The following is a 122,517-nucleotide window of genomic DNA, read 5'->3' as shown; positions in this document are numbered from 1 at the left end:
AACTGTCCTGGGGCACAGGAACAACATACTGACTGAACTGTCCTGAGACACAGGAAGAACATACTGACTGAACTGTCCTGAGACACAGGAAGAACATACTGACTGAACTGTCCTGAGACACAGGAAGAACATAATGTGAATTCTTAAAATGGGTGGCATTCCCCTTTATGTACAGAGTTTAACAGTAACACTACATGTGAACTGCCGTCTGTGGTGCTGCTATTGGAGAATGATGAGCCTTTCCATGACATAAGAATCAACGTGGAGAAGCACCTTGTAGGCTGAACCTGTGTTTACACCCCCATTTTAAAGGACACTTCTTCTTAACCCTTTGTCATGTGAAAGGGTTAACCATCTGTAGTGTGGTAATGAAAGGGTTAACACTTTGTCATGTGGCAGTGAAAGGGTTACCCTTCTGTATTGTCGCAGTGAAAGGGTTAACCCTTTGGTAGTGTGGCAGTGAAAGGGTTAGAGTCACACGCTTTTCCCATGGCAACCAACTCACTTGGTAAGCAGCAACTAAACGCTAGTTGTCTAAGCGTTTATTATTATGTCATTATTATGTCATATTTCTCTGAAATTGGTATTGCATCCCACAACACAAATCACAATACACACAATGGTGAACAAATCACAAGATAAAATCTCCATTTTATTCACAACATTGACCTACATGGATCCATTGTACATTCATTTAATTTACCTACATGGATCCATTGTACATTCATTTAATTTCCATCATGCTGTAGATTAGATTACATTAGATTCAAATGTATTGTCATTATACAGCAAGTATAATAAAACAAGTACAGTACAATGAAAATAGGTTTGGCATTCAACCAGAGTGTAAATGTAACAGTAAAGTGCAACACCAATAAACAATGTACAGGTGATTAAACTGGGTATACATTATAAGTTAATACTATTGAGTGTAGTGCTAATCAGATGTATGTACAGAGTTGTAGTATAATATATACAGTGATACAGGTATAAAGACAGTATGGTAGTAGTCATTCTGGCCAGCAGCATAACTACAGTCTACAGTCGAGAATGCAGCTGTGACCGCGTCCCCGACCGCCAAGAACCTTGGTGTTGTCCTCGACGACTATTTGAACTTCTCTGCTCACATCGCAGCGACAACCAGAACCTGCAGATTCCTCCTGAGCAACGTCAGAAGGATCCGCCCCTTCCTGACAAAAGAAGCCACCCAACTCCTCGTCCAATCAACAGTCATCTCCCGCCTCGACTACTGCAACGCACTGCTCGCTGGCCTCCCGGCCACTGCCACCAAGCCTCTTCAACTCATTCAGAACGCAGCGGCCCGCCTGATCTCAAACCTACCGAAGTCGGCCCATGTCACCCCACTTCTTAGGGACCTGCACTGGCTCCCCATTGCTGCACGAATCCGCTTCAAGGCCCTCGACCTAGCATACCGTGCGGCAAAGGGAACCGCTCCCGCCTACCTCCGGTCAATGGTCTCCAACTACACACCCTCAAGACCCCTACGCTCTGCATCTTCTGGCCGCCTCAGACCTACTCCTATCCGAGCTCCGGGAGGGTCATCAAGGAGAAGCCGCCTATTCTCAGTCCTTGCCCCACAATGGTGGAATAAACTACCCACCCCAGTTAGAACAGCCGAAACCCGTCCAATCTTTCGCCGTCGACGTTCTTTTTCAACGTTTGATACAACCAGGGTGGGAGAAGATCTCCTTCATACAAAAGGGTTGGAGAGGAAATGCTGAGCAATTATTCAACATGTTCTAATTGGTTGAATATAAAGATTCAGTGTGATTTTTTACCAAGTTTGTGTTACTACCACAGAGGAAAGGTAATTTTATGGACTACTATGCCCTCTTGTGGTGATAATTCACTCAGACCCATGATAACACGGGGGTAGATGCTGAGGGTGTTCATGTTATGTGTCCATGATGTGACTTGGTGCCATTAACTCATGCTGGTGTGGGGGTCAGCCCAATGGTCCCACATTTCTAAGATTTTTCTCAAAAGTATGCCTTATGTTCCCACAGCCCAATGGTCCCACAGCCCTATGGTCCCGGACGAACCCTCTACTACCGGAGCACAATTGGATAATAGGTTGGGTGTAATTGGCTACCAAATTAAGAGAAAGGGGGATCAAATCAGATACAAATTTATGAAAAAGGAAATGTGGGAACATAGTGCTGTGGGAACATAGTGCTGTGGGAACATAGGGCTGTGGGACCATAGTGCTGTGGGAACATAGGGCTGTGGGACCATAGTGCTGTGGGAACATAGGGCTGTGGGACCATAGTGCTGTGGGAACATAGGGCTGTGGGACCATAGTGCTGTGGGAACATAGGGCTGTGGGAACATAGGGCTGTGGGAACATAGGCACGCTCCCCTGGTGTGTACATTCTTATGAACCCAGAAGGAGAAGCTTTTAGGATAGGTCACATCAGAACATGTGTAACTGAGGGGTACAATTCCCTGACTGTATTACTAGATATGATACTTACTACCACTACCTTTGTACTTAATATTCGGCCACCCAGTACACGGCATAAATATATTATCATGAGCACTCTCACGTAGATGAAACGGATCCAACACAAATGTACGAATTAGAAACAGGTCTTTATTTCTACACAGCGATGGTGTGTAGAATAAGCACTTAATCACTTAATTACATTTATGAATTGAAATAGTATGCACTTTTATGGCAAAGAGTATTCGTCGGTATAGCAATAGAGAATGTCCAATCTCTGAAGGCGCAGGTGGTAAATATACGACCTGGAATAGTTAAGGAATAACAGCAATGATACTTTAATGATTATAGACTGGATACACTAGGGGGGGGTTAATCCGGTCGCTTGTAAGCCGACAGGAGTAGGAGGGGGGGGGGGGGTAGAATCCGGCTGCCTCGTCCGGCCAAGGGTATCCCAGGTGAACCCACTGTAGTGCCGTTCAATGCGCCGGCGATCCTTGGACCACAGATGAAAGCAGGTGGACTCTTTGTGGGCCGGCTCTCTCCGGTCCACGGGGGAGAGACGTGAAGCGACCTCGTCTTGCAGAGCGTCTCCTCACCTTGCGTCCTCTCCAGGGGGGGGGGGTTCCAACACACGGCAGTGTCGGGGGTCTTTATCCATGGAATAATCAAAGTATCCAAAGCATAATCCGTGCCTGGGAAGGCGGGCTGTCGTCGGTAGAATAATCCGGTATACAGGTCCACTCGCTCGTCGACTCTGGGGCTCCTCGGGTGCAGCTTCACATAGGGTCAACCACCCTGGGTAAGCAGCCAGTTCTCTGCCCGAAACGATGGGGTACTGACTACGGTAGTATTCTCACCGCACGAAGCACTATATATTAACAGACTATTATTAGCTTAATAGACTACGTCCAACTCGACGATATAGTGCCAAATATGACTATTCAAATATTAATATACACGATGTCTCAATACCGATGGTAGGCGAACTTGGCCTTACTCCCACACGTGGCGTCGCGGGGAGGCTTTACGTCTGTGACTCTATTGGAGGGTAAGAAACTGGACTGAAAGGGAAGTCCTACTTTAGTAGCGCAGTATATATACGCACTATGAACAAATAGTCCCATTAGTGGTGCGGTAGCCAAATTCCTACGCGGAACTAGGACTTGTTCGTACATGTCGAGCGGTACGTTTGAACTGGGTCTGAGGGGTATGGCAGCCTGGCACCAAGGTCTCGACCAATAGTAGAATGGAGACTATTATGGGATGTTCAGTAGGCTAGAATGGATATTCAATGCATATTGTACAAGGAATATACAAGGGATATCAGGGAATATTAGAGAATATACAAATACAATTAAATATATATATATAAATAAATATATATATTCGGTTTAATCTGGCCCTTCACAACAACATGTGTAGGCCTAAAGTATTTTCTGTCAGTCCTTTATAATGATTCATTATCAGTTACCTTAAATTGTATCTGATAAGTAGAAGGGGCTGTGGATGTTAAGGAACATGCCAACATTATGGGGAAATGGGAAATGTGTTTACTGTTGTCTCCAGAGTCAGATAAGAGATACCAATTTCCTCTCTGTGCGTTCAGTAGAAAGCTGCAAACTACTTAGCACAAATTAATGGAAGCGGCTACAAAACAAACATATTGAGAGAAAATATTTTTTTGTGATGTGATTTTATGTTGAGTCAAATTATTTTGAGGTGAAATGTGAGTTTTAAAGATGTTTAAAATGAATAACAATATCTGCTTAATTGGGAATCAAGCAATGACTGGTACACACAGTAGCTAAGAAATCTGTGGAACAAAGTGAGATATCTGGGAATAACTATACCTAATAACCTAGACCATCTACATCAGTGTAATTATGGAAGTTTGGAGAACTCGGTAAAGGAAGATCTGAATAGGTGGAAAATTGTACCTCTCACTTTATTTGAAAAAATTTATATTATTAAAATGAACATCTTGCCACATTTTCTATTTTTATTCCAAAACATGCCATTATACATAACACCTAAATGTTTCAACGTTTGGGAGGGGCTGCTGAGAAAATGTATATGGGATGAAAAGAAACCTAGAGTCAAACTCAAAATCCTGCAACAAAAAAAAGAAGGAGGGGGACTACCAAATTTAATTAATTATTATTACGCAGCACAGGTAAAACCGATTCTAATATGGATGAAAAACGAGATGAGACCCAAATGGAAGTCAATTGAGTTGAATCTAGTGGAATCACTCAGCACATTGATCTTCTCCAGATATAAAAAAGCACAGATCAAAATACACAATTACTCTATATATAACACATTTAAAATCTGGAGGGAAATATGTAAAATAAATAAAATTAAGGAACAAGAAATGATCTGCTTAAGACAAATAGCATGGGACCCAGATTTTTCTCCAAACAGTATTGACGGTTTTTTTAAGACATGGGAAGCTAAGGGCCTCATACGTTTCTATCAAATGTACAATGAAGGAGTGGATTCTTTTGAAAATGTAGCTAATAAATATGCCTGTCCTAGTAATCACTTTCACCGATACCTGCAAGTAAGAAGCTACTTAAGAGAAAAAGTCCAAATTAAAACTCTTGAAGATCTCCACCCCCTACTGAAATACATGATAAAGACTCAACAAAGCCATAACCTCAAAAACACAACTGGACAAATCTACAAAATGCTTCAAGAAAACAAAATTGAAGATTTAAGCTATATTAAAAATAAATGGGAGAAGGAACTGAAGTTTAAGTTTAAGTTTATTTGGATCCCCATTAGCCACAGCAGTGCTGGGGCTATTCTTCCTGGGGTCCATAACACATAAAATACAGTTACAGACGTATACACTCACAACATTTACATGTCATACAGACAATTAAAACAACAATAAAAACCCTTATACACTCATAACATTTACATGACATACAGACCATTAAAACAACAATAAAAACCCTTATACACTCACAACATTTACATGTCATACAGACAATTAAAACAACAATAAAAACCCTAATCAAATTCATAATACAAGATAAAAATATCAGACACATACATTTTCATTTACGTACACACTATCTATTAGGGAATGTCAATTTCTTTGGTTGAAAATGTTGTTTTACCACGATTTTGAAACGGCATTTACTATTCTCCTGCTTAACATGTCTGGGAAGAGAGTTCCATTCCTGCATACCACGGAACATGACAGTTCGCTTCATTGCATTCGACCTCACTTTTGGAAGTGTAAAACCTCGTGCAGAAGCATGTCTGGTGGAATGGTTGTGTCTGTCAAGACTTATTGATAAATTGTTATATAAAATTGAGGGGATCTTTGTAACAAGAATATTCCTAGTGAATACAAGGAGTGAGCAGAGTAATTTATGTTTGACAAGTAACCAAGTTAAACAACTGTGCATCGCTGCAACATTAGTTCTGTACTCACAGCGAAGCGCTATACGTGCTGCTTTGTTTTGTACCATTTGTAATTTTTTCAGTTTATTCGTTGTTACATTCGACCATACTGCAGGACAATAGTCAAGATTTGACAAAACCAGAGCTTGAATTACCTGTTTGATAGAATTTAGTGGTAACAAATGAGCACATCTTTTAACAACAGAAATCCCTCTTCCCATTTTCACTACTATATTGTTTATATGGTGTGACCATGACAATTTACTGTCTAATGTTACCCCTAGGAGTTTAGTCTCCTGGACTTGATTAATTACCACATCACTTATCAAAAGTTTCAAGACTGGGTTCGTTCTTAGAGTATGGTTTGAACCGAAAATGATGCTACTTGTCTTTGATATGTTTAGAACTAGTTTGTTATTCTTTATCCATTCCATCACTGATTGCAACTCTGCCTTTAGAACCGTATTTAATTCATTGGCTGTTGAGGCTGATGTGTAAATCGTTGAATCATCCGCATACATAGAAATATAGGACTTATTTAGGACAAGAGGCATGTCATTTGTAAATATGGTGTAGAGCAAAGGCCCAAGGCAACTTCCTTGGGGTACTCCACACCTTACCGTTTTAACTTCTGAGTAACTCCCATTAAAAAAACGATTTGTTTCCGGTTTGCTAAATAAGTTTGCATCCAAGATAGTGCAGATGAGGAGAAACCGTAACATTCAAGTTTTTTAAGTAAGAATTTGTGATCTATGATGTCGAATGCTGCAGTAAAATCAAGCAAGACAGCTCCAACCATTTTCTTTTTATCTATCTCTTTCAGCCAATCATCCGTCATTTGGGTTAAAGCAGTCGCTGTTGAATGTCCTTCACGATATGCATGTTGAAAATCAGTGGTCAATGTGTTAAAAGAAAAGTAGCTTTTAATCTGTTCACTTACTATTCTTTCCATCAGTTTACTCAAAACTGGCAGTAAACTTATGGGACGACTATTAGATCCTGAGAATGGCAATTTCAAATTTTTTGGCAGTGGTATTACTTTGGCAGTTTTCCACTGTTGCGGATACAAACATTCACTAAAGGATTGATTTATAATATGACAGATAGCAGGGGCAATTAAATCAGGGACCAATTTCAGAAGTTTCCCGTCAAGACCGTCAACACCTGGTGGTTTGTTTTTAGTGGTACTTAACATATATTCTACATTACTTATAGTCACACTATCAAAATTAAATTGACAATTTTTATCTTTCATTATTTTATTCTTTATTAATAAATAAGATTTTTCATTATCTATTGTTTGCATATTATTTCTTAAATTATCTACTTTTCCAATAAAATAATTGTTAATATGATTAGCAATCTCAACTGGTTTGGTGAGGAATTTTCCTTCCGTTTCTAGAAAGGATGGGGTAGGTTTCTTATTCCTGCCCATTATTTCATTTAGAGTATTCCATAATAATTTACTGTCATTTTTTATATAATTAAACCTATTTTCATAATACAATTTCTTCTTCTTCTTATTACATTTTGTAACAACATTTCTTAATTTACAATATACCTCCCAGTCTGATTTATAACCTGATGTATTTGCTATTAATTTAGCTCGATTACGTTCTATCATATATTCTTTTAGTTCATCATCCAACCATGGTGTTCTGACGCTTCTGACTGTAAACTTTCTCAATGGTGCATGTTTGTCAACAAGTGGCATAAAAATGGTATCAAATTCCCATAGATATTTTTCAGGATCTTTTTCCCTCAACACCTTTGACCAACATAGATTTTCAACATCCTTCACAAAGCTGTCTTGATTAAACATTTTATACGATCTTTTGTAAATTATTTTAGGTCCTAGTTTTGGCATTTTAGTCTTCCTCACAATAGCAATTAAGTTATGGTCGCTACAACCAACAGTTACAGATACCGCCTTGGAACATAGCTCTGCATTGTTAGTAAAAATGTGATCAATGCAGGTTGAGACCTGGTTACCATCCTTTTTCAAACATATCCTAGTTGGTTTGTTAATTACCTGTGATAGACCACATGCATTTGCTACAGTTAGAAGTCGTTTTTTCAATGGGCATTTCAATGAAAACCAATCGATGTTAAGGTCACCCATAAAATAAATCTCATTACTCAAATCACACACTTGGTCCAACATGTCACATATTTGTTCTAGATACACATTATTTGCACTAGGTGGTCTATAACAGCAACCGATCAACATAGGCTTCAAATGAGGCAAGTGTACTTGCAGCCATAATGTTTCAATTTCATTATTCATTAAATCTTCCCTAATCTTCACTGGAATAAGATTCTGAATATAAAAAGCAACCCCTCCCCCAAATGCATTCCTGTCCTTTCTAAAAATGTTGTATCCATCAATTTGCAATGCCCCATCCTCAAATGTAGAATCAAGGTGTGTTTCTGATATAGCTAAAATATGGAAATTGTCTGATAGTAAAATCTCTGATATCTCAGCTAGCTTGTTTCTTATGCTACATATATTTATATGTGCCATCTTTAACCCCTTTTTGGGTAGGTTAGTATTAATTAGCATTGTATACTTTATTCAATCATAACGTTGGTAGAAAACAAACATATACCAGATAAGGAGTGGAATCAAAGCTTTAAAGATATCTTCCATTACATAAAATCACCCTTTTGGCAGGAGTATGCTTGGAAAATAAATATGAGGTACTTTAGAACACCATCGAGTATGTCCAAATACGCACAAAATGATCCTGGCTGCTGGAGGGAGTGTGGGGAGAAGAATGCTGACCATACACATATTTTCTTTACATGTAAAAAAAATTCAAATCTACTGGTCAGATATTTTAGACATAATGGAACAGATGTTTGAGGAAGTGGGTATAGAAAAACATGATATACTCTTAGGAACACGCCCCAAAAAGCTACAAAAAGAAGAACTATACTTTTTTTTTTTTTTTGAGAGCTGCAGCACTTAAACAAATTACAAGAGCTTGGAAAAAACTTGAACCCCCGAAAGTAAACAAATGGTTAGAAACTGTAGAGGACATATATAGTATGGAAAAGGTAACCTACAAAATCAATAAGAATGAAAATATGCTGGGAAAAAGATGGGGTCTCTTTAAACTATGGAGGGGTACTAGATGACAGACAGATCAGTCTTTAAGGAAGATTTTAAGTAACATGAAACAGTGATGATCTACTGATCAATTGTTGGGGAACACCCCTTAGGCCTACAGCTATACCTACAATGAAAATTCAAGCCTTTTTACTTATTATTATTTTATTTAAATGTTTAGTTTTTTGGTTGGTTTCCTTTTTTCTATTAATTTCTTATTTGTTTGCTGTTATTATTGTTGTTGTTGTTTGTTGTTTTTCTTGTGTGTGTGTGGGGAGGGTAGGGATGGATGTTGGATGTGTGCCGATCCGGGATCTATGCTGGTGCTCGCCCCTTTGTTTGTGTTTTTGTCTCTTGTTTTTTGTATGGGTGATGGGTAAAAAAAAAAAGGGTGTCAAGATTTGGAATATGCATATGTACATTTGTGTATGTATGTACGTATGTAAGTATGGACAGGTGCAGTTGTGTATGTGTATGTGGGTACACATACTATACCTAAATGTAAAATGATTTTCTTTGACACAATAAAGTATATAAAAAAAATAATAATCTGTGGTCGAAACATTGGATGCCGCTTGCGTAGAAGCTGGTTCCTATCACAAAATTGTCATTTCTGACCAAACCTAGGCTATAGTTAGTGGTCTGTATCCGCTTTCATTTATTTGCGCTAAGCTAGGCTATAGCTTGTAGCCAGATAGCTTTCTCCTGAACACACAGAGAGGAAATCTGTGTCTATATTTTTGGCTGACTCTGGAGAAGATTGTAAGCACATTTCCCATAATGATGGCATGTGTGTATAGTGTGGTAATGAAAGGGTTAACCTTCTGTAGTGTGGTAGTGAAAGGTTAACCTTCTGTAGTGTGGTAGTGAAAGGTTAACCTTCTGTAGTGTGGTAGTGAAAGTGTTAAACCTTTGTAGTGTGGTGGTGAAAGAGTTAACCTTCTGTAGTGTGGTAGTGAAAGGGTTAACATTCTGTAGTGTGGTAGTGAAAGGGTTAGTGAAAATCATCAGTCCTCTAGAAGAGCCAGAAAAAGAGCTGAAAGCAATTACTGTATGTCTAGCTGCCTCCAAGTGAGGCCTTTAACAGAGTCGGGAACTCCAAACATGGCCGCCCCTACCCAAATTGAACCCTTCTGTGTCATCAATCATTTACCAGAGACATAACATATGTAAAAAAAAAAAAAAAAAAAAAAAACTATGACATGACTGATTCTATATTCTGATTGTATACTTGTATTGAATGCTGATTGTATATTCACCAAGTGGTGCGTCAGCAAGGCACACAGGATCCTGAAAGACCCCAGCCACCCAAACCACAATCTGTTTGAGCTCATATGCCGTCTGACAGACAGTACCTCAGTCTCAGGTCCACATCATGTCTAGTTTATAGTTTTAGTTATAGTTTATTTATATCTTATTTAGTTTATAGTTATAGTTTATATTTATATAGTTTACAGTTATAGTTTGTATAGATAGAATATACGTTGTGTACTATGTTTACAAATGAGGAGCCGAGGAAAACAAGCATCTCACGTTTTTCTGAATGTATGTAGGCCTACATTTAAAAAAGATGTGACAATAAAATAATCTGAATCGTATATGGGATGACTCTCTATTCAAAGAGACACAGGTCAAGTCTTGTTAGTCTCCCGTTGTTAGTTCCCGTTATCAAGATGGCGGCAGAGTGAACCGACTTTGTTATGACTACATCAGTGTAACCAACGTGGCATACGTTCATATTTCATTATGGTCACAGATGTGGACAGACTATTCCAGCAGGGCCCATCTTGCAGAGACTTTTTTATTAGGGGGACATCTATAGGGCTCAGGAAGTGGGTGGGAAATTAGACGGTTGTTACGCATAGCAAAACCCCTACGCTCTGCATCTTCTGGCCGCCTCAGACCCACTCCTATCCGGGTCATCAAAGAGAAGCCGGCTATTCTCAGTCCTTGAACTCACTACAGTCAGGACAGCTGACAGACAATTTTCCACCGTCGACTAAAAACACACCTCTTCAAACAATATCTGAAATAATATCTGGATAATTTTTTTATTTTTAAATAACCCTCTAACCTTTTTACTATTATGTACCCTAATACTATGCTACCATTCCTATACCTATCCTGCTAATATGTCTATACCACTATGCACTCAGAGTGTAACACTCAAGCTCGATACTATTTGACGTACAACGCCACTGACCCTTAGCCACCAGAGATGTACCCCTCCTGGTGACATCTTGTTCACAATCTGTAAATCGTTTTGGATGAAAGCGTTCAGCTAAATGACTGAATTGTAAATTGACCGGGGTCGCTGACATCAATTTGCATTGAGAAATCACTAAAACTACTCAAATGAAGGGAGGGATGAAGAGAAAGAAGGGTTGCTGTTTCTCCCATGGTGGTATTTTTCTTCCAAACCATCTTTCAACCCAGAACTCTAACCCAGAACTAAATTTGCCTGTAAAACACACATTCAGTGGAAGTGATCCCATCACATAATATGGCGGTTTGCCCTAGAAATCAGCTTCCCAGCCCGTATTCATTTGAATGACCCCCTGAACCTTCCTCTGATGCCTCCACCAGGCATATAACCTGTACATTTTCAAATGCGCATTCATGGCTCCTGAAAGAACAATCCCATTGATGTTGGTCACCCCGTGACCTCTCCTCTATTGCCATCATCAGGCCAAACTGAGAACGACACATCTTGAAAAGTAATGGACGGATTGCATAGATAGATGTTCTGTGCACACTAATAAGTATTTCTTTCAGTCCCTGAGGGTTCAAAGACAATATAAATCATCATCTTCCTGTCACTATAAGTGTCTTTCAAGTCAGTTTTAGTGCTTTCACTGTCTAACCATATACTCTGTATGATAGTATGTACAACAGTGCTGTTTTCCCCCCATTTCATATTATATTTATCGCATATATATACACCAATATTTGTCTGAATATACCTGCATATAACCCCTCTATATACTTGCTTGTACACCTGCATATAACTAATAGCTCTGTATGATAGCATGTACTATAATTCTGTATACATATATATTTATTCTCACCGCATATATACCTATCCACACCTGTCTGTACTTACCTGCACATAGTCCTTTACTATATCTATATCTGTATATATTACTTGACATTCTAGAACATTTGTGATGTCACAGTATGATGTCATAATAAAACATTCTAGAACATTTGTGATGTCACAGTATGATGTCATGTTGTGAAGCACTTTGAGCTACAATTCTTGTATGAAAGGTGCTATACAATGTGTCTTATTATTATTGATGTCACAGTATGATGTCATAATAAAACATTCTAGAACATTTGTGATGTCACAGTATGATGTCATGTTGTGAAGCACTTTGAGCTACAATTCTTAAGGTGCTATACAATGTGTCTTATTATTATTATTATTATTATTATTATTATTATTATTATTATTATTATTATTATTATTATTATTATTATTATTATTATTATTATTATTATTATTATTATTATTATTATTATTATTATTATTATTATTATTATTATTATTATTATTATTATTATTATTATTATTATTATTATTATTATTATTATTATTATTATATTGCTGTTACACTTTACTGCTACATTTTCACTCTGGTTGGATACCAATTTTCGTTGTACTGTACTTGTGCTGTATAATGACAATAAATTTGAATCTAAATCTAAATCTTTTTATCTATATGACCAGCTCACTCTGTCGGTTGGTTTGTTCACAAAGTGTCCCCACCCTCTCATGGCCACAGTTGTCACCCTATGAGGCTGAAATTTGGCATGGCGGTCAGGTGTGTGTGTGTGTGTGCGTGTGTGTGTGTGTGCGTGTGTGCGTGCGTGCGCGTGTGTGTGTGTGTGTGAATGCATGCATTTGGATGCTTGCGCATACAACCTATTGACACGAAAAAGTTACTGAAATTGCATCTGTACTGATGCCCAGAACCCTCAGGGACTGTACAAAATACCACCCAGAATTCAACTACACTGCATACTGTGTTTGATTATTCCGATGGAGAGTCCTGACTCTACACCTAAAATCCCATTAAGTCCCATTAAAATGTACTGAGGGGCATTGATCTCTTCTTTGTTAGCAGGGAAGACTAAATCATTTCACAAATTACCGCTTAAGGGTTGCATTTACATTTAAATGTTTGCAGACTTCAGGCAGTCATGGATTGCAAGGGATTTGCAACCAAATGTTAAACATGAGGACTTTATTTAAGTTTATGTTAATTTGTACAATAAATTTTGGTCCCCTGAAATGTATAAAAAAGGGCTAAAAGTCGTACATGGTTCACCCGATATGAATGTAAACATTCTCAAACTCTATATATACTAAAGGATAGGGCATACACAGACCCCCATCTGCACCTTTGATTACACTGTTTACCTGCTCATATTCTTATATTCACCGTTAATTATATTGTTCACACTGCATATTTGTTTATCTTTACTATAATTGTATTGCCTATATTTATGCATGACAGCCAGGGGTGTAAAAAGTACCCAGAAATTATACTTACATGCACCACCGAGGCCATGGATCAGCTACTTACCGTCGTCTGTCCGTGGTCTTGTCAACTGGCCTGTCAACGCGGTTTCATTGCTGGGTTAAGTACTTCTATTCTATTCACATAATATGCTTACTTCATATATCTACTCTATTCACATATATGCTTACCACTTGTATCTATTGCTATGTCCGCCCACTACAATGACGCGAGCTGTCTAACGCCTGTCCCGTCTCCCTGTCTCCCTGTGAGTTGCTCTCCTGGAGTGCTGACCGGGAGGATGCGAGACCCTCTCTGCGTGCCCTCCTGTCTCCCTGTCTCCGGCGGCCTCGTAGTGGTGACCGGAGTGCTGGACGTCCCGCGATGATGTCGGGGAGGTTGCGACCCTCTCTGCGCCGCCCCCTATCTCCCTGTCTCCGGCTGTCTCGGAGCAATGACCGGAGTGTTGAATGTCCCGTGATTAAGACGGGGAGGACGCGACCCTCTTTGCGCCGCCCCTGTGCCTCAAATAGATTCGCTATCACCTCTATCTTTAATCTTTCAAAATGTTCAGTTGCTATCAGCTCTATCTTTAATCTTTCAAAATGTTCAGTTGCTATTGCATGCACTCATCTGTGTTTCACTACACACTTGAGTGCATGCTTACCAACTGTTAGTCTGCAATACTACTAGACATCTAAGAAGGGAGATCCCCCCTTGAATGGCCCTTCTAAGGTTTCTCTCCTCCACACTGCCTGTGGAGCATTTTTTCCCTATTGTTAGGTTTTAGTGAGTTTTTCCTTACCTTCGCGTGGGGTATGTCTGGGAGTGCTTGCATTCTTTCATTTATTTGCATTTCTTTTAAATTTGTTGGACCTTATGGTGTTCTTGTTCTGTTCTTGACTTATTGTTATGTTTCTTCTTGACTTGTTTAAAGAAGACTTGTACGGCCCATGGGGACATTAACGTGTGTTGTTGGGCCTTATAAATAAATTTGATTTGATTTGATTTGAAAGTATGGGTACCGTCTCAAAATCTGACTCAAGTAAAAGTATCTGGCTAAAAACACACTTGAGTAAAAGTAAAAAAGTCCTACTTTTAAATGTACTTAAGTACTAAAAAGTAAAAGTACATTTTTTTTTGTTTTTGAAAGGGATAGACCAGGGGTCTCAAACTCATTCCATTGTGGGCCAAGTTTTCATTTTAACTATACATTGCACCAGGTGAGTTAGTTGAAGAGGTGAGCCAATTAGTGAAATCATCAGCTGGTGTTTAGGCAAGGCTGGAATGAAACCAAGCATACACTCTGCCCACAATGGAATGTGTTCTGCGATAGACAATGAAGGTAAACTAACATGGACGGCATTCACATCACAGCATGAATAATATCACAATATTAAAGACAGAATACTGGAGTACCCTGAATAATATCACAATATTAAAGACAGAATACTGGAGTACCCTGAATAATATCACAATATTAACCACAGCATAATGTGTATCTGACTGTCTAGTCTTCTGATAGCAGGTGTTTAATCAATGATCCCCACTTTCTAGTGTTGCACAAGGACCAATCAGCATGGGTATGGGTGGGTTCATTTTCCATTGATGGGGATTTGATTGGCTGTTTACCTGCGGCCACAGGATTAATAACGTTAATGTTAGTTCGGCCAGATAAACAATTAAAATATACTAATTAAAATGGTTGGACCTGTGAGATTTGTACTTTGTAGGTCTGCATTTTAAATGTAAGGAGTAAAAAGTATGTTTTTTTTCTCTGAAATGTAATGGAGTAAAGGTACAAAGTATATAAACCTAATAATACTCAAGTAAAGTACAAATCCCCCAAAACAGTACTTAAGTATTGTAACGAAGTACAATTACTCAAGTACTTTACAAAAAAAATTAATAAAGTAAAAAAGTTAAAGCACAACACAATATCATAACAGCCACAATAAGACCATACGATTATGTGTTTGTTTTTGTTAAACAAACTAATGGACAAACATACACACAAGCGAGCAAGCTGATAGACTACGGTAGTAACGTTGCCCCTAATAGCTAGTGTGCTCAACGTGGGCCAGAGAATTGAACACGTTTTGGGAGGAGGAGCTACAACCCCGTTCTCCACCCTTTTAAATTACGTGCGCCTGCGCACTGGTACAAAAGTCGGACTTGAATTGCACAACTGTTTCTTTCTTCATTCTGCCTGCCTGCATCTCCTCGCCGGTGTTTTAACCTTACACGTTTCTCACTTTCTTTTTTATCAGATAAAGAATAGGCAATGAGTGGCGATCATTCCCACAACGATGACCAGGTAACATTAGAAGTATTTTCTCATGTCATTTCAAGTGGACACCAACTAACGTTACATAAAAAAAATCTCGCTTCGCTAGTGTTTTATTTCCCTGGGTTAGCATGTCGAGTTAGCCGGCAACGGTAGCGTTTTAGCCAATGTTTGTAATAATTTTGACTGGGAACGTCAAGTTGACATGTCTCAGCGTTTACATGTGTGGTCAGAAATGGTCCTATCGGGCTAGTTAATGCGTCTACATACCTAAATGTGAACTCTGAGAGAGAACCGGAGTTTTAAACATCAACGCTAGCTAACGTTAGCTCGCTACCCGACACTTGGTGAGCGTTAGCCGCAGAGTCACAAGCAGCATAGCGGGCTACAGTAGCTCCCCGGCTAACGAGCCTCTGCCATCCAGCAAGTTAAAAGTTACTCAGCCGGCTAGCCAACGAACCCGACATTTAACATGTATTTGTTTTTTATTTTCAGATCGACTCTGGGTCTCGGGTCAATGGTAAGTTTGTGACAACAAGCCGAGGTGACCGAAACGATAGGAGTATCTTCTAACTCTGACGTGTCTCCACTATATTCCACATTTAGTTGGTGCTAACATGCTAACGGTAGTTGTTCTTGGCAGAGGACAGAAATGGCGTCCAGAGACTAAGTCCGCTGCCTCACTCACAAGTGCCTATTGTTCAAAAAGGAGGCCCCGTAAGGACATTTGAGTCATTTATTACCTCCATTTGACCATCTACACGTACAGTTCTTGATGTGTTTTATTAGTTTAAACCATTAGATGTTCTTGTTGGTCGGCTTTACATGGCACATTTTCTCTCTGAAAGTGAGGGTTTGGGGGTTGAGGACTTAGTCTCTGCGCCATTTTCTTTTTCGCTGTAGCAGCGGCCTGAGTGTAGTGTAGCTGAACACACTGAAGTGCAGATGGCTGAGTGGAGGCGTACAGGGTGACCATGGACGTGGAGAGGGACACTCTTTTGCGATATTTCCACCGTACATATTTTCACTATCATGTCTTCAATAACTGCTCAAGTTTAAATGGGCTAGCAAGGCTATATTACTCAAGTTTAAGTTCATTTTGGTTTCTCAGTTATTCAGTTGCTACAAGGTTTGGATTACATGCTACTGTAGTGGGGAGAGGTTTAGGGGTTCAGGGAATGTGACTGGAAGTTGCCCTCTAGGTTGTAGGTCTAAAGTTGTATCTGGTGTTATTGGTAGGGCATCTGGTGAAAATGGCTAGACAGTATTCAGGGCTGAGTTATTTTTTTTTCTGAGATGTCGTGGTCTTTTGGGCACACACGACTACCTTTTTTAATTTGTAATTATTTCACAATTGCCTGCTTTTTATGTTCTAATTTTGAGGGTATTTTACGTTAAAGGAACACACCAGCATTACAGGAAATGGGCTTACTGTCTTTTCCATAGTTGGAAGGTCGGTACCAATTTCCTGTGTTCAGTAGAAAGCTAAGTGGCTGCAAGCTAGCTTAGCACAAATTAATTGAAGCTGACCACTAGCTGTTGGTCTAAAACACTTCTCTCAGATTTTTTAAGTTAGGCTAGTGGTCTGTAATTAATTGGTGCTAGGCTAGCTTGCAACGGGATAGCCTTCTACTGAACGCACAGAGGACATTTTTTATCCATCTTGTCTGGATCTGGAGAAGCAAGCATTTCCCACAATGTTAAGTATTATATCCTAATGTTGACTAGTTCCTTAGGTATTGTTATACCCTTAATCCCTGTAAACTCAATATTGCAAGTAATTAATTATGATATGGCTACATCATAAACTACAACAAAGTAATAGTAAAAGTAATAGCCCCGGATCAGTCCTTTATGCCAGTAGTAAGTAACCCAGCTCCACAGCCGTGGGCAAGGATTCACTTGGCTAACGGCTGGATAACTGGTTCGCCCATCTCCCCAATTCAGTCGTTATGTCACTTTCCTTCCTGGTCATTGCGCTGCCCTACCGTCTGTCTGGGTGTAGACTACCACATGCCTCCTTCGATAGATGTGGAGTCGCCAGCCGCTTTTCATCCGATGGCTAGGAGTTTCCCTGGGAGAGTGTAACGTCAGAGGTTCACGCCATCACCCCCAGACCCCCTCTCTTCTGAACAGGCGCCCTGACCGACCAGTAGGACTTGTTATTGCAACGCCCAGGACTCGTACCCCACTGGCTTCCCACCTGCGAACAATGCCAGTTGTGTTCGTAGGGACAACTGACCAAGCCGGAGGTACCGCTGCAGTGAATTGAACCTGGAACTAATACTTTTTAACTACCGAATCCTACAATCGAATATCATTAATTTATTCACATCTTCAATCATACATGTCACAAATTCATACACATTTATATTTATTATTGATAAATCTGTTTATTTATGCCTGGGTAGACCAAGACATGGTATGGAGTAATGTATATTTGTACGTGGTGGAATTAAGTTGGCTATATATTTGTACCTGGGTTTGACTTCAGAGTCTATATTATACCAGGGTGCTGAGGGTGGCCTGTGCATAGTGATATTATTGTCTTTAAATGTACTGCATGTCCCATGTGTATAGACATCCAGTGCAGATCACAACCTTTATTTTTATTCTATTATCCTGCCTGTACGCCTCCTTTCCCTCTCCTGTTTCTCCTTTGACACACAAATTTCCCCCATGAGGATAAATATCGTCCTATCTTTTTGTAGTTGTCGGACGATGGTTTAGGATGACAGGCGGGAGTAGTCCGTTCGTCCATTTTGTTGCTCTATTGACGGAAGCTTGGGGATGCCGTAATAGAAAACAAAATCCATCGTATAGAAAGCAAGTTTTGCTTATTGGTGTTTTCCTTTTTGGAGAAGGCTCAGTCCTTTTTGTTTTCCTACTAATGAGCACAGTCTATAAATGGCTTGTCCCAACTATTTTAATCCAGTAGACTCCTGGTCACCTCTCTGTGGGCTAGGAGGCGGGGGTTAATGTTTGAATGGAGCCTTCTTGGACATATATTCCCTGCTTTGTCTAACTGCACGATGGGGCGCCAGCAGCCAGACACTGATCTAGATTTCATGACATGGAGATCTCAACCATAATGATGTACAATAATTCACTCCTTAAAGATCGACATCCTGTGACTATTTGGACCAGTCCATAAGAAACATTAGGGCGCTAAGGACACATTGTTGTTTTAGGTTTTGATGTTTTCTTTAGAGAACATGGAACATATCGCATATAGCTGATTTGGCCTGCATAGTATGCTTTCATTCTTGCCAAAATGTTATATGTTTTGTAGAAGGATGTTTATCTTGTGTGCTCATATCAGATCATGGGAGAGGGCTGACTTGTTTTCAGTACAGTGTCTAATATTGTGTCTGGACGGATATCTTGCTTGGAGCCTTGTGACTTGAGTACTTCATTTGGAAGCCTCGCACCTCTCAACCTGAGCTCGCTAATGGGTAATTGTGTTGCTTTTGCTGTGAACTTGACTTTGAAGCACCAGTGTAGCCTCCACTCCACTAAGGTGAGACTTGGGCATTTCCTCACGGCTCTGCCTTTTCAGCATGAGCAGAATAAAAGGGTGCACAAGCTTCTTGTTTTTAGCTTACGTGTTACAACCCGTCTCCCATGTCTTGTACAGTGTCATACAGTAATAATGAACTGCAGATTAGTTTGGCCACTAGGGGGAGCTGTCCTCTTGGCAGTGTCTTCCTTAGATTTAATGTGACATTGTTACAGATGTTTCACAACTCGCCCATAGCCTCCTAATAGAATGTTCGTTTTTCTTTGCTGTCCTGGTTGATTGTGTCACATTAAGGATGTGCTGTTTTATTTAAATTGTATTTTTAATCAATAACAGGAATTCCTGCCCCAATTACTTTTACTGAAGTAGACTATTATTTTGCAGTCACTGAAGATCCACACACCACCTCATAATTTCTTGCTACATTGTGGTCCTTCCCACATCCCTTCGAATATTTGGGTCGTCACTGATGTAATATGCCCTTGATCTAAGGGGAAGTCTTCCAATATGGTGTATTGATGTTCAGATTCATGCCCCAAGTGCCCAGAGTGCACTTTCTCAACCCTTCATTTTACAAGGGAATGGCACCCGTTTTAAGAGTTAATATTTTGGGCTCTTCATCTGACAAGACGACTAAAGGGATAGTTCTGATATTTTCGTATTTCTTACTCACCCGATTTATGTTGGTTGGTATAGTCCTTACTTGGCACAGTCTATGCTGTTCCTCATACCAGCGCCGGATGTTTGGGCCAGAAACCAATGCACAGTCAATGTAGTCAGCAGTCTACAAGCTGAAGTCTCACCGAAATCTACTTGTATGCCTTGTGGAGGAGATTCTCGTGCATCTTAGTCTAGCTTGTACAGGCAGGAGCCTTGACCCCATTGACTTTGCATATTTTGTGTCTGACTAGCCGAAGCTAGTATGCATCATCACCACTGGTAAGTGAGAAATGGGGCTATGGTTCCAAAAATCTGAATTATCCCATCAACCTTCAATATTTGTCTTTGACTATCGCTCTCTCCAAAAGCTAGGATTTAGAGAGGGAACTATTGACTTTGCAATACCTCAATGTAGAATCTGGGGCTGCTCCCATAGACTATGAATAGGGCACTGATAAAATGTTTCTTTGAGCTCTTAATCGTTTTTTATTGGCAATCTGTTAGCAATACTACAATACAGGACCTAATTTGCGCTTTTATGGCTCGACAAAGTCACTGTCCCACTCATTTCGCCCTCAGATTTTACGAATAGGTAACATCACCAATTCAAGACATCTCGAATGAATTCAGGAATAACTTAATTCTTAAAATGGGTGAAGTTTCACTGGTTTACAGGATCTAGCCTAGTAGTTCTTGGGACTGTATGATCTGTTCCTTACAGATTGAGCCTATACGTTTTCAACATGAGCTATCTAGTAGTCTGGTGGGGGGAAAGGGAGAATTATCCTACATTTAAGGCTCAATCCCAATTACCACCCCCCGGCCCTACCCCTTTTGCTGTGTAGGGTGTCCTGATTCTTGAGTGGATAAAGGGGTAGTGGTCATGTAGCCTCCAACGGGGGCTCCAGACGGTTCCAGAGTGTTTTCAGCTGCTGACATGAGACTGAGGGGTAGAAGGGAGAATAATGTAAAGGACTTGCGTTTTTGTAGTGATATGTATCTTTTTGTCTTATTTTAGTAAATGCTGCCATTTTGTCCAGATCATGCTCGAAAAAGAGGTGATTGATCTCAAGCGACTACCTGGTAAAATAAAGGTTGGATAAAAAAAAAGTGTAATGTATACATCAGCATATTTTGTTTTTGGCAGATCTTTCCTTTTGTGGAAATTCGCTGAATCGTGCGTCACTTTTCTTTCCCTTTTCTCCAGACCTTTCCAAAAATGATTACAACATTACTATTTCCACTGCTCTAAATCAAGAACAGAATTATGGTTTTGGGTATCAATCGGGACATGGTGAAGCGGCTCAACAGGACAAACCGAGCGGTAACGTTCCTCATTACGGGTTCATTTTCTCCATGGCTGGTATCGTAGAACGATCGAGAACCGGTGGTGTTGCGGAGATAATGAGGAAACATTTATTTTGTAGGCACACAATCGACGTAATCTCAAAATATCCTGTAAATAAGTTCCGTTTGATGCATGCAATAAATATGGAGTCCTATCATATATTACTACACTCTAGGTTACGTTCCTAGGCTCTTCAAAAACACAAGCTGATAAGAACTTGTATTGCTATGTAAGTCCTTTACATTATTTTACTACTGATGTAATGAGGGGTGTCCCGCTTCCTAGGTTTCACTTTCAACCCCTTCCCCCTGTATCTTCTCGAGGGCCACTACAGTACCCAGTCAAGGGCACTCCAACACTAGGCTGAAAGGAATTGGGATTTGGCCTAACTAGCATGTTCGTTTCCCAGGAGCTAATCAAATTATATTCCTTCGCCACACACCTTGTCACAAATGTCGTCTTGACGACGATTCATTTTTCCTTTTTCCTCCTAGATTCTCACAAGCATAAAGAAAAGTACAAGGAACACAAACACAAGGACCACAAGAAGGACAAGGAGAGGGAGAAGTCAAAGTATAGCAGCAGGTAGGACTTCATGTTGGTGACCAGAGTGTTCTTTACGTTTTAGTCATTTCGCTGAAGCTTTTATCCAAAGCCACTTAGGTCAGCAGGAAGGGTACAACTAACTATGTTCGTCAAACAGTGTTGAGCTTGGCTGCTACAGTATTGCATTGATATAGTAGTAAAGACATGGCGTACTAGGTGGTAATGTAAGCAAGGACTGTTATTTAGTAGCAAAGTGCATGATGGTAAAAGACGGTATGAAGGTTAGGAACATTTTCAAAGCCATTTATCTCCCAAAAGGTCAGACATATAAGCTAATCGGGATTCAGGAGTAATCAAATGCATGTCATTGAATTATAGTTCTCATAATCAAGAGAACAGTCTGTGCTTTTACTGTAAAAATCATGAGACTAGGTACAGATTGATCTAACGAATACATTTTCTTTCTTATTAGTATTAGACAGTTAAGTACTGAGAAATTTACTATGATCGGTTCAAATGTGAAAGTACCCACGTGCGGCCTCCGTATGGTCATAGGGCACATAACTCGCCCCTTTATTACCACAAGTGAAGTGTTTGTCAAGTTCAATGTTTCGTAGTTGAATCCAATCCACCGTAGCACTTTCGTAATATTTTCATTTGATATTCCAGCGACCACAAGGAGTCCTCTGACAAAAAACACAGAGACAAGGACAAGGAGAAGGAGAGGATCAAGCACAAAGATGGCGGCACAGATAAACATAAGGACAAGCACAAGGACAAGAGAAAGGAGGAGAAGGTGAATTAGAATTGATATTAAGTCTGTAACAAAGAAATACTGTTATAGGATTCCTGTAAATGCTTGTCAAAGGAGTGCACAGCGAGCTCAAATTCCTGAGTTGGCTGTATGCAAAACGTAGGTATGGCTTAATGTGATGGCGCAGTGGTTAGCACTGATGCCTCACACAGGGCTCGAAATAAAAAAAAATTACTTGGTAGCACCCACCAAAATGTAAGGATCACCAACAATATATAATTTTTTATGATTTAAAAAAACAACAATATAACAGTACTGTAATGCAGTAAAACAGTGAAAGTAGCCTTAAACTATAGTGTAGACCTAGTAGTGTAGCCTATAGTGTAGACTAGTCATGTGCCGGTATGACATTTTGAGGGTACGATAACTTTGGGCAAAAATACCACGGTATTCGGTACATAAAAAAATACCCCATTGAACAAAACGTCTTATCACAGTGCACAATAAGCTTTTCTGTAATTGTTATTTATGAAATGTGTGAAGACTGTACAAAATACATTCTCAGCCAATCACATCGAATTATACAGTTGGTTAGCTCCATTCCATTGCAAATTAAAAGGTAGCCGGCGAGCACAGACCGTATTAGCTAGCTACAGTTGCTAGGTAGCTAACGTTAGCTAGCTAGCCAACAGCTGCAAAAACTAACGCCAATGATGGTATCATCCGTTGATACGAGCTATCAGTAGCTAGCCAGCTACATAACGTTAGACAACGCCTCGTGCATTAAACTTAAGTGAATAGTTTACTGGGCCATTTTCTTAAGTGATGTTGAAAGAGTAGCTGCACTCTTGCTCTCTTCAGAGCGAATGAGAGATGTTGACTAGACGGGTCTGGGAGGGGCAGGGGCAATGCGAGCACTGGGAGCAGCATGTGTGAATGTGTGTCACCAACTTGCTGTAGGATGAGAGAAGACAGTGAGGCTTGAAGGCTAATCTTAAACAATCTAAAATCAGCATTAAATGTAAGAACGTCAAGCTCACGTCTGATTGGTTAGAATGGTCACTGTCAACTCACAGGCACATACTGAGTGACAAACTAGCGAATGTACAGGGAAAGGGATGTTCGGGGAGGGGGGGGGAGAGGAGGTTGCACCACAATTATTTCCACTCTCACGAATGCTCCCAATTATATTTTGAGGTCGCACAGATACAATTTCGGTCGCATATGCGACCATTTTCATCACAATTTCGAGCCCTGGCATGAAGGTCCTGGGTTCAAACCCCAGCAGGGGTTGTGTTCTTTGTGGCATGTTTGTGCATGGGTTTCCTCTGGGTACCCTGGTTCCCCCCCACCCCTGCTAAAAGGCGTGCATGCTAGGTAAATCCTGCCGTTGCCCATGACCAAGGTACTGGCATTACAACTGGAGCTGGTCCCCCGGCTGTCACGCTGCGTGGGTGGCTGGCTGCCCCATGCTCTTAAATAGTTAGGGGAAATGTGTACACTATTGCAATGGTTCCCATTTCTATCTGTATTGGTCTTAACAGGTTAATTGCCATGCGAGTTTCACTGCCAAATGATCAGTACCCATACCTGAATTTGGATGTCTACTGATACTAGACCTTTTTTTCTTGAGTAATAACTTTAACCTCCTTTAGCCCGAGCGGTCTGTTAAGTGCTATTAATGAAATATCAGTTTAGGAATTGTATTTAATAGCTAGCGAATTTAGACCGGAAATAAATCCGAGCAGCCATCTTGTTGTAGTCATTATGATTAAGGAAAGACGGGGCTTTCAATGAGTGTCTGCATTTTGAAAAACGACCCTACCTAGCTCAAGCCAGCTACTGTACAACAAATGATTTGTGGATGAATGTTTTTTATTTCTTATTTCTCAGGATTATCTACCACAAAACGGAATGTTATTGGCATAGATTGGAGTGCAGTTAGTGTCTACCTTCTGTGAACGTTAGCAAGAATCCGCGTTGCAAACCGATTCAAAATGGCGGAGCCATATCCATTATAAGAAAGGAACTGTACTTAAGAGTAGATTTCATTCACTGTTCTTGCTGCACGCCTGGTGATGCTAAATCCAAATTGAACTCTGCCGTTGGAAAGTAGATTTGACCCGATCCATAGATGTGCAATTTGGCTATTTCAATGTGTCCGGATGGCAGAATTCAATACTTTATCTACAAAACCTTCGGTTTAATCATCTTCCCTTTATTAATTTGCTTAGATTATTTTGTACATGTGGTCTCAGGAAGGTGCTGAACGAGCTCAGTGGCAGCTTAACGGGTTAAAGCTGCTGTAAGGGTATTTCTTTGTTTAAAATAAGCTACACTCTCGACAGCCATCACTGATAGTGTCTGATCAGTAACATGGGCCTCCCAGTCCCTGGAGGTTTATCACCGCTACTGCTGATCGCACCAGAGAAGACGAGATAAGACCAATGATGAGTTAGAAGTAGGGTGGAGTTGTTTGCTGTGGTTCACTCATCACGCATAACGGCTGGCGATATGTAAAAAAGGTAGCTACTGAAAATTGAGATGTTAATATCTCACCAAAAATATCTAACCACTGCATTGTCTAGGAATCTAAGGACGTGCGACAAAAGGGACTAGATGGAGGTTGATGGGCAGTCACTGAAGAGCTTCTTTCACTTTGGGTTGCACAAAACATATGAAGCATTGTGTATGGAGGATATTGGATGGTCTCACACGAGTAATATGGCAACACAAATCTCACACATATTCCTTGTGCTGCAAGCTGATAACGAGACGACATCCCTGCCACCTGGAGCAGATAAAGACCGACCTTTGAGCAGACTTAATGTTGGGTCTCATGTTTTTGTCATCTTATGTTGAGCGTCTTCCCATAGACAGTCTTTCACATAAATCCAATGCTGACATTTGAGTAAAATCCTTTAGGGAGAGGATCCCCAGGTGAATCTGTTGCAAATCATCCACAGCAGTAAATCCAATTACTCTATAGAAAAGAATGACTTGATGGGTTGAATATAGAAAATAATGACTTGATGGGTTGAATTTATCAAATTCCAAGTGGAATGCTGGACAAGTTGAGACGCAAGTCCTAAGACCTGTGATATCTGCCAATGGCAAGTTCCAATCAATCACCTTTCCTCTAGAGGTTGATTTGGGGCTCACTCGACTAAATTATTGAAATGGAATACATTTCTTTCACTACTAGATTTGTGTTAAAAATGCACAACATTTAGTTGTTTTGCTTGGATTTCTATTTGACAGTTGGGTTTTAGTACGTGTAGAATTTCTAATAAAAAGTGTTTCTAAATACTGCTGTTCCAGGTTAAGTCCCTTGACGGCAAGATCAAGAAGGAAGAGAATGGCTTTGGCAGGTATGTCTTTACATTTTAAAATTAGTAACAATGTATACAATATAAAAATATCTCATAACGTCACCTGACGCATCATGTTGGTATGTTTCCACTTTTTCCTTATGCTCAGTTCTCCACGTGTGAATGTGAAGTCTGAGCCTGAAGAAGACTTCTACCACTCGCCTAAACAGCAGAAGTCTCTGAAGAGGGAGCGAGATGATGTGGCAGAGTGAGTACCTCCATGGCTCATTAGTAATATTACAACAGTTTATTCTTCCCTTGGCCATTAGTAACATTACAGCAGTTGATTCTTCCCTTTGCCATTAGTAACATTACAGCAGTTGATTCTTCCCTTGGCCATTAGTAACATTACAGCAGTTGATTCTTCCCTTGGCCATTGGTAACATTACAGCAGTAGATTCTCCCCAGTTCCCAGAAATGATTGCTGAACATTATAGTTAGGTGAAAATGTGTCTTTCAGAATCGACTTCAAACCTAAGAAAATCAAGACCGAAAACGACAAGAAGGTCAAGAAAAGGAAACCGGATGAAGAAGAGGTATGTCTGCGCTGGATGTCTGATCCTGAGCAGAACATGGTTTTTCTCTTTTGCGTCTTTAGAGAAGTCGGGCCTGTTCTGCACACTGAGGAAGGCCTGTGCAACGAAACGTTTATGCTGTGCACGTCAGGGTTTCCACTAGGAATGTTTGCTGCAGGCCAACGTGTCCTGTGGCTTAACCCTTTCACTAACACACTACAGAATGTTAACCCTTTCACTGCCACACGACAAATGGTTAACCCTTTCACTACCACACTACATAACGTTAACCCTTTCACTACCACACTACAGAAGGTTAACCTTAACTCATTCACCGCCAACGATGAGTATACTCGTTATAGGCCGCCAATCGTTGGCCGCCAATGAGTATACTCGTTATTGGATCGTTATTTCTTTTATTCGCCATTTCTATTCATAAATCATCCAGGTAGCCTGTGGTACTGTGTGACAATGTGTGAGATCGCAACGGTCCAATACCGCCGCCTGTTAGTATGCAGCCACACTTCCTTTCTGACTGTATATGGCTCTATCATTGAAATTTCTCCGGGCGGAGTTTTTGTGTAACGTGGACCGAGGGGTATACCCGATCGCATTGAATCTCTTTCGGGAAGCCAGATTCATTATGCTGTTGGGGGTTATGGCGTGGGCCAAATGGACATACGATCTAGCTGATGGCAATCAAATAATTGGAATATTGTCTTTGGAGTCTGATCGGCCACAGGTAAGAGCAATTTAACGTCAATTCCAGCTTGGTTGTCCATTGTTTTCGTAGCAATCGCCCTGATCAGCGTATGCTGTTGTACTAACGAATGCCGTTATTGACAATCAATCAGAAACGACCCCCCCCCTTTCATGCATGCATGATGGAACATAATATACTGATCATATGCATTTGAATTTTTTATTGTAGCGTGTATAGGAACGAAATGCCAATGGATTAAGTATATGCGTCACAGGCTATTACTAGCCTCCCAGGAATTACCCTAGACCACTCTAAAACCACTTATATTCACCACGGTATAAAACGAGAATGTATGGATGAAAGAAATATTCCTTCACATCTTGAACGATAGATACTCTATGTCAAATTGGTCATAGTATTGCATATATAGCTATAATATTTAAATTATAGCCCTGCAAACGAGGTGATCGACTCCCACCGTTTACAGCGGTGGCGGTAGCTACTACAGGATGAGGCTAATGCGTGGCATCCAATGAGTTAAGGGGATAATTCACTTCAGCAGAACATGTAAACAATTCAGCAGTCTCACCTCCTATCAAGTGTATCTACAAGTAAGCCAGCGACCACCGTCGCTATCGCTCCTCCCAGCTGTTCACATTCATTAAGTCTAGGGACCTGGTGGCGAGCACCGCCCAGGAAATGCGAAGGACTGTTTCAAGCCCCCGTGTCACGGTTTTCTGCTGCCGAGCAGGGAGTAAGTGTCTAACTCTTATTTTTTGAATATCAAGCCCAAGAAGACCAAGAACAAGAAAGGAGTAGTGGTGGATGGAAAAAAGAAGGCAAAGAAGGAGCCTGAGGAGAAGTGGAAATGGTGAGTTTCTTACTTGCTGCTTCTCTCGTGCTTTCAAGCTTTGTTTTTATTTGTACATGTAACCTTCGTACTGTCTTTACTGTCATGCAATTTTCCACTAAATAATCTTCCTTGCCTATATTGCTACCTACTATGCTAATGTCTTTACTACTATGCATTCAAGACTGTAGCACCCAAGTTCCAACACTGTTTGATGAACATTGTTACTCAGCTGAAAGAGTTGTACCATTCCTGTTGAATTGTTGTAGAAAACCTGTAAGTCGGCTAAATGTACATTATAATGAAATATTTCTGTATGACCCGGCCTCCTGAGATTGTGCTTCAAATGCAATACAGAACTAAAATGAGGTAGAAGCAGCCTCCCGCCAGGCCGTCACTATACAAAACTAAAATGAGGTAGAAGCAGCCTCCCACCACTATACCGGTCTGTCAGAGTGACTTGAGTAGAGGCCAGTGGAGGCTAAGATGGACCCAGCTCTAGGAAGCGGCCCTGCCCACACTAATGGGTGACTCTGTGCCGAAAGACACTCGAACAAACATTACTCTTAATATCTGTAGAGGCTAGAGCCATATGAAATCCACGTTCACGGAATTGCGGAATTGACTAATAAAAATGGAATCGACTAAACGTGGAATATTGCAGAATTTGCCCTAATCTGGACTGAAATTCCATCTTCGGGAGAACATGGAACGTTTGGTGCAAAGCAAACACGACCGGGGACGCTACAGCGTGTTACACACAACACGCAGCAATTTCCAAGCGTCTAGCTGCTTCTGTGTTAACGTCGGAAGAAATTCCACACTAAGTCCTAAATTCAGAGCAGCGCAGTATCCTAATGACTTGTATATGACCGGCGATAAGGTGTTTTGCAAATTCTGTCAACATACCGTGGACTGGACTAGCAAAACGCGTGCGAAGATTACTCCAAAAGCCATGTCAGGAACACGGAAAAACACTGCTTCAAAACACACCAGCTCTCTAACTATGATCCCTGGTGATCACAATAGATACAGCTAGAGGGCGAGGCTAATCACTGACACTATTGTGATGAAATAGCTATGTAACGTTACAGTACATAGGACTAGAAATGATAGCTTCTTGCTAAATCTGGTGCACCCATCTTATTTGTTTAATGCAAATTATTGTCAGTACACACTGTCCTTCCCATCACAATAGAATATATATAGCTAGGCTACTTACATTGTGATAATGTCAGTAGTAGCTAGCTGTATCTACTGTTTACACTTGATGTGTATTTTAATTTGTAACAATATTATTTGAAAAATATTGTGTAAAATTGAACTTTCTGGGTTGCAGCACTTAAAAAAAAAAAAAAGGGCACTTCTCTTTTCTTAAAAGATCTAATTTACTTTTATATTTATTTTTGCATCTTACAAAAAAAGGGGTAGTGCAAATGTGTAAGAATAGATAAAATATGGTGTCATGCTTTAAAAAGTGTTTAAAGGAACACCAACTTTTTAGGAAATGCACTTATTTGCCATCTACCCTGGAGTTAGACAAGCAGATACATACCCTTTTCTTCTCTGTGCATGCATTAGGCTTAGGGAACAGCTGCACCGTTAGCCTAGCTTAACGTCATTCACTGGAAGTAGATGTGCCATTGTAGCCTAGTTCCCAACAGTCACGAAATACAACTCAAAACTTTCCTGTAAACATGTTGTGACCTGTGTTTACCACATGGAGACTCTTTTTTTTAATAATAATAATAATAATAAATAAATAAACGTTTTCTAAGCAGATATATATTCGGAACTTTTTGCCGAACCACTGCTGCCTGGGCGCAGTGATTTCATCACCTCAAAAGCCCTGTTTTGCCCAGGCAGCAATGGTTTGGCAAAATAGTTCCGAGTATATCTGCTTCGAAAATGTTTTTTCTTTTTTCTTTTTACTTCGTAAATACACGGGTCACAACATGTTTACAGGAACGTTTTAGAGTTGTATTTCGTGACTGTTGGGAACTAGGCTACACTGGCACACCTACTTCCAGTGAATGACTCTAAGCTAGGCTAACTGTGTGGCTGTTCCCCAAGCCTAATGCATGCAGAGAAGAAAAGTGTATGTATCTGTCTAACTCCAGGGTAGATGGCAGGCAAATAAGCTAATTTGTAAAGTTGTAAAAAGAAGTCAGCACACCGTCTGCAGTGTTCCCAAGTTTAATTCAATTTAACACGTTTCGGCCTGTGGCCTTTTTCAAGTGTCACAGGCCGAAACGTTGTGTTAAATTGAATTAAACTTGGGAACACTGCAGACGGTGTGCTGACTTCTTTTTTCAACTTTACATATCCAGGCCTGTACATTGCGACATATATGTCGCACGTGCGACACTGACGTCAGTCTGTGCGATGAATGAATTGACTTCAGTAGCACTGGTGCGATGGCCCGTGGAGCAAGCAAAAAAAAAATAAAGTGTGACGGTAAATTGAATGGACCACAGCGCCACGCTATCCACTTGGTACTTGTAGTCTCGTGCGATTAAAAACAATGTCCCGTCTCGCGTAGAGTCCATAATCAAACACCAAATCCCATAATCCCTAGCGAACAATATCCCCGCGACTAAGTTGCGAGCTCAATGTACACTGACTGGGTGACTTCGACAAGATGAATCGCTTTTTTAAGGTATTAAATCCAACAAAAGAAGTACAAGATCAAAACCCCAAACGAGCCCGAGAGGGACCACCGTTAATAGAAACGAGACAAAAGGAGAAGATTAACAAGATGTACAGATATAACGCAGAGTGGGAAAATGATTTTCCGTGGATATTTTTTAATGAGGAAGCACAGCTATTATTATTCTGTCACTGGTGCCGGGAGACTCCGGAAAAGATCCGATCAGAGAATCCCTTGACTCGCGGGTAACAATATCCTAAAAAGGGATAACATTAATAAACACAATACGTCCCATCGACACATTCTTGCCCGGGATGCCTTCAACGCTAAACAAACTCCTGAGCGCGGGCCGGCACCCTCTTGCACTCGCTGAGTAAACAGACGACCAGAGCGGATGATGCTGATCTCCGTGAGGTAAAGTTTAAGATGAATGTGGCATATTGCATCGCCAAGGAAGAAATGCTGTTCACTAAATTTAAGCCGCTAATTTTACTCTGTAAAAAGAACTCCATCGTATGGCTACTTAAATTCCCCTCCGGGATCAATAAAGTATTAATTATCTATCAATCAATCTATCTATCTATCTAATAACGAGACAATATGCAAATAAGGTAATAATAATAATAATTCATTTTATTTATAAAGCCCTTTTCATTCATGCAGAGTTCCTTGTACTTAGTTCTGATTAATGCAATAGTGTGTGTGTGTGTGTGTGTGTGTGTGTGGATCTGAAAAAGTGGCCAGCAGACATGATGCTGGAACTGTGACACGTGTGCAGTGCACACACACGCACGCACACACACACACACGAATAATTATAATAATAATAATAATAATAATAATAATAATAATAATAATAATAATAATAATAATACATTTATTTATTTGGTTCCACAAATATGTACAGGTGTTTGTATGCATTATATCTATTTGTTATGTTGGTTTCTAGGTGTTTCTAGGTTGGTTTCTAGCTTTCCCTGTAATCTGAGTCCACACCAGCGCTGCCTGGTCTCGGACTGCTTCATATCGGTTATATGGTTATGTCCTTGTTCTTTTTGTTTTACATTATGGGCAAATAAAGAAAGAATTTGTCTAAAAGCATTTCTTGTTAAAGTTTGGATTTTGTGTGCCCTGTATGCAAGATTCATGTCCCTTGCCAGTCACATACCTATTTAAGTAATGAACTGCACTACTTGTGGTTGTTTTTAGAGATTTTAGAGACGTTTTATACTCGTGCTACAAGATTTTGGCCTGTGCTACAAAACTATCAACCTCTGTAGCACCAGTGCTATGTGCAAAAAAAGTTAACGTACAGCCCTGATATCTATTTTTGAGTCAAGCACCCGTGACTACACTTTGGATGTGCGTGAGTCTTTTCTACTAAATAAGCAAATTTCCCAAAAAGTTGGCATGTTCCTTTAAAGTGAGTGTGGATGTTGTGTGCAATGGATGAGTTTGTTGCATAGCAGTCCACATTGAGCAGCCTGATGGCCTGGGGATAGAAGCTCCTTTGAGTCTCTGTGCTGACCATGAGACTCCGGTAGAGCTTGCCTGACCGCAGCAGTGCAAAGAGGCAGTTGGTGGTGATGGGTAGAGCGTGGAGGGTGTCTGTTGTGTTTTGGACAAAATAGTGTATTTGTGTTCTCCTCACTCTGTGCTCTGCACTGGGTTTCAGGTGGGAGGAAGAGCGGTACACAGATGGTGTCAAATGGAAGTTCCTGGAACACAAAGGACCGGTGTTTGCACTGCCTTACGAGCCTCTTCCCAGCAATGTCAAGTTTTACTATGACGGTGAGGCTGATTCCCTGCTCCTCCAAGTGGTTATTAGACTAGCTTAAAATGTTGTCGTCATACAGTACAACGGAAAGACGTTTGGCATCCAACCAGAGGGCAAATGTAGCAGTAGTGCAATATACAATGTACAGGTGATTTAAACTGGGTACAAAATATACAAATTACCGGTAGTACTACAGAGTAGTGTTAATCAGCAGCGTAATTAGTAAGGGTAGGATATGTACAGATGTGTCAAAGGACTATGTGCAAGTAAAGTACAGACTGTTGTGGAGATGTATGCGGTGAGAATAAATATATATATGTAAGGGATAATGTATAGCTACGAGTAATAACGGACCGCTGCTGAGCGCTATTGACCAATCACAATCAAGCATTTCGGCGAATGTTAAAACGCCATGTAATAAACAGTATTATTGTACATGCTATCATACAGCACTATGGGTTATATGCAGGTGTATAAATATATAGAGGGGTTATATGAAATGGGTGCGTAGCAACACATAATTTTAAATTAATTTCCTTCCCTGCCCGGTACGCCTCTATATTAAAGGCGGCCCAAGAGCCCTTCCGCATACGCCTAATTGGCCCCGGTAACGCACCCAATGCGCATTTTCTTTTTCCCCCACAGGCGGAAATGGAATACATATTTATCCAAACGAGGACCCGATTTGTTATGTCATTTCGGGCGTTTACGAATACATATTTATCCAAACGAGGACCCGATTTGTTTTATTTCACACGCGGAAATGGAATACATATTTATCCAAACTAATACATATTTATCCAAACGAGGACCCGATTTGTTATGTGCTTTCGGGCGTTTACGTTAACACAGCCCAGCTGTCAACTGTACTTAACAGCTGTCAACTGTACGCTGTAACGTAATGTGCTTTCGGGCATTCATAACGTTATTTCGCGCGACTGTACATTGTAACGTTAGTTAACACAGCACAGCTGTCAACTGTACTTAACAGCTGTCAACTGTAGGCTGTAACGTAATGTGCTTTCGGGCATTCATAACGTTATTTCGCGCGACTGTACATTGTAACGTTGGTTAACACAGCCGTTAACACAGCACAGCTGTCAACTGTACGCTGTAACGTTATGTGCTTTCGGGCATTCATAACGTTATTTCGCGTGACTGTACATTGTAACGTTAGTTAACACAGCCCAACACATATGTAATATTAATAGGTTTTGCTATGCATAGAATAACGGAACAGATTGACAGGTGGTGACAAAGCACTGCGCATTTATTTAAAAAACATACATACCCTAAGCCAGTGCTTCTCAAACTTTTTCTGTCAGGCCCCCCTTTGGCGGACCAAAATATTTTGGGTTTTCAGAGCTGTCATGGATGAAAAGCCAGCTTCACACAGATAATGTATGTGGTGCTGAATGGTATCAACACCTTAACTGCTGCATCATGAGATTCTTGGTGGGCCATGAGATGAGATACTTGGTACTCAGCACCACACTTCTTCCAAGAGTTTGGATGGAGATGTGTCAGGAAGCTTTGTCTCAATGTTGTCTGTAAAGGTTTTTTTTTATCCAGAGTAACTTGGTGATCCTTTTCTGTGTTTTATTAAATAATGATTTTCAGATTTTGAGAAATGGTATTTTCATGGAGAACAGTGCAGCTGCAACAGATAGCACTTTAGTGATAATTTTCTGTAATCCATTTTTTTTTTTTTTTTTTTTTTATTAAATAAATCTCAAGGCCCCCCCTGTCATGCCTCTGCGCCCCCCTGGGGTGCGCGCCCCCCACTTTGAGAAACACTGCCCTAAGCTATGCATAGAATAACAGAACAGATTGACAGCAGTGTTTTAGAGGTTATTTTGGTTATAAGATGTGACGAACCAACGCCAACCAAGCACCAAGCGTCTCAAACGACCTCATGTGCATGCGTGGCGAGCACCTGGCTGAAGCATCTGTTTGGCAAAAGAAAATGCGCATTGCGTGCGTTACCGGGGCCAATCGCGGAAGGGCTCTTGGGCCGCCTTTAATATAGAGGCTACCCCATACCCACCAGTACAAAACCTTTACGAACCGGCAATAAGTAGGCAGTGTGTTCCTGGCTCCAGAAACTATGCCAGATTGATTACTTTAATTTATTGCTTCTGTCCTCGGTGTGACATCACAAAATGCAATCTATTCTGAACGGCTTGTTAATCTAAATACTTCAAACCCTGGCCTAACCGCTAAGCTATGCGTTTTTATCCATTTTGTATCTATTTGGTTGTCTCTCGTTTTAAAGTAGATTTGATTTTTTTTTTTACTGACTTGGTCTGTTCATTTTTTTTCCCTCCAATGTATTTTATTACTGCTCGTTACACCACAGGTCCCATCAACCTTGATGGAGAAGTGAGCTTCTGTAGCGAACTCCCTGATGATGCAATTGGAAATAAGTAAGGGATAATGTACGAGGTCATTGTCGCAAAATAATTGACCGACACGGAGTTTAAAATACCGAGCCGCCTAGGCGAGGTGTTTTAAACGTCAGTGAAGGTCAATTATTTTGCAACAATGATCGAGTATAGCTATACATTATCCCGCTTATTACATAGCTAACTTGCTAACAATAACAATATACCTAATTAATTTTACATCGACTCGCAACACTGGTTCTGGCTCCGCTCGTTGCTCCGCCCTGTCATCGCTGGCAGCTTCCCCGGCAGCCGGCAGTGTCTGATTGCACTGATGTCAGTGGGCTTGATTGCGAACAGCTGCGCACAGCGGTCATTATTGTGTGATAACAGACCTCTGACGCGGGCTATTGACCAATCACAAGCAAGCACGCCATGTAATAAGTTTGGTTAACAGCTGATTAACCAAGTATTGTGTGTTTTTACAGGAAAGCACATGAAGCTGACTAAAGAAGCGGAAGAGGTGGCCACCTTCTTTGGCAAAATGCTGGACCACGATTACACCACAAAGGACGCCTTCCGGAAAAACTTCTTCAAAGACTGGAGAAAGGTAGGAGAGTTGTCACCTGTTGAGGGGTCCGTTTTGAGGTGTTTGATGAGCTGCTTTACAGCTCTCTGCTGTCCCTCCTTGGCCAAGCTGCAATGCTAGAAGAATCATTTTCACATAAGTTGTTTACAAACTTAACCCCAGCAAAGAAAAAGTGTTATTCTGACAAATTTACAGAAACGTCTAATGCAGGGTTAGAAATAAACTTTTTTCCCCCAGGGCTATTTTATCAGCCCGCCCCCCGAATGCCCATCACGAGAATTCTCGTTTTATTTTTTTTATTAGCCATCTGAATTCATATTTCATCAACCGAGTCTACCGTTGGTAAACCCCCCCCAGTCGCTCAGATGTGAAAAAGTGCCCCTATCGTCTCCCAGATGGTAATGCACCCTTTTGGATTGGACTCAATGAAAATGGATGAGAGAAAAAAACTCCGGAATCCACATTTGACTTCTCACGCATGTAACCGGAGCCGATCAGACTCATTCTGGACCCTCAGCACAGCGTGTAATATGCGTTTTACAGTATATGCGTTGGATCAATAAAAGGATCGGTTTTTGGAATGGCGATCAGGAATTGGAATAATCCATTTGGATACCATCTGATCTCTGGTAAGGATCTATTTTACCAGTCTTAGGATAATCAGACCTGTTTTCATGGAGATATAAGCTTTTCCCCTATATGTGATATGGCTGTAAGAGCGATCAGGAACTGAGATATTCGATTTTCAGCGTGCACACGTACACATACTATTGATAATCTAGCGTTTATTTGAAAACGATTCAAACAACGTTCTAGAATATTACAGTACTTTTTCTCCCCAATTTCGTATTGTCCAATTCTACCCTCCCCTGTCTCGAACATTGTTAGGCCATGCCTCCCACAAGCCGGCTACAAGCAATGTGGACGAAGCCTTTCATCACGTGTCCCCTCCGGTACTCGAGGAGGCAGCCGTCATCTTTTCACCTGCACAGCGCAATCTCTCAGCGGCGAGGGTCTGCGTGGGAGGGACATGCCGCCCCCGTCGCTTCCTGATTCTACTGCGCAGGCGCACCAACCGACCTGTAGGAGTCGCTGTCCACAACGTCCGATCCCCACCCACCAGCTTCCCACCCCCTAATACTGCCAATTGTATTAGTATGAACGACCAGCCAAGCTGGTAGCAACGCAGAGAGCTGGGCTCGAACCCAGCATCTCCTGCGTTGGTGGCGATCGCCTTCTCCACTGCGCCACCTAGCCGCCCTGCACAGTGAAAATTGTTCAAGTAACAGAGTTTATTAACAAACTATTTATTACATGCATATTATACTGTGCGTGTTCAATGTGCATAGGGCCAAACATCTGTGCAAATAGCACATACCACCAAAATCACACATTGGCCCATGCCTACTAGACGCAAAGGATATCTGTTGTCAAGCTGCTTTTGTATGTTGTAGTGTTGTCACAATACCAACATTTTGACTTTGATACAGATGGGAAAGGTAATGGAATATATTATTAGATGACAGAACATTCTTTATACAATTATTTAATTCATTATAATTGAAATGCTATTGAATAATGGTTAATTAATTAGGGATGCCCCTATCACGTTTTCTTGCCACCGATCACCGATCGTCTATGAGCTATATCGGCCGATACCGATCGTTTTTGGATTTGTTATACTGTAAACTGGGATTTGGGTTAATTAATATTTATTAAATAAATATTCATAACCTATACATAATAAAAAAGAATTTGCCATTTGAAATCGAATTGAGCTGAATTCAATGAATTTGAACCATTTTCATATCCATTACGAGTCTTACAAATTACAAATTCTCCGCTCTCTCTAAAGCAGCGTCCCTCTCTGCAATGTATATCGACTGGAGCGTGTGTGTGTGACTCAGCCTCTGCTTTGGTCCAATCACATTCCCCCACCCACAGTCTGCGAATCAGAAGCGGAGTAGGGCGGGTCTTTGCAGCATGCTTGGTTGTCTCTCAGCGACCTGCACTGCTCTCACCTGGGGCAGTGTAGCGCATAATGTTTATATATATCTATGGTGTAGCGGGGCTCCGTCGTCTCGAGTATTACACTTAGTAAGTAACTTACTCTCATGCTCGCTCGCACACACACGCACGCTCTCTCTCACACTCTCTATCCACTCTCATTCTAACTCCGCTTCTCATGCTCGCTCGTACACACGCAAGCGAAAAAAGCATTACAGAGTTTGTAATCTTCACTCGTCTCGCACATTATGTGCGTAAATGATTTTTCCTGTTCGCACACATATTTTTAGGGGCAAATGCCAGTGAAATGCTCGCACTGTAGAGCATATATATATAATTAGTAAACTGTCTGGGGCTTTTTTTTGACCCCCTTAACTGATTTTCGAGGGCATTTGGTAATTTTTTTTTTTGGACATTTTGCCCCAAGCCCCCCTTAATTTCGAACCCTGGTCTAATGACATAAAAGCCACATGGAATGTCCTTAACACATTCCCTGCCACGGTTATATCCATCAATGTAGGCTCACTGCCACCACTCTAAGCCTATGGAGATGTTCACCTTCTTTGCAGGGCTATAACTTTTTAAATTGTATTGCTAAATTTACATTACTATGGCCCATTCAACATCGATTATCTATCATTCAGGATGTAGGAACGTTATACTTTTTCATTCATAGATTCTTCCAAAAATACCTTCTATAAGTGTTTTTATCGTTTTCTGCAGTAATTCATAGAACGTGAGTTATAGGCATAAACGCATATATAGATTATCAACTGCAGTTCACGATACACGCTATATAAAAAAATTCAACTGTATATGATCCTAGATGTTATGCCTCATCATGCGCGGATGAACGGGGGGGGGGGGGGGGGGGGTCGTTTATAATTCCGTGATTGTCAGTAAATGCTTTATGTAGTATGGCGCTGCTGGCGGGACACAACCTCATAACTCCAAAAACCCAACTTTTCAGCAGATGGAAAAAACGAACACAGATTTGAGGGTGAATAGAGTTAGGAGGTTTAGACGGATGATCGGTTTAATGCTTTCCCATTGTTTAAACTTTGTAAAACCAACACACGCATATGGAGTAGGGCTGGGCGATATGGAAAAAAATCATATCGCGATAACGATATGATAATTTTATTTTATTTCTCGATATCGATAATTATCGAATTGTTATAAGTATAAAAAAAAATTAATTTTTTTTTTTTTTTTTTTTTTAACTACAGATGTATGTTTATTTTGCAGCAATTCTTTGTCATTGCCGCCATCTTTAGTGTTACATCCCCTCACACTCCAGTTCTCAGGCTGCAGCTGGTTTAAAAGCTAAAGTAAACCGGCTTCTCTGCTGGCTGTGGCTCCAGAGGAGTTGAACAGTTCTGGCTCTGCTAGTTTATTTTCGATCTTTTGGCGCTTTTTTGGTGGACAAACCACCGCACATGTGCACTGTGACTCGTGACTGGAGTCTAGTTCTGCTAGCACACATAGCCTACTGTGTACAGACGGTTTCAAAATGTATTTTAAATTAGAAAGCAAACAAAATAAATGGACAAGAGAAAAAGAAATCTGAATTTGGTCAGTATTGTCATTTGGACAAGCAAAGCCATTACTTTAAGTTGCAGGCAAGAAAGACAAGTCTGTCCACTGTCTCTGGTTTTAAAACTGCCCTGTTGCAGGTAAAAAAAAAAAAAAAAAAAAAAAAAAAACGATTTTTTTTTAATTTCGATATTCGATATCGATTATTAAAATATATCGCGATAGTTATCGTTATATCGCCCAGCCCTAATATGGAGGATGATCTTCTAAGGAGTTGATTTATATATAAAAATATATATAATTTAAAAATAGAGTTATGAGGTTTTGTCCCGCCAGCAGCGATGGGTGATATATTGATCAGATCGGTTTGCAGTGAAACGAATAAACAATCAAGCTGAAAGTAACGTTACTGTCGTCTTACCGTTCGCCCATGAGACTGGAGGAAAAAGATCCCACTTATTTGACGTCGATCTACTAGATCCATTTCCGGTTTGTATGGCGCAATAAACGCTCAAATCATATCGATTATTGTGTTATGGCAGCAATCCATATGCACGCAGTGCTTGTCTGTAGTCCCGCAACGATATGTGACTGCCGGACGGATTTCCCAGATGCACAGATGGCCACTTCCGGTTGTAACTCGCCCGATCATCCACCAGGCGGCGGTATTGAGGCGTTGCACTATTGTGCAGGGTCCCACTGTATCACCAGAGGCTGGGTGGTGGAATTATGAATGCCATGGCGAAAAAATTAAATATGATCTCAATATCGCTATACAGCGTGGTCTGGCAGAATTCGCATGGCCGGCAAACACGCTGTACAACGGGATTGGCGGTGGATGTGTTAAAGATGTATAAGGGGGAAAAAACAGTGAAATTCCCATCTCAGTTTTCATGTGGTGATAAATTATTTTCCACTTCATTAGACATGGCAAATGGTTTTAATAATTTCTTTGCCAATGTGGGTCACACTCTTGCTAAAGATATTCCACCTATTAATGACTGTCCTATTGATAATATTACAGCCTATGTCCTATTGATAATATTACAGCCTATTTACCTACCCTATGTAGTTTTGAACCACCCACATCTATTGAAGTGCTTGAAATCATTAATAAATTAAATAATTCAGCAGCCGGACATGATGAAATCAAGGAAGTAGCTACCTCAATCATCATTCCATTAACGCATGTACTTGATGTCTCTTTAAAAACGTGTGTAGTCCCGAATGACTTGAAAGTAGCTAAGGTATTACCACTTTTCAAAGAAGGTGATTCTTGACTCTTCAATAATTACTGTCCTATATCGATCTTACCCTGCTTCAAGGTTTTGTAGAAGTTGGTCTATGCAAGAGTGTTAAAACACCTCAATGACAAACATCCTGTATAGGCATCAATATGGATTTAGAAAAAATCACTGAACCTATATGGCTCTCCCAACTTACTGACAAAATATATGAAGCATTAAATGATAATAAAGCCTTTGATACAGTGGATCATAGTATCTTAATATCCAAACTGAATCATTATGGTTTTCAGGATGTTGTAATCCATTGGTTTAGAGATCTCAGCAACCGGCAGCAATATGTGTGTATTGAGGGTTTGAACTCTAATAGAACAGAGTTATCTTGTGGTGTACCACAAGGTTCAAATCCTTGGGCCTCTTTTGTTGTTTTTTATAAATGATTTTGCTTTACAGTTTGATACTGCTCTGCCAATTATTTTTGCTGATGACTCAAACATAGTATTTTCACATTCTGACTTTGGTTCCCTAATTATGCAAATTCTATACTTGCACAAACAGCAACATGGTTTCAGATTAATAGGCTTTCATTAAATAGTAATACATCGAATTATATGATTTTCAGAAATAAAAACAAAGAATATTCAAAACGGGACTCTAAATTACATATTAATGATATTGAAATTAAACTGGTGTCGCATGCTAAATTCTTAGGTGTCATTGTTGATGAAGGCCTTACATGGAAAAATCATATTGAGCTAGTTTGCAAAAAAGTTATGAAATCATATGGCATTATTAGGAGCGATTCACAAGAGAAGAAATCCTTGTCTTTTGACACTTTATTATAGTTTGATATACCCATATTTATTGTATTGTAATATTATTTGGGCCAATACTTTTCCTACTTTTCATAAACTTTTTATATTGCAAAATATAAGGCTTGCCACTACTTCTAATCACCTTGAACCATCGGCTCCTCTTTTTAACGACTTAAAATACTATCAATCTTTCATATGAATGTATTTTTATGTTTAACTGCACTTTTAATTTAGATTTATTTCCTATTTTCCATTTTTTTTTTTTTATATCAAACTCCAGTATTCATTCATATCCAACAAGGCAATCATACATATCCAACAAGGCAATCAAACGATATTCATCATAATTTCTTCTGCACAACATTAGGTCAGTTCAGTATAAGATTTAGAGGTCTTACTATTTGTAGTTCAAAACCCTCCATAATAATAATTTGCTCCATCTATTTCATCACTCAAATCCAAGCTTAAATATACATTGTTAAATGAATAGCTTCAATCTCATAAAACCATTAATGTCACTTTGTTTTACAGTTTCATGTTGATTTGTTTAGACAAATGATTAATGTTTTTGTTATTATTTCTTTTATTATTGTTATCTTAATATAAATTGTTTCATGAACTTATTTCACTTTACTTGTGTTTTTTTCAATCCAACGATTTAATGAGTTGAGGCCCCGGTCTTAGGGCTGACCCCGATTAGTCGACTAATCTATCGAAAGGAGCCGTAGTCTACTGCCAACCTTAGTCGAATGCACACAAAAAAAGTGCTTTTGGAAAGAATGATACTTTTATTACAAAGAGCCCTAGAAGCGTGGCTAACGCTAATGGCATGCATACCAGAGAGGCTAACTGCCTAAGAAAACGGGCAAAGAGGCACTGAAAGAGGATTTCACCCATCTAATGAACACACTAGACTAGATAAATATCAAGATGTATCCATCTGTCGTGTGTCTGCTGTGTATGTCCTGTGTTTGTGTGGAGAATCCCATAAGCTCATCACGGCAACTGTTTTGACACCTGTGTTTCGCGTCCCGCAGGAAATGTCGTCGGAGGAAAAGGGCAAAATCACAGACCTGAAGAAGTGTGACTTCAACGAGATGAATGACCACTTCAAGGCCCAGTCTGAGGCCAGGAAGGCCATGTCCAAGGAGGGCAAACTGGTGAGCATTACTCTAGTTCTACAGCTGGTTCCAGTGGCGAGTGTCCCAGTAGATGGCGAGGCCCACGTCACGCACAAGGGCTGGGGGACGTATCTCCACATAGTGATGGCTCGCTTCTAGGGGTGGAACGGTACGCATTCGAACCATACACCGTTCGGCACGACCTCCACGGTTCGGGGGCGTGTGTATTGTACTTCATCTGGCAGGGAGGTGACGCGCAGGCAGCAGGTGCTACTCAGTTTGTGGAAATGGCAAGCGCCTAGCGCAATATAAATCCATCTTCATTACGACTTTAAAAAACATAGCCATTAAGTTAACATTACATAGGCCTACACACATCTTGCCATAACGTTAGCACGGCTTGTACAACGCACTTTAACTATGGTAGCCCGCCAGCTCTAATACAGCCAGTGTTACCATAGCTAGTAGCTACTAGCTAGCAGAGGAGAAGATGGGAGTCTGAGAGGCGGGGTGTTGAAAGACAATGATAGGCGTTTATTCAACATCCAAGAAGGCTAACATACAACTGTTTACTAACTCCAACCGGGACTATTGCCGCTTTTCCACTGCTTGTTATCAACTCCGGTAACGTTAGAGTTGAGAAGGTCTGAAGGTAGTGGTACCACACGCTAAATTGTCCGTGCGGTCCCCCAACCCATAGATAGTTCCAACTCACCGAATTATGTTAATCCACCACAGTTGCACTACATTTTTAATGTTGGTCTAAATAAATGTAGACGATAATGTACGTAATGAACAGAGCAGTGTTTTGAAACGGTACAGTGTTAGTTTGATGTATGCTGCATTTTATATTGATGACCTTGATGGCGCCGGTCTAAATAACATTGCATGCGTGCATGACTAAGGATAATAATGATGATCTATCGTTGATTTCAGGAAGATCCGATAATCGGGTGAAAAATGACAACGTGTTTATTGAATTACACAAACGCTGTTTTCGTGTCTTTTCCCTGGAATTGCTCAGAAGCGGCCGGACTATGTTCATATTCAAAACGGTATAAAACGGAAACGTATGGATGGAAAAATAATCAGTTTTTTGCATGTTGACCAGAAGCAGCTCACTGAGACTCGAGGGCGTTATTAGACCCATAGCTATACTATAAAATATAGGTTTAGCTCTACAAACTACAACTACGTTTACATGGGTTTAATTGGCGGCACGGAAGGGGTCACTTCTCGGAAGGGGCGTGACACTCAATGTGTTAAGAACTGACAATCAAAGAAGGGAAAGTCTAGTGCTGGCTGAGCATATTGTTTGTTTACACTAAGTTAATACTTTGACAAATGTAGCCTATATTCTTCAGTCAGTTCGGTCTTTGTGTGCCAAACATTATTTAAGGCAAACCACTGTAAACCTTTTTTAATAAATGTGAAACATGTTTAAATTTTTGGAGTGTTACATAAAAATTAAAAATAAAAACGTATATCGAACCGAACCGAAAACCGTTAGCCCAAAACCATGATACGAACCAAACCGTCGATTTTGTGAACCGTTCTACCCCTACTCTCTTTCCTTAGTTCCGTTTTCTGAGTCTTGAATGTTATTTCTCTTGTGTTAATTTAAACCCTCTACCCATTTGTAACCCAAGTGCATTTTGTTGACTTGTTTTTAGCCATACTTTACTTGATGAAAGTAAAATAGTATGAGTTGTTGACAAAAAATATTGAATTGCTTTTCATACATGGCAAAGGTAACGACAAAATTAAGATTCTGGATGTTTTAAATTGATTCCCTTTACTGATTTACTGAAAATTATCTCTTGTATTTGACCACTCTTACGGCTAACGATCAAACTTTAATCTTTGAGTTTACCCCTATATTTGAGTAGAAGGACTACCATCTTTTCCAGAAAAGTCTGTTTACTTAAAATGTTTATAATGTGTATAATATATATATATCGCAGCAATGGTAACTCGTTGCTTTTCACTTCTGCTAATAAAAAATAATAATAAACGATAAGGCTGAAGACATTGTTCCAATGTTGAGCCTTGTCTCAAACCTTTTTGTAGAAAATCAAAGAGGAGAACGAGCGCTTGCTGCAGGAGTATGGCTTCTGCCTCATGGACAACCACAAGGAGCGCATCGCCAACTTCCGCATCGAGCCCCCGGGTCTCTTCCGAGGCCGAGGAGACCACCCCAAGATGGGCATGCTGAAGCGCCGCAGCAGGCCAGAGGACATCATCATCAACTGCAGCAAGTAAGTGAAGCGTTGCCTGGGTCGAGCTCGACAGAAGAGGCTCAGGAGGTAGAGTGGTCGGCTGGTAGTCGGAAGGGTCCTGGTTCGATTCCCGCGTGCCGATGTGTCCTTGAGCAAGACGCTTGACCCCTAATTGCTCTTGATGAGCAGGTTGCCACCTTGCATAGTCGCCGCCGCTGTTGGTGTGTGTGAATGTGATGCGCTTGGCATAATAAAAAGATATATATTGCACCATTTACCAAAGAAGTGGATGACTAATGCATGATAATTCCAGGTGTTTGGTTTTTTATTTGACTTGCCACTTGCGTGTGAGCCTTTTTGATTTTTCATCCAACTTTAATTGAAGTCTAAGTCTAAAAATGGAACAAAAAGTAGCAGGGTCCAATTTTAAATTGTCAACCCAACTAGGGATGCCCCGAGCAGGTTTTTTTGCCACCGATCGTCTGAGCCATATCGGCCGATACCGATTGGTTTTATAAAAATAAAAAAAAAAAATGATATATACTTGTAAATTTTTTATATAAAATATATATATTTAATTATGCTTGTAGTTGTATTATCTGCGAGACATCGCCACCACGCAACAAGTCAAAATGCTTTGGTCAAATCACATTCAGCATCGCCCTCAGCGTCCCCAGTCAGAGCGATAGTTCAACAGGGTCTGAAACGTATAAGATGTGAAGCATGATAGCTAATTAGCCAATGTTCAGCTGCAAAAACGAATAATGTCAATTATGTTATAAGACATTGATATCAGGAGCTATCTGTAGCTACTGCTAGCCGGCTAGATGATGTTGTTAGACAATGCACCATGTATTAAAATAAAGTGAACTATCAGGAGCTATCTGTAGCTACTGCTAGCCGGCTAGATGACGTTAGACAATGCACCATGTATTAAAATAAAGTGAACTATTTAGTTTACTGGATCATTTCGTTGTGATCTAACGTTAGCTACCTATGCTAACTGAGGTCTCATGCTGGCGCATCCCTATCATTCTTAAACTGAAATGCGCATTTGTTGATATCAGGAGCTATCAGTAGCTAGCCAGTTAGACAATGAATCATTTTTTTTTATATTAGTCTTTTCCCCCGTCCTTTTTCCTCCGATTTTCTCCCATCCCAATGTTAGTCGTTATGCCAATTCCCAATCCCCTTCCTGGTCGCTGCGCACTTACCCCCCAGTCGGTCTGGGAGAGTGGAGGCTATCAGTATCACGTGCTTCCTCCGACACACGTCTAGCCAATCAACCGCTTCTTTTCACCTGGCAGTGCGGACTCTCACTGAGAGGGTGTAACGTGTGGAAGAATCACACTACCCCCCGTAGATCCTATCCGCGTTGAGCAGGCGCCCCGACCGAACTGTAGGAGTCGCTGTTTACAACGACCCGGACCCACCCCGCCAGCTTTCCCACCCTCTAATACAGCCAATTGTATTTGTGTTAACGGCCAGCCAAGCTGGTCACAACGTCGGAGCTGTGAGCTGGATTCGAACAGGCTAATCCAGCCGAATCCACTGTCTCCGGTGTTGGTGACGAACACAATCTCCGCTACGCCACCTGACCGCCCACAATGCATCATGTATTAAACTAAAGTGAATAGTTGACTGTGTAGTTTTGTTTAAGCGGTAACGTTAGCTCACGAGTGATAGCTAGTTAGCCAACGCTACCCAGCACTTGCGAAAACTAATGCCAAACTGTCACGTTGATATCGGGAGCTATCAGTAGCTAGATAACACTAGACAACGCCTCATGTATTAAACAAAAGTGAATAGATTACTGGGCCATTTTGTTTAATGCTTGTGGTGTTGAAAGAGGAGCTCTGCGGTGCTCATGCACTCGACTCTTGCCGAAGGGTTTGTTGACAACATGACACGGGTCTGGTAGGGGGAGGAGGAGGAGGAGGGGCGGCAAGACGTGCAGCAGCAGAGTGTGGCTGTGAAGAGCGAGTGAGAACTCCGCAGAGAATTGGATCATGTTTTCCGTGTCATCGACGATCGGCGAAAATAAGGCATTATCGGAATTCACCGATCTCATATTTATACTGAATCGGCCGATACCGATCGCTGGCCGATCGATCGGGGCATCCCTAAACCCAACCCTAGGTATGAGTTTATGGTACTTGTCAACCCAACCCTAGGTATTTCTGGCAGGGTTAGAAATTCCCTTTTTTTAGGGCTTTTTTTTTGCCCCCCTTAACACTTTCGGGGGCATTTTGATCCGTCTAAAATCACTCATTCTAAACAGACTTGCATAGTCCGTGGGGTTGTTTGTAGAGCTAAATCTATACTTTATAGTATTGCTATCTGTCCATTCTCAATTGAGACCATAAACCGTCTCTTCAAAATGGCTTAAAGAAATTATTTTTTCATCAATACGTCAGGGTTTCCGTTAGAAAAAATTGTTGCCGGCCTCAGTGTCCGGTAGATTTCAATCTACCAGTCAAATGAGAGAAATTCCGGTCAGTTTATTGAGCTTAAAAACAATTGATAGGCAAAAGAATGACAACAAAACAAAAGAATGACATCATCAAGGCATGTAGATTTATAATATTTTTACTTAAAACTAGGCTACTTTTGCGTATAAAGTCATTATATTCCAAATAAAATAAGTCCCGAGACTCGAGCTGCTGCCGACTTTAAATCAAATAGGTGTCTGTGGGCAGTCGCCCGACATTAATAAACAACAGTCTGTTATAATCACATTTTTATGAGCTAACGAATTCCGTTATATTGGACATTTGTATTAATTATATCAAGCGAAGAACTGAGAAATTTGGCAGAGAGACGGCAACATTATCGTGGGTTTGCGTGACGACTCTCTCTCTCCACCTCCCAATGACTTATTTGCGAGAGTATGTCGATGCAGAGCAGCAGATTCAGCTGTTATTGGCTCTTTTCTGGGGACCGCACAGCAGCGCCCCCCACCCAACATTGAATTGAAAATGGCTGAATTGGAGTACTGCTGGAGTACTGCACTGTGCTGCTGCTGCTCCGGCTCTGCAGCTTCACAAAAGTTTGCACACCCAGCACTAAGCTCTCGCTGACGACGTCGTTGTCATTATTAGAAGCAACAATGAAACAAATGTAATGATTGTTTCGTTCATCGCATAGGCTATTTAATTTTAGCCTATTTGAATACAATTCAAATAATCAAATTGTGCTTAGACTCAGGGAATTATTTTCACCGGACATTAAGACCGGAGAGATTAAATATGTCGGACTTCAACAGATTTTGCCGGTCAAATACCGGTAATTACCGGCTAACGGAAACGCTGCAATACGTTCTCATTTTATAGCATCTTGAATATAAGGGATTTCGGCTAGTATATTTCCTGGAAGGCGAGATACAGGCCGCTAAGCTAGTAACGTTAAATCCAATGGCATTTCGGCTATACAGAAGCTAGAGTTAAAAATCAAACTGCATATGATCGATATGATGGTCCACCATGAATGCATGAAAGGGGAGGGGGCGGGGGACCTCATTTCTGATTATTGATTACCAATAACCGCGTTAGCCTCAGTAGCCACATTCGCTGATCGGGTGGATGGCTATCATAACGAGGTCTGATCTGCATGTAATTTACGTGAAAAAGATCTTACCGTGGGCCGGTTGGATCCCCCAAAGGATTTCCCAGTTATCGATCACAATCTGGTAGATCGATATGTCCATTGGCTGATGATATATTCCTTTACTGTACACTGAAATCCGCGTCCCAAAACGTATTCCGTGTAACAGGCTATAGGCATCGCTTCATGTTAGCAGAAAACTACATTGGAGATCCAGAAAAAACAAGACAACTTCTGCCACAGGGAACACTGCATTATCGAGATAGCGCCCCTAAGAGGATCTGGCCGGTAATGCACTTTTTTGAATTGAAGGGTACTTCTGCAGTGCTGCTCAGTGACATCGAGTAGGTTATTAAAATGGAATAAAAGCCAAAACAACCTTGCCGGTCCTCAACCGTTGGATTCGAAACACGGACACCTCCGTGGCCGGGCGCCATTGTGTTAAATCAATTTTTGTAATTTTTTTCTTTGTATTTCGGGGGCACTGAATCTCTTTTTTTTGTTTCGTTTTAGTTATAATGTTAGTTAAAAAACACTCCATCTTGTCTTTCATCAAAGGCTGCTCGCCTAGCACGCTAACGTGAGATGGTGGAGTGTCGTCGGCGTCTGATCAAACTGATTTAATAAACCACGTCTTCACTTGTCAGTTAAATCAATTGTAATATTAATTTTTATACTATGTTTGATAACATAATGTTAATGTCTCCATATATATATTTAGAGGTGGTTCGGTTCGTATCACGGTTTTGGGGTCCCGGTTCGGTTCAGTATACGTTGTTTTTTATTAAAAAAAGAAATTAATAAATAATATAATTAAACCTTTCTATTTTTGTAGCCACAAAGGCCATCAGCATCAACAAAGTATGCATATGCTCAACCGGCGTGTCACCTCTCCCGCATCCGTGCCAAATCAAGATTTGCACAACCGAACAATACACCCATGCCCCGGAGTTCTAATGCGTACCGTTCCACCCCTAATATATATATATATATATATATATATATATAATTGGTAAACTGGCTTCTTTTGCCCCCCTTAACTGATAATCGAGGGCATTTAGTCCATTTTCAAGGGCAGTTTGCCCCCACCCCCCGTTAATTTTGAACCCTGGTTTCTGGTACTTGTAAGGCACTTCCATATTAAAGAATCTACCACATGTGTGTTCCTCGCAGGGATTCCAAGCACCCCAAGCCCCCTCCAGGCACCAAGTGGAAGGAGGTTCGCCATGACAACAAAGTGACCTGGCTGGTGTCGTGGACGGAGAACATCCAGGGTTCCATCAAGTACATCATGCTGAACCCCAGCTCTAGGATCAAGGTTAGACTGATGAGCCTCATTTATACAATACAATCTAATGGGTGCAAACAAATAAAACTCTGTACATTTTTTATTGATTTTAATTTATAAACAATGCAGTGAGCTGATGTAAGTGTACTGGTTTTAACCCTTTTTTCACCAAGAACGTGTTACCACGTCATTGCTCGCCATGCGTAATCTGCCAATGATGCCCTAAGGCGTCTTTGAGATCAATATTTCAAAAATTTGTGATGGCAATCATATTTCACCCACGGAGACTTGAGACTTGCTGTTGATCTCCTCTCAACTCCAACGGTTCAAGACCGCCATCTGGTGGCCAATCGGCAAAACCGGAAGTGACGCGCCGGAAGTGGTGCTCACCCATATTTTGTCCGGCCACTCGCTATCTCTAGCGCGACTCCAGCTCGACACACTGGATAGCGATCCGTTGCCAATAACTCGATAAACAACATGATTTGGACGTATATAGCATTATACAACCTGGACATGGATCGCATATATCAACATCCCATAACAGCGAACTTTCTGCTCGACGCTGATCGCCCAACGCTACGAGGAAGCTGCGGTGAGTTTCAGCGTGTTTGATTATTATTAAATGTATAATCTGCTCTGATATATATATCGCCCATACTAAATAAATGATTTAACGTCGGCCACGGACTTATAAACCCCCCCCCCCCCTCCGGTCACCAGCAGATGATGAGGCATGACGTGTAGGACCTTGTACGATTGAATTTTTTTTTATCTGAAGTCAATCGGTATCAAACTACATTTGATGATCTAATATATGTATTTAGGGCTATAACTCGCGTTCTGCAGAATGCTGCAGAAAACGATAAAAACATATTTATACTTTAGACCGTATTTTAGTATGAATATGTGAATGAAAAAGTAGAACGTTGCTACATCCTAAACGATAGATGCTTGACGTTGAATGGGCCATAGTAATGTCAATTTAGCAATACAATTTAAAAAGTTATAGCCCTGCAAAGAAGGGGAACATCTCCATAGACTTATAGTGGTGGCCAGGGGTGTAGCTCCAGATTCTGGGCCCCATGAAAGAATGTATTTGTAGGCCCCCAGTGAATGCGAGCGCGCGTAAGCGTGCGAGCGGAATTTTTTTTGGCCATTTTTTTATTGATGAAAACACATAATACATTCGGATCAGCAGTTCAGCACCTGCACTGTTGGTGGGTGAGCCTAGTAAAGGATGTCGCATTGCGTTCATCTTCAATGAATGGACCCAATGCAATAGTCTACCAAAGCCCCCCCTCTCTATATATATCTCACACACACACACTTCAGAAACAAACATAGTATCAATGAGGGCATCAATAATACACCCTTGAGTGATGTCTAGTAAAAAAAGAAAAAAAAAAAAAAAAAAAATTTTTGCGGGGCCCCCCCCCAATGCTGGGCCCTTGGAATCATCATAAACTACCCCCCCCCCCCCAGCTACGCCCCTGGTGGTGGCAGAGAGTGGATTAAGATCAGAATAATCTGTGGCAGATAAAGGGTTTTAGGGCTGGGCGATATGGAAAAAAATCATATCGCGATAACGATATGATAATTTTATTTTATTTCTCGATATCGATAATTATCGAATTGTTATAAGTATAAAATTTTTTTTTTTTTTTTTTTTTTTTTTTAACTACAGATGTATGTTTATTTTGCAGCAATTCTTTGTCATTGCCGCCATCTTTAGTGTTACATCCCCTCACACTCCAGTTCTCAGGCTGCAGCTGGTTTAAAAGCTAAAGTAAACCGGCTTCTCTGCTGGCTGTGGCTCCAGAGGAGTTGAACAGTTCTGGCTCTGCTAGTTTATTTTCGATCTTTTGGCGCTTTTTTGGTGGACAAACCACCGCACATGTGCACTGTGACTCGTGACTGGAGTCTAGTTCTGCTAGCACACATAGCCTACTGTGTACAGACGGTTTCAAAATGTATTTTAAATTAGAAAGCAAACAAAATAAATGGACAAGAGAAAAAGAAATCTGAATTTGGTCAGTATTGTCATTTGGACAAGCAAAGCCATTACTTTAAGTTGCAGGCAAGAAAGACAAGTCTGTCCACTGTCTCTGGTTTAAAAAAAAATAAAAATCTTTTTTTTTAATTTCGATATCGATTATTAAAATATATCGCGATATTTATCGTTATCGTTATATCGCCCAGCCCTAGGTTGATTGCATATTCTGTTATTGTTCACTGAATCCGTCATTAAAAACGATGGTTTAGAACATCCGTTCGAAAAACCATGGCGAATGTTCGAATCCCAAAACAGGCTTGGGGACAGCTCTAGTCTGTTACTATGCTTGAGTAAATTGTAATGAACCAAAGGAGAATATAAATGAGTTTTGTCCATCTTTGACGGTGAATAACACCATGCGACATTGACCAGAAGTGAAAAAACACTGTGCTCATTCAGCATCTTCTTGAGATCCAAGTTGAAAGATAACAGTGTTTTTAGCCTTTGCTCATTTTGCGAGGGGAGGAGGGATCCTTTCAAAGTCTCTGATCAACGCTTCTGCTCGCCTCTGCGTCATGTCTCAATCTAACTTACCCCGGAAGGAACTCATCGCATAACGTTCTCCCCCTAGCAACGGGCCCCACCCCCTCTTCTCGTTACTACGTGACACGCTACCATGGCAACGGCTGGTCACCTTTAAAGGGGAGATGAAGCAGTGAACAATGTGATCCTAGTTTGTTTGTTGTGTACCTTGTGTAAGACAGGGTCCTATAATAAAATGTGAAATCCTGCTTATTTGTCTGAAAAGTCAAATATAATTTCCCTGTTTTTGCCATGGGCGTGGCCATTTTCTTGCTGATGTCATGGGGCTGGTTTGGTGTATACACTGCTGGTTAGCTGCCTATAGTGAATGGGTCAGTCAGTAAATAAAATGTTGCCTACAAAACAACGGGACCGCGGTGGTTCTGTTTGTATTGCTCCTGGCTGTTCAAACTAATTTTACCGTGTGAAAGAGGAAAGTTGGTTAATTTCCACAAACTACCAGTGAAAAAAACAGTGTTGTTGGCACGTTGGCTCAGGCTGGCTGCACTCAGGCGGCGCGACCAGCCTGTTGGACAGGGAAGGAGGATCTGCAGCGAACACTTCATTGCCTCGGATTATGTTGTTGGATGTTTGTCCAGAAGACCACTAATCAGCTGAAGCCGGACGCGGTTCCCTCGGTCTTCGACAGACAGACCGGCCCAGGCAGTTCAGCGTCGCGGAGCATTCAGCCTGCTGGCTACCTAGATCCACTTCAACCAGCGTCGCGGAGCATTCAGCCTGCTGGCTACCTAGATCCACTTCAACCAGCGTCGCGGAGCATTCAGCCTGCTGGCTACCTAGCTCCACTTCAACCAGCCGAGCGTCGGGAGCTCCAGCAGCTTGTCGATGTGCTAATAGCCTGGAGCCAGCTACCGTTAGCTTGCCGAGGCTCCAGCTCACCGACAAGCTGCTGGAGCCGGCAGCTACCGTTAGCTTGCCGAGGCTATTAGCACACCGACAAGCTGCTGGAGCTAGCTACCGTTAGCTTGCCGAGGCTATTAGCACACCGACGAGCTGTGTAGCCAGCTACCGTTAGCTTGCCGAGGCTATTCGCACACCGACAAGCTGCTGGAGCCGGCAGCTACCGTTAGCTTGCCTAGGCTATTAGCACACCGACAAGCTGTGTAGCCAGCTACCGTTAGCTTGCCTAGGCTATTAGCACACCGACAAGCTGTGTAGCCAGCTACCGTTAGCTTGCCGAGGCTATTAGCACACCGACAAGCTGTGTAGCCAGCTACCGTTAGCTTGCCGAGGCTATTAGCACACCGACAAGCTGTGTAGCCAGCTACCGTTAGCTTGCCGAGGCTATTAGCACACCGACAAGCTGTGTAGCCAGCTACCGTTAGCTTGCCGAGGCTATTAGCACACCGACAAGCTGTGTAGCCAGCAGGCTGAATTCTCCGCGACGCTGGTTGAACTGGAGCTAGGTAGCCAGCAGGCTGAATGCTCCGCGACGCTGGTTGAAGTGGATATAGGTAGCCAGCAGGCTGAATGCTCCGCGACGCTGAACTGCCTGGGCCGGTCTGTCTGTCGAAGACCGAGGGAACCGCGTCCGGCTTCAGCTGATTAGTGGTCTTCTGGACAAACATCCCACCCCAACAACATAATCCGAGGCAATGAAGTGTTCGCTGCAGATCCTCCTTCCCTGTCCAACAGGCTGGTTGCGCCGCCTGAGTGCAGCCAGCCTGAGCCAACGTGCCAACAACAGTTTTTTCACTGGTAGTTTGTGGAAATTAACCAACTTTCCTCTCTTTCACACGGTAAAATTAGTTTGAACAGCCAGGAGCAATACAAACGGAACCACCGCGGTCCCGTTGTTTTGTAGGCAACATTTTATTTACTGACTGACCCATTCACTATAGGCAGCTAACCAGCAGTGTATACACCAAACCAGCCCCATGACGTCAGCAACAAAATGGCCGCGCCCATAATGATAAATGCTTCAAAAATGCACATAACAAATCGTTTTTTCTTAGAAACTGCTTATTTTTATAACGTGATTTTATTTCTGTGGCTTATCTAAATACTAATGTGATGCTATGAATATGTATTTATCGCTATGCTTCATCTCCACTTTAACACACTAAACATCCGTTTCTATCGATGTCGAACTCTCCCCATAGCTCTGACCAAACCTCCCCACCAGTGCATATCAGTTGTTGTGATATTACAAACCTGCCGACGACCTCGGAGCCAAGCCCATGGCACTGGCTTCCCAGTCTAACTTGAAAACACACACCACTAAATACTGTCCTCCTCATCTGAGATCTAATAGCAGATGCTGTCATCTACAGATATTTACATTATATACATTCCTTCAAAGTGTACGGGCAGATCATTTACAAGGGGGTTTTGTAGATGCAGTAATGAAGTTTTTCATCCGGACACATGCAATTTGGAATATGAATATAGAATATCAGTCCTATAAATGACCTTATTATGGCCAAGTCATACATCTCGATCGGGCCAAATCTCCTCTTTCCAATGGCAGAGTTCAATCTGGATTTAGTACCACCATGCACCCGTAACGGGGCAGCAAAGACTGTGAATGTAATTACTGTAAGTACAGTAACCTTTTTATAATGTAAATAGCTCTGCCATTTTTCATCAGATTGAGACGTGTTTATTTTCTAGACGTTCACAGAAAGGTAAAGAAACAAATCTACATTGTATTTATGGCAACAGCGTTCAGGTTTGTTCGACCTGTGAGATAACGTCAGAATTTTTCAGCAGCTTTCAGAGGCTGTTATGTCCATTGAAAGCCCTGGGTCTCCTGTTTTAGGACTACGTTATTTCCTTTCGTCTAATTCATCCGGTTTTCGCCGGGATGCGCAGAGATATTTCTTAACTCATATTTCACTAATGACACTAATGCACAACAAATGTAGTGCTGAAAATATACACTTTGACTGCGGTTTTGATAGGGTTAGGGTCTTTAATCTTGGCTACATTTGGGTGGAAAAACCGCAACATTAATTAATACTGTATTGATTTATTTATGATGTGATATTAGTCGGGCTTAAGGGGTTAACATAAACTCAAAGCCTTCTTGGCCCTTTAATGTACCCCCCCATATCATGTGTCCACAGGGAGAGAAGGACTGGCAGAAGTACGAAATAGCCCGCACCTTGAAGAAGTGTGTGGACCGCCTGAGGTCTCAGTACAGAGACGACTGGAAGTCCAAGGAGATGAGGATCAGGCAGAGGGCTGTCGCACTCTACTTTATTGACAAGGTAAACTGGATGCTATAGTGAAGCGGTCGCATAGTGACTGAATGAGGAAGTGGATGCTCTAGTGAAGAGAATGAGGAAGCACATAATGAACGGAAGAGGAAGCGGATACTATAGTGAACGGAAGCGGATGCTATAGTGAATGGAAGCCAATGCTATAGTGAACGGAAGCAGATAGATACTATAGTGAACGGAAGAGGAAGCAGATGCTATAGAAGAGGAAGCCGTCACATCTTATCTGGTTGATTATATTTTAACCTACACAGGATGCAAGCTTCCCATAAGGGGTTTCTTTTCACCACACCAACATTTGGATCCAATCGGCTCTCTGAGCTTCTTCCTTTTTGACAAAGATCCGTATTGGATCAAATTGTTTTTTTTGATCCACTTTTTCTCCCATTTTTCTATATTTTCTCCCATCCCAATTTCGTATCATCCAATTCAACCCTCCCCTGTCACGAACGCTGTTTCTTGCCTCCCACAAGCCGGCTGCAATGTGGACTAAGTCATACATAGCACAAGTCCCCTCCGGTACTTGAGGTAACAGCAGTCGCATCTTTTCACCTGCGCAGCTCGACCTCTCAGTGTCGAGGAGTAACGCGTGGGAGGCTCACGCTGCCCCCGACACTTCCTGATTCTACTGCGCAGGCGCACCAACCGACTTGTAGGAGTCGCTTGTTCACAACGTTCGATCCCCACCCTTCAGTTTTCCCTCCCCGTAATACGGCCAATGTGTATTACTGCGGACGACCAGCCAAACTGAAAAACAATGTGGAGAGCTGGATTCGAACACGCGAATCCTAGCGTCTCCACACTGGTGGCGAGTGCCTTAGACCACTACACCACCTAGCCGCCCTTTATTGGATCAAATTGTTGTGGTGAAAATAAACTTTTAACTTTTTTTTATTGGGGCTTTTCACTCACTATTCAGAGTCCACTACTAGTGATTACTTTTGCCCTACATAGCAGTTGCATCAAATTCAGTGCATTCTGATATCAAGTCCTGTCCAAACATCCCGTTTCATTCACAAACCTTGTCAAAACACAAGCGAAATGCACTATGAAAGCCGTTTGGATTGGGTCTTAAAAAGATGTGGCCACTAATGGCATATTTATCCATTAGTTTTACTAAATGATAGACTTGGATTGGACAGTCATTGGACAAAAACAATGGAGTCTTTCTCAATTTTTTAGATCTAATATCCTAAGGCTTTGTGTCCACCGGGGACGTTTTTTTCAAGACGGACCGCTTTGAAAAGCAAAGCCGCGGCTCTGCCACTTGCTCGATGTTGATTGGTCGGTCGAAATAAGTTACCTTGATGAGCGGCGCTCCTCTCAGTTTAACTAGTTTCAACTTTATGCGCTGGGAGCGCTCCGCCCAAAAACGCCAGCCGCAGAGAGCGCTAAAACGCGAGGCGCGGCGCTGGGAAAAGGAGCGCGTCTGTAGCATAGAAATGAATGACAGAAAGGAGCTGACAACTCATAAAACGTCCCTGGTCGACACAGGCCCCAAGTCTGAAAAAGGCTAAATCTGGTTGGATTTCTTGCATGATGCACATGGCTGGTATGATGGTATCCAATTTTTTTTGTATGAGAAATTGCTATTGACCATGTACTTGTACCAGTGTCCGTATCAATGTAACCCTAAATGACTTGTAGCTGTGATTTGAACGCAGCATATATTGATTGGGCTAATTTACTGTAGCCTGTATTTGATTCGTATGTGTGAGCTTAGAACGGATTTCTAAGCGGTACTTTAACCCGTTTGTTCCAGCTGGCTCTGAGGGCGGGTAACGAGAAGGAGGAGGGGGAGACGGCCGACACAGTGGGCTGCTGCTCCCTCAGGGTGGAACACATCAACCTGTACCCAGAGAAAGACGGCCAGGAGTTTGTGGTGGAGTTCGATTTCCTGGGTAAAGACTCCATCCGCTACTATAACAAGGTCCCCGTGGAGAAAAGGGTAAGGATTAGGGATGGGTACAGAATCCTTTTAATCTACTATCGACCGAATCACGTCGGTACTACAGAGTACTGATTCACGTGAGATCCACCGGTGCCACATTTCGGCACTGTTAAAAAAATATATATATATTTAAGTCCGATAACGTTTAGTTTAGGGCTGACCTTCGACGCTTTTTTTGGCAATCGAAGCTTCGGGGCCAAGCTTCGATTTTAATTCGAAGCTTCGAATAAAAAATATATATAATTCTAATATATATTTAAAAAAATGTATATGTTGTGGGACTTGTACAGCACTTTGGTAAACTGTTTTAAATGTGCTCTATAAATAAAGTGGATTGGATTAATTAATTAAGTAGCCCCTTTTGTGACTGACGCAGCCAACAAGGTTTCACTCGGCTGCGCTGCCTGGGTGCAGTGGGGCTGCTCTCACATGACATGACATTACATAATTATGTTGCAACCTTCGTCTATCAAGCAAACAATTATATTATATTTAATTTATAATTTATAATTATATCAGACGATGCACCTACAAAAGCAGATGATTACAATTAAATTAGCCAACTTGGTAACACATTAGTCATAGCAGCATAGGCATAACCTTAATGTTTTTTGTGTGGCGTCGCCGTTGCGTACAACGATACTTACGTTTTTTAGGTGATTTGATAAAGTTGTTGTAGAGTTGTGATATGCCATTTTCTTCTGGCACTCGGCTTTTTGGGCATTGTCTTTGCATATTTTAAAGTGTAACCACACGTCTGACTTCTTCGTCGACATGTCTGCTGCACATGTCCTTGTTGTTTTCAACACAGATCATCTCCACCTGCTTGTTGTAGAGAGGTGGAGTCGAGGTGCCGCTTACTTTCATTTCATTGGAATGGAGGCGCAAGATTTTGGAAATTAAAATGAAAAAATATATCGTTTGTTTAGTTTACTGCGAAACGAAACCTATGAAGTGTGCCTCACGTCAACAATACACGCTTACCGTAATTTTCTGACTATAAGGCGCACCTGAATATAAGCCGCAGCAGCTAAATTGAATGATGTGTACATATATAAGCCGCACTGGACTATAAGCCGCAGGTGTTTTAATGTTACCATATGTAAGGGTTCGTGCACAGAGGGGATTGTCGGAAAGAGATGGCTGTTTGAGGAAGCTCCCATTTATTAACATTTTTGTTTAAACGGGAACGATAACCAGTTAGCCAGCGCCAGGTGTAGTAGGTACCAACGTTAGCTCACATAACGATAGCCAGCTAGCCAGCGCCAAGTACAGTAGGTACCAACGTTAGCTCACATAACTATAGCCAGCGCCAGGTACAGTAGATACCAACGTTAGCTCACATAACGATAGCCAGTTAGCCAACGCCAGGTACAGTAGGTACCAACGTTAGCTCGCATAACGATAGCCAGTTAGCCAGCGCCAGGTACAGTAGGTACCAACGTTAGCTCTCATAACGATAGCCAGTTAGCCAGCGCCAGGTACAGTAGGTACCAACGTTAGCTCACATAACGATAGCCAGTTAGCCAGCGCCAGGTACAGTAGGTACCAACGTTGGCTCACATAACGATAGCCAGTTAGCCAGCGCTAGCCAGCACCTGCGAAATCGAATGCCAAACTGATGAGATCAGGAGCTATCAGTAGCTAGATAACATTAGACAACGCCTCATGTATTAATAAACTAAAGTGAATAGTTTGTTGACTGGGTCATTTTGTTTAATGCTTCAGTTATGTTGAAAGAGGAGCTCTGAGCTGCTCATGCACTCCTCTTGCCGTAATGGTTTGTTGACGTGCGTCTGAGGCGGAGGAGGGGGGGCAAGGCGTGCACTGCTGCAGCAGATTTAAGAGTCTGATCTGACGGTCACAGAGCTGAGGGAGCGCACCCAGTTAGCTGTAAAAATCCATAGATTAGCCGCACCGTTATATAAGCCGCAGGGTCGAAAAAATGGGGGGGGTAAGCCGCGGCTTATAGTCCAAAAATTACGGTACCTAGGATATGACTTGATTCAACAACAAAGCAGTCACTGGCCAGGGCTGGGTTACATGAAACATTGTACTGATTGTAGGTGTGAAGTGTCTCACGGGGCAATGGCAAGCCGAAAACGGTCGCAAGTGTAGTTGCACTTTACAAAGCTAGATGCAGACAACGCTTGCTGCAATATTGTATATATATTAACAAATTGTTCTAAATAAATGATGATAATAAATTATTTGAAGTTTGGACTAATTCTTTACAACTGAGGTAGGTAGATTACATTTTGAGACTAAAGTACCGAAAAAAAGGTACCGTTGGGTACCGGTATCGATTCACATGTGAACGGTACCCAACCTGACCATAAGTCTGTTTTTAAAGTCTTTCACCTGAAAAGCGGGTGCCTTTTTTTGACTTTATATGCAAAGTATCTCATAGACCCGCAATGTTGCTCACTCATCGTTTTAACTGCCTCATGCTTTGCATCTGTGACTGCTGCCGTTGTGCGTTTTGGTTGTTTCATGTTGTGTCCTGCCTCTCTATACAGGTATTTAAGAACCTCCAGTTGTTCACGGAGAACAAGGAGCCTGAGGATGACCTGTTTGATCGTCTCAATGTAAGTACCAGAACCTGATTGATCCTTAAGTGTTTAATATCGAGCATGGCTGCTGATGTATCTTGGAAAATGTGTGCATTCATTCATTTTGCAATAATAAATAGAAATGTCCCACGTCATTGAATTTCCTTTTCCAAAATGTTATCAATCAATCCAATTTATTTGTGTAGCACATTTAGACATGACACTTGTGCTGAAGAGCCCTGAAAATATAAGACTGGATTACCTTATATTCATGGGAATGATGACCATCTTAAGACTTTTTATGATTGCCTTTTTATATTCATAGGAAGATGGCCATTTTAGGCCCTTTATGTTTGGGAAAACATGGGTTTAGCATAATGTGACATTCTGCATATCCTTACCCTGTGCTATACTGTTTTCTTTTTCTTTTGTAAGCTACGTCCTGCCTAGTGTATATCTTAAATCTGATTACTTCGCTCATGACTTCGATCTGGGTTTTTTCATGACTATGAACGGCACAAATCTCATCAAATATAATCTTTTCAATTCTGATTTGGGCCACTTTCATATATGGTCCTAAATTGTATACTTTTATCATATCTGAATTCATGCAAGGAGTAACCTTAAGTATTTAGGATGACTCTTGTGTACAACCGGTCTGTTTGAAAGCATATTGAAAGAAGAAATTACTCTTTCACTTCCTCACCCCATTATCATCTGCTCACGTATTAGCCTTGTCCTCATCTGACTGCATCCTTTCCCCCTCTCTCTCGCGCCAGACTTCCATTCTAAACAAGCACCTCCAAGAGTTGATGGACGGGCTGACGGCCAAAGTGTTCCGTACCTACAACGCCTCGATCACTCTGCAGCAGCAGCTGAAGGAGCTCACCAGTCGTAAGTCTTCAGACCCAAGTCTCCAGACCCCTCCGCCAGTCGCTGTAATCCCCACCGTGATCCATGTCATCGCAAAATTGGACGATGCGATTTTAACACTATGGGCAGATTTTAATTATTTAGAATTTGCATGTGAGGGAACACTACTTTTCTTGTGCAAGCTGCACTTGGAAAGGGTTTGCTTCTCTTTAGTTGTATGTAGGGATGGGAATTGATAAGATTTTATCTATACGATTCCATTATCGATTCTTTATCGACCCCTGATAAATTTATAATTTAAATAAATTGGAAATGCAACAGAACTAAGCTGTTTGCGAATAACAACATGCAACTTGACATTTCTGATTGTCATTTATTGTTGAGGCCAGAAAAATACAAAATTGTTGAGGCCAGAAAAATACAAAACTATCAGCAGCTATCAGTAGCTAGCCAGCTAGATACCGTTAGACAATGCCTCGTCATGTATTAAACTAAAAGTGAAAGTTGACTGGGTCATTGTTTAAACAGTGACGTTAGCTCACCGCGGTCCGCTCTAGACTAGAGCAGACTGCCTCTGTGTTGATACGAGCAGAAGCCAATAGTATCCCGCTGCAGGACTGGGCGGATATGACTCATTGCCACGGGTTTTTTCAAAATAAGAGTATCATATGAACCGAATGTTGCTAACTACCGGAGTCATCGATATTATGACTAGCTGCGCTTGGGGCGGAAATGAGACCCGCACAGGATTTTCAAAATAAGAGTATCGATATGAACTACACGGCGGGCAGACCTCTCAGTGGCACTTGCCAAACGTAAAAACTGACCGCCAATGGTGCTTGGCGGGCTCTAATTTCGCCCCCTGCACACACGGCTCCCCCCGGTCCCACCGCTCGCCCCCACCCTCTTTCCACCTGAGCAATGTGTCTGTCTCTGCATGAGCTTTGTTAGCTAGCGTTAGCTTCGTGGCTAATTCTAGGTTGCCTTGAATTAAATGAATCACTAGGTTCTAAAACATTAGAGTAGTTTTTACTGCACATAGAAGCAGTCAAACAGGGTGGCTAAGTTGCGCAGTGGGCAAGGCGTTCGCCACTAACGCAGCAGATGCTGGGTTCGAGCCCAGCTCTCTGCATTGCTTCCGGCTTGGCTGGTCGTTCATACTAATACAATGGCAGTATTAGGGGGTGGGAAAGCCGGTAGGTGGGGATCGGACGTTGTGGACAGCGACTCCTACAGGTCGGTTGGTGCGCCTGTACAGCAGAATCGGGAAGTATGGGGGGGGGGGGGGGGGGGCAGCGTGGGCAGCGTGGGCAGCGTGAGCAGCGTGAGCAGCGTGAGCAGCGTGAGCCTCCACGAGTTACTCCTCGCCACTGAGATCGCGCTGTACAGGTAAAGATGCACCGGCTGCCTCGTGTACCGGAGGGGACACGTGATGCAAGGCTTCGTCCACATTGCAGCCGACCAGTGGGAGGCATGGTCTAACAACGTTTGAGACAGGGGAGGGTAGAATTGGATAATACGAAATTGGGATGGGAGAAATTTAAAATGGGGAGAAAAAGTAGATAAAAAAAAAAGAAGCAGTCAAACAGCGGGAGCATTTCGGGAGCATTATGACCAAAACCCAGGCAATTTCTAGCCCTTAACACTTGAGTGCCCCGGAACCCCGTTGCGTGCCACCACCCACTTCAATGACAGCTCTCATATTTGCGAACACATAAACTATCTTAAATTATGGCTATGTCTAAATATGGCCGTCGCTTATCAATGACTTGTTTGCAGTCAACATTGTCGAAACTGACTTTTTAATCTTTAATTAAATTAAATTATTTTTTGCCCTTGATTTTCGGGGGCTTTTTTTTTTTTTTTTTCCGGGGGCACTGAATTTTTATGATAAACGGTAGGGGTGGGACGGTTCACAAAATGGACTGTTTGGTTCGTATCACGATTTTGGGGTCACGGTTTTCAGTTCGATATACGTAAATTTTTATTAAAAAACAAATTTAACACTCAAATCTAAACATGCTTCTCATTTATTAAAAATAAAATAAAAGGTTTACAGTGTTTACAGCCTTAAATAATGTTTGGCACACAAAGACCGAACTGACTGAAAAATATAGGCTACATTTGTCAAAGTATTAACTTAGTGCAAACAAACAATGCTCAGCCAGCACTAGACTTTCCTTTCTTTAATATAAACGCACAAAAACAATGTCAACCATGTTTAAATTCCCTGATTGTCAGTTCTTAATGGAAAGATTCGTTTTCTGCTTGAAATTATTATGTTTCTGTCTACATTTATTTAGACTAACATTATTTAAATATTGAGTGCAACTGTGGTGGATTATGTAATTCGGTGAGTTGGAACTATCTATGGGTTGGCGCGGGTTCCCACGGACATTTGAGCGTGTGGCACCTTCAGCTCCGGTAACGTTAGGAGGAGTTCATAACATCAACATGCAGTGGGACAGCGGTAATAGTCCCGGTTGGAGTTAGTAAAACACAGTTGTATGTTAGCCTTCTTGGATGTTGAATAAACGCCTATCATTGTCTTTAAACACCCCGCCTCTCAGACTCCCATTTCCTCCTCTGCTACAGTAGCTAGTAGTAGCTACGGTGACATTCCATTGACTGTACAGTATTAGCTTGCGGGCTGCGTCGGGCTACCATAGTTAAAACGTGCGTTGTTTTGTACAAACTGCTAACGCTATGGCAAGATGTGTGTATGCCTATGTAATGTTAATGGCTATGTTTTTAAAGTCGTAATGAAGATTGATTTATATTGTGCGTGCCATTTTTACACAAACTGACTAGCACCTGGCTGCAGCTCGACCCTATTGGGCTGCAGTGCTGCTGCTGCCTGCAGCCAGTGCAGAACACCGGCTCCGCCAAATGAATTTTTTTATTTGCGCGTCATCTGAACCGTACGATACACAGACGCTCCATTACCGGATAAATATATATATATATAATTAGTAAACTGTCGGGGGCATTAAGTGCCCCCCTTAACTGATTTTCGAGGGCATTTTGTCCATTTTCAAGGGCATTATGCCCCAAGCCCCCGTTAATTTCTAACCCTGCTAAACGCCCTTTACTGGAATACACTGGAATACACAAAACACGTAATTTTTCTGCCTATTTATGAATCGTTTTCAAATAAACGCTAGATTATCGATAGTATGTGTACTTATGCATGCTATAGAGGCGGGCTGAAAAATCTTATCTTATTTCCTGATCTCACATACACGCATATGGCACACGCTGATATATGGTGAAAATAGCTCTGATTATCCCAATACTGGTAAAATAGATTACTTACCTCAAATCAGATGTTCTCCAAAAAGATTATTCCAATTCCTGATTGCCATTCCAAATATCGATCGCGTTTATTGATCCAACGCTGGGTACTGGAAACACACATTCTCTGCTGTTCTGGTGGTGGGCGATTACTTGGATCGTCTCCGGTTACTTGTCTGACAAGTAAAATATGGAAGCAGGACTTTTTTTTTTTTCTCTATGCCTTTCATTCAATCCAATCCAAAGGGGTGCAGTACCATCCGGAGAGACGATAGGGGGCTGTATTTTCCCTGTTCGAGTTCAGACAGATCCCCACTGGTAACGTGAGGCTAGATTGATGAAACATTTATGGGAATCGATAATAATAAAAAAAACAAGGGCGGCTAAGTGGCACAGTGGGCAAGGCACTCGCCACTAATGCAGGAGATGCTGGGATCGAGCCCAGCTCTTGGCGTTGCTTCCGGCTTGGCTGGTCGTTCATACTAATACAATTGGCAGTATTAGGGGGTGGGAAAGCCGGTGGGTGGGGATCGGACGTTGTGGATAGCGACTCCTACAGGTCGGTTGGTGCGCCTGCGCAGTAGAATCAGGAAGCGACGGGGGCGGCATGTCCCTCCCACGGGAACCGGTTTTCTATTCCCATCCCTATTGTATGGCAATTTTAGAACGGCATGTCAGGGTTATACCTTGTTAGGGCTTGTGTCCACAGCGGACGTTTTATGAGTTGTCAGCTCCTTTCTGTCATTAATTTCTATGCTACAGGCGCGCTCCTTTTCCCAGCGTCGCGTTTTAGCGCTCTCTGCGGCAGCGTTTTTGGGCGGAGCGCTCCCAGCGCCTAAAGTTAAAACTCAACTCAACTTTTGGAAAGGTGCGCGCTCATCAAGGTAACTTTTTTCAACCGACCAATCAACATCGAGCAAGTGGGGGAGCCGCGGCAGTCGTGAGACTGCGTTTTCCAAAGCGGTCCGCCTTGAAAAAAACGTCCGCTATGGACACAAGCCCTTACTGTTTTACGTTGACATTTTCATGCTGCCTAGAAAATGGAGGTCATACATGGGGGTGGGCGATTGTGGCCACAATATTTCAAAAAATTTCACAATGTGTAATTATTATTCACATTGCTTTTCTGTGGCTATTTTTTCAAGTTACTGAATGGTACAAACCATCTGGTAACAATGTAGTACTTCCAATATAATACTTTTAAAAGTGTACCAGTTGTCAATAGAGGTTATTAAAAAGGCACGACATTATCCTAAACTGCCCTTTATTTCCTAGCGGATGAAAACCTTCCTGCCAAGATCCTGTCCTACAACAGAGCCAACCGAGCCGTGGCCATCCTGTGTAACCATCAGAGGGCTCTGCCCAAGACCTACGAGAAGTCTATGCAGACCCTGCAGGGCAAAGTGAGTGGATAAAAGATTAACTTTATATATTTCTAAAGCCAATATGCTATAGTTTTGTCCGTATTTGAATGTAAAGGCTGTACTGTATGCAATGCCTTTTTTATGCACAAACTGTCTATTAATCTCTGTACATAATGAAACCTCTGCATCTATAGCCATACATGGTATCATTTTACTGGTACTAAACTAGAGTCTTATAATTCTCAATGTTTACAAATGAGTAGGAATGAGCCTTCTATCACAGATGGTATGAGTCAGGAAAATGCATTTTTGTAGTATGTTGCACATTCTGTGATGTATAATGATGGCCTATATTGGAACATTCTGTGACATTATTAATAATGGCCAATATCCGAACATGATTGATGATTGATGACATGATGATGATCCTTGTGATTTGGCCTTAGTGCAGTGAAATAATTGTGTATATTGAAATGGGCATATTTGCTAGGAGTATACTTGATGTATGTAGGGGGCGACAGTGGTAGAGCAGTAGTCTGAAGGTTCCCGGTTCGATTCCCGCTCCTCAGTCAGCCTGTCAAAGTGTCCTTGAACAAGTGTCCTTGAACAAGACACTTAACCCCTAATTGCTCCCATGGTTGCCTCTGCCATCGGTGGGTGAATGTGAGGAACAGAAATTGTAAAGCGCTTTGGATAAAAGCTGCTATATAAATGCACCAGTTTACCTTTTATTTGTAGCATAGCTAGCATGCAGCAGAAGCCATTTTCTGTTCTAATTCTGTGAGTAGTTTTCGGACAACCAGAATGTTAGCAACATATTTGAGGGGGATGCCAGTTGGATCGCTGAAAAGGCCACATGGGCACTGGTACAATGACTCCTTTACACTTAACTGAACCGCCCCCCACACTTCCACCAGATCGATGCAAAGAAGGACCAGCTGGTTGACACCAAGAGAGAGCTGAAGAGCTCCAAGGCTGATGCCAAAGTACGGAGAGATGAGAAATCCAAAAAGTAAGTACCGTACTTTTCGGACTATAAGCCGCGGCTTTTCCCCCCATTTTTCGGCCCTGCGGCTTGTATAACGGTGCGGCTTATATGTGGACAAAACCCGAAAATCGAAATATTGCTTTTTTTTACTGCATTGAAATGTTATTTATCTGTTCCCTTATTTACTTAATACAACTTGTAAATGAGTTAATTCTTGTTATTTGTCCGACAGTATTGTGTCCCAATGGGAGTCATTCTCTGTAGAGGTGGGAACTTAAAGCTCAATATAAGAACGGCCATGCACCACCACCCACAGAATCGAGAGAGCAATCAATCTGTCAATCCTTTCCGTGTCCGGGCCGGGTGAGGTTTCCTGTGTTGAGTCAAATTAAGCCGCAGGCTCCACTCCTTACATATGGTAATTAAACATTAAAACACATGCGGTTTATAGTCCAGTGCGGCTTATTTATGTACACATCATTAAATTTAGCTGCTGCGTCTTATAGTCGGGTGCGGCTTATAGTGCGAAAAGTACGGTAACTTTGAAGATGGGAGTGGGTGGTGTTTGCAACTATTTAAGACGGTACGAGTTTACTACCGATAAGAGATTCCTTTATTGGTTCAAATTCAGGCATATCAGCAGGGCAGAGGTACAGTTATGGGCATGGTAATAATAGATGCCGTTAGTTCTCCAGCTGTGTGTTGGCAGAGGTCCCTGCCCACTGTTGTGGAGCCTGATGGCTGCTGGTATTAAGGACTGGCCGAGGCAGTTAGTGGTGTCAGGGAGGTATGGGTCTGCTGAAAGTGCTCATCTTGACGAGCTCTCCATAGAGGGGGTGCAAGGGGTTCTCCAGCATAGAGGCCAGCTTCCTTCTCATCATCCTCTCCGCCACCACCTCTAGTTATCAATTCTAGATTAAGAATCGTTGAAACATTATTTTTTTTGGTAGTGTATAAAAGTCTAGGTATATGAAGATTCATCTGAATGTTTCCCCGCTGCCCTTGACGGCATGTTTGATCATTCTTTGGTCTTGACTGATGATCTATAGACTACTCATGAATATGACTAATACCAGCGGACTGAGGTGACTCCAGCTTTGATCATCTCCACATTAGGGGTGGGCGTGAGTAATCGATTGACCGATTACTCACGGCGATCTTAAATTATTTACTAGGATGCACTTTTTTTTATTTCTTTTACGATGCCAGCTTGTGAGAATTTGTTGTAGCCAGCTAGCCTTGATGCTATTCAATGCTATCAACATTAGCTAAATAGCTAACCAACAAAATACAATGACGGTACCCAACTAACGTTAATGCCATTTCAGAATGTATAACATGGCTACAACACACATTAACGTTAATACAATTACATGCATCATTGTTTACAATAAACTGGTTGGGCTAGTCAAAGGACTGGACACGGGGATCAATTAATCTAATACAACGGGTAGTTCGATCTGCGCTGTCGTGCCTGTGCACCACAGGGCTATTCTCTTATGGCGCTTTTCCACTGCATGGTACCTACTCTACTCTACTCTACTCTACTCTACTCTACTCGGTATTTTCGGTTTTCCATTACAAAAGTCTGTACTTTTTTAGTCCCTGCTCGAGTCTGGTTCCAAGCGCGAGCCAAGCTCATAGCCCCTTTCGTGACTGTGATGCACCGAGTGAATCCACAGTCACTTGCTCCTTAATAGGAAACCATGAAGGACTGGTTCTGGCCGAACCGTTCGTTATACAAGTATCACAGAGACATTTCAAAGGTACTCACAGTTGCACGAGGGTTTCGGACAGAGATACGGGATGGTTTGAAAGCTCGGCGTTGCTAATAAACATTTTAAATATTTTTTATAAACTGCTCAACACTGCATTATTTCCGGCGTTGGCTGCCTGGTGTGATCACAGCGCATGCGCATCATGCACCCAACGCCGGAAATAATGCCGTTTTGAGCAGTTTATAAAAAATATTTAAAATGTTTATTAGCAACGCAGAGCTTTCAAACCATCCCGTATCTCTGTCCGAAACCCTTGTGCAACTGTGAGTACATTTGAAATGTCTCTGTGATACTTGTATAACGAACAGTTCGGCCAGAACCAGTCCTTCAGGGTAAATCTAGGTTGGTTTCCTATTGAGGATCAAGTGACTGTGGATTCACTCGGTGAGCTCTCATGCTGATCACCAGCAGCCCCGCCTCCCCACACGGAGACAAACTGAGTACTTTATTTTAGTACCTGCAGTGGAAAAGCAACATGGTACCAGGTACCTAAAGCGAGTAGAGTAGAGTCGAGTAGGTACTATGCAGTGGAAAAGCGCCTTATATAAGGCTTTGACGCGCTGCCGATTAAAATCAGCAGCTCTTCCTCCTCATGATTGCCTGTAGCTGTAGCTAACGTTAAAACTAACAAAGTTAGTTGTGGTTCTGCTAGCGATAACAATTAGGGATGCACCGAAATTTCGGCTACCGAAAGTCTTCGGCCAAAAATGGCCTTTCGGCTTTCGGCCGATTCTTTCACCGTTTCAAAATAAAAGAGCAAAGTTTAAAACACCGGAAAAGACGTTTATTTTGTACAGCGTTTTCCTCTGTGAGTAATCCACAAGTACTCGAGTAAATCATGTGATCAATCGATCTGGATTTTTTTTTGTAAAATGCCCATCCCTACTCCACATGCCTCTGGTCTCTCTGCTTATAGTCTGTGGGACTCGTGACAAAATGATTAATGTCTTCTAGAATTTCAGTCCTGCGCTCGAGCTTCCTAGTTTAAACATGTATTCCAACAAATCCTTGTTTTATGTGACTCTCTGACCATCCCCCTTCTTGCAGTCTTGGGTTGATGACTTAACTACTGGATGGGATTGACGTAGTATAAAGTAACTAAAACACTGAATGGGAATGACCTAGTATAAAATATACAATATACTAAAACACTGTAAATTGGATTGACTTAGTATAAAGTAACTAAAACACTGTAATGTAAACTGTAAACCACTGCAATGGAGGGGGGGGAGCTGCTGATGGAGATTCAGTGTTCAGAATAACAGAACATGAGGTGAGGAGGACCTTTAAGAAAGTGAATATCAGGAATGCAGCAGGACCGGACGGTATCCTCGGCCGCGTCCTAAAAGTCTGTGTCGACCAACTGGCCCCGGTATTCACTGACATATTTAACCTGTCCTTAGAACAGGCTGTCATCCCCACCTGTTTGAAGAAGTCCACCATCATCCCTATACCCAAAAAATCTACGCCCACTTGCCTCAACGACTACCGCCCTGTAGCTCTCACCTCCATAGCCATGAAGTGCTTTGAGAAGCTAGTGAAGGGCTACATCTGTTCCTCCCTCCCCATCAACCTGGACCCCCTGCAATTTGCATACCGCCCCAACAGGTCCACGGAGGACGCCATAGCCCATGTGCTGCACACAGCAGCATCACACCTGGACAAGAGGCAGGGGAACTATGTGAGAATGCTATTCATCGACTACAGCTCAGCATTCAATACCATAGTCTCCTCCAAACTCATAGCCAAGCTCAGGGACCTGGGCTTGAACTATGACCTCTGCCAGTGGGTCTTGGACTTCCTGACGGGCAGACCCCAGGTGGTGAGAGCAGGCAACTGCACCTCCTCATCCATAACCCTCAACATAGGGGCCCCACAGGGCTGTGTTCTGAGTCCCCTCCTCTACTCCCTGTACACACATGACTGTGTGGCTCAGCGGAGCAACAACACAATCATCAAATTTGCTGACGACACAGTAGTGGTCGGCCTGATCTCTGCAAACGACCAGAGGGCCTACCTGGAAGAGGTCAAGGTCCTGGCGGGATGGTGCCAGGAGAACAGACTCTCCCTGAACGTCAGCAAAACAAAGGAGATGATTGTGGACTTTAGGAGGTCAAGGACTACAGCCCCCTCAGCATCGACGGGGCACCGGTTGAGAGTGAACAGTTTTAAGTACCTCGGAGCCCACATATCCGAGGACTTGACATGGACCACACACTGACAGTCTTGTGAAGAAGGCACGACAACGCCTCTACTTCCTCAGGCGCCTAAGGAAGTTCCAAGTCAGTCAGAAGATCCTTAAGAACTTCTACTCATGTACAATAGAGAGCATCCTGACTGGCAACATCACCTCCTGGTTTGGGAATAGCACTGCACAAGACCGAAGCAGACTACAAAGAGTGACACGTTCAGCGGAACGCACAATTGGAGGGGGGCTTCCCACCTTCCAGAACATTTACAACAAGCGGTGCAGGGGTAAGGCTAAGAGAATCATCAAGGACTCCAGCCACCCGAACAACTGCCTCTTTGAACTGCTGCGGTCAGGCAAGCGATACCGGAGTCTCAAGGCGAGCACAGAGACTCAGAAGAAGCTTCTATCCCCAGGCCATCAGGCTGCTCAACGAACAATAAACACTATGCAACAACCATCAAATGCACACAGCACACACATCCACACGCACACACTCACTTGGATTTGCACTACAACTCGTACACCTTACTGTAAATTGTACCTAAATTGTACCTCATCCCATTTTGTATAAAAGTATTCTGTACTTCTGTATGACAACTATTAAAGAAACTTGAAACTTGTAAATGGGATTGACTTAGTATAAAATATACTAAACACTTTAAATGGGATTGACTTAGTACTGGGGTTCTCAAACTTTTACATACTGTGACCCCATTTTATTTAGGATTCTTTTGTGGGGACCCCACACTTAACACTTTGGATGCCAGCCACGCGTTGTCGTTAGACCGTTGAGTGCCCGCCAACGCTATATAGCGTTTGTTTGTCGTATATTTTTTTTATTGGCGATTTGAATTCATATTTCATCAATCAAGCCTCGGGTTAGTGTTGCAGACTCTCTCTGAGCTCAATTGGGAAGATACCGCCCCCTATCGTCTCTCCCTGTGTAACTGCACCCCATTACTTTAGACTGCTGAAGAATCCATTGTGATCGCCGGCCTGGAAAACGTGTGGATTATGTATTTACAGTACCCAATGCTGATCAATAAACGCAATCGATATTAATGGCAATCAGGAATTGGAATAATCTTTTTGGATAACATCTGATCTGAGGTAAGGAATCTATTTTACCAGTCTTGGGATAATCGGAGCTATTTTCACATGGCGTTTGCCCTATGCGTATGTGGCTGTGCGAGCAATCAGGAAATGAGAGAATCGATATTTCAGCCCGCTTCTATAGCGTGCATAAGTACACATACTATCTGGTATTAGGGGAGATATGGTGACGTGCTGGCTGGGCAGTTGCTAGTAGTCAGTTTGTGGAAATGGCAAGCGCAATATGAATCAATCTTCATTACGACTTTAAAAACATAGCCATTAACATTACATAGGCCTACACACATCTTGCCATAACGTTGGCACGGTTTGTACAAAACGCATGTTTAACTATGGTAGCCCGCCAGCTCTAATACAGCCAATGAAATGTTACCGTAGCTACTAGCTAGCAGAAGAGAAAATGGGAGTCTGACACCCCTTCCTGACAGGCAGCGACGCGAGCGAGCGTGATTGCGAAAATGATTAAAATTTATTCGTTTCAATCAGACTATCCTGACCTGCCGCGAGCGACCGCGAACTGAGCGGCGATGTCGTTCCCCCCTCAAATATTTGCTCGCTGTGTCTCTAGTTGAGCGATTACTTGGCAGAGTCCCGCCCCTAAACACTTTTTATTGGTCAAGAATTGCAGGCTGCTTTGCCCCCGTGTGCTTCCAGGTAACACACACACGGACACACTCGGACACGCGCCGCCTCATATCAGGACAGTGTCGCGCGCGATTTCGTCTCCAGTTCGCTCGCTCGCTGCCTGTCAGGAACCGGTGTGAGAGGCGGGGTGTTGAAAGACAATGATGGGCATTTATTCAACATCCAAGAAGGCTAACATACAACTGTTTACTAACTCCAACCAGGACTATTGCCGCTTTTTCATTGCATGTTATCAACTCTATTCAACTCCGGTAACGTTAGTCGAGAAGGTCCGAAGGTACCACACGCTAAATTGTCCGTGCGGACCCCCCAACCCATAGACTGTTCCAACTCACTGAATTACGTTAATCCACCAGTTTCACAATAATTACCGGTACTGTGTTGCACTCTACATTTATTTAGACTAACATTTAAATATTGACAGCCAAAATATGTTGCCAGATTTTTTTTTATTTTTTTTTTCAATGCCCGACCCCACTCACCTACTCGCAACCCCAATTTGGGTTGTGACTCGTAGTTTGAGAACCACTGATGTAGTATAAAGTATACTAAAACACTGTAAATGGGATTGACGTAGTATAAAATATACTAAAACACTTTTTTTTTTTTTTTTTTTTGGTCTTTTTCCCCCCCTCCATTTTCCTCCGATTTTCTCCCATCCCAATGTTAGTCGTATGCCAATTCCCAGTCCCTTCCTGGTCGCTGCGCTTTACCCCCCACAGTCAGATCATTTGGGAGAGTGGAGGCTACCACGTGCTTCCTCCGACACACTTCTTTTCACCTGGCAGCGCGGATTCTCATTGAGAGGGCGTAGCGTGTGGGAGGACCACACTATCCCCCTCACGTCCAATCCGCGCTTAGCAGGCGCCCCGACCGAACTGTAGGAGTCGCTGTTTACAACGACCCGGACCCACCCCGCCAGCTTCTCCCACCCTCTGATACAGCCAATTGTATCAGTGCAGACGGCCAGCCAAGCTGGTGACAACCCCGGAGCTGTGAGCTGGATTCGAACAGGCGAACCAAGCTCACAGCTCCGGGGCTGGTGACGAACGCAATCTCCGCTCGACCACCTAACCGCTATACTAAAACACTTTAAATGGGAGTTCCAATCTCCCTGCTGTTTTTCCCCACTATCATTGCGTAAGCCACTAGGAACCAGAAGTGCTGAGAGATTTCTGAAATATAAAGGGGACTGATGTTCCCTTACTTAAATTTCAAGCACAAAGCCTTCTGGGCACATTTGGACGTTACAGGAGGCGGAGCACACGCACATTCTTTTAAGAATAAATAAATAAAATATGGTGTTTAAAGTGAGTGTGTGGATGTTGTGTGAAATGAATGTAGAATATGAGTGATGCATAGAGTCCACATTGAGCAGCCTGGGGATTGAAGATGCTGCAGTAGACATACTGGGGATTATAATGTGAATGGATTTATCAGCATCTTTCTCCAGATAGATGTATTCTGTACAGTCAATGTTGAGGTACAATAGTAGCGCGTGCGCTCGTTCTCTGGACCACTGAGGTCTGGGAGAATGGTAACAGTTTGCAGCCCCTGTTGTAAATGGAGGGGCCTTTGCATGTGTACCTGACAAACTGGTGTCCTAGATATTTTTTTTTTTTATGCGTAAAGCAGCTCTCCATCAGAGTAATTGATTACCTTCTCACTCCCTCTCCTTCCTCCCTCCCCAGGACTGTGGAGACCAGGAAGAAGGCGGTGGAGAGGATAGAGGAGCAGCTGATGAAGCTGGAGGTAATGGCCACTGATCGCGAGGAGAACAAGCAGATCGCCCTGGGCACCTCCAAGCTCAACTATCTGGATCCTCGTATCTCTGTGGCTTGGTAAGATTCTGCTGGTATTTTTTACCACAAGTCAGTTTATTCAGCTTAATTCATCGCTGTTGTGTCTGAATAAAAGCAGGGCTAGCCATTCCAATTGGTTACAGTCACTGTGCATTCAGATGAAGCAACAGCATACCTGTTAATAGGCGTTGTCTATTGGTTAGACATATTTAAATAAATCTAGCATTATCTTTCAAATCTTTCTTTTGTGAGCTGGTGTCTAATCTAGTCTTCAGAATCTCCAGTATGGTCTTTTGGATTACTTGGAATGCTTTTTCATTTTGCCGTCCTTTAGTTGGCAGGAGTTCAGAATCCCTTTTCTGAGTCAACAGGTTTGTTTACATTGGTAACTGGAGTAACGCAGACCTATATTCCAAGTTTACAACCCGGTGGAAATATCCAAAAAGCGTATTTTCCATTTTAATCTATCAAACTCTTCCTAAAATGGAGTGCACCTGGACGGATGAACGCTTGTCTGCTGTTCCCTAGTTTTCTGCTCCGCTCCTCAAAGTAAATGGCGGCTTCCTCTTCTACCTGAAGTTAAACTCACAATTGCTGGATCTTGAGTCATATTTAATATGCAATTACCTAGTTTGATCTAAACTGTTTGATCCCTATAATCGCCCAGTAGTGCGACATCTAGTGGCAAAAAATTTATATTGCAGTTTCATTAATATACCCCATTTAAATTTGGCTTGCTTCCACAATAATTGCCACCTTTCTGCTCCCCTTGAGAAACTACGCATAATTGATTTAACACGTCGCATAAAGTGAGCTTTTTAGTGTTGATTACTGTTAACATGGACGACCTTCCTAGAAAATAACCCATTGTAATTTTGTGTCTTTTTAGGTGTAAGAAGTGGGCCGTTCCCATTGAGAAGATCTACAATAAGACTCAGCGTGAGAAGTTCGCCTGGGCCATCGACATGGCGGACGATGACTTTGAATTCTAAAAAAAAAAAAAAAATCCAAGTTTGTGGTTTTAACTATGATACTTTTTCTTTTAACGGATACTTGTTTTTAGCTTAACTGCATTTCACCCGATGGCCAGACTTGACGAGGAATTGTGGCAAGAAGCGAGCTGAAAAAGAACTGCTACAACGGGGTTGAATCGAGATTTTGTGAGCCGGCAGGAGGGTGTTGTGGTTAGTCGAGGAGCTGATCTGACATCAGGCACCGGTGGCTGAACTCGTACCCACAATCTTGAGCGTCGAGGCATGGTCCCAATAATTGGGTGAACCCTTTTACCTTTTGGCTCTGTCCCTCCCTAGGCACAAGACCTGGCAATGCCTGAACTTTGAACTCTGTGGTCCTAATAGCTACTGTATTCAGCAACAAAAAAAACAAAAAAAATGCTTTTGTTTATCATTTTATTATATTTGTTCACTCGCTCTGTATTTTTAGCCCTCCCATGTATTATTAATGATTCTATATTTTGATAGAAGAGTTGAATCAAATTAATTCCTGAAATACACCCACACGCCTTTTTGAGGAAATTAAATGTGAGCTCTAGTTATGAGTTGTGTGTGGAGAGAGAGAAAAAAGATCATGAAAGCTGTATGTTTGGGTGAATGTTTTAAACTGGATTGTGTTTAACCTTAACATGGTGTGGGGGGTGGGGGGGTGCTCAGGCAGGCAAGGGTGTGGCTGGGTGGAGGGGGCATCACAACCATGTCAGTAATTTACTTAAAACAGAATGTGAATATTTTTTGTTTTACAGACGCTATCAGGGACTTCTTTTTCAGCAGTATAAATGTGAACCAATCATTCTCTCTCCCTCTTTCTCTCACCCCTTCGGTTGCCGGCATCCTCTGACTCTTTCTGCATAGCCCTGTGTCATCTTGATTTTAACTTAATTATTTTAAACGATTGTTTCCGAGAGGAAAGAAACTCCCTTATCTGTTACTTGAAGATAATGCTTATTTTAATGTATTTTAAGTGCAGTAAATGGAAAACGTTTTTTTTTCATCCAGAAGGGTATGTGAGGGATATAACTTTGCCAAAAAATTACAAGAAAATTACCATCTGTTACAATTTAGGCAGTTTTAAAGAAATGTGTTTTTAAGATGTAGACAACGAAACGCAACACCACATCTAATGTGAATTATCGATTAATTTTATTCCACTGTTAACTCATGTATGACAGGAAAGTCGGTGTCAGTAGCTGTGAAATCATGTCATTTTCCTGTTTTACAACCTGTTGTCATAGCCTTCAATCATGTTTTTGTTTTTTTGAGTTTCATGCTCATTGTAGGTTGATGATGAATAAAACCCTACAACTCTATCTGCTGAATGCTGGGGAGGGGTGTGTCATTTAATATACTTAACGATGAGTTGTACTTGTGTATTATACCGCCATACGATCTATGTAAGGTACAAGAAGTTAAGCTGTTTTGCGAAGTTTGGTTTCCCCAGTTACTTATGCATCCCTTTGTTTAGCAACTTGGATTAATTTAAAATAGTTTATACACGATGTTTTATAGTATAGAAGAGTCCGTCGCAACACTTTTCGTTGTGGCAGCTTACGAATCCTTATCTCAAGTCATCAGTAACCGTGCAGAATTGAGAGGGACATTGGATGTTTACAGATGCGTGTTTCAATCGATTGGACCCCATGAATCCTGGTTGACTGTTGCTTTGGGACCAGTAGTCTGCCTGAACTCTGCTATAGACGTCCTCTTCACTTGACTTATGAACACGAGATCCTCGTAACCTTCAAACTTGGTTTTTGTCTTTATTTTTTTTTTCAAATGGAAAATAGAGTGACTCATGAATGGTGGGACAAATTGCTATAATACCCTAAATGTCTTGAATCCAGAGGTTGGGGGAACTCTTGTCTTTATTACAAAAATATAATAAAGCCCTTTATATTGGCACTGCCTTCCGTGTAGATCCCATTTCGCTTCAGGGAACTCTCCAGCTGGAATACATTTAGTGAGCTGTGCTGTAGTGCTTGACTGGACTCGTTGCGACCTTGTACATTCTCTCCTGAAGTTCTTGTCTCGCCTGCTCTTCTGCTTGGAAGGATTTCATTTAGTCAAGCACCTGGCACTCTTATCACCTTTTTAATAGAAAAGCTCTGAGCCAACATTTCATTCGTCGGTAACCCTGGTATTAATTAGTTTCCAGATAATGTAATGAGTTTTTGCCAGTATAACAAAACTATGGATTTTCTATGCAAACATAGGTTCCATCCATGACTGCTAAGTTTCAGACAACAGTGAACAGTTTTCTTGGCACATTTAATTGTAATGGAGGTATTGCATCAACCGTGAATCGCCAGTAGATGCCACTATGCATTTGTCTAAAACAGACTTGCCATTAAATGTCTGCAACTTACTTTAATATAGTTATTTGATCATATGCAGCTATACACACGTTTTGGTCTCATTCTTGGAAGTTGCTAGTTTTATTCCAAAATGATATATCCATGGGGGGGGCGGGGGGCATGGAAGAAACATTTGTAATTTCATATCACGCTTTCTTAGGACAGGTTTTTTTTCTTAATTAAATAAGTACTCTGCAGATTAGATCAAACTTGTTTATCTAAAATGGCTGTTTTGGAATTCAACTGTACTGTTGCAGGTGAAATAAAGATGAATGATGATGAAATAAAGAGACATCGATGCTTGGTGAGTATTTATTCTGTAAAGATTCAGAAGTGTAGAAAGGATGATACAACAGTGCTTTATGATCAGACTATTTCATAAAAGTTTTAAGTGATCATAACACCGTAAGTCCAGATTCCATTTATCTCTAACCAAAATAAATTCGTAACATTCGACACAAGTGCATACACTGCTGGTAGGAGATCAACCTCCAATTTCACTTTGGATGGTATAGCACCGTTCTTAGCTATTAGCAGCTTGACAAAGATGCAGCTTCATAGGATTCATGTAGTGACTTTATATGAACACAAGAAAATTCAGAGGAGACGAGACCACCTCATTTTGGCTCTCTAGCTCAGGGGTTCCCAAACTTTTCAGGCCAGGGCCCAGAAAATAAGGCGTCAGAGAGCCGCGGCCCAATGCACATCGTCGTTTTTTATTTTTTATTTTTTTGCCATGTGACCGATTTTTTAAGCCAAATATCACTTCAATCCTATTAAGTTAGTTCAAGTTAGTTATTCATTTATATGTGCTATTTATGAGAGGGATAACTTGTTGCAAAATAATAATGATAATAATAATAGCCTCATTAAAATACTATTGTTGCTTCGGTTGTTTTCAGTGTTTTATGTGCATAATCTGTTATTTAGTTTGAAATGTTCGTTGAAATAAGTAGATTTTTCGTTTTTGTTTATTTATTAAGTTAATATAAAACCATATAGTCACATTTTAGAATACAATAGAATAGAATTTTAGAATACAACTAGAAACACTGTCCTGGCCTGCTTCTAAGTTCAGTGGCCTGACAAAAAAAAAATTAAAATTAAATTAAAAAAAAAAAAAAAAAAAAATTAAAAAAAAAAGTATTTTTTATTTTTTTTTAAATCATCTCGCGGCCCACCCGTGGCTGTTCGCGGCCCACCTTTGGGTCGCGACCCCGACTTTGGGAACCACTGCTCTAGCTAACAATATTTCACTGTCTAGTGCTCAAATTGGATCATTTTGCCTTTATAGTTTAAAGATTCAGTACAATGAAAATTGTGTTTTTCAATATCATTGCATTATTACAGAATTACATTACAGAAGGTACGTTGATGTAAAATTACTCAATGTTAAAACTGTTGGATATCAACAGCATCAAACCATTTCAGATATCCAATCTGCTTCCCTGAAGAGATTGCATAATCTACTCTGTTACCCTGGTTGGCCCATCAATCAGTCTAGTCAGTTGTCAGTAGTTGTAAAGGACATCGGCTAGCTAGTCCACAAACGAGTAACGAAACTAGTTTGCTGCAATTGTTAATTTTAGTGGTTCAAAAACATCCACAGCAACTGTTGACAATTTAAGTATCACCTGCTAGCACAGGTTAGCCGATGTTTATCTCCCATAGCAACTGATCATACTGGTCCCATGAATTTGTTTACATTTGAAAGCTTCACATGATACTAACTTGACATCTCCTTTGAATGAACAGGGGGGCCACTTCCCCTCGGAGAGGGTGTGCACTAAAACAATTATAACAAGTCAAATAATACATCTGAAGCTGAAACATTTACACTCCTGACATTAACATTCCACAATAAGCTTTTTTTCTGGCTGAATTAACATCATTGTACTGGTTCTTTAATGTTAAAACGGTATCCAAGTGTACAGAAGCAGCACGAAACTTATTTATTATTTTGTTTTTCACAGATATAGACCAACAGTGACCATCAAATGCACTGGCAACTCTTTTATATCTTTTTTTTTTTTTTTGGAAAGCAAGTTGATGGGCGGACAGATCATATCAACACATGAACAGGTGAGTAAGGCAACGTTAGCGTGACAGGTTTCTCTGTTTGTTTGCAGGGCAGTGTAGTGTATTGATCGCCACAGAGCTGTCAATATCTTCACTCTGGGGCAGTGTGTGTTTAGCATCGCTGTCTTCGTTAGTGCATTTGTACATATAGTCTCTTCGCGAGAAGCCGAACTGCTAAGTGATCACCAACATTTAATACAGATCTAAATAAAAACGTGTTCGATTGCATCTGGACTTACAGTGACTATAGAAGAGTAAATAGAATTGAGAAGAAAAATAAGAATAAAAATAAGAACATAACGGAAAAAAGTAAAATTCAAGGCAGTGCTGCAGTACTGGTTGCTAAAAAAAGTAAAAAATATCACAAAGCCAACGATAACATTTTCCTTGACACGTCTTTTTCATTTGTCTTGTCAGTACAAACCCTCCCTCTATAGTGCAGTTTCAATCATATATATATATTTCTCCCTCTGCCCCCAAAACAATATCTCTTGTTCCTCTCTCGTCTTTCCCTCATTCAAGTCAGTTTTCCAGTCAGTGTGCGTCTTTCCATTCTTTACTTTCTGTTTTTTTTTTCTTTTCTTTTCTTTTCTCTCGTCTGATCCCTCATACTGACCTCATTGTGCACCCTCCCCGAACGACCACAAAGAAGCATGAAAGGCTTTAAACATCACAGGACTCAAAGGTGAGAAGTTTCTTTCTTCTGAGGATGGCAGGAAGTGATGGCAGATGGCAGAGGAGTAGGAGGGGGAGGAGGAGGGGTGGGGGGTATTCACAGTTACAGTCAGTGTCCAACGGTCCAGCTACAATCACATCTGCTGTCATTAATGAACACTCTAGACCACGGGCCGGAGAAGCTGGGTAAAAGGCTCAGGCTCACCCCGTCACACCTCCAGCAGCTCCATCCTCAGGTGATCCCTAACGAGGACAAGACAACAAGTACACGGACCGACGAACACACAGAGGGGGGGGGGGGGGGGGGGAGAGAGAGAGAACGGGGACATCAGCACAACCTTGTTCTCATTATGTACAAACGATTCCGTCAGGCGATGCCTCTCGCATATGAATGTCGTACGCTTTGGAGGGGTGAACATTGTTAACAGACGTCTGGGTATCGGGAGCTAACCGTGTGAAGATCCGTCTCATCAAAGACGATAATTGTCATGATTTATTCACATATATTAGCATGCTCTCCCCCACTCTATAATTCAATGGCCCCAAACTCGTATGCATCTAAAAATAGCATCCTAAAACAGACCTTTTGATTGTCTGAATATGCGACTCTCCTTTTTCTCCCTTTTGTTTTACTATACATCACAAAAAACTACAAACAAGCTGACATATTCTCTTCCCCTTACCTGGCTTACATGTAATTTATTAGCAGTTATTAGACCATATGAAACATTTCCAAATAACAAAAAGCATCGGGTGGCAGGTGAACGAGCATTGGACCCGTTTCGACACATTTCGCCCGGGGCATCCTAAGAAACCGGCATGGATGACGACTTACCTGGTCTGACTGGCCTCAGTCTGTTGCTCCATGAAGGGATGACTGCCCACGGGTTGCTGGTGGTCGTCCGTTGTCCTCTCTGACCAGGGGTCCTGCAGAACGCCTGGTGTCACCGACTCCCCGGTCCTGCTTCGCCCCCCGGCCTCCTCCGACCCCATGAGGCCCAGCAGCGGTGTGTATGTATCCTGCCACACACCCCGCTGCGCCGAGCTCAGTCCCGCGCCTCCCTCTAGCTGCTTGTTTGTGTCTTGCTCCGCCGGTTGCCTTTGAGCCGTCAGAGGGTCCCTCGGCACCTCGACGCCGGCGACACCGTCTCCGCGGCCCTTCCCTTCCTCCGGATCCGTGGGCAGGCACTGGTAGCTTTCCAGCCACTTGAGCTGACCGTTCTTCTGGACGTAGCGGCTGTCGCTGAACCAGCGTACCACCTCTGACTTGGGCAGGCCCGTCATGATGCTCAGCTCCTCGTACTGCTGGCTGCTGGGCCAGTGGGTGCCGGAGAACACCTGGCGGAGGACGTGAACCTGCTGGGGTGTCTTCGTGCCCCAGGGGGCAGAGGACGACTGCAGAGGAGTTGGCATTTCAGCTGTGGTGGACTTGAGTTCTGGTGGTACCGTCTCAGAGCCGGGTTTGGTGTCCAGCTCGTTCATCTTCAGCCTCTTTAGGTTGATCTTGATGGGGTCAACTTTCAGCTCTGGGGCACTCTTGTCCCCCTCAATGTAGTCCTCCTCCTTAATCAGCTGCTGTAAGATTGACATGCCTTGAATGGGAAAGTCCTTTGTGCATTTAACCTCCTCTGCAATGCTGCTGCTTTTAGTAATGACAGTGGTGCTGGTGCTTTCATTTGGGGTTTTGCTGGCATGGTTCAGGTTATGGATACTGTCGTTACAGGTAGTGCCGGAGTAATCACTGCTAATACTGCTGTTGTTGGGCTTGTGGATGTAGTTGTTGTTCCGATCGTCATTGGCCTTGTTGGCTTGGTTCTGATCATGCAAACCGACGCTGCTGTTGTCATAACTGTTATAGGCGATGTTAGATTTGCTGGTGTTGTTCATGACGAATTTATTCTTGTTGCCGTTGAGACCTTCCATTCTAAGCGGTATACCGTTACGTTTGGCGCTCTGCATGCCGTTCGTCACCCCGAGGCAGTGCTCGTCATTATTGCTAATGTTGGTAGAGCAACTGGCAAGGCTGTTGATGCTGTTGGTTGGACTGCTGTTGTTCATGGGTCTCCTGTTGACCGTCTCACCGCCATTACTACTACTGGAATAACTGCTGATGCTGCTGCTACTACTGCAACTACTACTGCTGCTACTGCTTCGACTGTTGCTGGTGCTACTGACACAACCGCCACTTCCAGCCATGTCCAGGCTTAGGCCAATGCTCTTGTCTGGCTCCAGGGTGGGCGCTGTGTTCTTGTTCAGTACCTGTGTTGTTCTGACTACCGTTGGAAACTTAGGGGGTAGAGCCGGGGCGGTATACGAGACCCTTGTGACCTGGGGGTTGGTCGACAGGTTAGGCTGAGAGCCTAAGATCCCGACAGGCCTACCTTTCAAACTGCCGTGGGGAACTTTGGCCATCGGGCAGTTTGGTCCCATGGGGCTCAGATGGGCGGGCTGGCCGGTGACTGTGTGGTGGGTCACGATGTGATTGACACGTCGCGGAGCAGGGGGCTGTTTCTGCGGGGCTCCTCCCTGGAAGACTGTGTTGAACATCTTCCTCCGCGCCTCCTCGATCTCCTCGGGGGACCAGCTGATGCCCTGCTTGAGCCGCTGGGCGGTGAACCACAGTTTGATCTGCTCCTCGGGGAACTCGGAGACCACCGTCAGGTAGCAGAGCTCGGCTTTGGTCGGGTAAGGGAACTTGCCGAAGGAGGTCTTGAGGAAGCTGCTGGTGTCCATGGCGGCATCGTACGTGGGGATGCTGCTCAGGGGAATCATCACCTTCGGAAGGTCTCTATTGGAATCGCAGGGGGAGGAGTAAAGGGAGGGAGTGTGCTGGTGGTGAAAGACTTGATTGGCCACCGTGGTCGTCGTCGTCGTGACCATGTGACCGACGGGGGTCCTCGGCATAGCCGGAGTGCCGGTAAAACCGAGGGCCCCGTTTTGGAGTTCAGGCACATTTGTCAGCATGCCGGGGTCCGTCTCCTTCCCGGTGTCCATCTTCCGCACCTCCACCGTGTGGGAGACTACAATCTTCTTGTGCTCCCCCTTGCCCTTCATCATCTTCACGATGGGCGTTTTGGTGAGGGAGATCCCGGACTCTCGGCAGTCCTCCCCGCTGTCGGTGAAGAGGCTCTGCTCCACGGCGGTCAGCCCGTCTCTTCTCTTGACGTGCAGCGAGGCGTTGACCAGGCCCCCCATCAGCCCGGGGTGAGCCTTGGCGTTGTGCAGGGCCAGAGTCTCGAAGCGGACGACCGACACGCCGCAGTTCAAGCAGTAGAAGGTCGGCTGGGTCCTGAAGTCCGCGTGGAAGTTGTGCATGTGATCCAGAAAGTAGTTCAGGTCTGTGGACTCGAAGCGACACGGGGGACAGCTGTACGTCCCCCCTTTCTGCCTCCTGTTGCCCCCTTCAGATCTGGAGGAGTTGTGGGAGAAGTGGCTGGACTCCTCCCCCGAGATGCTGAGGATGCTGTCTTCCGGGATTGTCGGCAGGAGTTCCGGTAGACAGCCCAGGATGATCTCCTCGCGCATGTGTTTGGATTTGGATGGTATCATGCAGGGCACGGTGGATTTCCTCTTGCTGGCCATGGTGCGGCTGCGTGTAGACGGGAGAGCGGCTGATTGGTTGTCCGGTCAGATGAGAGCTGAGGGCGGGTGGATAGTGGAGAGGGCTGAGTGAAGTGTGAAGTGTCATGGACCAGCCGCTATGATGTCACAGTGTTGCTTCATGTTTGCCTTCTTTCCTTCAGGGACTCCTGTTACGCCGTGGATGAGTGGTTTAACAGCTCAATGGGAACCTGAGCCAATAAAAAAAGGGAATAAGAAAGGAATGAGATTAAAAAAAAGAAGAAAACAATGGATCCATCTCAAATCCGCCCTCTTCTCTTGATCCTCCAATCACAACTGCTGCATTCAATTAAATTAAACTATTTGAGTCACAAGGCAAGTCCTGTTAAACGTCAATTTGACCCATTTTCTCACATTTGAAAATGGCAACAAATATTTATGAACTTTTCACCAATTTTTTTATTAGATTAATAGGCTACTTCAAAGTTTACATCTACTAGGCTACTTAAAATGTAACATCTACTAGGCTACTTAAAAGTTTACATCTACTAGGCTACTTCAAAGTTTACATCTACTATGCTACTTCAATGTTTACATCTACTAGGCTACTTCAAAGTTTACATCTACTAGGCTACTTCAAAGTTTACATCTACTAGGCTACTTCAAAGTTTACATCTACTAGGCTACTTAAAATGTAACATCTACTAGGCTACTTAAAAGTTTACATCTACTAGGCTACTTCAAAGTTTACATCTACTATGCTACTTCAATGTTTACATCTACTAGGCTACTTCAAAGTTTACATCTACTAGGCTACTTCAAAGTTTACATCTACTAGGCTACTTCAAAGTTTACATCTACTGGCTACTTCAAAGTGTACATCTACTGGCTACTTCAAAGTTTACATCTACTGGCTACTTCAAACTTTACATCTACTGGCTACTTCAAAGTTTACATCTACTAGGCTACTTCAAAGTGTACATCTACTGGCTACTTCAAAGTTTACATCTAACTAGGCTACTTCAAAGTTTACATCTACTGGCTACTTCAAAGTTTACATCTACTAGGCTATTTCAAAGATACGATACGATAAGGTGATTTACTTTACAGCCTGAACTTGTCGTTCACCACTATTTATGGACAACATGGCATGCATGTTTTTGTTTGTTTTTGATGTCCCTACTGTACCGAGAGCCAAGCTGTGTCTGTCTCCCTCCGTCGTTTTGTTTTATTTGTCACATATAAGGTACATGTAATGTTACATTATAGTGAAATGCTTGGTTCTGTATGACCACCCCCTGAGATTGTGCTTCATAAAACGGCAAAAGACCAAACACAAAATATACAATATACAAAACTAAAATGCAAAAATTAGGTAGAAGAGGTGTTCAAATATTTATTCACAATAAAGTAATTAAAATACTATAGATGTTAGGGATGGGCATTTTAAAGAAAAGTCCAGATCGATTGATCGCATGCTATACTCGAGTGATCGTGTATTACTCGTAAAGGGGGGAAAAAACTAAACAAAATTAAAGAAAATACCTTTTTTTATTTTGATTATTATTTTTATTTTTTTTACTTTATTTTGTTCATTCACGTATATGTTTAAGGAAACCAACAAACCCTTATAATCTTACACATACATGTGAAACATATGTAATTAAAAAAAAAAGTATAATAATAATAATTCATAAAAATTATTAATAATTTAAGATCGATTTTTCTCATAGCTACGATTACTCACGCCCATCCCTAATAGATGTAATGTCGAAATGAGTGCAAATGTGTACGAATAAATGGATATTTGCTTCGTGTTGTATTTGAACAAAACAATGACAATTAAAATAAACAATTTCAAAGGATGAGAGAGAAAAGGATCTAGTACATTTTACCATAGTATTGTAGGGACTCGCATGTGAACAAAAAATGCATTACTGAACTGTAATTGTATAGGTGTATTTACCAAGTTTGACTAGAAGCTTAGAGGGGAAAATCCACCCTAAAATAGAATTAGCATGTTATCCAACTAAAATGGAAGGGGAATTTCCATTCGTCTGTCCTTTGATTTTCTCGAGAACCACTCATCCAGTCAACATCACGCAGGAAAGTGCAGCGTGTCGATTGTGTGAAGTTGATTGGTTGATCGTTCTTGGGGCTGTCACGATTCATCGACCGTGTCAATGTAATCGGTGATGAAATTTCGTCGATTTGCATATTCATGATCAACGCATCGTATTGTTGTTATTTGTATGCCTTTTGCAGTGGAAATGGCAGACGTTTAAAGTCATAACATGTGCAATGTATAATCTAACTAGTGCCCAAATGAATCACGTTCGAAATATAACAACTTCTTTCTTAACTTGCACCGTCCCGGCCCCGGGACGTTTTTGAGGACAATTTGCCCACCGGCGTGACGCGCCACTTTGGCGACCTCTAGCGGCTCGGCTGTCCATATCTTTTAATACAATATATATATCGAATTGAAGGCTTATTTGTTGCCTGTCGATAGCGACAAAATCCGTTCAGCGGTTCTCGAGTTACATGCCGGTATTTGAGGCTTGTGCAAAGTACACTGTATTTTTGCGCAAAATACCACTCCTGACTCCTGACTCCTCATTTTCTACTTCTAATTTACATGCTATACTATGTTATTTGATACTATCTTGTCTAGCACAGTCTCTGGAGCGTAACAGTAAGAAGCATTTTGTATGAAAGTATTCTGTACTTCTGTATGACAACTATTAAAGAAACTTGAAACTTGACTCTTGGGGCTCTAGTTCCGTCAATCATTTGGCGATCTCAAAAATGATTGTGGAGGGTTGTAGTCAATGAGTGTGGCTTTCCAATGATACCCCATCTGGGGATGTATGATCTAGGATCTAGGTGAAAAACTAACGAGCAAAGACAGGAAGAGAATGAATTGAAGTCTATGAGAAAACTGAGTTTTTCCATTGTACACAGTTTACCAAAATCACTCCTAATCACTCATTTCTGAATGGATCTTTATGAAATTTGGACATGTACTACATAAGGCTTCGGGCTATCGGCCCGTCTGGATTTGTAAGCCATACCACCTTCTGGGGAAATACTACCTCTGGACTACTAACTACTACAGAAAAACTTGAGTAACAATTTCAGACCTATGTTACTCTATTACGTTAGCATTAAAAGTGAATTTTCTTTCTGGGATCAGAAACTTCAGAATGTCATCTTTCAAAAGAGACCAGGCTCATGCATGTGCTATAAGTATAAAGTATGTTGTTTTGGTTTGCAAAAAAGTATGCAGTCCTCAAAAACGAAAACTAAAATAGCCACTTTTGGGGGTACAGGTTAAGAACCACTATTCGTGACTCCTCCTAGAGCCAGGACTCGACAGTCTCAGTGTGCGTTTCGCTTGCATTTGATAACTTCCGTGTTTCAAGTCAACTCCAGCTGGAAGGGAGGGGCTGAGCCTGATACCCCCACCTAAATATTTCACTTCATTAGCAAAAATATTGTAAAATCATTAACCCTTTCTGTGCCATTAACGTATATATACGTGTTTGCTCGCCAACTGTTGAGTGCCAATCACGTACACGTATATATGTTATTTGGTCCGTTTTCGTTTTTTTCTCTCGATTTTAATATTCTATGCAGTCTCACGGACCTCTATGTTACTGTTGAAAGCCATACTGAGACCCAGAGAGTGCAATACCGGCCAGATCCTGCTAGGTGGCCGTATCACCTACCCTTTGAAACCCTGTTCCATACTGTGTGTCACATCTAAGAGAGTTTGGACCCAGGCAAGTCTAGCGGTTCATCCAAGCACATTGGAACGCGTCCAGGACACTCGATGCATATGTTGTGCCAGATTATGTCGGGGACAACATAATCTTGTGTGTGTGTGTGTGTGTGTGTGTGTGTGTGTAATGATAAACAATGTCATAGTAACGGGCGGGTGTTATATTATTTCAAGATAATAAAGTAGCTATAATGAGTCGATAGATAAAAAGCAGTAATGGCATGTAGGTTACTCACCCTACTCATGTACAGTAGGCATTTGTAGACATAAATCAACTTCATGGCTCAGTCATCTCCTACTCTGGGTATTCGGTAGGTGGTGTCAAAAAGGCAACTACCCATGTGGCCTGAGGATACTAGTAAAACATTTTGAAATATTCAATTGCAAATAGAATCAATTGTTGTTGATTTCTGGTAAATTAATAGTTTAGATTAATCGACTAATCGATAAAATAATCAACAGATTAATCGATAACAAAATAATCGTTAGTGACAGTCCTAGCGGTTCTCAAGAAAGCTGTATACAGCCATACATCAGCCTGTTCTGAGGGGCACGTTTTGAACAGGCACTGCACTACGTTCTATATAACACTGGAGAGCCAGGTCAGTTGGGGATTTATTTTCCTGACATGCAATAACCTTCCGTTACTCACAGACTATTTTCTCAGGAATGATACAGTAGTCATTTGATCATTTCTGAGCTCAGAAACGGCAGTCTTGTAATATAAATGACCACCTTGTATCCATAATCTAACCTGTTCACATATTCCTTTAAAAAAAGCAAAAACAAAAAATTATTTCATATATCTTTGTGAAACTACAGAGACATGGAATTTGGTCATCTTTGAGTCTTTATTTCAGCTGGATCCGGTTACCATATAAAATCAACTTGAATCCCAACGTGGGAACAGGGTGGAAAGGAACCCAACCTGAGCATGACATGAGAGCAAAGTGTGCCGCTGTGTGAATATGGTCTATAATAATAATAATAATAATACATTTAATAATAAACTTTATTTGTATAGCACCTAACAAGAATTGCAGCCAAAAGTGCTTCACAGCAGTAAAATAGACATAACATTTGCATAAAATAGACAGAATAAAAGCAATGCAGAGAATAAGAAAAACGGTAAAAGCAATGCAGGTAATAACAATACAAATATTAAGTCTTTACATGTACCCGTCCCATGGTGATTTTACTGGAATACATTTTCTGATTCAGAGTTATAAATAAAACTAACTTGGGTGTAATAACCCGAACTAAAATATTCTGCCCACAAAGTCGCTCACTAATTCATTGTCTGGACTCATTGTCAAAGTGTCACTTGATGACATCAACAATTCAAGTCTTGATGCTCTGACTTCCAGCTTACCGGTAGGTTGTCTGTGTTTATCGATATTGACTTAAATGTTAAAGATCATTGGAATATCCCAATGTAAATTCTGTTTTAGGATGGATTTTGTTTTGTTTTGTTATTCTAATATATTATATCAGCATCTATATCACCAGCATTTGCAGTGCTTAAATGATGCAGCAGGCTTTGTTCAACACAGAACTCATTATTGACTCAGTCATCAGTACATCTAGTCAAAATGTAAGATTATAGAACATTATTGTCTTTCAGAACAGTCGAGACACTTTTTTTAACAACTTGTGTTGTTTCTCAAAAACATTCCTGGGGGTGTTAATTCAATTATTCAAGAATATTAATGCCATAGAAATGTATTTTGTTGCCGGATTGTGGAGGATATGACACCTTTCACAAATTAATTCAGTGAACTACACCAATGAGCCTTCACATTATTAATTATTTGTACTCTAGTATTTCTGAATAAACACTCAGAGGCCGGTCGGAATCTCTTCACCTGCCCAGTTTAGTGGTGAGTTATGTGGTTGATTTCGTATAGACTTTCACATAGCAATTATGTTTAGTTTCATTCTGAAAGGGGATCAAATCTATCAAAATTACATCATTGGTTGTTGTTCTTGGTCACTGCATGACTCTAGCACGCTGGTAGAATACAAAGGCCACCAAGTTATTTTTGTAAATGCACTACAGGTTAATTTGACTAAATGTTTTTACGTAATAGAAAATTCTTAAATATGTTTTGTAGAACAATGAATCAGAATAGATAAATCATGTTTTCCCACGACTCCCTTACCAGCATCTTGAAGGAATGAGTGGAAATGATGGAAGCCCAATTTTTATAAAGTATTTACTTTCTATAAAATGAATGCTCAGCTATGTCATATGTTAAACATTAAAAAAAAATATATATATAATTTTGACGCCTTTGGATTTGTACATTTGTTTAATGGAAATCCATTTAGTTGTTCTTTATGACTTTAAAAGCACTTGATTAGATTCAGAATATATTAGTTTAAAATGAATATGTTAAATTATCCAGCACAAATACAGTAAAACGAAAAGAAGTTTGACATCCAACCAGAGTGCAAATGTAACAGTAAAGTGCAACAGCAATATACAATGTACAGGTGGTTAAACTGGGTACAAAATATAGAAATTAGTACTACTGAGTGTAGTGCTAATCAGATGTATGTACAGAGTTGTAGTATAATATGTACAGTGTAGGGCTGCAACGATTAGTCGACATAATCGACGATGTCGATTATAAAAAATCGTCGACGAGAAATTGTTGCGTCGATTAGTAATAATTTTTTATTTATTTTTTGCACTACCTATCTTTGTGAAAGTGGCTTCTCAGCTCTGGTCCAGCCAGCTGAAGACTTCTTAGCTTAACATAACAGACCGACAGTAAGTTTGGGGGAACTAATAGGATAACTGGGGATGTTGTTTGGTCCTGACAAGAGTCTCAAAGCAACTCTGAGGTCATGCTCAATGTCCAATCTGTTCCTCTGCTCTGTCTTCAGCTGGACCAGAGTTGAGAAGCCACTTTCACAAAGATAGGTAGTGCAAAAGAAATTATAAAAAAAATATTTTTTTTATTATTTTTTTATATAATTGGTTTTCGATTAGTCGACTAATCGAAAAGATAATCGACAGATTAGTCGACTACCAAAATAGTCATTAGTTGCAGCCCTAGTACAGTGATACAGGTATAAAGACAGTATGGTCTTGTATAGGGATGTCCCGATCACGTTTTTTTGCTCCCGATCCGATCCCGATCATGTGATTTTGAGTATCTACCGATACCGATATTTCCCGATCCGTAAGTAATTATTATTATTTTTATTTATTTTTTATTCAACAAACATGACCATGTTCACGTCTTAAACTCATACCGAGGCCTTAGTTTTGGTTTTAAATTGCATATCATTCATTTATTTATTGTCACACAGAGCAGAAGAATTTTGCCAAAACAAACCAATAGTATCCAGCTGCAGAACGGCAGACCAGCCACACTCTCAGACCCAAACGCATTTCCTTTGATTTAATTATACATCAAATGATTTATGTCAAGGATTGCAATGCCTCGCTTGAATGAAGTTAACTTTTCACCTGGATAACGTCAACATTCAGGGTGAATGTAATGTGAGAAATTGGGATTAAAAAAAAAAAGAAAAAAAATGTATTTGGGTCTGAGAGTGTGGCTGGTCTGCCGTTCTGCAGCTGGATACTATTGGTTTGTTTTGGCAAAATTATTCTGCTCTGTGTGACAATAAATAAATGAATGATGATATGCAATTTAAAACCAAAACTAAGGTCTCAGTATGAGTTTAAGACCTGAACATGGTCATGTTAGTTGAATAATAAAAACGAAAAGTAAAAAAAATAAATAAAAAAATAATCCAGATTTTCTTTGTCAATCCCGATCTTCGGAAAATCACGCGATCGGCCCCGATCATGTGATCGGATCGGGACATCCCTAGTCTTGTACTTGACAAGTGATATTTATGACGTCTGGGAGGTACAGTAGCTGCTTCCCTGGAGGACTTGAAGGCGGCATACAGTACGTATTCTTGGTATTCTCGTGATGTCATGCCAACCAATATGGCGCAATGCGCAGCTCATTGGCCACCATTATCATTTAATAATAATGGTCACCTATTTGATTACAATCGCCTGTGCTGTATATACTGCATATTTACATTTATATTTCCATATTTACCTCATATAGGCTATATATGTCCATTTGTCACAATATACACAACTCTCAAATCTCAAATCTGATTAGCACTACTCAGTAGTACTAATTTGTATATTTTGTACCCAGTTTAACCACCTGTACATTGTATATTACGTTTGAACTTCTTTTCGTTGTCCTGTACTTGTGCTGTATGATGACAATACATTTGAATCTAATTTAATCTGTTTTGTAGACTAAAGATATCTGTGATCAAATACTATGAATACAACGCAGTTGACTAAAGTACGAGCAACCAAGAACACACAAGTACATCCATTTCAGGTTTGTACTACTACTCAGTAATGTACATCTAATACATGGCCTGTATTTAGATCTCATATCATGCCAGTATAAAATGTATTAGTATTTTTCCTTATCTTTCTTGAATACATTGTGTGGGGTTTGCCTGTGGGGATGTATATCACTATAAGTAATTGAGGCGAGGTTATCTGAAGGTTATTTGAGTGAAAAGCTAATTCTCGAACAGGCACCGGGGGAAGTTGACATGTTCCACATGTGTTTATATCACACAGCGAACATGTGAGGGGGTTGAGAACAAACTGCCCAGCAGTAAGTCAAGCGTTCTGTTGTTAAACATTCAACTCCTCCATAAGTGAGATAAGTGAAAATGTAGTGAGAATTCTGGTCATGTGCTTCCCATTAAGGCCAAACGTTACAGTGGCAAGCTTGGATCGGAGCCACATTTCACATTCGACAGAGACTATATTGTGCCATGCCCCCTCATATTGTAAACAACCTACTGAAGAAATCGTTTGACTAGCTTATCTCTTGGCAGTACGTTAAGTGAAAAATTGCACCGATATGAATCTGTACCATAATGCCACGTGAGGTTACCGAGAATCCACGAGGAGGCCTAATAATAGGCCCGATTTATAGGCCTGGAGTATAGGGCTCAGTCGAACTGGCGGAATTTGGTCACAATGCGAGACACCGCAATGGCAAACACGCGCAATACACACATATGTACGTGTCCGCGGTCACGGGTAAATTATGTCTTTTTAATGTTTCTCCCTAAAACACCCATAGGATGAGGATGGCTATGGATTGTCTTTACTATTCTCTTCTTCCGTATATATCATGCACTCACAAACATGCCCTGTAACCAAGTACCAGAACACACACACACAAACCTTAACACTGCATTTAAATATGTTTTTATTTTTACTATTATTCATTTGCTTAGGTCAAGAGTAAACCCGATCTGGTGGTTAATGTCTTCAGCATATCCTGGTGTAACACACATGCGGCTCTCGTGACCACGTCGACTGGGCACCACGCCGTATACGTGTGAAAGGCATGCAGGAGGAAGAATAAAGTAAAATATGGAAGTGATAAGTGCCCTCCGAATGAACCCTTGACACACACACACCCACACGAACGCACACATAATCACATATGCACATGCGGCCTCCGTGTCTTTCTCCCTCTCTCTCCCTCTCTCTCTCTCTCTCTCTCTCTCTCTGAGCCTGGTTAAGTGTTGATGTGTGACACGGTGCTGAAAACTGCTCCCATTCCATCATCATCCGTCCGCATCACTGTGGATATACATACCTCCCTCCCCGGGGAGTCGTATCATCTCTGGGAAAAGCGCATTATAAGGCCATGAAAGTAACCTCCTCATACCAGACCACGTAATACGCCCACAATGTTGAGTTTCCGCGTCGCCAGATACCCTCTTACCGCATTATGTACCGAGCACGACGTCCCGACACTCGAAAAGGGACCGTAGACACAAAAGAAGCCGCGCAGTGCTTGGCCCTGAAACACGCCTCCGAGATGGTACATTTGAAGCCTCCGCGTGTACGTTCACCATGGCCCTGGCTGGCTGCTAAATAAAAGATGAACCTGTTCCAGAATTAAAAACCCCAAATGACTGCCCAACAGTACACACTGATCCCAGACAGAGCCCCCGTGACGTCCTCTGTGTAACTGTCTCTGTCTCTCTCTCTTTTTTCCTTCTTTTTCTAATGACTGCCGCCTTTTGACAAAAAAAAATAAAAAAAAAAACACAAAAAAACACCAGATGAAAAAACAAACAAACAACAAAAAGTAGGTCACCAGCATTATGCAGTAATCCCGGTTCGCTGCATCCAGACACGGGCATGTGCTGTATGTTTAGCCGTCAGAGAGGTCGTGATACTTCTACTGCGGGACACACTCGATTAACCCCTGCTTGAGGACACTGGGTTCAGCGGGTTCGCTCCACTGAACTGGGGATTTAAGCGCTCGGTTCTCAGGCGAGAGAGAGAGAGAAGGATCCGGTCACGCTCATCCAGAAACCACATCTTTGTAACAGACATTATTATTATTATTATTATTATTACACTACGTGACGTGAAATCGCCTTTTTTTTCGGGGGCTCTCGCCGCAGGCTTTTAACCCTTTCACTATCACACTACCGAAGGTTAACCCTTTCACTATCACACTACCGAAGGTTAACCCTTTCACTATCACACACTACCGAAGGTTAACCCTTTCACTACCACACTACAGGTTAACCTTTCACTACCACACTACAGAAGGTTACCCCTTTCACTATCACACTACCGAAGGTTAACCCTTTCAATATCACTACCGAAGGTTAACCCTTTCACTACCACACTATGAATGAATGAATGAATGTTAACCTTTCACTATCACATTACTGAAGGTAAACCTTTCACTACCACACTACAGAAGGTTAACCTTTCACTACGACACTACAGAAGGTTAACCTTTCACTACCACACTACAGAAGGTTAACCTTTCACTACCACACTACAGAAGGTTAACCCTTTCATTACCACACTACAGGTTAACCTTTCACTACCACACTACCAAAGGTTAACCCTTTCACCACCACACTACAGATGGTTAACCCTTTCACTACCACACTACCGAAGGTTAACCATTTCACTACCACACTACCGAAGGTTAACCCTTTCACTACCACACTACAGACGGTTAACCCTTTCACCACCACGTGTGATAGTGAAAGGGTTACCTTCGGTAGTGTTGTAGTTAGTGTGGTAGTGAAAGGTTAACCTTCGGTAGTGTGGTAGTGAAAGGGTTAAAGTGCCATGATTCGTGAATATCGATGTGACTGACGATACAGTAGTGACTGATATGAGAGTGTTGGGCTGCGATATGGATTTCAATATTTGGGAGCATACATTTCCAATAACTAATATTGAAGCAAAGGTGCAATTAATTTATCTCAAAACGTTATCGTTGCCATGAAGCACTGATAATAACAATTATATTGATAAAAGCGTCTAATCCTAATCGAGAAGGCTGTTCCAGCCCCTCAGAGGGAACGCCTTGGCCTACCCTTCCCCAAATACTGGGCTTCCTGCACGGCGAGAGCCCAAGACCAGCCAAGAGTTGAGAAAAGCTTACATAAAGAACCAGGTCACCTATCAAAAGAATGGGGTGCTTTATCTAATGTGGTGAGACTGCGATCAGACACAAGACAAGGGCCTTTTCCAGACAGCAAGCCAGTGAATGGACTCCTCGTGTTTCAGGCCGGCTAGGTAGACAACACTCAGGCGATCACTGTCCCCCGATGTGTCGTATGTCCCCACGCTGGCACCGGTTCTATGGCTCTAGAGAGAGGGACCGGGGGGAAGGAGGCCCTTTTCATCCACGCAGGGGAGTAGTGTCATTCTGAACGGAGGCAAAGTGACCAGAGCTGTCTGTATGCCCACGTCCGGCACAAACTTAAACGCCCTGTGTGTTGGAACGAGACCCAAACTTAAACACCCTGTGTGTTGGAACTAGACCCAAACTTAAATACCCTGTGTGTTGGAACTAAACCCAAACTTAAATGCCCTGTGTTGGAACCAAACCCAAACTAAATGTCCTGTGTGTTGGAACTAAACCCAAACTAAACCCTGTGTGTTGGAACTATAAACCCAAACTTAAATGCCCTGTGTTGGAACTAAACCCAATCTAAACGCCATGTGTGTTGGAACTATACCCAAACTTAAATGCCCTGTGTTGGGAACTAAACCCAAACTAAACACCCTGTGTGTTGGAACTATACCCAAACTAAACATCCTGTGTGTTGGAACTATACCCAAACTAAACATCATGTGTGTTGGAACTAAAACCAAACTAAACATCCTGTGTGTTGTAACTAAACCCAAACTTAAACGCCCTGTGTGTTGGAATTAGACACAACGTAAATGCCCTGCGTGTTGGAACTAAACCCAAAGGGTTTTGCCTCGACTATCCAAACTCTTTTTTTTTTTTTAAACTGCATGCTTTTCAAAACACGGCGTAATGAAAGTCCATGGAACGGGGCTGGGTTTTAACCATACATACGGTATTGTTTAGCTGGGGACTTTATGCTTTAACTTAAGCCTCACTTACAGTATATTCCCTCAAAACCCTTGTTTCCATGACGAGATCGTGTTTATCGCTCAGTAATATCTGATCAGAAACTCTATAGTCTTCTACAGCACTGTTCCGACTTCGACTGATGCAATGGCCTCATTTTATTCCCTTTTTATTTTTAACGAAAGCGTCACCAGAAATACAGAAGTGGCAATGAAAGCGAGGGGAAAGGAGGCGAGGCTCTCAGAGTGACACTCCCGGATAGTTGGGTCACCTACAGCTGACTTTAACAAACAAGAGGTTTGCAGTTTGTTATGGTGCTTGTCACATGAATGAGGGAGTGTGGGGTGGTAGGAGGAGGAGGACAAAGAAAAAGGGAAGAAAACTAAAAAACTCACAGTTGGGAGTGAAGTGAGAGTATGATGAGTGATGATGAGGATGATGAGGATGATGACAGAGAGCGCAATGTACTGTTTGAATATTCCATCTCCTCTGACACGTCAACACACGCGGCCTCCTCGTTCACCTTCAGTGTTTAAAGACCCGCTCCTTATTTTTTATTTTTACTTTTTCTCCTTATTTTTCTATTTTTTTCTCCCATCCCAATTTTCGCCTCGCCAATTCTCTCTTCAATTCTCCCCTCCCCTGTCTCGAACGTTGCTAGACTATGCCTCCCACTGGTCGGCTGCAGTGAGGACCAAGCCTTGCATCACGTGTCCCCTCCGGTACACGAGGAGGCAGCTGTCGCATCTTTTCACCTGAACAGCGCGATCTCTCAGTGGCGAGGAGTAACGCGTGGGAGGCTCACGCTGCCCCCGATACTTCCTGATTCTGCTGTACAGGCGCACCAACCGACCTGTAGGAGTCGCTGTCCACAACGTCCAATCCCCACCCACCGGCTTTCCCACCCTCTAACACTGCCAATTGTTTTAGTATGAACGACCAGCAAGCCGGTAGCAACGCCGAGAGCTGGGCTCGAACCCAGCATCTCCTGCGTTAGTGGCGAACGCCTTGCCCACTGCGCCACTCAGCCGCCCCAAGACCCGCTCCTTCTGAAATCTTTTCCTATTTCAACCCAACGGGAAAGCGGTCCTTGATGCCGCCGTCGCACAAGATGGAGGGGGAGAGAGGGGGGGTAAATTAATTTCAATATGACAAACATTTGTTTTCCATGTAATTCGGTTTGACAGTGATCCACATCTGTCTGGGGAACATTCCGCCTGCTTCAAACACCAACTGAAAATCACCTGCCACCACAGGGGGGGGGGGGGGGGTGTTGCTGGTAGAGAGCATAATTCCTGAGAGATACATTTGAATGATCAAAAAATCTCCTTAGGGGGGGGGGGTTTCGGGGTAGGAGGGCATTTTCTGCCAAATGTCCATTAAATAGATTAACGTCATCTGAGTTGGTTCATCTGGACACCCAAATATAAGCCAGAGGCATGGAAGCAATTACTGGCTTTACACAGGGGAAGAGATGGGGAACAATGGCGCCACGTTTATATAAAAGAAACGTGATACGGCCCTGGTAGCTGTATTCATACGGGCCCGACTGTTTGATTTCTGCCATTGTTCCGTTCCCGTGTGCGTCTGGGTGTCTCTCCTGCGTCCATCATAGCTGTCCGTTGTGGAATAACGGTGCAGGTTTCTGACAGACACGGGCATGGGATTCAGCGAGGGGGCATCTTCTTTTTTTTGCACATGCGTCGAGCGACTGTTGCCACCTGCCCGAGCCCCCCCCCCCCCCCCCCCCCCCCCCACGTTACATGTGCCGAAACACAAGCGGGAGTCATCAGGGTCATTAGCTCGACGCTAATACGGCAGATCAGCCGCGTCTGTCCTTACCCGTGTCCGTCATGCGGCTCGAGACGTGGCCACCCCCCCCCCCCCCCCCATCTCTGTGTATGTGGGCGTGTTAGTCTGTAGTAGTGTGTGACTGTCTGAGACGCAGGTGTTGTCAGCTGTCCTGTCCCCCCCGCCCTCCCTTACCTCTGTGACTGCAGCACCGTCCGCTGGGAGACCAGTCGCTGGTGCCACTCATGTGTTAACATTGCCATGGCAACCCCTCTCTTCCCCTTGCCCACCATGCCACACACACACACATAGAGAGAGAGAGAGAGGAGTCACTCGCCCCCACAGTGCCCACACGACCTCCAGACACACACACACACACACAATATAGAATTCCTTAGACCACATCCGGTACAGGACCAAGTTAATCCACGTGCCCTGCTCCCAGCCATCTTTGAAAAGTCCATTCATGGTTTATTCTGCCTCAGATAACTTGGATGAGGTCAGCAGTGAGCACTTCCCTTTTTTTTTTTATTTCCCCCCCCAATTAGACTGTAGCTACATGAAAATACCTCCACCGCGGTTCTGACTGGGTGTTTATGACGGGGTTGTAATAAAAAGGAAACGTGGCCTATATACATTGCAAACGACCTCCCGTCAATGTTAATGTGTTTTTAAAGCAGTACAGAGCAGGCCTGGGGTCTGCAGTACAGTATATAACAGGTCTGGAGTACAGTATATAGCAGGTCTGGAGTCTACAGTATATAGCTGGCCTGGGGTCTGTAGTACAGTATGGCCTGGGATCTGTAGTACAGTATATAGCAGGCCTGGGGTCTGTACTGCAGTACAGTATATAGCTGGCCTGGGGTCTGTACTGCAGTACAGTATATAGCAGGCCTGGGGTCTGCACTGCAGTACAGTATATAGCAGGTATTGGGTCTGTAGTACAGTATATAGCAGGTCTAGAGTCTGTGGTACAGTATATAGCAGGCCTGGGGTGGAGACAGTACAGTATATAGCAGGCCTGGGGTGGAGACAGTACAGTATATAGCAGGCCTGGGGTGGAGACAGTACAGTATATAGCAGGCCTGGGGTGGAGACAGTACAGTATATAGCAGGCCTGGGGTCTGTGGTACAGTATATAGCAGGCCTGGGGTGGAGACAGTACAGTATATAGCAGGCCTGGGGTCTGTGGTACAGTATAATAATAATAATGCAGGACCTGTTGCAGAGGTCTTTATTCGGCATGCAACGACACTCAATGTTTTTTAGTGGTACACACAGCGGTTAGTTTAGCACACACACCGGAACACACACGCATGCATTGTCTCTTTAGGATCGCCGATGCGATTCGTCTCTGCGATTAACCCATCCCGTCGTCCTTCCCCCCCAAGGGCAGCCGGGAGCAGACAGGCGTCAACGTGAGCCGCGCCAGGGGACCAATCCAAGTGCTCCTGTCCGTCTTCGTCAAGGACGCCACAGCGTTAGCGATCTGTTGTTGTGCATGTTTTTCCATTGGGTTTATCTTATCGGGGGGGAAACCCTTGCGAGCACGAGGAGAACATGCAAACTCCACACAGAAAGGCCTGGGAGATACCCCACCTGGGTACCTGGCATCATGGAAACCTGGTCCCCAAGCGGGAATCGAACCCTGGACCTTCTTGCTGTGAGGCGACAGTGTTAACCACTACACCACCGTGCCGCAACTATATAGCAGTATATAGCAGGCCTGGGGTGGAGACAGTACAGTATGTAGCTAAACTGCACTCTGCCTGTCTGAGCATCTACACCGATTGGCTCTCTTCTCTGTCATACAGGACGATCAGCAGCGATCACTGAGGTCTTACATTGTTCTCCGAAGCCTCTTTCTGTGGCCCAGATTAATTGACAGACAAATAAACCATGTTGTACGAAGAAGAGAGAAAAAAACCTGAGTCATGCATCCTTTTTTTGTGTTTTTTTCACCTTCTTTTTTATTGAATGAATAACCCCTTCAGTTCTGTAGCCAGGACTACAGGCATCGATTTGGCAACTTATAAAGAAAATGAAGAAAGATGGCGGCGTACCGCACATTGTACTGTCCATCCTAAAATGGCTGACATCACAGGCTCTTGTAACTGCCAGTGCTTGGCAAATGCCAGCTCCTGCTGACCAACCCTTTCTTGCATGGGATAGAGAGAGAGAGAGAGAGGCAGGGGCGCCTTCCTCGCTCGCCCCTAGGATCTTTTTTTCTCTCCTCCACAAAAGTTTCTTTTGGTTGGAACTGTGCAAACATACCGTCTCAGTAAGGCTTTTGAGCGCTTTGGGCTTCGATACAGCAATGGTCCTACAACAAAAGCAATACGACGGGATGAAATCCCCGGGAATATAAAAGTGAACCTGTATAGAAAGCAGTTCCTTTTCAGGCGGTGGAAAAGAGCACTAAATACTTTAGCTTTTCGGGGGGAAGAGTGTTTTTTGCAAGGCCGAGGAGGTATGCCGTTATCATGAATGCTTGTTTGTACAGAACCGGCTGGGAAATAGATCTGGTTGGCATTAGATAGATGATTTTCCTCTCCCAACTCAAGGAATGTTATACACTGGATGTCAGCTAAATCTGCAAATCATGACCATATGACCTTCCTCTGTGTCTGGCAAGAAGACACACGGCGAAGCGCAGGCCGCAAAAGCACACGAGAATATCTCACCACTGTCGATATACGAATCCGGAACCCAGAACACTTGGGGAGTATATGGAGGATTCCTGCTAAATAAGGAGTGGCATCCTAGGATGTTATTTTAATTAATTTCTTTCTTGATGAAGGGGAGCGGGCACGACTCAGGGCCCCCATTACGAGTCGTGTAGCGTGTATACAAACACTCGTCTGTTATGGCCATAACCAAAACTGTGAGCCGGCCCTAATTGCAGGCTGTAAGGATGAAAGGCAATATGCCTGGCCTCATTAGACCAGTTCCGAGAAGGGAGATGGAAGAACGTTCCCAGAGATCCACAAAGGGAATTCACATTCCCCTGGTGGAACCACCTGCTGGAGTGAGAACTCTTTAACACACACAAGACCGGCTCGCTGGACCGAGCTGGACCCGAGCCCCCTGGGAGACGAGAGAGACCAGCCTAGCTTTGTTTGTATTGGTTCTGTAATGAGAGACCAGTAGTACCAATTAAGCGTCTGAACAAGGCACTGCCCACTTGGACAGGGGGGCTTACCGTGTGTATGCGTCTTCTACCGGCTTTACAGTTGAACATGAACACATCGCCCGCCAAGACAAATTCCTCCACGTTCATTGTATTTGGCAAATTAAGTGTTTAAAAAAAGGAAAAAATTAAAAAAAGGAAAAAATCATTAAAAAAAATGTAAATAAAGAATAGCCTAATAAATGAAATAAAAAGAAAACTTTATTTCGTAAAATAGTGACAGCGGAACAGGTGTTATACGGTGGGTTTAATTGTTTTAACGTGAAGTTATTCTGTATTATATTATTAGTATTATATATAATTTATACACGTGACGTCAGTGATCCAGAGATATCACCACATTACAAATGATTGGTGCAGCGTGGTTGCCAGGACAAATTTGGGCTCCGTTACATGCATTGGACACAGGACAGACACACGAAACAGTGAGGCAACATTAGTCAGCAACGGTCCCTCCCCTAAGGAGACACATGGCATTCTCAGGTTGTTTGCTCAATATTAACACGCATATTAAAATAGGACCTCAAAAGCAGAAATGTAGCCTTGTATTTTTATTAGAATTATTATTATTGTCATTATGTCTTGTCTTCTTAGAAATAGGCAATTGTAAAAGGATACTGTGGGTTTTCAATGTCTATACTGGTTAATAAAGCAACGGCACATGTTGGAGAGAGAGAGAGAAAAAAAAGAGGAAATGAGAGACAAGAGTTCTGTACATACGGTAGTGTATAAAGGCCTACCTTTTTTTGCCCTGGCAGGAGGCAGGGGTTGTGTTGGAGTTGGCAATCAATAGATACAAATGTATACTTCGCATGCAGTTTGAAATTGTATGGCCATCGATCCTTTTTAACTAGTCCACAACAATCATGGTTTTAGTGTTGTTTTCTTAAAAAGAAAAAAAGAGTCTCCCTAACTGAAGGCGCTCACTTTGACTACAGGATAAATGTACTGCGTTGTGCAATAAAATAATCAGAGAGACGTCACATTGTAAAGCGAGAGAGAGAGAGCGCAAATAAGAAGGAGGGCGAAGACCTACATTCTTGAAACTGTAACAAACTGACAAGTTAACCCGTTCACTCCAGTAGGCTGTGTGGGCAACAAACACAGGCTCGACTCACTGCCAACAGCAATCTGCGGCTCTCTATGCGATATAATAACCTAATGAATATTCCCCAAAATCCTAACTCGGCACCCCCTCCCGCCCCACACACACACACACACACCTACTGTCGCCATTTTATACATTGGCGACTTCATATAAACTGCCGAGACTACGTACAGCACCAGATCAAATCCAAATAGCGAGCCATAATTTCAGTCAACAATTTGGGGATTATACGCCCCGCCGCCAATAACAAGAGATAGTCAGTTGAACAAATAGGTTTAGCCCTTACCTTAATAGTTGGCCCCACGGAAAACGGGTCCCGACATTAATATATAAATGAATAATATTAAGATTAGCTCCGTCCGTTGCGCTTGGAGAGGAGGAGGAGGAGGGGTGGGAGCTCTCCTCAAGTGAACCCGGTGAACTGGCGTGAACCCGTCAGTGACCACGGCGAGGTACAGTACCTCTCCGCGCACTTACTGTACTGTATGTATGGACAGCAAACAACTATGGTCGGCGGTGCAGGACGAGGCGGCCAAAAATTATAGCGAGTGTATTTCCTATGAACACGTGATTCAAGAGCGTCACCCAAAATCCAAAAGCCCTTTCATCTAAATTTTGGAGAGGGCGGGGAGGGGATGGAGAGGGAGGGGGGACGTATATTAAACCCGGGCGCGTTCTGAGGGAAGGGCACATATGTTGTTACAATGGCACCGCAAGTATAGGGCTAAATATTTTGTGTAAATATGGGATTTGCGAGTTCCGTTTCTGTGATAATAATGGAATTGAACGAGCTTCGTCGCTAAAAGAAAAAAAAAAACATCTTAATTATATCACAAGGTATTTGAGTAGCTTGACTGCCAAAGAAAACTTACTGGAGGTCTATCATGATGAAAATGAATGATCAGAGAATTGTACATGCAAGCGATCCTTCAAGGACAAACCATGTTGCTTAATGTTTAAAAAAAAAAAAAAAAAAACGTTTACCCATCGTGGACACCAGGAAGAATAGCCACACTGCAGTGTTGCAGCTAATGGGGATCCTATAATAAACTAAATAAACCTATTATGCGTGCGGATAATGGAGCACCAAATCGCGCAGTTGCACCACAAGCTAATTGTAAGTGCTTATTTTTCCACAAGCCAATTACAAGGACAACAATGAATAAGTGAAAGTAACAGGGTTAGTTGATTTCTAGCTCTGAAGAAAAGATCACTTAGGGGCCGTGACCCGCTTGACCTTGTTGACCCTCTGTGCGTAAAGGCGCACGGAGCATTCTAGCCAGGGTGATCACACTTCTGCCACACAAACAATATCGTAATGCTTCTTTTGAATTGAAAAGCCAAATGAAAGGCACATTAATATAGTCGTACAGCTTAAGACAGAGGGGGGGATCTATACGCTAAATGTACATATTAAATGTCCTCTGAATTGAATGAATATAGACATTTATCCCCCGCGATATAATAACCCGTCCGTCTATATAGCCTACGGTTTATTTATTTTTTGTTCTTCCTTCCCAACTGATGGCAGTGAACGAGCAGGGGCCTACAGGGTACAGTACAGTACAGACGTTCCCCGTGGCGGTGGTGGTGGTGTACAGTGTAACCAGATCAGGGGCGGGCACAGGGATGTACAGACGGTTTGTTTGCTTCCGAATGAGCCAATGGGCGTCGCCGTGCGTCGGAGTGACAGCTCCACAAAGCAATAGGAGCCCGTGAGCGCAGTTCTCGTTTGGACGACAGCAGCGCAGCCAATGCCGAGCGCCGACGGGACGGAGGCGAGGAAAACGCTAAATACAAACCCCTGCCTGTGTTCACCTGTCGTCCCGCGTAGACACGTTGGCGCAGCCTTTTCAAACGAAAAAAGGACAAGAGACAACAAAACAATGGCCCTGTCGCAATGTTTAGACGATTCACCCGCAAAATGGCCTTTGAAAAGGGGGAACCATAACCATTTGAACCTGCAGGAGTTGTACAACGAGAGACACCGGTTGGCCTTGGAGGAGCTCGTCTCGGGCGGAGTGGAGAACTTCCTGGAGTTTCTCCGAAAAGAAAGGATTCCAAACTTCCTCTCCGACGACGAGATGCAGCGGATCGCGGGCGCCGCGGTGCTCCCGCCGCGGTACTCGTCGTTCCTCCACGGCGACGAGCTGGAGCAGTCGGTGAGCGCGTCGATGGACTGCTCCTCCGTCACCTACTTCCCCGAGGTCTCGGACGTGGAGCCGCCGCCGCTGGAGAACGGCTGGCCCGCCTTCACCACGGGCTCCTACCGAGGGGTGACCCGCGCCGTGGCGCACTTCCAGCCCAGCTACGGGGAGGTCATCTACAGCTGCAAGGAAGCGGCACGACGGATGATCAAAAGTGCCAAAGAGGTAACGGAGCCAGTATCTCTCTCTCTCTCTTCTTCTCGCTACTCCTCGTTTGGTGAAGCCCAGTGTGTCCTTTTATTTATGGTCCTAATCACATGTTGTCAATTATTTTCAGTAACATCATCATTAAAGCGGTCATTTACTTCGATTCATTAGCCGAACCCAGCGACTATAAATTGACATGGCAACATTTCCAGTTGGATTCAGATTGGTTTCTTTAATAAAAACAGGCTTTTGTACCATCAAGCAGATGTCGTTTTGAGGGTGTGTGACTTGTCCACGTAGTATAGTAGGCCAACTGATCAAACGGACTACAGACAGACCTCCCCTGGGTTTTGATTAAAGGCTCATTCTTTTTCACGCACGTTACATTCTCAAGGGCAACAACGAGTACTAATCACACATGACGAGATGCAATGTCTATACATGTTGATTGATTGAAAATGTTATTAACAGATTGCAGAATGGGTACAATGAATACAGTACAGCTCAATACAATACACACAATTGTTAAGGGGATGCAGACCAGAGAAAGACTTTCGTCTTGTTTACATCAGGGTCCCCCATTTTCAATTAATCAGGACATATATGACATACAGACAGACAGTACTGCTATATCTACATTTATGACATACCAGAATTACAAATACAGTACTGTTTCTGTTTGTGATACAAAAAGAGTTTAAAAAAGAGAGTATATACATTTGACGAAGAAACTGTACATTGGATGAGGTGGGGGGGGGGGGGGGGTTGGGTAGTTGGGGTGGGGGGGGGACTGTACATAGGAGGTGGTTGGGTGGGGGGTAACTACATTGGATTATCGACAACCTTACTTGGTCCCAAGAAGAGGGTCTTGTGTATTATTGGGTTAGGACATTTACATTGGAAGGGGTTGGGTTAGGACATTTACAGGGTCCAGTTTTGAATTGCAGCCTCCCGTAGATGCTCTTTGAGAGTGGTTTTGAAAGTGGGTAGTGATTCACATTCCTTTACAGCTGTGGATAGGGCGTTCCAAATTGTGGCATAATTGCTAAACGTGTTTAGTCCCTTGTTTGAGCTGAATCTGGGTTTAACATGATTTGTGGAGCTCCATCTGGTGTTGTGGTCGTGGAATTCACTGACCTTTGGGAAGTATTTTGACATGTACAAGTCAAGTCAAGAGTTTTATTTGTCACGGCATACGAGTATACAATGAAATGCGGGTGGTCTTGCCCACAACGATGTGCATAATACAATAGTAATAACATATAATAGAATCCAATGGAACGGCATTGTGCAATAAAACAAGTAAACAGAGGGGGAGCTCCCGTAGCTCACCGCATATCTCGGCGCTATTTCTGCGTCGGGGAAAACCGTGCTCGTCACGGATCTGGGGGACACGAGTTCGATTCCCGGACCGCCGTCATTTCTCAGAATGTCTTCCCCTGCTCTACATCCCATTTTCAACCTGTTTCTGTCGGTCATGCTTGACCAGAAAAGCGATAAACGCTAAAAAACAAAGTAAAAAAAAAAAAACAAGTAAACAGAGTAGGGCATATCGGTATATGTACATAAGTTATTTACAGAGCATGGTAGGACATGCTAGGTCCTGTGGTAGTGCAATACACTTTTAGCTACGGGTGAGGCACTGGGTCTTTCTGTACATGCTATTTTATACAATCTCAAGTTATACATTCTTAAAGTGACCTTTCCTTAGTGGCCATACGTGTGGGCGTGTGCAGCATGAGTGTGTGCTTTCTCATTAGTTAGTTAGTTAGTTGGCTTGCTGGCCTGTTGCAGTCCTACTCTATGTGCCTGAACTTGCTTGGCCTCTCAATATGATTGCCGTCGTTATTTTCATATTAAAGCCTTTAACCCTTTCCCTACCACACAGCAGAAGGTTAACCCTTTCACTACCACACTATACAGACGATAACCGTATGTAGTGTGGTAGTGAAAGGGTTAACATTCTGTAGTAGTAAAAGGGTTAACCTTCTGTAGTGTGGTAGTGAAAGGGTTAACCTTCTCTATTATCACAGTGAAAGGGTTAACCATTTGGTAGTGTGGTAGTGAAAGGGTTAAGACGTGAGACAGGGCAGGTGTGAAGCGGTTCAAAGCCTGAGGCGTGGTGGTAGCGGAGGCGTTGTAAGTGGCAACTAAGCTTATTATTGGGTATATTTCAAATTCCCATACATTGAGCTGTGCCCACTCTAGTCCACATTTGTGTGCCTCATCTACCTTACTGGCTTACAAGTTACAACTAAAGTGGACACATCAGGGTGGAGTTACACACACACACACACCACACACACACACACATGCCTTATATGGACACATGGCCATTGGCCTCTATACTGTAGTGTAGGTAATACCACCTTGGACCAATAGATACACAGTAATGTCTAGTCACAGTGTGACGTCAAAACCAAAACTCAATACAATTTTACAGTGATATTCACTCAAGTATTTCAGTGTGAAATTGAGTTAATATGCGCTTGTTATAATTTATTTAGAGAACAGAATTGTTTACCACAATATCACATTATTGTATTTTCACATGATCCCATTCAAAGATAATATAATGGAATTATTGCCCAGTCCTACAATAGACCTGAGTTTTTTAGGTTTTTAAGTGCCTAATTCATGATGACTACATTGCAAAATCTTAACAACAAAATGTTAAATTCCTAACCTGCTTGTGAAGGGACAAACTCGCAGTCTGCAGCTCAAAATGTAGAGGAGCCTGACAATGCGACGGTTGTCTCCTGTTTAGAAATTCATTTGTTTGCTGACCAAGCATTACAGCTTATTGCCATGGTAACCGACCACAGTCGTAGGAAGGCTCACCCGACCACACATGTTACTGTCTGTGTGTGTATTTGACATTAATATAGAAGCATAATGAAATACGCAGCGTTACATCTGGGGGAGCTAAAAATAAATAAAAAATAAACGAGCTCTCCTATTGTAGTATAACTTGGTATTTTTCCATTGCAGCTGATTGCCATAGTGACAGACGGTCTGACAGACCTGGATATTTTTAAGGATCTGCAGGAGGCATGCACCCAGCGCAAAGTCCCCATCTACATCCTCCTGGACCACTCCTGTGCACCCGCTTTCCTCAAGATGTGCCGTGACATCAGTGTTGGCTTGGGCGAGCTCCCGGTATGTCGTTGGTTCAGTTGTGCTAGGTGTTGGCTTTGTGTAATTATGGCACGGCCACACCGATAGGAATGGTATCCTTCAGGTAAAGGATGCACAGATAAGACCACTGCCCACAGAGGCTATTAAAAGAGTATTTATTTATTCATTCATTCAATCTTTATTTCAACTTGAACTCATTGAGGGCAAGTTCTCATTTTGAATTAACGTCAAACTCGTACTGTACATATACATAATAAATACATCAAACATACAATACAGGTTCAAAGAAAATGCAAAACACAACAGAGTAATTTATAATAAAACAAGATACTTGTGATGATGAGGATGAGCACTCAATGAAGAAACCCATTCCTAAAAAGAAAAAACAAAGTCTAACATGCAGGTACTAACAATTCTACATATTGGATTAGATTAAAATGTATTGTCATTATACGGCACAAGTACATGTACGTACAACGAAAATAAGTTTGGCATCCAACCAGAGTTCAAATGTAGCAGTAAAGTGCAACAGGCAATATATAATATACAGGTGATTAAACCGGGTACAAAATATATAAATGAGTACTACTGAGTGTAGTGCTAATCAGATGTATGTTCAGAGTTGTAGTATTGATATGTACAGTGAATCAGGTATAAAGACAGCATGGTAGTAGTACATACAGCAGCGTAACTAACTAGTTAGAGTAGGATATGTACAGCTATAGATATAGTATCTACAGATATGTAAAAGGACTATGTGCAGCAGTGTTTCCCATTAATTACCTAGACTGGCGGCCCGCCACAGTTGTATAATGAACCAAAAGAAATTAATTTAAAGAAGAAGAAAAATAATATATATATTTTTTCTTTTTACTATTTTTTTTTTTAAATATAAAGTTTGCCAATAGGGATGTATCAGTAGTATTGGCAGTGGTAGTAGTCGTAATGGTAATCCACTATATTCTTTTATTTTCTAAAAAATAAACCAGTTCAACACAGGTAACCACTTTTGCTTCATTTCTTTGATGGCTCAAATGTATGCTCTAGTCCAGTGGTTCCCAAACCTCTCCTCGAGACACCCAGCCGTTCCATGTATTTGTTAAATTCCACCACCAGCACACCTGATTCAACTAATAAAGGGCTACCGGTAGTTAAGTTGAATCAGGTGTGCTGGTGGTGGAATTTAACAAATACATTGAACGACTGGGGTGCTTCGAGGAGAGGATTGGGAAGCACTAGTCTAGTCGATTTTGTGTTTTTTGAGCACAAAGTTCATCATAGATCTAGCCTCTTTATTTTGCTCTCAAAGTGCACCAGATTGATGCATTTAACTTTAAAATGTACAAACAAAAAAATTTTCCGGGGGGGCATGTATATGTACCGTATATATAGTTTATACAGCATTTGTACATGCTATCATACAGAGCTAAGGGTTATATGCAGGTGTATAAGTATGTATATAGAGGGGTTATATGCAGGTATATTCAGACATATATATATATATATGCAGTAAATATCTAATTCTATCTTGCAACGATTATTTTGGAGTTAGGGTTTGAGATTATCCTCTTTTTCATTAGCAATCTATCATCCTTTTAACGTCTGTGAGAAAGGCGGACCATAATTTCTCTTGATATGTTGTTTTGGACCCATATTGGCCTGTTATCTGATATTAGTATTGATGCTGTTATCTCCTATTAGTATTGATGCCTCCTTGCCTATAGGATCTTGTACGACCCTTGACATGCTTGCATCTCATAACACTTTTTTTTTTACCTATCTTTTTCTTTTATTATCATAGCTAATGCAAGTGCGGACCATAACCGGTGGGACGTATTTCATGAGATCGGGGGCAAAGATCACAGGAAAGGTTCACGAACGCTTCATGTTGATAGATGGAAACAGAGTGGCTACAGGTTCCTACAGGTAAGTTCCCACCGTTTGTAACACAGACCAAAACCAATAAGCCATAACACATATTTTCTTCTGGGACCTACTGCATGTTGGCCGTCACTGTTTGATTTATGCAGCATATTCAACAGCCAAGTATATTGCTAAATCCCATCCCTATTTCTGGCCTAAGCCAGAAATCCCTGTGCTGTCTGCCGAGTTCAAGACGCAGAAGCAAGGCTTTTAATAAATTCTTCAGGAAGGGGCCACAGGGAGATTTGAGCTGATAGTTCTAGATGTGATTTTAAGATTTTATTAATACGTTTTAAGGCTCAACGTTGTCATGCCTCCAGCTATATCGCTTAGGTTTTAACCCCTTCTAAGCCAGAGCTTTGAGGTCATCAGGCTGCTCCAAAGTCCTAATGACTAAAGGTGACAGGGGTTTTGCCATCAGGTCCCTGTAGGTTTTGGAACGCCCTGCCTCAAAGACTCAACCTAACCAAATCAGTTTCATCTTTTAAATGACTCCCCAGAACATACTTTTATACAAAGGTATTTTTTTAATAAACCTTTTATTCCTCTGCATTTATATACCGGTAGTGCTTTTATCCAAAGCGCTTTACAACTTATGTCTCACATTCACACACGCAACTGTGCAAGCTGCCAAACTACTCATCAGGAGCATTTAGGGGTTATGTGTCTTGCTCAAGGACACTTTGTCACGCTGCCAGGAGGAGCCAGAATCGAACCGGTAACCTTCAGATCACCAGATGGCCGCTCTACCTCCTAAGTCGGGGTGATTGTGAACTTGGTGAAAGCATACTTCCAAGATATTGTAATGTGTTTTTAGTACTATAGATTTTGCAACACCATGGCAGAGACTAGAGATGGAGGCATTCTGGCAGGGTGTACTATTTCCCCACTAGCATTCACTTTGACGGTGGAACTAGTAATTATTAGAGCATCAAGGTGGGTGGTAGGTGGGGAGAGATGGCAGGGCGGGGCTGTGTCTCCCACCATTTAGGGCTTACATGGATGACATGACGCCGGCCGCCATGACTGGTGTCTTGTACAAAAAGGTTTCTAGAGAAGTTGAATGATAATCTCAAATAGACTAGGATGAAGATTAAGCCTAGTAAATCGAGAAGCATTTCATTGACCAGAGGGAAGGTAATGGAGAGAATATTTGACTTAGATGAGGAAGGAATTCCATCTATAAGGGACAAGCCAGTGAAAAGCTTGGGCAGGTGGTATAATTGGGGAGTTAAATTAACCTCTTAACAGGCGCCCCCAAAAGTGGCCATATTTTACCTTGAACTTGAGGACTGCATACTTTTTTTGCAAACCAAAATACTATACTTTATACTTATAGCACATGCATGAGCCTGGTCTCTTTTGAAAGATGACATTCTGAAGTCTGATACAATAAATATAATTCACTTTTAGTACCCAGCATGTCGTTCAGTGGTGTAACAGTTAATAGCGTCCCCTCTCAATACACTACACAGTGTAGGTAAAGACATGGGGAAAATATATTTTTTGAGCAAAATTATATGAGCAATTTAACAACTATTCGAATATTTAAAAAATCTGTGCCCATCCCTATTGGGGACCTGTCAGATCCACTGTGTTCAGAGACAGAAACAGTGAGGCATATCAGCGTTTCCCCTAGGATGAAGTTGTAGCAGCACGCATGGGAACTTTCAGAGCGCACCTCACCAGGAGGTTCCTATGCGTCTGCCGGCATCTGAAGGGCTTTCGAGGCCTAAGTACGTATTACAGTACATATTTGTGATCATCCTGAATCCGTGATCAACATTGCTTGCTTGTTGACATCTACCTGGGTGCTTGTTGTCATAATCGTTGTGCTGACATTATCCAGTGTTTATATGCTTTACTCACAAGTGTATGAAGTGACCTGGATATGAAGTAAAATAGCATAGTTTCTACGAAATAAGAAGGAGCATTTTGATGTTGTTGGAACGTTAGCTTTGCTTAGAAAGTTTGGACACAATTGCATTTAAAATGAGTTTATGACTGCAATTCCTTGAAAGTGCATCCTGTTTACAAGGCTCTTTAGTCATTTTTAAAGGCAGAGAGTGGATTGTTTTGTTTACAAAAAAAAAATTATATATATATATACACTATATAGTAATAATATAAAATAAAAAAACATTGTAAAAAGCAGTGGGCAGCAGCGGCCTACCTCTGTTGCTAGGTGCATATAAGCTAAACATGCCATATTCTGTCCGGCTGTTATATTTCTCAAGGTCCGTAGAGACGGACAAAAAAATGTTTTTAGGCTGGCATGAGTCATGCCACCTAATGGGAGCCAATGATTGGGAGATGCAGGTAGATTTGGGAGGAAAACCCGTTGTTCGACAAGAGATAGTTAGTACTAACTTGAGGCCTGACCTAGTGTTATAGTCTGTAAGTCAGCGGATAGTTTATTTTATCGAATTGACCGTGCCCTGGGAGGATTCAGTGGAGGAGGCGTACGAAAGGAAAAAGCTTAGATATGCAGATTTGGCAGCAGAAACTCAACAGCGAGGATGGAAAGCTAGGGTTTGTCTGGTGGAAGTAGGATGCAGAGGATTTATAGCACAATCTACTCTATCATTATTGGGAGTCAGTGCAAATGTTCCTTAATATGCACTGTCTCTGTATTTTAAACCAATAAATACAAATACAAATTTGTTTGAGGAGAAATAATGTCAGCTGGGGGCCAAAGTAAACAAAGGGTAAGAGTATTAATTTTCTCGTCTGTTTCTGTTTCACTTGTGAGATTGTTATCAGGATAGTTCTGTTTTTGACATGAGGATAGGATAACACAAGGACATTCTGCATGTGGGTATTCATTCAAACCTTTATTTATTCTTGAAAAGGACAATTGAGGTCACCCTCATTGTCAATGTCGTCGAGACTTAGACATTTCAATGCATACACTTTTTACAATATAATAATAATAAATATGAATAACTTTATCTATATAGCACCTTTCACACATGGACCGCAGCCCAAAGTGCCCCACAGCAAATAGTATAAAATCATCTTGGGATTGTATTGCTGTCTTTTTTTATACAGCAATAACATGCTATTTGTTTTTGAAACTACTCTCTAGCTATGTTTTTAGAAATTCTATATAGATTATGTCTATTATTATTGTTATTCTAACTGTTATTAGCTATTATTATTATTATTATTATCATCATCATCATTATCATTTATGTGCAGGTTCAATTGGACGGATGGCAAACTGAACAGCAGCAACCTGATCGAGCTGTCCGGTCAGGTCACGGAGAACTTCGACGAGGAGTTCCGTGTTCTCTATGCCCAGTCTGTGCCCATCAGCGCCCGCGGCCCTCCAAGCGCCCGCAACAGTGGCATCTTTGGCCACCTTCTCATCAAGCACCCGTTAACCTCCTCCCCTCTGCGTGCCAGGGACAGGCCCATAGAGGCGGCGTGTCTACCAAGCACGCCCAGCCGCAAGCCCCCGGCCCCAGAGGAGCAGCCCCCTTGCGACCCCCTGACCGGGGAGAAGGGCCAGAAAAGCAGTCCAGTTTCTAACTCTTCCACCATCGGCGAGGACTGGGCAGAACCAGGGGCCCAGGAGGAGATCCTGGCCGGTAGCACGCAGTGTTTCCCCACAGGTGGGGCCCCAGCCGCTGGGGAGCCGGTGAGCGCGCCCGCCCTATCCTGCCATGTCTCCACCCAGACCACTCGTTCTACAGTAGACACTGACGTCCAGACGGACCCAGAGAGTGTCCCCCGGCGTGCCGACCCTCTCCACTCTGACCATCTCGCATCCGGCACCCAGGACCAGCCTTCCCCCTCTTCCGGTTCCAGCTCAATCTCTCCCGGGCGGCGCTCCGCCCACCACCATCCGCCTAGCGTCCGCTGCCGCTCGGTAGGCCCGGAGAACAACCTGAGGGACTGCTTCCACAAGCTGACCAGAGAGCGCCAGCAACACTACTCTACCATCCGCACCAAGCTGGAGCACATGGTGACTGTGCTGTCCCAGGGGAGGGAGCTGGTGGATGTCACCAACACGGCTGTGGGGCCTGGCAGAGGCAGAGGCTGCAAGGCCCAGAGAGAGACTGGGCAGGGGCAGAACCCCGGCCTGCTCGTGCAGAGCGCGGGTATGGGCACTTGGCCAAAGGCCAGATGTCTGCACTAGCTAGACTTTGGCTTCAGGAGGTGGAGGGTACTGGGCTCTTACCAAGTTTCTTAGATATAAACTACTGAAAATCAATAGTTTTGGGGGTTAATGTTACTGTATGTGTAGTTTCTTTGTTTGATACAAACTTTTCAATCTTAAGTTTTTCCTACTATCTTTCTGTCCTCGTGACCACGTTTAAGCAGTTTTCCAGTGCCGAAAAAGGAAATACTGCACTACAAAGATAACTGTCATTGTATAAACTGTGCAATAGCATAACTTTCTTTGTCCATTTCATTTTAAGGAAATTAATCCACGGAGACGGAAGAATGTCCAGAGTTTAATTCAAGTTTGAGAGATCACTATATGGTTACATATTTGTCCGTCACCCTCACATTTGAACATAAATCCAAAGAGAGCAAAAAAAATACGTTCTATCTGTTCTTACGCCTACCGGTACTGCACTTTAGTGAACACATTCTGTGAAAACATTATATGTTTTAATATGCCGTCTGATCTTATGAAGAGTAGCAAAGGGAAATGCTGTCCAAAAAGTCCAGAATGCACTTCAGCAGTAGAACACGAGCACTACATTGTGTTAACCCTTTCACTACCACACCACCAAAGGGTTAACCCTTTCACTGCCACACGACAAAGGGTTAACCCTTTCGCAACCATACTACATAAGGTTAACCCTTTCACTACCACACTACAGACGGTTAATGTGATAGTGAAAGGTTAACCTTCTGTAGTGGTAGTGAACGGGTTAAACAACATCACAACAAGATTTGGCCACAAATCATCACGTCAGCCACATCATGAAACTAGAGGATGACCTTGAGTGTTCCGTTTGCTGTAGTAAAACAGCACTACATTATGATTGGAGATACTGTGTATGTTTGAAGTACATCATTGCAAGTGTTAAAACCTCGTTAGCATCTGTTGCTCTGTCACCAGTGCAAGCAGCGAGTAAGATGCAAAGAGAAATTGCTATTGTATCTAACTTGTTGAAAAACTATTTTGGATTTTGAACACTTGTGATGTAGGATGGCAAACATTACAACTATAATACAATATCAGTTTGGCGACAGTGGATCAGGAGGTAGAGCGGTCGCCTGGTAATCTGAAGGTTCCCGGTTTGATTCCCACTTCTCCCATGTCGAAGTGTCCTTGAGCAAGACATTTAACCCCTAATTGCTCCCGATGAGCAGGTTGGCACCTTGCATGGTTGCTTCCGCCATCGGTGAGTGGATGGGTGAATGTGAGGAATCAAATTGTAAAGCACTTTGGATAAAAGCTATATATAAATTCACCATTTACCATTACCATACATGTTTAATTACACATGATATTTGGCAGCGATGAGGGATTGGTGATTGAATCATATCATATCTCTCGGCTTTGCCTAGTCGAAAGTAACTGTTGTAGAAAGTACAGCGGTTTGACTTACTTGAACACCTGTGCCTCTTGCGCTGCAGTGTCATCCTGCAATTAGTTGATAGGGATCACCTGGGGTGCCCGCTTCTGTGGAACAGTTAGCCAATAAGAGTGTTGTGCTCATTTACATGCCAGGGTGAATCTTTAATAGTACCATCACTGATAGAAGACACAAACGCCTCTTTATACACACGCCTCAGGATATAGTAGGAGTGACTTTAATACAGGGAAAATTCAACACTGCAGTCTTGCTCTCAGTGTCTTATATCTGTTTGCACAGGCCTACAGATGCCTATCAATGTTTTCTATGGAGAACACATTTTATTGTGACTTACCCAACAGCCAAAACAAATACACAGCCATTATTTGTTGGCTATCATTCAACTATGTAGCTAAAGGTTGTGCCAGGTCATGATTCTAACGCAGAGAAAGGAGTGTAGTGTACTGTACACCACCACCAATGTGCTTCTGCTTCCACATTGGGAAGCTTGGTCTTTATACATACTGTATGTACAGTGCAATGTATGCTGTAATTGTTAGTGCAATGTATGTTGTAGGTATTGTATACATACATACTGTATGTACAGTGCAATGTATGTTGTAGGTATTGTATACATACTGTATGTACAGTGCAATGTATGTTGTAGGTATTTTATACATACTGTACAGTGCAATGTATGCTGTAGGTATTGTATACATACTGTATGTACAGTGCAATGTATGTTGTAATTGTTATTGTATACATACTATACATACTATTGTACAATGCATTGTGTGTTGTAGTTCAATAAAGTACAAAACAATAAAACACAAGTGATGCATTCCACATACAATGTATTCCTGTATTTAGTGGGGTCCTTGCACTGCTGGGCTTGGCACGAGCAAACTACCTTCCTACCTCACCCTACCTTCCTACTTTACCTTCCTACTTCACCTTCCTACCTTATCTTACCTCACCTTCCTACCTTACCTTCATACCTCACCTTTCATACCTCACCTTCCATACCTCACCCTTGAGCACAAAGGTCATACCGTATTACATCAAGCCAGTGTTGACAAGTGCCCTTAGAATGCCACACTGTAATAAATGTCTGACTCACTGACCCCTGTGTGAGTAATGTTTAACCATATGAAAGATGAAGAGAATGATTGAACTATCCCCAGGTTTTAGAAAAGATTCTTGGTCTAGTAATAAAGGAGGCCTCTTAACGGTTGCAATATAGGTGACATCAGGTCTAAAGCAGTAGATGATGAAATGCTTCATACTGACCGGGTGGAGACTTGTAATACTTTACTGAAGGGGTGTAACTAGAGGTCTGAGGTACTTGTATGTAAGTATTTTCATTAGAGGTAAATTAAATGTGTGCCCGGACTTCTTTATTAAGTATGGGACAGGGTATAAAATAGGACCAGGACCCACTTATTTGCTCTCTGACAAAATGGCTCTAAATCATTCTGTCAAAATTCAAAGCAATTGTCCTACTTATTTACTCTACTACATTTATCAAACCCATGCAGTTAGAAATAGTTTTGAAGGCAATTATGATGAAAGAAATTATGTACTTTCAACTTAAAAAAAATATATATATATATTCTGACTATGTCGGATGAAACATAACTGGATGACTGAATCTAAAGATCAGACTTTCACTTTTTATTGTTCAGTAAAATTACTTTAAGTTTATAACTTTCATCAAGAGTACGATTCAATCACATTAGACCCATGTATTCTCAAACTGCTAGTGTAGTTGCAGGCCAAGTCAGACTGATTTATCATTTTTCTGATGCAGTGTTCCGCATTACGCTGATATTACCAATAAATTCTGAAGAAACCCAGGGCAACAGATGTTTTAAATTTATAGCATGTCATTATTACAAACCAGCCTTGATTCAAGTGGGCTAGAGCCAATTATGATCTGGTGTAAGACGGGAACGGCAGGAATTTCACAAATCATTTCAGTGGCGTGTGTACGTTATCATCTCCCACAAGGCGAGCATATCAAAACCTTCTGTTTTCATTATGTAAAATGTTGCAATTTGGGAATTGATCTAGAAATAAATGCGCTGGCTGGTACTGTGCAAGAATGGTATTCGTTTTTAATTGGCTGTTGTGAGCCGACCACTGTGGTTAAGGGAGCTGCGGGGATCCACGGCGCGGCGGTGTCGGACCCATTAGGTTCCGCTCATTTGTAAACAGTAAACACGCATATCCTACTTCACAGAGCGACAATTAACTAAATACGTGTGCGATTTAATTTTCCATTGACACGTTTCCGCCCCTGCAATAATAATTATTCCAAAGGGCGCCCCTTCAGTTCACGGAGCTATATGAAGTCAGTGAGTGCAGCAACAATAGCATTCCTTAGCCACCAGAGAGAGCTGTATCCTTGGGAATTAAACGCTTGCCATGTGCCTTTGGTCTATTGTGTCCCGTCTCAATACCGTTATACAGAGAAGTGTCAAGGTATTTTCATGTGCTCCGGATATAACAATGGCTTGTTGAGACAAACAAAGAGTCCAGCCCAGGCGATTTGAAATGAAAAGACATCGTGGAACTAAACCATTTGATCTGAGGGCAGAGATGGATCATAATGGATTCAAAATGGGGGCTTGACATGGGGGCAGAGAAAAGACACACACGACCACCTACCCATGGCCCCCTGTAGGCCACGGTCCCATGAGGACCTCTGCTGGTGCATGCTGGGTTAAAGTCCTCCCCCATCATGTCCTACAGAAGGTGTAACATTATGGACTCCTGCCACATATTGCATTAAAACCTAATCCGATTAGTCGATGAGAATAAGGCCTATTGTGCCTTGGCATGGATCTCACTAATGCAGATGTGAATCAACCGTGTATGCGCTGATCCCAGGGACAGCAGTAGTCATTATCAGGAATTTATTGCACATGCCATATGACACTGTAATAGCTTATATTGTGGTGTGTGCGTGTGTATATACTCGTGTTGTTCATACAGCCATGCACTCATAGACAACACTATTGGCTATTGTACATGTGCATCAGGATTGGCTGCAATCCCCCCCCCCCCCCCCCAACTGAATCAATTCAAGAATTAGATTTTCTTACGAATTCAGCTATTCTCGAATGTTCGCCATGAGAAAGGCGGGCTTCGTTATTTTACAATCGTTACTATTAGTATTGTGTTACTCTTTTCATTTAGGAACCGATTGAATTGGAAGTGAGTTGTCGTGCTGGAACATTCCTGTTATTCTGTATATAGTTGAGTGGCCTGTTTAGACTGGCCAAAATGAAGGGCAGGGGGGGCAGTCAAGTATCTCCAACCCCACCCCCGTTCCCCCCCACAGAGTCCACTGGAGATGACGCAGACAGACAGTAACAGCCATCCCATTGATTATTGGCTTCATATCCATCACCCTGTAGGTTTAAACGGGCTCCCTGGGTGCCTGGGTGCTAACGTATTGACTGTTCCTCCCTCTGAAGTACTAGCATACATTTCAGACAGCGTTTGTCACTGTGTAACTGAATAAGCCGCAGAGAGCAGGTTGAGTCAAATACACACATAAATGTATGTACGTCTTCATGTAAAAATGTTGAAATGTTTTGTACATGTGAGGCACCAGTGGTAACGACGACAGTTCGGCTTCATTACTAAGTTACTAGTCGACAGCTGAAATGGCTGACGCTTCAAGTAAATATGGCTGATGAGGTTGAGGCTTGATTACTTGGCCTTTGTTAGTCGGCTAGTGAGCCTTAGTTGTTCCCATGGGCGCTATTTGGCATCTCTAGAAATTGCTGTTATTGTACTGTGTATTTAGCAATTACATTTGCCCTAGTTTTCAGCACGAGACCCAAATTGACTAATTTCCAAGCGTGTTAAGATTGTCTTGCGCTCTTGTCCTTGTGGGGAGCCACCGGAAAAAGAGACCCATAGTTCCGACCCATAGTTTAAGAAATGCTGACCTACATCTTCATAGGGGTATCACACACGCACTTGCAGAAACCTATCCTCTGTGGTCAGACTGAACAACCTGGGTTGGTTTTAAGTATTTCAGTTTCTTTTAGTTTGAAAAACATCCCGGGCTGAAAGACAACACAGTTGAAAGTTGCTCAGTGTGCTGAATCCTCCCGTGTTGAACCGTCCCTGTCATAATTAATCCTGTTTGATATGCCATCTCTGCTGTTGTTTTTCCATAAGGGAGGCCTGTGCTTGTCACACTCCCAGGAGGGAGCGTTCTGCCCTGGGCCACAAAACACTGATAATGAATGTTGGGAGTCACTGGAAAAATAAAGTGAGGTTAAAACATGTCGTCAGGTGCGTACTGTTGCTCTGCGGTTCTTTGGGTGTGTGAGTCAGACGTGACATCAAGTACAAGACGTTACGCTAGCACGGAGGTCTGTCACCTTTTCTGCACGTCAAGAAATCTGATGACACTGCCACTGTGAGGCCGGTGCAGGTTGAGGTCTTGTTGACAGCACTGAACCTGAACAGATAGAAGGGGCCTTCTTTACTGTATCGTGGGGTAATGTCCTTCGGTACACCTAAGATGGCTCCCGTGGAATTCTAACGCTAACGTCATCATGGTGATCTGTCTTCTACTATCATGCACTCTTCCACTAAATAATCTTCCTTGTCTATATTACTACCTACTATATTATGTCTTTACTACTATGCACTCAACACCGCAGCGCCCAAGTGTCAACACTGTTTGATGAACGTTGTTATCTCAGCTGAAAGAGTTGTACCCTTCCTGCTGACTTGTTGTACAGAACCTGTAAGTGAATGAATGAATGAATGAAAACTTTATTTAACAGATTGCAGAATGGGTACAATACAGTACGGCTCAATACACACAATTGTTAAGGGGATGCAGACCAGAGAAAGACGTTTGTCTTGTTTACATCAGGGTCCCCCATTTTCAATTCATAGTGACATTTATGACATACACAACATACATGACATTTATGGCATAGGGACATACATGACATACAGGTATATAGTACTGTTACATTTGTGACATATATGATATGCAAATATACAGTACTGTTACCCATAGATCCTGACAGAGAGTATATACATATGATGGGGAGGAGACTGTACATTAGGAGGGGGTGGGGGGGTTTGGACATTTACGGTGGCCAGTTTAGAATTGCAGCCTCCCGTAGGTGGCAGGTGCTCTTTGAGAGCGGTTTTGAATGTGGGTAGGGATTCACATTCCTTTACAGCTTTGGGTGGGGCGTTCCACATTGATGTGGCATAATTGCAAAACGTGTTTAGTCCCTTGTTTGAGCCGAATCTGGGTTTAAAATGATTTGTTGAGCTTCCTCTGGTGTTGTGGTCGTGGTATTCACTGACCTGTGGGAAGTATTTTGACATACAGTCGCTTTGGATAAAAGTGTCAGCTAAATGACTTAAATGTAAATGCGATCAACACAGACGCCTTGACACTGGACAGTGCACGAGACCCGGAGAGAGATGGAAACGTGCAACACAACCGCGGTGTTCGTCCAGACGAGGCCTTCGTCGCGGGAACATGCCAACGTTCGGGAATAACACACCGGATGGCCAAAACGACCGTTGAAGAATGTAGATTGTCAGTGTCAATGGCTGTTCCTGTATGGTTTTCAATTCTGTGGTTAGTAAGCTTTTTGTGAGGACTGCATGGCCAGAAGTTACACACACTCTCCAGCAGCAGCGTGGGCTCTATTTTTAGAGGACTACAGCTGCTCCTCAGTACCCAGCCTTAAAACAGCCATTCACAGGGAGATTTATGGGCCAGGCCTGCGTGAAACAGCTGTAGTGTCTTGCCACTTGTCCAAGTAGCACAAGTTGAGGTCCCTCACACTGTCGCAATATTAGGCTACATTCAATTCACGTTTAATATATAATTTACTACCAAGAGTCACTCCGGTGAGCTATTGTAACATATACTGTATAAGACAGAATATTAGGACAAAAAAAAAAAAAAAGCAACCACAACCACTTTTGCACACTCACAATTATCGACACATACCGTATAGGCTAACTATTTGGACTTTCTACATTTACCAGTGCCAGGCAAGAAACGGCCAAGTTTTGGACCTCCAACGCAGAGATGATGAGTCAAGCTTGCCCCTGACACCATCTGTGTCCAACATGGGCGGGCTGAACACTTGTGGTCAACGCACACATACACACGCACACACAGTCCTTACAGAGACGCACATGAGTCACCTATTGCAGCATTTTAGATCAGCTTGCTTTCCTACAAAGGAAAGATGACCCTACGTTGTTTATCTCTAGAATATCCTCCCTGTGCTGATGAAAGCTGCCTTGCTGTTTGCTCATGTGTTGTTTTGCTGATTGAAGACAGACAGGGGAGATAGGACGGGCCTTTCCTCCTGCTCGTCCCGGAACCTTTTGTCTTGTTTGTAACCATAGATTCTGTTCTTTGTTCTTCTTTGTGTTTTTATGCCTCACTGTACCTCAGATACAGTGTCTACAAGCATGTCCATTGTCTGCTTGTCTGATCACATTAAAGGGATACCTTCACATTTGAACAGCAGCCTGAGATTTATTTTTTCATCACCAGGCACATTGATTGATTGATTGATTGATTGTTTGAAAACTTTATTAACAGATTGCAGAATGGGTACAATACAGTACAGCTCAATACACACAATTGTTAAGGGGATGCAGACCAGAGAAAGACTTTTGTCTTGTTTACATCAGGGTCCCCCATTTTCAATTCATCATAACATATATGACATACCATACCACACATTTGATTTGATTTGATTTGATACAGATAGACAGTACTGCTTACATCTATACATTTATGACATACCAGATTTACAAATACAGTACTGTTTTTGATACAAGAAGAGTCTAAAAAAGAGAGTATATACACATTTGACGAAGAAACTGTACATTGGAGGAGGTTGGTAGGAGGGGTGGATGGGGGGGGGGTTGGGTAGGTGGGGGGAAACTGTACATTGGAGGTGCTGGGGGGGGGGGGGGGGGGGTAACTGTACATTGGATTATCGACACTAAACCTTACTTGGTCCCAAGAAGAGGGTCTTGTGTATTATTGGGTTTAATAGGACATTTATTGTACATTGGAGGAGGTTGCGTTAGGACATTTACAGCGGCCAGTTTAGAATTGCAGTCTCTCGTAGGTGCTCTTTGAGAGTGGTTTTGAAAGTGGGTAGTGATTCACATTCCTTTACAGCTGTGGGTAGGGCGTTCCACATTGATGTGGCATAATTGCGAAACGTGTTTAGTCCCTTGTTTGAGCCGAATCTGGGTTTAACATGATTTGTGGAGCTCCCTCTGGTGTTGTGATCGTGGTATTCACTGACCTTTGGGAAGTATTTTGACATGTACATGGGCACCTTAGTCGTGTAGTGTATCTTGTCTACTCTAAGCCATCCTAGGTTGTCAAAGTGGGCAGGGGTGAGGTGGGTTCTAGGAGTAAGGGGGAGTCTGCATGTCACGGGGGGGGGTCAGCAAATAAATATCAGCTAAATATCGCTTGTATCCACCTAGTATCTAGTACGAGTATTGGTATCTGCATCAGTGCATTCCTAATACACAGGCGATTGATTATCTGAGGCAATTGTGATGGGTAATTTCATGTTTATTGCCTCAAATATGAAATATGAAATATTGGTTCCTAGTGTATAAAGGGACCGGACCGTCAGTGCCCGTGAGCAAGGCACTGAGTCCTGACCTGCTCCAGGGACCCTGTGCTCTGACCCCTCTGGTGAAATGCATATACTGTACTCAGAGGGAGATACAAAGAAATAGATTACACTGGTGTAATATGACAAGAAAGTGAGCTCTAATATGAAAACAAGGGGGAAATACATCTGGCTACAATGAACAAAAGTATTAGA

At 42.3% G+C, this 122,517-nt stretch overlaps 3 protein-coding genes across 5 annotated transcripts; 2 read left to right on the top strand and 1 right to left on the bottom strand.

Moving 5' to 3' along the window:
* Positions 1-15,712: 15,712 nt before the first annotated feature.
* On the top strand, positions 15,713-76,012 carry top1a (DNA topoisomerase Ia). Of its 2 annotated transcripts, XM_084316469.1 has the most exons (22): positions 15,732-15,839; positions 16,305-16,329; positions 17,839-18,061; positions 21,832-21,922; positions 22,553-22,679; positions 25,959-26,008; positions 26,118-26,216; positions 26,469-26,544; positions 28,015-28,097; positions 32,402-32,517; positions 35,376-35,497; positions 42,116-42,238; positions 44,270-44,457; positions 49,195-49,339; positions 54,977-55,120; positions 56,892-57,077; positions 59,600-59,668; positions 60,412-60,526; positions 65,075-65,202; positions 66,081-66,175; positions 73,570-73,719; positions 74,570-76,012. In XM_084316469.1, exons 1-22 carry the CDS (start codon positions 15,832-15,834, stop codon positions 74,670-74,672), a joined length of 2,466 nt encoding a protein of 821 aa, XP_084172595.1. In that variant the 5' UTR covers positions 15,732-15,831; the 3' UTR covers positions 74,673-76,012. The 2 variants fall into 2 exon arrangements, with proteins under 2 accessions (XP_084172596.1, XP_084172595.1); XM_084316470.1 differs by lacking the exon at positions 17,839-18,061 and having other exon boundaries at positions 15,713-15,839.
* A 3,021-nt stretch (positions 76,013-79,033) lies between these two features.
* On the bottom strand, positions 79,034-102,206 carry zhx3a (zinc fingers and homeoboxes 3a). Of its 2 annotated transcripts, none has more exons than XM_084316466.1 (3): positions 101,972-102,206; positions 80,637-83,592; positions 79,034-80,044 (listed from the first exon to the last, which is right to left on the bottom strand). In XM_084316466.1, the coding sequence occupies exons 2-3, from the start codon at positions 83,381-83,383 to the stop codon at positions 80,011-80,013; spliced, it is 2,781 nt and encodes a 926-aa protein (XP_084172592.1). In that variant the 5' UTR covers positions 83,384-83,592; positions 101,972-102,206; the 3' UTR covers positions 79,034-80,010. The 2 variants fall into 2 exon arrangements, with proteins under 2 accessions (XP_084172592.1, XP_084172593.1); XM_084316467.1 differs by lacking the exon at positions 101,972-102,206 and adding an exon at positions 92,957-93,049.
* A 1,241-nt stretch (positions 102,207-103,447) lies between these two features.
* On the top strand, positions 103,448-115,701 carry fam83d (family with sequence similarity 83 member D). Its single transcript, XM_084316483.1, has 4 exons — positions 103,448-104,057; positions 107,031-107,198; positions 108,979-109,103; positions 112,302-115,701. The coding sequence occupies exons 1-4, from the start codon at positions 103,572-103,574 to the stop codon at positions 113,242-113,244; spliced, it is 1,722 nt and encodes a 573-aa protein (XP_084172609.1). The 5' UTR covers positions 103,448-103,571; the 3' UTR covers positions 113,245-115,701.
* The last annotated feature ends 6,816 nt before the right edge of the window (positions 115,702-122,517 follow it).

The sequence above is a fragment of the Notolepis coatsorum genome (assembly GCF_963971535.1).
Source record: "Notolepis coatsorum genome assembly, chromosome: 6".
Classification (NCBI taxonomy): domain Eukaryota; kingdom Metazoa; phylum Chordata; class Actinopteri; order Aulopiformes; family Paralepididae; genus Notolepis; species Notolepis coatsorum.
Note: the sequence above shows the minus strand (reverse complement) of the source record. Positions and strands in the feature narration are given on the sequence as shown.

Coding starts and splice junctions, on each gene's coding strand:
- top1a (XM_084316469.1), top strand. Junction 49,340..54,976: donor ACCCCAGCTCTAGGATCAAG/GTTAGACTGATG, acceptor ATGTGTCCACAG/GGAGAGAAGGACTGGCAGAA. Junction 65,203..66,080: donor TGCAGACCCTGCAGGGCAAA/GTGAGTGGATAA, acceptor CACTTCCACCAG/ATCGATGCAAAGAAGGACCA.
- zhx3a (XM_084316466.1), bottom strand. CDS start 83,383: ATGGCCAGCAAGAGGAAATCCACCGTGCCCTGCATGATACCATCCAAA. Junction 80,045..80,636: donor ACTGAGGCCAGTCAGACCAG/GTAAGTCGTCAT, acceptor TGTCCTCGTTAG/GGATCACCTGAGGATGGAGC.
- fam83d (XM_084316483.1), top strand. CDS start 103,572: ATGGCCCTGTCGCAATGTTTAGACGATTCACCCGCAAAATGGCCTTTG. Junction 104,058..107,030: donor TGATCAAAAGTGCCAAAGAG/GTAACGGAGCCA, acceptor TTTCCATTGCAG/CTGATTGCCATAGTGACAGA. Junction 109,104..112,301: donor GTGGCTACAGGTTCCTACAG/GTAAGTTCCCAC, acceptor ATTTATGTGCAG/GTTCAATTGGACGGATGGCA.